This window comes from Schistocerca gregaria, chromosome 3 (genome assembly GCF_023897955.1).
Source record: "Schistocerca gregaria isolate iqSchGreg1 chromosome 3, iqSchGreg1.2, whole genome shotgun sequence".
Classification (NCBI taxonomy): Eukaryota; Metazoa; Arthropoda; class Insecta; order Orthoptera; family Acrididae; genus Schistocerca; species Schistocerca gregaria.
This window is the reverse complement of record NC_064922.1, coordinates 922,324,343-922,468,521: the sequence shown is the minus strand read 5'-3', so window position 1 is coordinate 922,468,521 and position 144,179 is coordinate 922,324,343.

Genomic DNA, 144,179 nt, shown 5'->3' with positions numbered 1-144,179 from the left:
GGCCTTAGACAGTTTGCCGATGATGCTGTAGTCTAAAGGAAAGTAGTATAACTCGGAAGTTGTGAACAAATCAATGAGGATTTGCAGAAAATAAATGCGTGGTGTAATGACTGGCAGTTATATATCAAAATTAGTAAGTGTATAACAAGGCGAAAATCCCCATTAATCTACGAGTTCAAAATACCCAGTCTTTGGAAGCGTTAACGTCTTTTGTCCGTCAAGTATCTGGGTGTGACTATTCGAAATGATCTCAATTAGGGGATGATCAGATTACACAAGTCACGGGTAAGGAGAACTCCAGTTTGCGGTTTATTGGTAGAATCCTGAAGCGATGCAGTTAACAAAGGAAATAGCTTACAATACGTTAGTTCGTCCAGTCTTGGAGCATTGTTCGTCTGTATGGGACGCTTACCAGTTGGGTCTGATTCAAGAGATTGAGAAGATCCAACGAAGAGCGGCAAGATTTGTGACTGGTACATTTAGCCATCGCGAGAGCGTTACATATCTCATAGAAAGTTTGAAGTGGGACAGACATGCAGATAGACGATGCGCTAAACAGAAGGGGCTGCTCACTAAATTCTGAAATCTATCTACATCTAGATTTATACTCCCCAAGCCACCCAACGGTGTGTGGCGGAGGGCACATTACGTGCCACTGTCATTAACTCCCTTTCCTGTTCCAGTCGCGTATGGTTCCCGGGAAGAACGACTGCCGCAAACTCTCCGTGCTCGCTCGAATCTCTCTAATTTTACATTCGTGATCTCCTCGGGAGGTATAAGTAGGGGGAAGCAATACATTCGACACTTCATCCAGAAACGCACCCTCTCGAAACCTGGACAGCAAGCTACACCGCGCTGCAGAGCGCCTCTCTTGCAAAGTCTGCCACTTGAGTTTGCTAAACATCTCCGTAACGCTATCACGCTTACCAAATAACCCTGTGACGAAACGCGCCGCTCTTCTTTGGATCTTCTCTATCTCCTCTGTCAACCCGATCTGGTACGGATCCCACACTGACGAGCAATACTCAAGTATAGGTCGAACGAGTGTTTTGTAAGCCACCTCCTTTGTTGATGGACTACATTTTATAAGGACTCTCCCAGTGAATCCCAACCTGGCACCCGCCTTACCAACAACCAATTTTATATGATAATTCCACTTCCACTCCCAGACATTTTACAGAAGTAACTGCTAGCACTGTTTGTTCTGCTACCATATAATCATACAATAAAGAATCCTTTTTTCTATGTATTCGCAGTACACTACATTTGTCGGTGTTAAGGGTCAGTTGCCACTCCCTGCACCAAGTGCCTATCCGCTGCAGATGTTCCTGCATTTCGCTGCAATTTTCTAATGTTGCAAATTCTCTGTATACTACATCATCATCCGCCAAAAGCCGCATGGAACTTCGGACACTATCTACTAAGTCATTTATTTATATTGTGAAAAGCAGTGGTCCCATAACACTCCCGTGTGACACCACAGAGGTTACTTTAACGTCTGTAGACGTCTCTCTATTGAGAACAACATGCTGTGTTCTGTTTGCTAAAGCTCTTCAATCCAGCCACATAGCTGGTCTGATATTCCGAGGCTCTTACTTTGTTTACCTGGTGACAGTGTGAAACTGTATCGAACGCCTTCCGGAAGTCAAGGAAAATGGCATTTACCTGGGAGCCTGTATCTAATATTTTCTGGGTCTCATGAACAAATAAAGCGAGTTGGGTCTCACACGGTCGCTGTTTTCGGAATCCATGTTGATTCCTACAGAGTAGATTCTGCGTTTCCAGAAATGACACGTTCTAACATGTTTTAAAATTCTAAAACATATGGATGTCAGAGAGATATAGGCCTATAGTTTTGCGCATCTGCTCTATGACCCTTCTTGAAAACTGGGACTACCTGTGCTCCTTTCCAATCACTTGGAACCTTCCGTTCCTCTAGAGACTTGCGGTAAATGGCTGTTAGAAGGGGGACAAGTTCTTCGCGATCTTCACCGAGGATGTAGAGCATATACTATTACTATTACAGTGGAACAGGGGGCGGGGGGGGGGGGATATGACTTTGGCTCGGATTGCGCCATCCGCCACACACGGCTTGGTGGTTAGCGGAGTATATAGATGTAGATGCATAGATCAGAGGTGAATGCGGAATAATATTGCCCGCACTCTTGTATAGGAATCACCCTGCGTTTTGCCTGGAGCGATGTAGAGAATTCACGGACAACCAAAATATGGATTGTCGGACGCGAATCTTCGCCCTCCCAAATGACAGTCCAGTTTGATAATCATTGGTGTTAACAGCGATGCACAGTAGCAGGAATGAAGAGTTTGCCGATATGCAGATCGTGTATGGGTTGACAGACTGCAGTGGAAGCGCGGTGTAACGACGCTATGTTAGTTTGTTTCCACAATGACAGCAACCACACCACACTATTCAAAGAGTTTCAGTATCAATAGACGCATTTAGGCATTGTTATGAATCAGTGACAGGTGAAAATTCGTGCTGTACCAGGACTCGAACCCCGATCTCCCACGTAAACCGGGAGGTCGACTTAGCTGCCTTGGCCATTCGGGCACGCCTCCTACCCGACACAAATACCCAGTCTGCTGCGAACTGCTAGCGTAGCGTCGCTTTCCCATGAGCCGGCCGGTGTGGCAGAGCGGGCCCAGGCGCTTTAGTCTGGAACCGCGTGACCGCTACGGTCGCAGGTTCGAATTCTGCCTCGGGCATGGATGTGTGTGATGTCCTTAGGTTAGTCAGGTTTAAGTAGTTCTAAGTTCTAGGGGACTGAATACGTCAGATGTTAAGTCCCACAGTGCTCAGAGCCATTTGAACCACCTTACCCATGAACCCCTCACGAGCCGTGCAACATTCCCGCAAGGGATCGAGTTTGGTGTGCATCCGCACGCATGAAAGAATGGATAGTTGTCGTTGCACTTTCTATCTAAAACGACAAATGATAAATTTGCTGGTAGAGGACTCAAGCTCGGATTTCCCACTACGCTTGGCACAGTTAAGCTGAATTTTAGGAATAAATTTCGTCCTTTACTGGTCTATTTATATAACAGTCCCAACCTGCTTTTGTACGTTCTAGATTAGCATTTGCTCTTAATTTTCTTTTGTAGATATTTTGGATGCTTCCTTTTCTCTCTTATTATTTTTTCTGATTTTTCAGTCCGTATCATCAGTTCCTTCATAGTACTGCTTTTAAATCTTTTCCCAGTGCCACAAATGCTGCCTTCCGACCAATACTATGTATAGTCTTCAATTCATTACTATCTTCAGTGGTGGCTTTCAGTAGCAATTTTTCATTTACTACATCTATATCTCCGTGATTTATTCACAATAAAGAGCCTGGTAGATGGTTCACTCAACCATCTTCAAGCTGCCTCTCTACCGTTCCACTCTCGAACGGCGGGTGGGAAAAACGAGCACTTAAATTTTTTTTGTGCGAACGCCGATTTCTGTTATATTATCGTGTTGATCATTTCTCCCTTTGTAGATGGGTGCCAACAGAATGTTTTCGCAATAGGCGGAGAAAAATGCTGATTGAAATTTCATGAGAAGATTTGTCGCAACGAAAAACGCTTTTGTTTTTTTGATAGCCACTCCAATTCACGTTTCATGTCTGTGGCATTATCTCCCCTATTTCGCGACAATACAAAACGAGCTGCCCTTCTTTGAACTTCTTCGATGTCATCCGTTAGCCCCATCTGGTGCGGATCCAACACCGCACAGTAGTACTCTAGGATGGGGCGGAGAAGCGTGTGGTAAGCAGTCTCTTTAGTAGACCAGTTCCACGTTCCAACTATTCTACCAATGAATCGCAGTCTTTGGTTTGCTCTACCAACAACATTGTCTATGTGATCGTTCCAATTTAAGTTATTTGTAATTGTAATCTCTAAATATTTAGTTGAATTTACAGTCATCAGATTTGTGTGAAATATTGCGCCATCTTTTTAGCGGATTTCTTTTAGTACTCATGTGATAGCTTCACACTTGTCTTTATTCAGTGTCAATTGCCACTTTTCGCACCATACAGATATCTTATCTAAATCATTTTGCAATTCGTTTTGGTCATCTGATGACTTTACGAAACGGTAAATGACAGAATCAAACAATCTAAGGCGGCTACTCAGATTGTCTCCTGGGTCGTTAATATAGATCAGGAACGATAGAGGGCCTATAACACATCCTTGGGGGAAACACCGGATATGACTTCTGTTTTACTCAATGACTTTCCGTCTCTTACTACGAACTGTAACAGGAAATCACGAATGCAGTAGCACAGCTAAGGCGATATTCCATAGGAACGCAGATTAGTTAGAAGACGCTTGTGAGGGAAGGTGTCGAAATCCTTCTGGAAATCTAAAAATATGGAATCAATTAGACATCTCCTGTCGATAGCACTCATTACTTCATGAGTATAAAGAGCTCGTTGTGTTTCCCAAGAACGATATCTTCTGAATCCATGCCGACTGTGTATAAGTATACCGTTTTCTTCAAGGTACTTCGTAATGTTAGAACACAGTATATGTTCCAAAACCCTGCTGCAAATCGACTTTAGCGATATGGGCCTATAATTCGGGTATTGGTGTGACTTGAACATTTTCCAGACTTTAGGTACGGACCTTTCTGTGAGCGAGCGGTTGTGTATAATTGCTAAATATGGAGCTATTGTATCAGCATACTCTGAAAGGAACCTGACTGGTATACAGCGTGGACGGGAGGCCTTGTCTTTATTAAATGATTTAAGCTGTGTTTCTGAACCGAGGATATCTAGTTCTCTGTTTCTCAACTTGGCAGTCGTTGTTGTTTGGAATTCAGGAATATATCTATTTCGTCTGTTTTGGTGTAGGAGTTTCGGAGTTTCGGAAAACCGTGTTTAATAACTGTGTTTTAGTGGCACTGTCATCGGTGGCTTCATGGTTGTTATTGCGCATTGAAGGTATTGATTGCGTCTTGCCACTGGTGTGTTTTATGTATGACCAGAATCTCTTTGGGTTTTCTGCCAGATTCGGAGACAGAGTTTCGTTATGGAAATTATTAAAAGCATCTCAGATCGAACAATGCGCTATATTTGGAACTTTTGCAAAACTTTGCCATTGTTGTTAATTTTGCGTTGTTTTAAATCTCGCATGCTTTTATCGTTGCTTCTGCAACAGAGCTGGCCCGTTTTGTGTATTATGGGGAATCAGTAACATCACTAATTAATTTAGATATCTGTTAATTTCCTGATTTTTAATATGCCAGGAAGTTTCAAAAGGATATGAGTCTACTTAAAACCAAATTTTTATCTATGAGAATGGCAGCTCCTGCTTCAAGTCTGGTGTCTTGAAGTACTCCGCGATAAAACATCATCACATCATTAAACATTTCAGATTCTTTTAACTTTTTATTTGTTTCCGTGTTCCATATTCCTTCTCCCCGTATCTTTCATGCTACAGTCGACGTAATGCTGATCCGTCCGGCTGTTTACCTGCTGAAAGTTGTTCAGATGGTTCAAATGGCTCTGAGCACTATGGGACTTAACATCTGAGGTCATCAGTCCCCTAGGACTTAGAACTACTTAAACCTAACTAACCTAAGGGCATTACACACATCCATGCTCGAGGCAGGATTCAAACCTGCGACCGCAGCAGTCGCGCGGTTCTGGACTGAAGTACCTAGAACCGCTCGGCCACCGCTGCCGGCCCTGAAAGTTGCAACAGTTAATTTTTTTACATGTCGAGGTTGCTGACCTGTAGCTAAACATGTAGTCCTGGGTGACAGAGAACTGTGATATTGCGTGTTTTTCCCCTAGAGAAGCTGCTTTAACCATGGCTGATGAGTCTTCTCTATCAGTTGTGGGCCAGTCTTGCTTCCACTTACCTCTTCCCATCCAGCTAGCTACCTAAGTAGACGTCTCTGGAAAGCATATCTGGATCACTGGGCAATGGGCCCTTCTACCACTTGAGGGCCACAAGCACGATTCAAAAGCACTGTCGATTTGCAGACTCTGCGCTTGCTTTATGATTAGACGCATAGTGTTTTATCTATGTCTGACGATCATGTTTCCAGTAGCACTATCTCTGATGCACGTGCGTTCACTCCACGGTATTTTGTCAAGTGGTTTAAACTCCGTTAGCGACTCACCTTGAAGGTGGCCGTAAGGTTATCAGCTGAGTAGCGAAAGGAGAAACATCACTACCCGAAAAGTGAAGGGATATTCTGTTCTCCGGTAAAACCTCACGAATCATAATTACACTATTACTGCGCGTCGAGCTATCGGAAATCCCGGGTCCGTGATCGCAATATAATCAGAAAATATCCCTGATCGGCCCCCGAGGTTTTGTCGCAAGAGTTCGGGTACAGTCAGTATGATGATACCGGCAGGAAAAGGGAGCTTATTACGTATGTGACTGGATTGTTATACAAGGGTTACATCGAGCTAGAATTTCGCTTCGGGATATGTCAATGGGTTCCCTGTATGGTACAGGATACAGGAAGAAGAGCGGAAAGTGTGGTAAAGTTGAAGGACTTTTTCGCTTGCGGAGAGAGCTGTTTACTAGTTGCTGGGCGAAAGTATTCACAAATAGGATTTTGTTTACGGGGAAGGAACGGGTACTGTGGAATTGTGGTTTAGTAACATTCACAACTATCAGCATCAGCTTTCTTTGGACTATTAAATCCTTCCTGAAGTCTGAAGGTGTTTTGTCTGTCAATAAAGCGTATCCCGGAAAGACATTTTCCACTCTGCAGTAGAGTGTGAGCTGATATGAAATTTCCTGACAGATTAAAACTGTGTGCCGGACCGAGACTAAAACTCGGGATCCTCGCCTTTCGCGAGCAAGTTCTCTAAATTCTGAGCTACCTACGCACGACTCGCGACCCGTCAGCACAGCTTCAATTCTGCCCGTACCTCGTCTCCTACGTTCCAAACTTCACATCAGGGCAATTCATATCAGCGCAAACTCCGCTGCAGAGTGAAAATCTCATTCTGGCAACATCCAACAGGCAGTGGCTAAGCCATGTCTCCGCGATATCCTTTGTTCTGCAGGTTCGCAGAAGAGCTTCTGTGAAGTTTAGAAAGTTGGAGACGAGGTATGGCAGAATTGAAGCTGTGAAGACGTGTCGTGAGTCGTGCACTTGTAGCTCAGGATTTAGAGCACTTTCTCGTGACAGGCAGAGGTCCCGAGTTTGAGTCTCGGTCCGGCACAGAGTTTTATTCTGTCAGGAAGTTTAAATAAAGCGTGATCCAGGAGCAGTGGCCCGTATTCACATATGTGAGAGGAACGATCGTTCGAGGCAAAACGGTCTCTTAAACATGGGCTGGGAAATGCATACCTTCATAGCTTCATCTTCGATACCGTGTAACAAATCTCTGCTACTGCAACATCTTTGCTTTCCACGTTATGAGAGGTGGTAGTATGGACCAATGCAAGAAAAATAGTTCAGCAAACATATGCTCTATAGTACGTGCCTTAAGGGCTATGAATACTTGATCAGTAGGAGCAATGTGTTTGACAACAGCGAAGGTGAACAAGCGCTCATAAGTGCTCACAGCTCTTAACGTATGCCCTTTCGAGCCCATGTTTACTGGACATCAGTTTCGTGTTTTGGTCTCAAAACGTGCAAAGTAATGACCTAGAAGATATTCGTTTCACACTAATGAAAATAGAGATCATAGCTCTTAAGGCATGCATTTCAGAAACCATGTTCACTAGACTGTCTTCCTTGGAATGATCGTTCCTTTGACATCCGTGTATCTTGACCATTCCACTTGAGTAAATCCTGTATACCTTGTAAAAACTCCATAGACTGGTAAACTGTTTTGTATTTGAGTAGCCGGCCGGTGTGGCCGAGCCGTTCTAGGCGCTACAGTTTGGAACCGCGCGACCACTACGGTCGGAGGTTCGAATCCTGCCTCGGTCATCGATTTGTGTGATGTCCTTAGGTTAGTTAGGTTTAATTGGTTCTAAGTCCCATAGTGCACCGACCCATTTGGACGATTTTTTGTATTTGAGTTTCTTAGACGACAGGTATGTTAAAGTTGTCAGTTTTGTATTTATTCGGTAAATTTTTGAATAAGATAGCCGGGGCCTGTATCACTGCCCGTTTGGAGAGCTTTGCCGATTTTAGTTTTAAACAAGAATTTTGATTTCACCTCCTCTACTGTGTTGACATGTGAGTTTGACGTAATAAAGATGTCGAAAAGAAATTTTTGTCACAGTGCTTGCTGCTGACCTCGAACTGTTTCTCTAACCTCTTCCAAATTTTTTATTTTATTCTGTGATTTTAATTTTTAAGTATGCTTTCCATTCGTACTCCACGGGTCGTCGCTCCCGCGGGTTCCGCCTTCAAAGGCGTAGGACCTTAGTCTAATAGAGCCCTGTCTTCGGAGCCTTACGAATCTTTTCTTCGTCGGATACATTGTGTTCCTCGGGAAGATAAAACTAAGGGCTGGTCGTTGCAATGGAAATGTGAAAGAGAGATTAAGAAACCATTTAGCCATTAGTAAGGCACGACTATAGTTTTCATTGCCACTGATGAGTTCTCCTAGTCTCGATAGAGATTGCAAGAGCATATAACCTGTCGCACAATTAATCTTTGCTGATCCATTATGGGCTGTGGGACAACGGCTGATATGTATTTCTTGAAACAATATTTTACCAACAGCCGTATTTATTGCAGGAATTTATTTTATCAACTTCTTATATGCAACCAGTTTCGGCATTACATTGATACCATCCTGGCCCCACACGTCATAGTCGTAAAATCGCTATACACTGAAGGAGCCATATAACTGGACCGTGAACCACCAGGCCACCAAGAGCTCTTGCATAGCGACTTGATTCACGGATCTAGTTATATGGCTCCTTCAGTGTATAGCGATTTTACGACTATGACGTGTGGGGCCTGAAGACGGCATTTGTGTAATGCCGAAACTGGTTGCATATAAGAAGTTCTAAAATAAATTTCTATAATACATACGGCTGTTGGTAAATTAGTGTATCAAGTGTCCCACAAGTAGCTTATAAAACCTTGCACTCTAATTGATGACAACAATAGTATACAGAAGAGTAGAAACGAAAATTGAAGATGTGTTGCATGACGATCAGTTAGGCTTTAGGAAAATTAAAGTCACCAAGAAAACAGATCCAGCGTTGTACTTGGAAATGGAGGCAAGACTTAAGATACCATAAGACGCATTCGCAATCTTTATCAAACTAGAAGAAGCATTCAGCAGTGTAAAATGTCGGACGATGCCCGAAATTCTCAGGAAAACTGGTTTAAGCTACAGTGAAAGACGGATAATCATAACAAGTGCTGAAGCGCTCTAACGAATATGTTGAGAAAGCCGCGCGCGCCTGCCCTAGTGGCCAAGCGGTTCTAGGCGCTACAGTCTGGAACCACGCGACCGCTACGGTCGCAGGTTTGAATCCTGCCTCGAGCATGGATGTGTGTGATATCCTTAGGTTAGTTATGTTTAAGTAGTTCTAAGTTCTAGGGGACTGTTGACATCAGCAGTTAAGTCCCATAGTGCTCAGAGCCATTTGAACCATTTGAACCAAAGCCGCGCGCAGAATCGAAGTATGGAGGGGTGCTGAGAACATAGGGTTGAAAGCTATTGGTTTAGCTAACGTCCATTTTTATGGAGATTCGAACATATGTCTTGCTGTAGCTACGTTGCAATAGGTTTGAACGAAGAAGTGGAAATGGCGTCTAGTCAGATTGTAGAAACTGACCAATTCTTTTTGCGGAATATATGAATTGGGTTGAAATGAATGATCAGCTAATCGAACATTTGTATGAGTGTCGTTCGGATTTTACGTGTAAATACGTACAAAAACGCCACGTTTTTGGGAGGTTTTTGAGATGCGTCACTCCTATATTTTAAAAACCTTTACGAATTGATCCTAGGTTTCCCCTAAAGTAGACAAATGGATAAAGTAAAATGGAATTTTTTTAACCCATGGTTTAAATTCAACCAATGTAACACCAAAAGTTCATTCTTACGTGCAATCGCGGAAATTGCTGTAAGTGATTCAAATAAATAAAAAATTCATTCTCACGACTAAATTGAAAACTGGCTTTCAAAAATCTATCTTCATTCGCATTTTACGTGCAAAAATCAAGTTTTCTTACGCGCGACGGTTGCATGTCTCAAACGTGTGCGAATCGGTTCAGATTTTGCAAGAAGGTGGGCAAATACATGTAATTAATGGTCGCCCTGTTATATTGTGAAAGCTTTATTCGCTGCTTGGTACAAGTAACATGGTTCTAAAGACAATAGAAAGCGTACGTCGTGTATCATGTCACTTTACTTGACATGTGTGCTAATACTAACACTAACACGAATACACACTGGACTCGCATTCGGGAGGACGACGGTTCAATCCCGTCTCCAGCCATGCTGATTTAGGTTTTCCGTGATTTCCCTAAATCGTTTCAGGCAAATGCCGGGATGGTTCTTTGAAAGGGCACGGCCCATTTCCTTCCCCATCCTTCCCTAACCCGAGCTTGCGCTCCGTCTCTAATGACCTTGTTGTCGACGGAACGTTAAACACTAACCACCACCACCAACTAACACGAATATATCAAACTGTTTTGATTTAAATGTCTCTGAAGCTGTGAAATAAGTCGAAAAGCTAGTTCACTTCTTTTACATCCCTGACTCTGCTCAGAACATATTCACCTCTTTCGTGTTATCATAGAACATTTTATATTCTGGTATACAATATGTGCTATAACAAGAAGGAACAATAAGAACGGTAGGTCATGGACGAAGTACTCGGATTAAGATGGGTGTAAGTCAGGGGTGCAGACTTTCACTCGTACCGTTCAATCTATACGTCGCAGCAGCAATGACAGAAATAAAAATTCAAGACTGGCATTAGAATTCAGGGTGGAAGAATATCAACTACAAGGTTCGCTGGTGACATTGCAATCCTTAGTGATAGCGAAAATGAATCACAGGACAGGGTGAATGGAATGAACAGTGCAATGAACACATGCTACGGATTGAGAACAAACCGGAGACAGACGAAAGCAAGGAGGAATATCAGAAATGAGATTAGCAATAAAATTAACATCAAAATTGGGGATCGAGAAACAGACGAAGTGAGGGAATTCTGTTACCTTGGATGCAAAATAACATATGGCGGGCGAAACAAAGAGGAAATAAAAATCAGATTAGCACAGGCAAAATATGAGGAAGAAATTTCCGAGAATGTATCTGTGGAGCACAGCATTGTACGGAAGTGAAGCAGGGACCGTGGGAAAAACGGAAAGTAAAGGAATCAGAGTATTATAGATGTGGTGCTTCGAAAATAGATGGACTGAAAAGATGATAAATGAAATGGTTCACCGCAGAGTCAAAGAGGAGGGGAAACATACGGAAAATATTGAGAAGAGGAAGGGACAGGAGGACAGGACATGTGTTAAGACGGTGAGGAGTAACCTCCACGGTACCCGAGGCAGCCGTAAAGGGGAAAAAGTGTAGGGGAAGACAGTGATTGAAATTTATGCACAAATAATAGGGGGCATTGGGTGCAAATGAAGTGGTTTCCATAGCAAAAGTCGTAGCGGAACGTATCAAACCAGTCAGAATCATATGCTGCCCTGAAAAACAAGTTACTTGTTTTATTTGCTATCGGTTTAGAAGAACCTACTGCCTCAACTACAGGTACTCTAGGACACACGATCGCGATCGCTGCGGTCGCAGGTTCGAATCCTGTCTCGTGCATGGATGTGTGTGATGTCCTTAGGTTAGTTAGGTTTAACTAGTTCTAAGTCTAGGGGACTGATGACCTCAGATGTTAAGTCCCACAGTGCCTTAGAGCCACTTTTTTAGAACCACAAATCTAATAAAGAGGACCTAACGAGTACGACAAGAGCATTATAAGCCCTGCGCGGGGTTCGTGTTCATTCCGTTTATTGCTTTATTGCTTGTCATCTTATCTTACCGTACTGCCGCCTCGTTTTCTTATTCCATTTACAGGCGTCACTAACTTCCTGCATTAGCTGCCCGTGAGTGGCAGCTGCAGCAGCAGTACTCTGTCGTACTACCTGTGGAGCGACCGATAGCATTTCCGGGTCGTCGTGTGTCTAGAAGTGAGTCGGGCACGGAGCAGCAGTGGGGACAGAGTACTAAGTTGGGACGGAGCGCCAGTGAGCTTCGGACAGCCAGTACTCGCCGACGCTGGCCACACACATCTACTGTCCGACGGAAGGAGATTGGAGCGGAAAGACTGTTTGTTGGTCTTTCTGTTGGTTGTCTCTATGGGCTACGTGTATTTGGTCTCTGGACCGTTTCTGGGCCTCGTCACTTGGTTATCTTGCCGGACGTGGGCCCGTTCCTTCCTTGTGCAGAGCTGTGATGGCCAATGGGCAAGCGTTACCTCTGCATGGTTGGGTCCGAGCCAGTGTGTCCGGGTCGCCGTGTCTCCGAGTTCCGAACGGACACGGAGTTGAGTCAGGTTGGAGCTGCAGTCAGCTTCGGACAACCAGGAGTCGTCCAACCGTTGCTGATGCACGTAACTTGAGTGGGATCGACCTGGGTTGGTCGTTCTGTCGGTCGTCTCATCGCACGACGCCTATTTGGTTGCCGACTGCTTGTGGAAACTCTCTGTGTGTCGAATTGATTTGTCCTTGTTGTTTCTCAGTGATTGGTTTTACGATTGTTTGAGTTCTTGTGCAAGTGTGTTTACGTGGAACCGTGCGTGGTTTTTGTGATTTCCACGGGCAGATCAATGCTCTCTGAGTACTGGAGTAGTCAATCGGTCGGTTGAAATAGAGCAGCTGGTGTGTCGGGTGGAAGGGAATTGATTATGCTGTTGGTTGGTTGGTTCTGCAGCTGTCCCTACGTCGCGTTGCCACCCGACTGTTTAGTTGTTTGGCGACTCCATAGAGTGCCGTGTGCAGAACGACCATATACGTGAAATTAGAAGGAAGGTCAGCGTTGGCCGTAATTTTGATGGTTTACGGACAGCAAAATCGATTTTCAATCACATAACGATCGTCTCATAGCTTTGGTTACTGATTTTAACTTGACACCACTGGCTATGAGTTTTAATTTGTACACTACAGCACTGAGCCGGCCGCAGTGGCCGTGCGGTTTTAGGCACTGCAGTCTGGAACCGCGAGACCGCTACGGTCGCAAGTTCGAATCCTGCCTCGGGCATGGATGTGTGTGATGTCCTTAGGTTAGTCAGGCTTAACTAGTTCTAAGTTCTAGGGGACTAATGACCTCAGAAGTTGATCCCATAGTGCTCAGAGCCATCTACAGCACTGACGATGATCATTATGTGATTGAAAATCGATTTTGCTGTCAATAAACCACCGATTGTCCAGTGTTACGCTTGGGTGCCTGTCTCACCTAAACTGTGGTTAGAGTTTCCTCCCCAGGCCGACCCTTGAAACACTTCTGACCACCACTGTTGTGTTGTTTGTGATTGTCATTTTATTTGGTCGCAGTACTGTGCCAGGCCTTCAGCCGTGTATTAATATTGTCTGTTTTATGTTTAGTATATGCTCTTCAGCCGAACTTCATAACAGCTTTAAGATTAGGCCTTCAGCTGTGTTTCATTTAAAATTCTGGTTGCTCTGTATTTTGGCATTCAGCCGCGTTTGTTTCAGAATCTGTGGCTTTAATATGTAAATCCTTGTCTGTAAGCTTTCTCTTCAATTATCTCCAATTCTTGGAACGACCTTCAGCCGTGTTCTGTAAATGTTTATCCTAAGGTTGCCTTTAATCATTCTTGAGTAATTGTTGGGGCCTTCAGCCGACAAGGTACTTCATGTTATCTTAAGATGTTTTTCTGTTGTAATGTGGAAAAGCTTATCTTTAAAGGCTCTCTTTCATTATGTGAAGAAAATTTTTTATTGGACTTTCAGCCGAAGAATTAACGTGAATTTTCTGTAATATGGCCTTTTGTAAATGCTTGGCTTTTAAAGAATTTCCTTAGCTGATCTGAAATATTATTTCGGCCTTTAGCCGAGAAGATACTGTAATTTTACTTAAGTAAGGCCTTCAGCCGTTACTCTAAATCCTGGTGTTTTAAAGGCAATGATTTAAACTTATTCTCGAGAAGTTACTTGGGCCCTCAGCCTTAAATTAATCTTTGTTGTTTTAAAGAGAAAACTGTGCAATGGTTTGAGGAATAAAGCTGTGTGTGTGTTGGCCTTGGCTCCTTTCCACAACCTGATCCGCTCTGTCCTGCGATACCGAATTTCACATTGCTCTTAAGCTACGTAACTACAGGAACGCGCTGGTAGATGATTGTGTCTAGAAGTGCATCCCAGCAGTGAAAGCAGTCCACTGAGCAGTTTATCATTATCTCTTGATTCAGCGCTTTGATGGCAGTGTAATGACCAATACACTTTCCACTGGGAGCGGTTGGCTAGCAGGCCACTCTTCCCGGCCGGTACCCCTTAAGCCGTCGGCACACGGACCGTAGATCCGAAAGTTGAGCGTGCCGAGTTTCTGGCGTCATAGCGTGGAATAAAACGCTCGGGAGTCTTTCCGAACGTGCAGAGCAACATCTGGAATGTCAGATATTCTGATCGTGCGTCTGAGCGTTGAAAAATGAGCTGGCACAACGCCACCTACGTCGCACGCACGCCGTCTCCCTTGCGTACAGAGTTGTGAGCCGCCATATTGGCATTCATTTCAAGCCTATATGTATATACAGGGTGAGTCACCTAACGTTACAGCTGGATATATTTCGTAAATCACATCAAATACTGACGAACCGATTCCACAGAGCGAACGTGAGGAGAGGGGCTAGTGTAATTGTTTAATACAAACCATACAAAAATGCACCGAAGTATGTTTTTTAACAAAAAGCTACGTTTTCTTAAACTGAACCACATTAGTTTTGTTAGCACATCTGAACATATAAACAAATATGTAATCAGTGCCGTTTGTTGCATTGTCAAATGTTAATTACATACGGAGATATTGTAACCTAAATTTGACGCTTGAGTACCACTCCTCCGCTGTTCGATCATATGTATCGGAGAGCACCGAATTACGTAGGGATCCAAAGGGAACGGTGATGGATCTTAGGTAAAGAAGAGACTGGAACAGCACATTACGTCCACATGCTAACACCTTTTTATTGGTCTTTTTCACTGACGCACATGTACATTACCATGAGGGGTGAGGTACACGTACACAAGTGGTTTCCGTTTTCAATTACGGAGTGGAATAGAGTGTGTCCCGACGTGTCAGGCCAATAGATGTTCAATGAGGTGGCCATCATTTGCCGCACACAATTGCAATCTCTGGCGTAATAAATGTCGTACACGCCGTAGTACATCTGGTGCAATGTCGCCGCAGGCTGCCGCAATACGTTGTTTCATATCCTCTGGGATTGTAGGCACATCACGGTACACATTCTCGTTTAACGTACTCCACAGAAAGAAGTCCTGAGGTGTAAGATCAGGAGAACGGGCTGGACAATTTATGCGTCCTCCACGTCCTATGGAACGCCCGTCGAACATCCTGTCAAGGGTCAGCCCAATGTTAATTGCGGAATGTGCAGGTGCACCATCATGCTGATACCACATACGTCGACGCGTTTCCAGTGGGACATTTTCGAACAACGTTGGCAGATCATTCTGTAGAAACGCGATGTATGTTGCAGCTGTTTGGGCCCCTGCAATGAAGTGAGGACCAATGAGGTGGTCGCCAATTTTAGGTTGCAATATCTCCGGATGTAATTAACATTTTACAATGCAACAAACGGCACTGATTACATATTTGTTTATATGTTCAGATGTGGTAACAAAACTAACAGGGTTCCGTTTAAAAAAAAAGTAGGTTTGTGTTAAAAAACATACTTCTGTGCATTTTTTATGGTTTGCATTAACCAATTACATTAACCCCTCTCCTCACGTTCGGTCTGTGGAATCGATTCGTCAGTATTTGATGTGGTTCACGAAATATATCCAGCGGTAGCGTTAGGTGACTCACCCTGTATGCCGTTTCTGAGCACCAGCAAATTGGGAATCACAGGAAAACCCGTTGTCAACTGTGTGATTCGTTCCAATAAAATAATAAGAAACATCATATTCATGGAAAAAGAATTATTGTAACTTCCTTATTATGAGAGTAGGCTATTTGAAGGTAGTGACACGCCGTACGTCCACCCAAAACACATTGTTCTTGGTACAATTTGTTATAATTAAGTTTCAATAAGTAACGTATCTACGATTAAGGTTTTCAGCAACGGGTAACATAATATGATGATTCAACAGGCGTGATGTTGGTTTAGCGTAATGAGTAGCGTCTCTGTCCTGTATGGTATTGTTTGATGGGGCGGTGTTCCGCGACAGAACACTCAATTTTTTTTACCTAACATTCGCGTTTTTATTAAATTTTGATACTTTATTATTAGTTTAATATAAGTATATACTATAATATTTGATGTCATGTAAATATAATTTCACCTTTTTTGAGAGGTGACTTGTTCGATTGGCTTAATCTACAGGACAGCTTGTGCTACTTGTATAAAGATATTTTGCTCCTTTTCCTTTTACGCTCCGTAATTCAAATGTTCCAAAGATTCTGTTACTGGGTAGGAACAGTGGTCAAGTAAGACTGACCTTGGGGCTTTTCTAAAATGTGGGAATAATGAAATAACGTTTATCTTTTGCGCAGAAGCATTCCAAATTTGTAACGCACAGTTTGTAATGGAACTTTTATATACCTGTGTCCTTATTGACTGGGCAGGGTACTTTCCTTTTCGTGGACGATGGAGAAAATGTGCGTTTTAATAGAGCAAACGTGTGAATTTTACGCACGCCCGTTGAGTGAACGGTGTGATTTACGAACTACGAACATCCCTCAACTGTCGCTGGAGGCGGGCCAGGGTGGCCGAGCGGTTCTAAGAGCCTCAGTCTGGAACCGCGCGACCGCTACGGTCGCAGGTTCGAATCCTGCCTCGGGCATGGATATGTATGATGCCCTTAGGTTAGTTAGGCTTAAGTAGTTCTAAGTTCTAGGGGACTGATGACCTCAGAAGTTATGTCCCATAGTGCTCAGAGCCATGTATTTGTCGCTGGAGTGCGTTGCGATCGCGTATACCACGTTGGGGCCCACGTACCGTGTGCACAAGTCGCATCGTTCCTGAGCGTTCAGCAGCTCGCTGAACTCGGCACGCTCGACGTTAACGTTCGACGTCACGGTCCGTGTGCCGACGGCTTTACGCTCGGTGCCCGTTCAGCCGTCGCACGGTATCCGAGAAGACGGGCGCCGCGCCGGCGTCGTGCGTCGGGAGCGTCGCGGCGCTGGCCCACCGGCCTTTGTTGTCTGGCCGTAACGACCTCTCGTGTCGCCGGGGCCTGCAGTAATTAGGCAACCCCACTCTCGAGGACCAGCCGCCTCCATTGTTCGCGAGTGCAAAATACACACACACACACACACACACACACACACACACACACTCGCTTACTATGTCTCCCAAGCGACACTATGCCCCACGCTACGCCGGCAACACCGCTGTTTCCTCTGCTCGAATCATCGTACCTTGCACATCAGCAGGTGGTCGCAGCGGTCGAATATCCTGTTCCTAAGAAACAGAGAGAGAGACAGCGAATGAGAGAAGTGCAGCCAGAGAAAGGGGGAGGGGAGGAGAAGAGCGAGGGACGGAGACGAGGACGAAACAGAGTGTGTGTGTGTGTGTGTGTGTGTGTGAGAGAGAGAGAGAGAGAGAGAGAGAGAGAGAAGGTTAGACCCAGGTGTACTCACAGCACCTGGGCACCTCTCATCTGTCTGCTATGACTTCTACGTCTGCAGCTACACAGAGTGTTACAAAAAGGGACAGCCTAAGTTTCAGGAAACATTACTCACACACAAAGAAAGAAAATATGTTATGTGGGCAAGTGTCCGAAAACGCTTACTTTCCATGTTAGAGCTCATTTTATTACTTCTCTTCAAATCACATTAATCATGGAATGGAAACACACAGCAATAGAACGTACCAGCGTGACTTGAAACACTTTGTTACAGGAAATGTTCAAAATGTCCTCCGTTAGCGAGGCTACATGCATCCATCCTCCGTCGCATGGAATCCCTGATGCGCTGATGCAGCCCTGGAGAATGGCGTATTGTATCACAGCCGTCCACAATACGAGCACGAAGAGTCTCTACATTTGGTACCGGGGTTGCGTAGACAAGAGCTTTCAAATGCCCCCATAAATGAAAGTCAAGAGGGTTGAGGCCAGGAGAGCGTGGAATTGGTCCGCCTCTACCAGTCTGTCGGTCACCGAATCTGTTGTTGAGAAGCGTACGAACACTTCGACTGAAATGTGCAGGAGCTTCGTCGTGCATGAACCACATGATGTGTCGTACTTGTAAAGCCACATGTTCTAGCAGCACAGGTAGAGTATCCCGTATGAAATCATGATAACGTGTTCCATTGAGCGTAGGTGGAAGAAACTAAAATGAGCTCTAACATGGATATTAAGCGTTTCCGGACACATGTCCACGTGACATCTTTTCTTTATTTGTGTGTGTGGAATATTTCCTGAAAGTTTGGCCGTACGTTTTTGTAACATCCTGTATACAGGGTGGTCCATTGATCGTGACTGGGCCAAATACCTCACGAAATAAGCGTCAAACGAAAAAAACTACAAAGAACGAAACTTGTCTAGCTTGAAGGGGGAAACCAAATGGCGCTATGGTTGGCCCGCTAGTTGGCGCTGCCATAGGTCAAACAGGTATCAACTGCGTTTTTTAAAAACAAGAACCCCCATTTTTATTACATATTCATGTAGTACGTAAAGAATGGTTTAGTTGGACCACTTTTTTCACTTTGTGATAGATGGCGCATTAATAGTCACAGACATATGTCTCACAATTTTAGACGAACAGATGGTAATATGTTGGTTTTTTAAATTAAAATGCAGAACGTAGGTACATTTGAACATTTTATTTCGGTTGTTCCAATGTGATAGATGTACCTTTAGGATCATTTCTGAGATCGCATGCTGTTACAGCGTGATTGCCTGTAAATACCACATTAATGCAATAAATACTCAAAATCATATTCGTCAACCTCAATGCATTTGGCAATACGTGTAACGACATTTCCTCTCAATAGCGAGTAGTTCGCCTCCCGTAATGTTTGCACATGCATTGACAATGCGCTGGCGTGTGTTGTCAGGCGTTGTCGGTGGATCACGATAGCAAATATCCTTCAACTTTCCCCACAGAATGAAATCCGGGGACGTCAGATCCGGTGAACGTGCGGGCCACGGTATGGTGATTCGACGACCGATCCACCTGCCATGAAATACTCTTTTCAATACCGCTATGTGCCGGACATCCATCATGTTGGAAGTACATCGCCATTCTGTCATGCAGTGAAACATCTTGTAGTAACATCGGTAGAACATTACGTAGGAAATCAGCATACATTGCACCATTTAGATTGCCATCGATAAAATGGGAGCCAGTCATCCTTCCTCCATCCGCAGCTCGTGGTCGTGCGGTAGCGTTCTCGCTTCCCACGCCCGGGTTCCCGGGTTCAATTCCCGGTGGGGTCAGGGATTTTCTCTGCCTCGTGATGACTGTGTGTTGTGTGATGTCCTTAGGTTAGTTAGGTTTAAGTAGTTCTAAGTTCTAGGGGCCTGCTGACCATGGATGTTAAGTCCCATAGTGCTCAGAGCCATTTGAATCATCATCTTTCCTCCCATAATGGCGCACCATACATTAATCCGCCAAGGTCGCTTATGTTCCACTTGTCGCAGCCATCGTATATTTTCCGTTGCCCAATAGTGCACATTATGCCGCTTTACGTTAAAATCTGTCATCGTCCAGTAATTTCTCTTTTGCTCAGTGGCAGAACTGTATACGACGTTCAAAGTCGTCGCCATGCAATTCCTGGTGCATTGAAATATGGTACGGGTGCAATCGATGTTAATGTAGCGTTCTCAACACCGACGTTTTTGAGATTCCCGATTGTCGCGCAATTTGTCTGCTACTGATGTGCGGATTAGCCGCGACAGCAGCTGAAACACCTACTTGGGCATCATCATTTGTTGCAGGTCGTGGTTGACGTTTCACATGCGGCTGAACACTTCCTGTTTCCTTAAATAACGTAACTATCCGGCGAACGGTCCGGACACTTGGATGACCTCGTCCGGGATACCAAGCAGCATACATAGCACACTCCCATTGGGCATTTTGATCACAGTAGCCAAGATGTGGACCTTTCCCGCAATTGGTAAACTGTCCATTTTAACACGAAGCAAATACCGTCTGCACTGTCGGAATGTTACGTGATACCACATACTTACACGTTTGTGACTATTACAGCGCCATCTTCACAAAGCGAAAAAAGTGGTCCAACTAAAACATTCATATTTCTTTACGTACTACACGAATATGTAATAAAAATGGTGTTCCTATTTTTTTTAAAAACGCTGTTGATATCCGTTTGACCTATGGCAGCGCAATCTAGCGGGCCAACCACAGCGCCTCCTGGTTCCCCCCTTCAAGCTGGACGAGTTTCGTTCTTTGTAGTTTTTTCGTTTGGCGCTTATTTCGTGAGATATTTGGCCGGGTCACAATCAATTGACCACCCTGTATATTGCCACCATCACCAGTGACAAGACTGAGCTAGCTGCTGCATAGACAGGCCTTACCTGCTACCAATGCAGTGCTTCGTTGCCTTTGATGGATGTAGGCGGTAACTGGTGTAAGGGTAGGTAGTTTTATTGGTAACAGAGAACACTGTACTAAACAACATTACATCAGTATTTACTCCATTTGCATACTCGCAATTGCAACTATTAGGAGAAGTACGTTTTTAGGTTGGTTACTACTTCCAAGTACTTGTGGTAAGAGCAATACATGCATGCTTTTCTTTCCCTGGTCAGCAGGTCAGGTTTTGATGTGTAGCCGCATGGACACAAAGCTATTGGCCTGTATTGACAGCTGTAGTCCACATAGTGGTGCAGCTATGACCATGCAGAAAACATCAGGTAGTTAATGATGTGGTTGTAGGGAGACTGATGCACAGAAAAAAAAACAACACAATGGTGAGTATCCATATTAAGCTACCGTGTATAAAAATAGCGCCGGCTGGTGTGGTCGAGCGGTTCTAGGTGCTACAGTCTGGAACCGCGCTACCGCTACGGTCGCAGGTTCGAATCCTGTCTAGGGCATGGATGTGTGTGATGTCCATAGGTCAGCTAGGTTTAAGTAGTTCTAAGTTCTAGGGGACTGATGACCTCAGAAGTTAAGTCCCATAGTGCTCAGAGCCATTTGAACCATAAAAATATCTGCACTTGTATTCGTTACAATCTGTATACACAGGGTGTCTAGAAATGTTGTGACAAACTTTAAGACGTTGTACAGGGTGCCTTGAGGAGTAAATCTACGATAGAAACCCATTTCCAGTAACATCATCGAATGACACTACGTAGCGTCAAAGTTACAGGCACTGGCCATTAGGCGACCCCCAGGAAAAAACAACCAACACTCTGGCGTGTGTCCATATTAAGGTACCGTATATAAAAATATCTGCACTTGTACTCGTTACAATCTGTATATACAGGATTCCTAGAAATGTTGTGACAAACTTCAAGTGATTGTAGAGGGTGTCTTGAGGAGTATGGCTACGATAGAAACCCATCTCCAGAAACATCATCGAATGACACTACGTATCGTCGAAGTTACAGGCACTGGGGCCTGCTATTAGGCCACCCTTTCAGCAACAAAGGTGACTTCTTATGCTGATGGACTGTAGGCAGAATGCCTCTCAATGTGTTTCGTTTTACAGTGATTGCGACTGATTGCCACAATCACTAGTGTAGAAGATGGAGATATCTGGTGCATAAAAAGTCCTTGTCTTCTATGAATGTGGTGCTCTGTCACATCAGTGTATGCCGGTTTCAGACACTGGTTTCCAGCCGCAGTTTACTTTTTCTCATGGAATCCTTTAAAGCCTACAATGTATTCGGGATACAGGAGAAAAATAAACTGCAGAATGAAACCTGTGTTTGAAACTTCACCCACCAAGGCAACAGAGCATCACATTCGTTGGAGACAAGACCTCCAACTTCTCCACTGGCGATTGTGGCAATCATCCACCATCACTGAATAATAAACAACAGTCAGAGACTCTCCATCTATGGTACGCCAGCATACAGAGTCACGTTTGATGCTGAAAGACTGGTGTGCACGCACCAGTGTCTATAGCTTAGGCCGTGTGTAGCATCGTTGCATGACGTTTGTGGAAATGGGTTCCTATCATCCAGTTGGTCCTCAAAATTTCTGCCGCACCATGTATTGACAATATCTGTTCCAAAGGATACAAACAGCTACTAGAGGTCATTATTACAGCAAATGCCCACCCATCATCTTTATAATGGCTTGAACTCTGCTTTGGAACTTTCTATGAGATATCTGAACGGCAGTGGAGGCACGTCAGTCCATTATTCCTCAAGAGTCGAAACCTGAGAAGGTTGCTCTTCATTTATTTTATTTATTTACTCTTCCTAATAACAACCTGCTGTCTGAGAAGCTAAAATATGCCATAGACTTCAAATGTTCGTGAATAATTTATCTCTGGTGTTTAATTTAAAAATTGCTAATACTACAAAAATGCTGATGCTACAACTACGTTCTACCACTACTCAGCTGCAATAAAACCTCTGAACAGAGTGGTCGTCAAACTGTTGCCCCTGGATTACGCGTGACCCGAATGGGATATTCGTACAACCTGCGATTCTCAGCTGTATTTTATAATAATATACATCTAGAATCTAACAGTCAAATACGAAACCCCAACTAGCATTAAGAGTTTCTTAAGATCGTAATTTTCTTCCTCAGTAGCACGCAGAAATACTTATCGAGACAGTAATGTTTTAAGAAATACTTAATTTTGATTCAATATAATGAACTCGGCCATGAGCTAAGTAAGAATGACCGCGTACTAGAGGAATGGAAGGTAAGTAGAACGGCCACAGCAGGATTAGAGCTTGTGTCAGGAATAATATTTTATTACTTCTTTTTCGGTGCCGAAAACTCATGGGCTTATGTGTCTCACACCAATCAGCCCCTATAACAGAAAAATCAAACCAAAGTAATTTTCATTCGTGAATGCACACTGCAGAAATGGTCAGCTTCAGTGTGGCATATGTTTCTAGGAATATGAAACGAAATTAAGACTGTGATATGAAGATTTGCTGAAAAGTAATGCCTCCGAATTTTTTATATGAAAGCTCTTATTTAAATAAAACAAACTTTATTAACATTCTACGTGTTTATTCTTCATGTCTATATATTAAATTCTCAACATAGTCACCAAGGTGATGAACACATTTCTCACAACGAGAGACCAGTTTGTCGATACAATCACTTAGAATGTTTGTTGGCGGACCCACAAGCTCGCATCTGCTGTCACCGCTTCATAGCTATCAAAGTGAAGTCCTCGACGAGGTTCTTTATATTTTGGAAACAGATAAAGTCGGATGGGGCCAAGTTGGGACTGTGTGGTGGATGACTGATGACAGTCAACCCAAGACGTCGGATTGTTGTGGATGTCGCAGCGCTCATGTGTGACCTGACATTGCGATGCTGAAGGAAGGGGTGTTCCATGTGTGGGCGAACTCTTCGAAATCGAAACTCGATTAGAGCAGTGTGTTTCTTCACTCACCGAGGTAGTTACGTTACACACCGGATTTCTCCAGTGGCTGAGGGCTGCAAATATGTAGGTATGAAAATGAAAGCTGTAGAATGTAAATAACGTTTTTTTTGCCTAAAAAGCAAGTTTTCGCATATTAAGTTCTACGCCAAACGGTTCAAAGAGGAGGAGTTTAGGAAATTAGTATTTCTGTTCCGTCGACAACTAGGTGATTAGAGACGGAGCACAAGCATGGATTATGGAGGTATGGGGAAAGAAAGTGGCAGTGCCCTCTCGAAGGAACCATCCCTGAATTTGCCTTAAGCGATTTGGTGGAATCACGTGAAACCTAAATCAGGATGGTCGGACGAGGGATTGAACTGTCGTCCTCCCGAATGCGAGTCCAGTGTGCTTACCACTTCCAAGTTTCTCGAATGGCGTCGACTATTAAAGATGATTAGGAGAAGGCGGCGAATCCATCGCGTCCTTACTATATCTTATCTACTGGGGACGAAGAGACCCATTCATACTTTCTCATCCCTGTGCATGAAGTGTCCCACTCATTTTGCCGCCATTGCGATCTTTTAATACCTTTTTGGCATTGGACTCGGTACCAAGTATCCTCCGAACTGCCATTTCATTGCCTTTCTTTAACCAATAAAGATACCTTCACTTTTATGTTCTGCTGATCCAATGGTCATATTCTTAGAATTTGTACGAATACATCATTTGATGTAGTGCAGTAGGCGCTCGTTAATCTTAGTGGCACTCTTCGTTGAACTCATCTGAACAAAGAAGCTGGCTTTACAAGCTGCATTCAGTGAACCCAAACGCTTGCTCCATATACAGTAAATGTACTCGCATTTGTGGATATGAACCACCTAAAGCTGTGTATTAGAAGACGACAATGAAAATTTGCACCGGACCTGGACTTGAATTTCGCGGTTTTACGCGAGCGGTCGCCTTAACAGCTTCAGCTACCGGTGCACAGCCCACGGTGAGACCAAAACTTCCATATGGCATCATTCCTGCATCACAATCTGTACTCGCGCACACATTACGTAATTCCGTAGAGGGGAAGACATTACGTAATTCCGTAGAGGGGAAGGCATTTTAAATAAAGTAGCCGCCTGCATGCATGCATGCTTGCCCGAAGGAACGCTGTATCGTTCTTCTTAACAGCATAGGCACTGTAATATCGTGTATCTCTGACGATACAGGGCAGCGAATTTCAATTAAAAGTCCTCCTCAGTGCGGTAATTACATTAGGTGTGTACGAGTACAGGTTATCACGCAGGAACGACGACATCTGCAAGTTGGCGTCTGGCCGTCAAGCGTGCACGGATAGCCGAAGATGTTGAGGCGACTACTCGCCTTAACAGGGGAAATCTGGGTTCCGACTCCCGGTCCGGCACAAATTTTAGTTGTCATCCCCTTATGCAGATAATGGTTGTTCGTATGCGCAACTGCGAATACACGTCAGGCGCGGATACCTCAGATCGATGGCGAAACTAGATAGTAATCGACAACATGCACGGCTGACTCGTACACGTCATTTTGGCGTCACCTCAGGTGATACGGGCCTATGAGTAACGCTACCCTAGATGGATTCTGTGACGTCTCCTCTAAACTCGCCGTCCCCGTAAGCTTGGAGGCTCGACTTAGGAATCTTTGCAGCTGCTCCGTTTAAGTGAAAACCTGTCACTTAAAATCTTTTGCCGATTACAAGCGGGCTATAACACCGCTGTAAGGAGAGCGAGTACACGAATTCGCAAGAACAATGGAGGACTGGCGCAGTGCCCCTAGACGGCCGGGATGGCCGAGAGGTTCTAGGCGCTACGGTCTGGAACCGCGCGACCGCCGTAAGTAGGTTGTTTAGGTTTTCTTATTGGTAACGCCACATAGCGCTCTGTATGAAAAATCACTGGCTGTGCTGTGCGCAGTCTGTGGCTTGTTTCCATTGTTGTCTGGCATTGTAGTGTTGGGCAGCGGCAGCTGGATGCTAACAGCGCGTAGCGTTGCGCAGTTGGAGGTGAGCCGCCAGCAGTGGTGGACGTGGGGAGAGAGATGGCGGAGTTTTGAAATTTGTAAGAATTGGTGTCATGAACTGCTATATATATTATGACTATTAAGGTAAATACATTGTTTGTTCTCTATTAAAATCTTTCATTTGCTAACTGTGCCTATCAGTAGTTAGTGACTTCCGTAGTTTGAATCTTTTAGTTAGCTGGCAGTAGTGGCGCTCGCTGTATTGCAGTAGTTCGAGTAACGAAGATTTTTGTGAGGTAAGTGATTTGTGCAACATATAGATTAATGTTAGTCAGGGCCATTCTTTCGTAGGGATTTTTGGAAGTCAGATTGCGTTGCGCAAAAAAATATTGTGTGTCAGTTTAAGCACAGTCTTGTATAATTTTTCTAAGGGGTGTTTCACCGCTACGGTCGCAGGTTCGAATTCTGCCTCGGGCATTGATGTGTGAGATGTCCTTAGGTTAATTAGGTTTAAGTAGTTCTAAGTTCTAGGGGACTGATGACCTCAGATGTTAAGTTCCATAGTGCTCAGAGCCGTTTTGAACCAATGCAGCTACATATGCAACATAGGGGGCGTGATTATTATATACTGATGGGAAAAAGTCGCAACACGAATAAGTAGTGCGTCACAAACTAAAGATGGCAGGAGTGTTCCTACATCTGAGTTATGTCTAGTCAAGTTTCGGGCCAGTCGCATAAGAGAGGCGCAAGCAGCACCAATATGAGGAAGCAAAGCAGGACCGCTTTAAATACACACTGTAACGGCAGTGAGCGTTAGTTATCTTTAAGACTGGACGTGGTGTGTTGCTGTTAGTAAATAATGCCTTTAAGGCGACAATGACGCCATTATCAACACTTCACTGAGTTTGAACGAGGTCACGTAATAGGGCTACTAGAAACTGGATGTTCCTTCTGAAATACTGGAGGAAGACTTGGCGGGAATGTAGTCGTACATGACTGCTGGCAGCGCTGGTCCCTACAAAGTACGGTTGCAAGAAGCTTCGAATGGTTCAGACGGCTCCGAGCACTATGGGACTTAACATCTGAGGTCATCCAGTCCCCTAGAACTTAGAACTACTTAAACCTAACTAACCTAATGACATCACAGGCATCCATGCCCAAGGCAGAATTCGAACCTGCGAGCGTAGCGGTCACGCGGTTCCAGACTGAAGCAACTAGAACCGCTCGGTCACAGCGGCCGGCGGTTGCAAGAAGACCGGGCTGTCGACGACCACCGAGAGGGTAGGCTCTCGTATTTGCCGTATCATTCTAGCACATCGTACAGCATCTGCAACAGTAATGTGAGCAACCTTCGGGATCACAGTGTTATCAGCCGGTTAGTTCAAGGACAGCTCCGAAACTGACCGAAAACCAGCGCTACCGGCGTGTCAAGCGAGAGCTTCCTCCCACGTCGCTAGTGATGGTCGTCAGTTGGTTACAAGGCCTGCGTCTAACCTGTATGCGTGTTAGATACACTGGATGTACTCCTGGAGTTATGGTCTTGGGTGAGACTTCGTACGACAGCAGAACTCTCTGGCTATCCTGCACAACCTGACTGCAAATTTGTTCGTCAATCTGGTGATTGGACCTGTTGTGCTGCCACTCCAGGGGCTGTTTTCCAACAAGATAACGCTAACTCACATACCGCTTTAGTAACCCAACATGCTCTAAAGTGTGTCGACAGGTTGCCTTCGCCTGCTCGATCACACCATCTCTCTCCAATAGAGCACATGTGGGACATCATCGGACGACAGCTAGATCGTCATTCACAAACAACGTTGTCCGCTTCTGTATTGACCGACCAAGTGCAACAGACACGAAACTCAATCCCATAAGCTGACATCCGGGACTTGTATAATTCGCGCTGACGTTCACCTGTGCTCTTGCAGTGTTACTCAATTAAATATCTCACCTACACAAATGTATTCCCAAAATTTCATTACTGTACGTTAATTATTGTTTTGGTGTAGTGATTTTTTCCGTCAGTATATATCAATACATTGAGCGATAGGTTAGCAGTTAATGTTGTTCTGTGTATACGCTGAGCTGACTTTAGTCAGCACATATACAAAAGACGATAGTATCGCGTACACAAGGTACAAAAGGGCAGTGTATTGGCGGAGCAGTCATTTGTATTTAGGTGATCCGTGTGAAAAGGTTTCTGACGTGATTATGGCTTCACGACAGGAATTAGCAGACTTTGAATGCGGAATGATAGTTTGAGCTAGACCGAACGGGCATTCCATTACGGAAATCATTAGATAATTAAATATTCCGAGACCTGTAGTGTCAAGTGCGTGGCGAAAGATTTTTTAAAATTTTTTGGTAAGGCCAAACTGCTGAGGTCATCGGTCACTAAGCCTACATACTATTTAATCCACCTTAAACCAGCTTAGTTATGGACAACACCCCCCTCCCCCATGACCGAGGGAGAACTCGAACCTCGGATGGGGAGGGGGGGGGGGGGGGGAGCCGCACGGACCGTGACAAGGTGCCCTAGACCGCGCGGGTACACCGCTTGTGTGCCGAGAAAGCCATGCTGCAGGCACTGGTTCTTATCACGATCAACTCAGTGGCCGACGGCCTCCACTTAGTGACCGAGAGCAGCGACGTTTAGGTAGCGTTGTCAGCGCTAACAGACAAGCAACATTGTGTGAAGTAACCACTGCAAGCAGTGTTGAGCGTACGATAAACGCATCCGTTAGGACAGTGAGGCGAAATCTGGCGTCAGTGGTTTATGGCAGAGGACGACCGACGCGTGTGCCTTTGCTAACAGCTCGACATCGCTTCCAGTTCCTCTCTTGAACTCGTCACCATATCGGATAGATTCTAGACGACTGGGAAAACGTGGCCTGGTCAGATGAGTCCCAGTTTCAGTTGGTAAGAGCTGATGGTAGGGTTAGAGCCCGGCGCATACCCCACGAAACCATGGACCAAAGTTGTCAACGAGAACTTCCCAAGCTGGTGGTGGCTCCATAATGGTGTGGGCTTTGTTTACACGGAATGCACTCAGTCCTCTGGCCTAACGGAACCAATAATTGACTGGATATGGTTATTTGTAGTTCCAACTTGTGTAAATGGAACGCGAATGCGGTTGATCAAAGATCTGAAAAAAATAAGCAGTAATTTTATTCATTATTTTATTTGACTACCAGTTTCGGTACCTCATTGGTACCAATTTCAGGCCTCTGTGTTAACTGACAAAACCAGGCTTACAATGCACAACAAATCCAAAGTACAACACCAGTTATAATTTTTTTAAATAAATTAACCATACATACACATTGATGAAAAGTGTGAGGAGACAGATCAGAAACATAAAGATGGCAAACTAAATACATCATGACATACTAACACTGGTCATAGAACTGCCATGTACGCACATGTGGGACATCATCGGACGACAGGTAGATCGTCAATCACAAACGATGTTGGCCGTTCCTGTAAGTTTGTTGTAATTCCTTATGAGACCAAACTGCTGTGGTCATCGGTCCCTAAGCCTACACACTACTTAATCCGACGTAAACTAACTTAAGTTATGAACAACACACACACCCATGCCCAAGGGAGGACTCGAACCTCCGGCGGGGCTGGGGGGAGGGGGGGGGGGGGGGAGCCACACGGACCGTGACAAGACGTTCTAGCCCGCATGGGCTATGTATTGACCGACCAAGTGCAACAGACACCAAACTCCATCCCATAAACTGACATCTGTGACTGGTAAAACTCGCACTGACGTTCACCTGTGATCTTGCAGCGCTACTCAAATATCTCACCTAGACAAATGTAGTCCCAAAATTTCATTACTCTACGTTAATTATTGTTTATGAATTGTATACGAAACAAATGTTCTCGTATTGTAGTAATTCAAAAGTCATTCACTAAAAAATGCGCTCAGTCTTGTTGTACAAAATGTGGTGTCACGTACGGTGGTGGTACTGTTACGAGACGTCCTGAAGACAGAATCTGTCTCGGTATGTAAAAACAGTAAAATAATGAATTGGAATGATGAATGTATACGTAAACGTGGTAAATGAGTAATGCAAAGCAACCCTATCAATGTAACTGACTTGTGAAGGAATGCAGTAACCGCTAAAAAAATTAGAAAATCAGAAATGAACCACTCGTTTAGGTCAAAGTAAGAGCCTAAGATTGGAAGAGTAATTTTTTGTGACATGAAACTGTGATTCACATGTTACACGTGCGTCATATCGACCAAAAAACCAAATTTTAAATAACATGACAAAAGGTACGAAATAAAATATGAAACCAGGTGTCTATACACTGAACCCTCAATCTGTATATGCTGGTGTAGAAGCATAGAGGAAGCTAACTCTGAAACTCAGTCAACCCTTTCAATACCTATCATTGTATAGTCTAATATGAGAATTATTGTAGTAAAAAACATTGTAAATCGTTATAAATTGGAGTAAAATAATTCATGAAGAATATAGATATTTTCAACTAATGAGAACATATTCGCAACAAAGTATGAGTGTACGAATAATGGACCAACAGAGGCTGATAATACACTCCTGGAAATTGAAATAAGAACACCATGAATTCATTGTCCCAGGAAGGGGAAACTGTATTGACACATTCCTGGGATCAGATACATCACATGATCAAACTGACAGAACCACAGGCACATAGACACAGGCAACAGAGCATGCACAATGTCGGCACTAGTACAGTGTATATCCACCTTTCGCAGCAATGCAGGCTGTTATTCTCCCATGAAGACGATCGTAGAGATGCTGGATGTAGTCCTGTGGAACGGCTTGCCATGCCATTTCCACCTGGCGCCTCAGTTGGACCAGCGTTCGTGCTGGACGTGCAGACCGCGTGAGACGACGCTTCATCCAGTCCCAAACATGCTCAATGGGGGACAGATCCGGAGATCTTGCTGGCCAGGGTAGTTGATTTACACCTTCTAGAGCGCGTTGGGTGGCACGGGATACATGCGGACGTGCATTGTCCTGTTGGAACAGCAAGTTCCCTTGCCGGCCTAGGAATGGTAGAACGATGGGTTCGATGACGGTTTGGATGTACCGTGCACTATTCAGTGTCCCCTCGACGATCACCAGAGGTGTACGGCCAGTGTAGGAGATCGCTCCCCACACCATGATGCCGGGTGTTGGCCCTGTGTGCCTCGGTCGTATGCAGTCCTGATTGTGGCGCTCACCTGCACGGCGCCAAACACGCATACGACCATCATTGGCACCAAGGCAGAAGCGACTCTCATCGCTGAAGACGAGACGTCTCCATTCGCCCCTCCATTCACGCCTGTCGCGACACCACTGGAGGCGGGCTGCACGATGTTGGGGCGTGAGCAGAAGACGGCCTAACGGTGTGCGGGACCATAGCCCAGCTTCATGGAGACGGTTGCGAATGGTCCTCGCCGATACCCCAGGAGCAACAGTGTCCCTAATTTGCTGGGAAGTGGCGGTGCGGTCCCCTACGGCACTGCGTAGGATCCTACGGTCTTTGCTTGCATCCGTGCGTCGCTGCGGTCCGGTCCCAGGTCGACGGGCACGTGCACCTTTCGCCGACCACTGGCGACAACATCGATGTACTGTGGAGACCTCACGCCCCACGTGTTGAGCAATTCGGCGGTACGTCCACCCGGCCTCCCGCATGCCCACTTTACGCCCTCGCTCAAAGTCCGTCAACTGCACATACGGTTCACGTCCACGCTGTCGCGGCATGCTACCAGTGTTAAAGACTGCGATGGAGCTCCGTATGTCACGGTAAACTGGCTGACACTGACGGCGGCGGTGCACAAATGCTGCGCAGCTAGCGCCATTCGACGGCCAACACCGCGGTTCCTGGTGTGTCCTCTGTGTCGTGCGTGTGATCATTGCTTCTACAGCCCTCTCACAGTGTCTGGAGCAAGTATTGTGGGTCTGACACACCGGTGTCAATGTGTTCTTTTTTCCATTTCCAGGAGTGTATAAGTAAGACAGGATATGATCGAATACATGTCAGATGGTAGAAACGCTGCAGATGTGTGCAAGATAAGACAAAAAAGAGCATACAGAAAACCTGTGTAAATAGAAATATGAACAGTGTGCTAACGTAGTAGGTATGTAGGCAACACAGCTGAAACCATAGAAACCCATCAAAAGGCGGGGTGCAAATACTCTCCATCAGCTGCTCAAAAAACTACATAAGTATTAATGATTGGAATATATAACGCAATGAGAATGGATTGAAAGCCAAAATAGATTATTAAAATATGAATTGAAATAAAACATTGACGGTAGGCGTGTCCGGATCGTAAAATCCATTGAGAAGCTAAACAAAATGTGAAGAACGACCTGTCAGTTATAAATTGAACTTACAGTCCTGAGACTGCTACGGTACATAAATAAATAAATGTAAGGGTTATTGCTAAGCCACATCGCTGCAGTTTTCGCCATAGCTACACTACCGTAACGCCAAAACTGTCCGTAATGGGATCAAGCCGTATTACAGATGCTAAATTAGTGGTCTATGGTGAGCTGAAACTGAAAAAATACATCTGTTATATTGGACGCTATATAGAGATTGTTTACTGTGAATAAGAAGGAATATATTACACAAATATACCAAAATTAAATGCCCAATACAAATCAGAATTAATACAAAATAACCGCCAATAAAATCACGGTAGTACGAAGCAGTTGTGTATAGCCACTGTCCCGTGTCCATGAAGCCAAGATGCGAAACGACGTGACTCAGTTTCTACATGTACATCTACATCCATACTCCGCAAGCCACCTGACGGTGTGCGGCGGAGGGTACCTTGAGTACCTCTATCGGTTCTCCCTTCTATTCCAGTCTCGTATTGTTCGTGGAAAGAAAGATTGTCGGTAAGCATTTGTGTGGATTCTATCTCTCTGGTTTCATCCTCATGGTCTCTTCGCGAGATATACGTAGGAGGGAGCAATATACTGATTGACCCCGGTGAAGGTGTGTCCTCGAAACTTCAACAAAAGCCCTTACCGTTTAGAAGAAATGTCAAATAAAGGAGGGCTAACGGGGGGGAGTCAAACAAGAAAACAGTACAAGAAGGAGTGGGGTACACAAACGCAAACCCAGGACACATCCAATCATGAAACGTTACATAACAAAAAAAGCACACAAAGGAGAGGACAGTCACCAGAGGTTATTTACTAACATCAGCACGCCCGTATTATAAGTGTGCAAATGCCAAAGGGTTTTACTTTGGTAACCCGAAACTCTCAGTTAAAGAAAATATTATTTAGCGAGGGAGACAAGAGGAGAACCTGTATACATAAAGCGCGGTAGCCTGTTAACCCTACAGGTGAAAGCATACATCAGAAAGGGCCAAAAGATAATTGTACAAAATGAAAGCAGAGGTCTTGATATGCGAAAGGGGAAACGTTATGTATTACAATAACGTAAGTGTGAAGTCAAAATGCCCATGAAAACAAAGGATTAAATAACCACATATAAGAGGTGCAAAAATGTATCTGAAGTGGAGAGATTACGTTGTAACATACAATGTCGAGGCTGCGTAATATGTTAATATGTCAAAGTGGCTGACTCTTAGGACATGCAGCTGCAGTAACCATTAATTTGTTACGAGAAATGTCTAGTAATCAAATACATAGGAAAACCACGAAAAGTGCACTCACCTATTCACGGAGCTATTAGATAAGTCAGGTAAATGTCTGTGCGATTACTTTTCTAAATCTGCGAGGCAAAACATAGGATAAGTAACGGACACACAACACGTTGACACAAAAATAGTCATGTAAGAAGACGTACCTCTTCTGAAGACGTGGACTCTCCACACATCTACCGACGACTGTCAACACAAGCCTTGAATGAGGACAATCGAAGATGATCCTGTAATCAGCGTCCCGAAGACTATACTCGAATATAAGAAATACAGGCGTACTACATTAAAAGAAAGGAAACTATCGTTACGATGTCATATGACGAAGAAAGGGAAGCAATAAAAACCAAGAAAGTGGACGTATAAAATAGTATTAATAAAAACGGTTGTAGTCATGATGGCTCTAAGAGTAAAAAAATCAATCTACATCCATACGCCGCAAGCCACCTGACGGTGTGTGGCGGAGGGTACCCTGAGTACCTCTATCGGTTCTCCCTTCTATTCCAGTCTCGTATTGTTCGTGGAAGGTTGATGATGAAAAGGGGTTGGGACGAAGTCGTGGATGGGACAAATTTAGCGTAAGGGGCTATGAATGTGTACCAAAAATTCGTTACAGCAAACAGCTGTAATGTGATCTACCAAGAAGATAGTTAAGGGCTTATAGTTTATGAATAAGGACATGGAAGACGGTACATGCATAGAGTGAAGTGACAATTTAAGTAGCAAAAAGTTAGGAAATATTACATAGAACGGCTTGTTTTCTGAACCAGTTTGCTTATTTAATAAATTCACAGCATCCTCTTCTGAATGATGCACGTGTTAGAGGACGTTGAGATTTACCGTGTCTGAAAGAACAGATACCACGCATTAATATAACAAATATCCACTTATAAATTAATGCCCTCTCAATTAAGGCAAAGTAGAAGTATCATTACAGTAAATTAAAATCCAAAATTAGGTATCAGGCTCCAAAGATACTAACTATAATATTAAAAACAAATAACATAATAAACGTACACGAGGACATCCTAACGAATGAGAACAATTTAAAAGCACACATCACACTCAAAAATGAAATGACTCTACACCACCCAGAACTATAAATGCAATCTGACTATAGGAGTGAGAACGTGACTATGAAATTTTTCTCTGACTAATAGTGCCCACAGTCTCTGCCAATTAACATAGAGTCAAGAAATCAGAACTATAACAAGGCATAAGAAATTTCGTTAAAGTTCACAGCTACAGCATGATGAGAAAACGTTTCGAAATAACTTCTTAGAATACGATAATTGCTTGTACTCAAAAGTAGCACTATGGCCAACGACTCTAATAAGAATATGCGAAGTTCATAACTCACACATTGCAAAAGGAACCAGAGACGTAATTACAACAACACTGGATCGAAGGCACCAATATATGCCAAGGGTTTGCTTTACTTGGACGCGCTTACATCACCAGGCAAAGCTACAATAACACAACCCGGCAGGTCACTGAGTACTACTACACAACTTGAGGGATGTGCTGTACAACAACACACTCATACAATTTAAGACGCTGTCCCCGTTCGTGCTTTCCAGTGAAGTGCAGAAAGACTGGTATAGAGCAAACACCAGCGTGATTGCTGTACTTCCCACTGTTAGGTTAGCATCCTCTTCTTATCGGCCGCCGACCATACCATGTGACGACATCCGCTCGGTTGCCCTCTCACATCTGCCCGATGTGCCCAGCTGGCGTCGCACGTCGGCTCAGCTCAGCCCTAGAGTCGCAACACTCTCGTCACAGCACCCCCATGGATGGTCCAAGCAATATGGAGAAGTGGTTACACACTTTATTACCTGAAAACAGAAAAAAATGACCGTATTGGACTTTTAAATAGTTTCTTTTTCATGAAACTCGATCCAAGATAGCGAACATGGGCAAAAAAATTGGAAAAATTGCAGAAAAACAGTCCTTGTAATTTATGAAATAGTAAAAATTATTTAGTGACATAATGGCATAACTCTTTGCGAAACAAATAAGCCTAAAAACGTTACTGTAGCGCCATCCGCTGAGAAGAATAGCCAGTTGACGTTAATGTCTTTTCTTTCAAGAAATCGATATATATCGAGATATCATTGTCTTTGAGTTTCCGGAGGTTTAACTTGCAGTAAATAGCTAGTAGTGGCACGTAAATGTTAACGAATTATAGTGATCTCAATAATTAATAAATTTTTCTGTGTACCTCAAAACGTGAGAATCAATCGATATTTACAGAAAAGCAATCGATAGATCTTTATTATAAGCCCTACAACTTTTTTCCGTAACATTTTTCGATCGGAGCTATCGTTTTTGCTTGTTTAATAATAACTGTTTTTTGTAACTTTGTAGATTTATTTGGCCATGTTCGCCATCTAGGATCGAATTTCGAGAAAAAGAAACTGTTTAGAATTTAATTTACTTTACGCTCATAGTTTGTTGGTTTGAGGTAAAATTTTTTCAAATTATTCATTATGCCGTCACAAAATGCCTGGACGAAGAGTCGCGCTACCGCAGTCGTAACTCTGTTCGCGTGACTTTTTAAACTGCTGCGGCTGAGTGACTTCTTGTGAGGGCACAGATACGTTTCTGCGTCTGTGATGATAATGCAAGAAAACAATTCATTAATTATTAAAAACAAATTTAAAGCAGTCATTGAAAGAGTTACAGAAATAAATGATAAGCTACACAACTCACTATTAGCCCATAAACGCAAGTATTCGTGACTAAAAAAAATACAAAAATTGCTCGCTTTTTGCTCACAGCGATATAACAGTGACATTTCCCTGTGCGAGGTTTCTTTCGACGGAACACGTATGTTTTCGCGTGGTGGAAGCAGAATAAACAATACAGTTATTTTACAGGTTGGTTCAAATGGCTCTGAGCGCAATGGGACTTAACATCTGTGGTCATCAGTCCCCTAGAACTTAGAACTACTTAAACCTAACTAACCTAAGGACATCACACACAACCATGCCCGAGGCAGGATTTGAACCTGCGACCGTAGCGGTGGCGCGGTTCCATACTGAAGCGCCTAGAACCCCACGGCTACACCGGCCGTCTTTACAGGTTGATTCATGCAAAAAAGAAAAGAGCAACCAGCCACTTTTCGTAATGCTATTTATTTATTCATTTATTTAAGTAGCGACGTTACGGGTTTCGAACCGACAGGTTCATCAACAGGTGGCTTGTTTACATTAAGACAAATTTAAACGGCAACGAAAATTTGTCTTATTTTACCATGTATTGCAACTACTGACGGCCTTGGGAGAGCCAGTTGTGACAAAACTGTACCATCTGGTGAGCAAGATGTATGAGACAGGCGAAATACCCTCAGACTTCAAGAAGAATATAATAATTCCAATCCCAAAGAAAGCAAGTGTTGACAGATGTAAAATTACCGAACGATCAGTTTAATAAGCCACAGCTGCAAAATACTAACACGAATTCTTTACAGACGAATGGGAAAACTAGTAGAAGCCGATCTTGGGGAAGATCAGTTTGGATTCCGTAGAAATACTGGAACACGTGAGGCAATACTGACCTTAGGACTTATCTTAGAAGAAAGATTAAGGAAAGGCAAACCTACGTTTCTATCATTTGTAGACTTAGAGAAAGCTTTTGACAATGTTGACTGGAATACTCTCTTTCAAATTCTGCTGGTGGCAGGGGTAAAATACAGGGAGCGAAAGGCTATTTACAATTTGTACAGAAACCAGATGGCAGTTATGAGAGTAGAGGGGCATGAAAGGGAAGCAGTGGTTGGGAAGGGAGTAAGACAGGGTTGCAGCCTCTCCCCGATGTTATTCAATCTGTATATTGAGCAAGCAGTAAAGGAAACAAAAGAAACATTCGGAGTACGTATTAAAATCCATGGAGAAGAAATAAAAACTTTGAGATTCGCTGGTGACATTGTAATTCTGTCAGAGACAGCAAAGGACTTGGAAGAGCAGTTGAACGGAATGGACAGTGTCTTGAAAGGATGATATAAGATGAACATCAACAAAAGCAAAACGAGGATAATGGAATGTAGTCAAATTAAGTCAGGTGATGCTGAGGGAATTAGATTAGGAAATGAGATACTTAAAGTAGTAAGGGAGTTTTGCTATTTGGGGTGCAAAATAACAGATGATGGTCGAAGTAGAGAGGATATAAAATGTAGACTGGCAATGGCAAGGAAAGCATTTCTTAAGAAGAGAAGTTTGTTAACATCGAGTATAGATTTAAGTGTCAGGAAGTCATTTCTGAAAGTATTTGTATGGAGTGTAGCCATGTATGGAAGTGAAACATGGACGATAAATAGTTTGGACAAGAAGAGAATAGAAGCTTTCGAAATGTGGTGCTACAGAAGAATGCTGAAGATTAGATGGGTGGATCATATAATGAATGAGGAAGTATTGAATAGGATTGGGGAGAAGAGAAGGTTGTGGCACAACTTGACTAGAAGAAGGGGTCGGTTGGTAGGACACTTTCTGAGGCATCAAGGGATCACCAATTTAGTATTGGAGGGCAGTGTGGAGGGTAAAAATCGTAGAGGGAGACCACTAGATGAATACACTAAGCAGATTCAGAAGGATGTAGGTTGCAGTAGGTACTGGGAGATGAAGAAGCTTGCACAGGATAGAGTAGCATGGAGAGCTGCATCAAACCAATCTCAGGACTGAAGACAACAACAACAACACATTTTACCTTGCGGTGGAACTTCCTTGGGACAGAGGTGCCCCACAACAGGAACAGAATGTGAGATTACATTATAGTGAAAACGTTTAAGTTACTTGTGTCGAAAATCGCACGGCATTACATTGCAATGTTGACTGCTAGTGTTCATGCAGTAGTGAAGACAAATGAATCACGTTTTGCTATGCTATTTCTACACACATAGTGTAAAGCGCCACTCAAACACACCAATAAGTTTTGCCACATGTAAAGATTTATACAAAGGAGGTGATAACAAAACAACAACAGTGCCAATCAATTTATCTCTTAGAGATATTTCGATGTGTACGTTGACATAACAGTAGATATTTACTAACTACAAACGTTTCATTATTTACTATTTATGTTAAATGAGAACTGAGTACAATTAACATAAACAAATAAAGAAGTCCGTTTGTTAAAATATGTTACTGCAGTGACATTATATAACTAGTATGGTATACATTGGAATCAAAATAAATGGTGAGGGATAGATGTAAATATATGAATATTACCAAAGTGGAAATTTTATTACAATGTGATAGCTAGTTGAAAATAATGTATGGTGAAGCAACTTGTTATAACTGTATTTTATGCACTGTTTCATATTGGATTATTGTCAGCATGTTGTTATTGTCAAAGGTAATGGTGTTTTTTTAAACTGGGTAGCAGGCGAATGAAATTTTTAAGAAAGGCTTTAATGGTTAACTCCTTCTGTTCATAGACGAGATTTTGTGGTGATTTGCTTTTATGCACATATATTTCAATCACTTCAAGGAAATTCATAAAGCTAGCCTTCTCAGCATTATGCAATACTTGGATGTGGTCTTCAGTTCTGTTTACTCCATGACTGTTCAGAGGTACGTGTATTGTAAATGAGGAATCCGATATATTTTAAAACTTATGGTATCTACATATTCTTTGACCCCACGTCTCAAAACTTCTCCCAGTCTGTACTATACAGTGGGAAGGACAACTTTGGCAGCTGAGTTTTTACTGCATATGCCTGATTTTTTGTATGGGGGTTATTATTCTGTAAATAGAGAAGTGCTATCAGCTGAAATATTTTAATGGTTGTGTTTATAAACAGATTGCTTATTTTTTTAGAATATGTTCTCTAAGAAAGGAAGTGAATTATATTTTTGGCTGTGGTCTACTGCATAATGTGTGTAACTGCATGATTGTCTGGTATGTAGCTTCGTTCTTGAATTTTTTGTAATAGTTTTTCTTCATGAGAGGGACGTATCCATTGTGTGAAGCTACGGTTTTAGTGATATTGACTTCTTTTCTTCTTTAACTGGTTCAAGTGGTATTTTTCTTCTTTAACTGGTTCAAGTGGTATTTTATGTAGGCGGTTCAATGTGGACCTAAAATATTCCATCTTATGATGATTTAAATGAAACATCAGTAGATATTGGATTTCTGTAAATCTCAAAATGATGGTGATGGCGACACTAAAGCTTTCAATAACATTAATGAGTTAAATGTTTATGGCGATAACTGATACCTTGGTAACAAAACTGGAGTGTTGTGGACATCTGCAAAAGGGGATGGGTGCTTGAATGAGGAAGATATGAATAGAAATGAAAGGAAAGTTGCTATCTGATGGAAAATCTCTGTCTGGCCGAAGCAGATTGACAGAAACTGAAATAGACCTTCTTCAGAGTTATTGTGGACTGGCACCTCTGATTGATGTTACAGCAATGAGAAACGCTGTATGGGCCACCTACTTTCATAAGTTGTCCACAGATGACCACCCTGTTCACGGTCTTTGCCCTAAAGGAGCAGATTCTAGGTGTGGTTACCAAAAAGCAAAAGAAAGTGGTCAAATATACCATCATAAGCATTCTCTTCCTGAGCGTGTTATGAGTGGAATAAGAGACCTGAGTGACCCTGTTTAGTTTAGGAAATGTCTTCATGGGGGCAATCAGAATACAAATGAAAGTTTCAACCATTGCATATGGGAAAGACGACCTAAGAATGTTTTTGTAAGACTAAATACATAAAAAATTGATGTACTAGATGCAGTGATATGTTTCAGTGACTGAGTTATAGGAAGGCTGTCCTGAGAAATTTAGGCATAAAACGTGGCCCTAATATGGAAGACCAATTTTTGCGTGTGACAGACAGCTTAAAGATTCGCTCTTCAAGTTACCAAAGAAGCAACATGTGCTAAAAGGAATGCCGAGAGGAAGCTTGAAGTTGAATGAATGCTGCAGAATGAAGACTATGCTTCAGGAATGTTCAGAGGCGCAGTTTAATTGGACTCATATCTTCATTCGCAATTTCCCACAAGTTGTATTTTTCAGAATTCAGGTACAAATATTTCGTAAAGTTTATAAAGCATTGCTCTAATTTTTCTGTAACTTGCAATAGTCCATACTTATGTAGCAGACCTAAGCTTTATTGCATAATCAACTACACTACTGGCCATTAAAATTGCTACACCAAGACGAAATCCAGATGACAAACGGGTATTCATTGGACAAATATATTATACAAGAACTGACATGTGATTACATTTTCACGCAATTTGAGTGCATAGATCCTGCGAAATCAGTACCCAGAACAACCACCTCTGCCCTAATAACGGCCTTCATACGACAGGGCATTGAGTAAAACAGAACTGGAATGGCGTGTACAGGTACAGCTGCCCATGCAGCTACAACACGATACCACAGTTCATTAAGAGTAGTGATTGGCGTATTGTGACGAGCCACTTGCTCGGCCACCATTGACCAGATGTTTTCAGTTGGTGAGAGATCTGGAGAATGAGCTGGCCAAGGCAGCAATCGAACATTTTCTGTGTCCAGAAAGGCCCGTACAGGACCTGCAACATGCGGTCGTGCATTATCCTGCTGAAATGTAGGTTTTCGCAGGGATCGAATGAAGGGCAGAGCCACGGGTCGCAACACATCTGAAATGTAACGTCCACTGTTCAAAGTGCCGTCAAAGCGAACAAGAGATGACCGAGAGGTGTAACCAATGGCACCCCATCCAATCACGCCTGGTGGTAGCCAGTATGGCGATGAAGAATACACGCTTCCAATCTGCGTTCACCGCGATGTCGCGAAACACGGATGCAACCACCATGATGCAGTTAACAGCACCTGGATTCATCCGAAAAAATTACGTTTTGCCATTCGTGCACCCAGGTTCGTCGTTGAATACACCATCGCAGGCGCTCCTGTCTGTGATGCAGCGTCAAGGGTAACCCAGCCGTGGTCTCCGAGCTGATAGTCCATTCTGCTGCAAACGTTGTCGAACTGTTCGTGCAGATGGTTGTTGTCTTGCAAACGTCCCCATCTGCTGACTCAGGGATCGAGCCGTGGCTGCACGATCCGTTACAGCCGTGCGGATAAGATGCCTGTCACCTCGACTGCTAGTGATAAGAGGTCTTTGGGATTCAGCACGGAGTTCCGTATTACCCTCCTGAACCCACCGATTTCATATTCTGCTAACAGTCATTGGATCTCGACCAACACGAGCAGCAATGTCGCGATGCGATAAACCGCAATCGCGATAGGCTACAATCCGACCTTTATCAAAGTCGGAAACGTGATGGTATGCATTTCTCCTCCTTACACGAGGCATCACAAGAACGTTTCACCAGGCAACGCCGGTCAACTGCTGTTTGTGTATGAGAAATCGGTTGGAAACTTTCCTCATATCAGCACGTTGTAGGTGTCGCCACCAGCGCAAGCGCTGTGTAAATGCTCTGAAAAGCTATCACATCATCTTCTTCCTGACGGTTAAATTTCGCGTCTGTAGCACGTCATGTTCGTGGTGTAGCAATTTTAATGGCCAGTAGTGTAAATTAAAGAAAAAAATAACGTTTTTATTAGGAACAAATTAGAATAATTAAAATGTAAAATGCGATATTTTTTAATCCTTGTATTATACATAGAACTGTAGATGGAATTAAATAGGTCTAGTACCTCAGCCATCATGTCATGCATATCTGCTAAAAATTTGGTCTCCTTCAAACGCATAACGTTGGATATTGGTACCTCAATACGAGGAAGCACTTCGAAAAAAAACATTGCATCCGTTTCTTTGTAACTTTTTATAATTAGGCTAAGCCGCTTCATAAATATTCTAAATACTTCTAATTTGTTTAGAAAGTGTGCTACATTACCTGATATCAACAAAAAATTTATAAAACATATACATTCTAAACAGTGCCTGAAAGAAATAGGTGTTGCCTTTTCTGCATAATATTGCGCCCGAAAAGTTGCCTGTATCCTTAAGTACACTTGCCACTGTAGCTCCGGAGAGGGGCTGCTTGCATCTCATTGCCAGCGGCGTAATGGTTCGTGGCAGCGCCGTCGTGTGGCAACTGTAGGAAATACGTCGGTGTAACAGGCGGCGCGATTATTTGAAAGTACTGCCGACCACACAGCGGCCGATAACGCACACATCATTATATTTTAACTTGAAATGCCCTCTCCGAATATAGAAAAAGCTGAATATGAGTTCGATAATAAGCCAGAACTGACACCGTCACACATTAATCGTTTGTCTTGAAGTAATTGGCAAAAAACATTTTTTCGAAAAGTATCTGTATGTTATCGATGTTTTCCAAGAAGTATCTATTTACTTCGGTCTTTATATGCATTTGAACTATAATCCGACCTGTTACTAACCAGATGGTCGAAAAGCAAATCTAAAGACTATTTCCTTATGGTTGATGTTTGCTGTTTGAGACTAGTCGCCTCGAACTCTTTCTACAGAGCGAGATAGCACAGTGGCTAGCCCGCTGGACTCACATTAGGGACGATGACGGTTCAATCCCACGTCCGCCACCCTGATTTCGGCTTTCCGTGATTTCCCTAAATCGCTCCAGGCAAATGCTGGGATGGTTCCTTTGGAAACGGCACTGCCGACTTCATTCCGCGTCCTTCCCTAATCCGATGAGACCGATGACCTCGCTGTGTGGTCTCCTCCGCTGAGCGACCCAACTCTTATATTATTATTTACACTAATATTATGATTTACGGTCTCATAGATACGAGGGTCACTCAAAAAGAAATGCACACTATTTTTGTAAAAATAGAGTTTTCATTCTGCATGTGTGAAAGTTCTACAGTGTGTAGATACATTCTTCCCGCTTGTTTTCAAATGTAGCTCAACCTGTTCCCTTGAGTGGCACCGTCACAGCATGTCTTCAAGATGGCTGCTACACTTGACGTTCGTCAGAAGCAACGTGCTGTCATAGAATTCCTGTGCTGTGAAAACGAGACAGTGGGAAATATCCACAAGAGGTTGAAAAAGGTGTATGGAGATGCTCCTGTCGATCGCAGTACAGTTAGTCGGTGGGCAAGCAGGTTACGTGATAAAAGCGGGCACGGCAATATTGAGGATTGCCCTCGCAGCGGCAGGCCTCGTACTGCCCACACTCCAGACGATGTGCAGAACGTTAACGAATTGGTGACTGCTGACAGACGCATCACAGTGAACGAATTGTCGCGCTACGTTAGGATAGGGGAAGGTAGTGTTTGCAGAATACTCAAAGTGTTGGCGTTAAAAAAGGTTTGTGCCAGGTGGGTTCCCAGGATGTTGAAATTGGCTCACAAAGAAACAAGAAAAACTGTATGGGGCGAACTTTTGGAACAGTACGAGAATGATAGAGAAGAATTTCTTGGAAGAACTGTGACAGGCGACAAAACATGGCTCCATCATTTTTCACCAGGGACGAAGAGGCAATCAATGGAGTGGCATCATGGAAATTCACCCAAGAAAAAAGATTGAAAACCACAGCTTCTGCTGGAAAAATTATGGCTACGGTGTTTCTCGATTCCGAAGGATTCTTGTTTGTGGACATCACGCCAAGCGGAACCACCATAAATACTGATGCATATGTGACGACACTGAAGAAACTTCAAGCTCGACTGAGTCGTGTTCGACCACATCCGCAAAAGCCGGATGCTTTGCTGTTGCACGATAATGCACGGCCACATGTCAGTCAAAAACCCTTGGAAGCGATCACAAAACTCGAATGGACAACACTGAAACACCCACCTTACAGTCCTGACCTGGTTCCATGTGACTATCATCTCTTAGGGAAACTGATGGACTCTCTTCGTGGAACAAGGTTTGAAGATGATGACTCCCTTGTGCACGCTGCCAAACAGTGACTCCAACAGGTTGGTCCAGAATTTTACCGTGCGGGTATACGGACGCTGGTTCCAAGATGGCGCAAGGCAGTTGAGAGCGATGGAAATCGTGGAGAAATGAAAATATTGTTCCTAAAGGATGTATCTATACAGTGTAAAACTTTCAAACATGTAGAACAAAAGATGGATTTTTAAAAAAATAGTCTGCATTTCTTTTGGAGTGACCTCGTGTAATTAGGGAACAAATATTGGCTGACTAAAGAATGAACTGAGGCTTTGACGACAAGATTTACACAAGTGGCTCTCTGTGAGACGGATGAGTAAATTTTCTTGACTGCAAAGTATTTCGAACAATTCTCTCTGAAGGCACGTACATACTTTATCCTTCGAATCGAATGGCGACCGTAATCAACTAAAGGAACGTTTCAACGTGATTGAGAGGGGAAGGGATAGGAGGACATGTTAGATATAATTTTATGTGACAGTTCCAATTTGCGGCGCTAATACGTTACTGTATCATTATGAGAGTTTACATATTCTTCGACAGACGCAATTTCCTGCTTTTGTTGATCTTTCATTATCATATTTAAATTGATAGCGCCACGATTTATTAGGCAATTTAAACTTTTACTTAAAACTTTTTTATTTTGGTAACCACGACATTAATTTGGCTCCAGTATTGCGGCCACAAACTGAGATGTATTTTAGTCAGTCCATCTCTCTCTCTCTCTCTCTCTCTCTCTCTCTCTCTCTCTCTCTCTGTGTGTGTGTGTGTGTGTGTGTGTGTGAGTGAGTGTGTGTGTATGTGTGTGTGTGTGTGTGTGTGCGGGTAGGCGTGTGTGGCACGCTTGCCCGCACGTCCTCATTCTAAAAATAAGGTAACCGGGAAGGAGTGTTGGTTTTCAATGCCACTATGTAACATGTTGTGTCTTCACTGCAAAGACTTGTTTGACGAAGCTCAGTATGCTAATGTCTTGTGATATAATCTTAATTTCTTCATAACTGCTGCAACGTACATCCACTTGAATCTGCTTACAGTGATCCTGTCTAGGTCTCCGTCTTCAACTTTTACGTCTTCTCACTTCCTTGCCCCACTCGCCACACATACAACTTCCCTTCATTATGTTCCGTGATGCTTCAGACTATGCCCTATCAACCTATTTCTTCAGTAGTAGCACCATAAATTAAAAACCTTTTATTCTTTTCGCGTCAGTACTACTTATAATACACGGTTCACTGCCGTATGAGTCTACACTCCACTCTCCTCTAGTCTTGTTGATGTGCTGGCGGTGTTGATACCATAAGTAGTATGGAAGAATTGATCAGTTGGCTGTGTCTGCTACCAATGTGCATTATGGCGATTACTCAGTTATCCTCATGATTACGCAGTTTCTCACAGAGGGCACTCAAAAAGGTGTACTGCAGCGCCGAAATCGATAGAAAATAAAACTCATTTCAATACAGCTGAAGCAGTCGTTGATATTCCAAAAATCCATAGTAACAGCTAGCAGTCTCTTGGGCATTACTCTATGTAATACAAGTAAAAAAGGGACTTTTTCTTTGTTTTAGAAATAGAAGAGCTCACATAGTGGTGGTAATGAAATTATATATATAAAAAGTTTGTTTATTGTAATCTTGCTGCAGATTATGTTTACCTAACACGACGTAGCGTTGTAAGTTTAAAGTAAGCTACTGTCCTTGATTTTATTTACAACTGTATAAAACGACGCCATCGTAAGGAGTTGTTAATTTAATACAAATAGTAATTTAATAATACCTTACCGCAACTTGTTGGTAATAACGAAATATTTGTAATTTTTTTAATATAATTTCCGACAGATTTCTTTGAAAGCTTTTGAAACAGTCAATAAAATTGGAATCAGTGTTATACTTTGAGTAATCAGACAATTCTCTCTTGCGCTGATATGAAATTTTTAACCTGTTTTGTTCCATTTGAACATTATTTCGTAATTGTTTACGAATGTAACTCTTACTTACCGTAAACTTGAGTGGATGTGCCATACATAAACCAGAGAAAAAGATACTGGTACCGCATTGTAACAGTACTTCGTGAATATTTAGGACATTAACGTGTGACTTACATTCAACGAACGTAAGTGACTTTATTATATCTCGAAATACTCGTCTAAGCTATTATTTTAGTTTAGTCGCATCTTCAAGTAAAATGAAGCCAAGACACTTACCACGCTGTACCATTATTTACGCAAGGAATGTACTTTTGATGGCCTTAAGAGCATATTGAAAAGTGTAAGTGTTCTGTAGAGCTTAAACGAGCGCCTTCAATGTGGGATTCGAAATGGCGGACCATTCAGCTTGTACTACATAGTGCCCTAAGTCCTAGTACGACATAATTCTGAAGCATATGCAAATAGTTATCTCTAGACATTGTTCCTTGAAAAAAATGTGGTCCAAGTACGCCAAACGATGGTATTGCCCCCCCCTCCCCCCAAACATTCACATCTGATTGATTTATTGGTTGTTCTAGCAAAAGATTTTGATTGTCAGTATACCAATAAGTGCAGTTATGTCTGTTAATTTGCCCGTTTAACTTAAAATTTGCCTCGTCAGAGAATTTTATTGAATAAGTTAGTATCGTGTTTGTGTTGGTCAAGCATCAATTCACAAACCAGAATACGTCGATCTGAGTCATCTTCAACTAACCCATGTCGTATACGTTGTATGAAAACTTTGAACTTCTGCTTGTGTAACACTCTTACCACTGACATTCGCGATAAATCCAGTTCAAGTAGCTAATCGCCTAGCTGATTTTCGCGGAATTTGTGTCTCAGCTAAATATACCCACAATTCATTTTTCTCTGTTATGAGTGTTCTTTGGCGGCCAGATCTCCGTGCATCCATAACAAATCCATGTTTTTCAAATCTTTCTCGTATGTCGTACACTGTGTGTCTAGACGGTGGATTTGATCTAAAGTGTATCCCACATTCAATAACAACTGCAATAGCAGCATTTTTATAAAATGTTTTTAACACGGAAATGCTTTCTTCTTTCGTTAAGATCGTGACAAAGTCGGAAAACTACAGCTGTAAGCACGTCTCACAGATCACGCTTTCAACAATTCACTAGTTTAATTATTGTGTTTGTTTTGTTTGACATTGCACTGTCTCCCAGTCTGACAAGGAGGTAATAACGACTTAACAGATTAAAAGTTCCTACTGTAAAATGTCTTGGTCTTACTTTTGTTTTCTTTTAAACATCTGTCCAGTGACTATTGCGCCACCCTGTACATATAGCCTCAGATGGGGAATCAATTTGGCTTTTTATTCGTGCCATACATTGGTTAGCTCTATACTACGAAAATCCGAAGGCAAGAAGCGAATTTTCAGAGCACAGAAGGAGTCATGGCTACTTCTGACACATTTTTGAGTGGCCACAAGAAATCACTACAGCCACCCCTTCGTCTCAAATAATCAGTTGAGTACTCTGTAAATGCATCGACCAGTTATGCGATTTCTCGTTTAGTAATAATTTTGTGTTTTTTTAAATCGTGTTCAGCATCAGTATTTTATGCTTAATGTTTTACCTAGACGGATTCCTTTCCAAGCCCAGCGATATTGTCGAGTATCTTATTTTATTGTAATGAGAAGTACTTACCTTCTTACACAAAATTTAATATCTTTTGTGAAGTAGTAAATTCCGTAATTATTCAGTGAAGCTGAGATTTGAAGTACTCCGTGAAATTTTCGTAAAAGGACAGTTTTAAAGCTTCACCAAAGTACAGCTGCAATAAAATGAACTAAAGTGTTTTGCTTAAACGTCACTCTTATTGAAAGGTCAGTACAGCATATAAATTATTTGTTGATGGCGTACAGCAACCAGATACAAATTGGTCCTAAATCAAAATATATAACGCACATTGAATATTCGTTTCGTGACCAAACGAAAGTGTTTCACAATGCAAACCAACGTATCTGTTTGTGAAAGAACGAATATCGTTGAGAATATATTTCATTGAAAGCAACCTACTGAAACAAATGTGCCAGATGGACATTTCACGTAAGTTGCACTCTAACACAAATACGTTACGCAACCATATTTGTTACACGTTTTTGCCCGAGAATTATTGTTTATCCTAGAGCAACTCGCAGGAAACCAAGGCATCATTTGTTCTGATGAAAGGATGAAAAACTGTCTGATAATGAATTGTGAAATATTCGAAACTGGTAACGGTACATTTTGAATAAAGTACCCTAAAACCAATGTGTGGCTGGTTGCTGTACACCATCAAGAATTTATTTCATACAACAGCCACGGTCTCCATCCATGTCTTCATTTGACAAAAATACTTAAATTATCAGCACGAAACTGCAATCAGTAAAGGTAGTACAGGCTTGTAAACCTCAAAGAGCAGCGTAAATAGTAGTTACTCTTACAGATTTGTTACTAAGAGTGATTATAATTTTATGTGCGTATAGCTAAAAGTGTTTCTCATTTAGTGTATTAATTAAAATATTCAGTTTTAACCTGAGGAAACTTATAGAATACTTCTAGCGTTTCTCTGTTAGCTGCTGAGTCATTTTTGTAGTATATACTACAATAACAGTACTAAAGAAGTGCAACTTTCCTCTCCTGTAAGTTGTGTGTAACTGGCTACCACTGTGCAAATTGTAACAGATCTAGCGACCGTATGTTTCATTTGAGCTATATTGTATAGAGACGTGAATGCTTCTTGAGGATAAAAGTAGTAATCAGAACATAATTATGAAAAAAACAATTTCAGCGACAGTATTTCTCCAATAATTAAACTGATAAAAAAACCTCTTGTCGCGTTAGCATTGTTTTACCACTTACCTGCAAGATCATTACTTTATATAATATATAAGATAGTGTTACTGAGAGACAGTTGTTGAAAAAACACTAAATATTCTTTCTGTATTCTTCATATCAAGCTACGGTTACTTCGTTCCATAAACTTACGGGTGTGCAGCCACATAAATTCGACTGCTTCATCTAATATTTCGGCTGGATACCGATGTACCAACGCGAACTGCACCGTCGCGACGTCTTTTTGAGTTTATTATAGAAACTGGCGGGCTCCATGATATCTCTAAGCTGAAGCCGCTATCTGTATTAGTGAAATTCGTCGTCAACTGAATTTCAATTGCTACTTTCACTACGGAGTCCCAGAAGGATGAATTCGAGGCTAAAGTTTCGACGTTTTCGTACACCACAGAGTTCCCAGTGTCAAAACAGTGTTCTTCCACCGCAGATTTATTAGGTAGTGACATTAAAGTTGACTAAGCATTTTAAAAATGTATTCCCTGTTCCTGCACTTCAAATTATACTAACGAGGCATTTTTATTCACCTCCAGCAGGAATTTGTCGATCACTCTGTTTTCCCTATTTCAGATATTTTACTTTACAGTTTCAAACTAACAGTTATGCAGCGGAATATAACGAACTGAACTAATTCATGTATACAGGTGGTCACTGAGCTACTATGCACTGCTAAATTGACTTGCGGATATTTTCACAGTGATAGTCAATAGCACTTAACGCATGATGAAAAGGTTGAACATTCACAAATGTGTACCTCAGGTTACCATTTGGAAAAATACTTTGTGGCAATTAAGGTACAGTAAAATTTAATGTTCAGAATTGTAGCCAAAGTGTCGGAAAGGGTTACTAACGATTTACACTTATATCTGTGAGAGGATTTTTATTGTTTCACTTAATATGCTAGTAGTACTCTGCAAGATATTCTCAATGACGTACTCTCCAAGATGTTAACAATGACGTACTCTGCAAGATGTTCACAATGACCCCGATTCAATGTTCTACCTAAACCCGTCCCCACGCTAGACCAGTTTATACACTATGTGATCGAAAGCATCCGAACACCCCCAAATATACGTTTTTCATCTTAGATGTATTGTGCTACCACCTACTCCCAGGTACTCCATATCAGTGAACTCAGTAGCCATTAGCCATCTTGAGAGCAGAATGGGGCGCTTCATCGAATTCACGGACTTCGAATGTGGTCAGGTTGTAAGTAGGCTGTTTAGGTTTTTTTATTGGTAACGCCGCCGCCACGTAGCGCTCTGTATAAAAATCACTGGCTGTGCCGTGTGCAGTCTGTGGCTGGTTTGCATTGTTGTCTGCCATTGTAGTGTCGGGCAGCGGCAGCTGGATGCTAACAGCGTGTAGCGTTGTGCAGTTGGAGGTGAGCCGCCAGCAGTGGTGGACGTGGGGAGAGAGATGTCAGAGTTTTGAAATTTGTAAGAATTGGTGTCATGAACTGATATATATATATATTATGACTATTAAGGTAAATACATTGTTTGTTCTCTATTAAAATCTTTCATTCGCTAACTATGCCTATCAGTAGTTAGTGCCTTCAGTAATTTGAATCTTTTATTTAGCTGGCAGTAGTGGCGCTCGCTGTATTGCAGTAGCTTGAGTAACGAAGATTTTTGTAAGGTAAGTGATTTGTGAAACGTATAGGTTAATGTTAGTCAGGGCCATTCTTTCTTAGGGATTTTTGGAAGTCAGATTGCGTTGCGCTAAAAATATTGTGAGTCAGTTTAAGCACAGTCTTGTATAAATTTTTCTAAGGGGACGTTTCATAAGGTGAATGGGTGTCATACGTCTGTACGCGAGATTTCCACATTCCTAAACACCCCTAGGTCCACTGTTTCCGATGTGATAGTGAAGTGGAAACGTGAAGGGACACGTACAGCACAAAACTGTACAGGCCGACCTCGTCTGTTGACTGACAGAGACCGCCGACAGTTGAAGAGGGTCATAATGTGTAATAAGCAGACGTCTATCCAGACCATCACACACGACTTCCAAACTGCATCACGATCCACTGCAAGTGATTTGACAGTCAGGCTGGAGGTGAGAAAACTTGGAGTTGATGGTCGAGCGGCTGCTCATAAGCCACACATCAAGCCGATAAATGCCAAAGGACGCCTCACTTGGTGTAAGGAGCGTAAACATTGGACGATTGGTGTAAAAACGTTTTGTGGAGTGACGAATCGGGGTACACAATGAGGCGATCCGATGGCAGAGTGTGGGTATGGCGAATGCCCGGTGAACGTCATCTGCCAGCTTGTGTAGTGCCGACAGTAAAATTCGGAGGCGGTGGTGTTATAGTTTTGCCGTGTTATTTCATGGAAGGGTCTTACACCCTTTGTTGTTTTGCATGACACTATCACAGCGCAGGCCAACATTGATGTTTTAAGCACCTTCTTGCTCCCCAATGTTGAAGAGCAATTCTGGGATGCCGACTGCATCTTTCAACACGATCGAGCACCTGTTCATAATACACCGCATGTGGCGGAGTGGTTACACAAAAATAACATCCCTGTAATGGACTGGTCTGCACATATTCCTGACGTGAATCCTATAGAACACCCTAGGGATGGTTTAGAACGCCGACGTTCTGCCAGGTCTCCTCGACCGACATCGATACCTCTCCTCAGTGCAGCACTCCATGAAGAATAGGCTGTCATTCCCCAACAAACATTTCAGCACCTGAATGAACGTATGCTTCCTAGAGTGGAAGCTGTCATCAAGGCTAAGGGTGGGCCCACACCATACTGAATTAAAGCATTACCGATGGATGGCTCCACGAACTAGTAAGTCATTTTGAGCCAGGTGTACGGATACTTTTGACCACATAGTGCGGCTTTCCATGAAGCAGCTACGTAACACAGTGCGCCTGCGCTGGTAATGGAGTTCCTATATAAGAAGCTTAATCGTCCCCCATGGTTTTCCAACTCAGAGGATCCGGCAATGTTTATCTTGTGGGTGGTTACCTATTCACGCAGCTTTTTACAATATCTCTTGTGAAATATTTGATGTTGAATTATAGAGTGTACCAAACAGTAGTTAATATGTATGGAGATATTCAGAATGTCCCTTCTGTGTAACAGAAACATTGAAATATACACAGCTATAGAAACGTTGTGGTTTGTAGGTATTAAATATAAGTTAAGAACTCGGTACCAGTGTCTTCAAATACGAATGTTCTGCAATAGCAACCTGTGCCTATTAATTAGTTTTTGTCGGTATACAGGCACTTGTAGAAGTCGTGTTTATTTTTTAATCATAAGCAGGTTCTTCAAGAAGTACAGTATTTTTGCTGTACAGAAGGGGAGAAAGTGTAATTTCACTTTACAGTGAAACGAATTTGTATTAGTAGTTTCATGTGTCATTCAACCAGTTTTAATTTTGTGTTCTTCACAATAGGTTAGTACAGCTCAATAAATAAGTGATAGGGAAATATCAGCAAATAGTTTTGTAACTCTGTCTTCTAGCTAGGTATAACGTACGCAACTAACAGGAGTTCTGGAACGCATAGCATCGAAATGAACACACTACTGTATCATAAAAGCACTCAAGCGTGCCTCAGGCATACCTCCAAGATTAATAGTTTACGTTACATTTGATTAGACTCTGCTTCCACAGAGTTTATGCCTACAATTAAAGTTATTTGGTCACTGAAGATGCGATTCCATTCCTGCTGTTGAGTGGGCAGCCCACAGAATTAATACCTTTGCAGAACTAGTATCTGTGACACAGAAAACCATTTTTAATGTATTTTACTCGAAATCAGACACGCGGAAACCATTTTTGAATTGGTTAGTGCTTTTCGTAGCTGAGCAATTACTTATATTTACGACGAATTCTTTGATACATTGAATTAGAAATCTCCGATCGCATTGTGACTCTTATGTAAACAAGTACGAATATTTGTAAATAACAGATTTCAGCTATTAGTCATCCTTTTTAAATTTTATTGGCAGATCTAGATTTCAGCTAGAAACTAGCCATTCTCAATGCACTATCATTTTTGATCAATGCACTGAGTAGTATTCAATGAACTGTGGATGAAGCCCGACCAACAGACATTACATGCATTGATCAAAAATGGTAGTGCATTGAGAATGGCTAGTTTCTAGTTGAAATCTAGATCTGCCAATATAATTTGAAAAGGACGACTGATAGCTGAATAGTGTTATTTACAAGTCAATATAGCAGCTACTGCGTGCAACAGCCTTCTGAATGGAAGGTAACCTGTTGAAGTACGAATATTCTACGTCTTGGGGAAAACAAGATGCGCAGTTGACCTCACGATATTGGAGCCTTAACTGGAACGAAGACGTCATAGCCAAAACAACTACTTCGCAACTAACAGGTATAGTCGTGATGTATCTTTTGTGTGCTCAACCATTGTTTAGGTACACTACTGGCCATTAAAATTGCTACACCAAGAAGAAATCTAGAGGATAAACGGGTCTTCATTGGACAAATATATTTTACTAGAACTAACTTGTGATTATATTTTCAGGCAATTTGGGTGCATAGATCCTGAGAAATCAGTATCCAGAACAACCACCTCTGGCCGTAATACGGGCCTTGATACGCCTGGGCATTGAGTCAAACAGAGCTTGGATGGTGAGTACAGGTACAGCTGCCCATGCAGCTTTAACACGATACCACAGTTCATCAAGAGTAGTGACTGGCGTACTGTGACAAGCCAGTTGGCCGGTCACCATTTACCAGATGTTTTCAGTTGGTGAGAGGGCCAGGGCAGCAGTCGAACTTTTCTGTATGCAGATAGTCCCGTACAGGAGCTGTAACATGCAGTCGTGCATTATCCTGCTGAAATGTACGGTTTCGCAGGGATCGAATGAAGGGTAGAGCCACGGGTCGTAACACATCTGAAATGTAACGTCCACTGTTCAAAGTTTCGTCGATGTGAATAAGAGGTGGCCGAGACGTGTAACCAATAGCACCCCATACCATCAGGCCCAGTGATACGCCAGTATTGCGATGACGAATACACGCTTCCAATGTGCGTTCACCGCGATGTTGCCAAACACCATCATGGCGTTGCAACCAGCACCTAGATTAATCCGAAAAAAATGACGTTTTGCCATTCGTGCACCCAGGTTCGTTGCTGAGTACACCATCGCAGGCGCTCCTGTCTGTGATGCAGCGCCAAGGGTAGCCGCAAGCGTGGTCTCCGAGCTGATAGTCCATGCTGCTGCAAACGTCGTCGATCTGTTCGTGTCTTGCAAACGTCCCCATCTCTTGACTCAGGGACCGAGACGTGGCTGCACGATCCGTTACAGCCATGCGGATAAGATGCCTGTCATCTCGACTGCTAGTGATACGAGGCCGTTGGGATCCCTCCTGAACCCACCGATTCCATATTCTGCTAACAGACATTGGATCTCGACCAACGGGGGCAGCAATGTCGCGATACGATAAATTGCACTCGCGATAGGCTAAAACCCGACCTTTATCGAAGTCGGAAACGTGATGGTAAGCATTTCTCCTCTTAAAAGGAGGTATCACAACAACGTTTCACTATTCAACGCTGGTCAACTGCTGTTTGTGTATGAGAAATCGGTTGGAAACTTTCCTCACGTCAGCAGGTTGTAGGTGTCGACACCGGCGCCAACCTTGTGTGAATCCTCTGAAAAGCTAATCATCTGCACATCACAGCATCTTCTTCCTGTCGGTTAAATTTCGCCTCTGTAGCACGTAATCTTCGTCGTGTAGCGATCTTAATGACCAGTAGTGTATTATTAGCGTAATAGATATTAGCTATTCAAATCTGACGGTATTTTGTCAGACAAGAAAGTTCGACAGACGAGCGAATAGACTTTACACATTAAAAAGACTTTTCAGCCCTGACCCCCCACTGGAAAAATTTCGGTGGAAGACCATGCTCTCGCTTCCCACGCCCGGGTTCCCAGGTTCGATTCCCGGCGGGGTTAGGGATTTTCTCTGCCTCGTGATGACTGGGTGTTGTGTGATGTCCTTAGGTTAGTTAGGTTTAAGTAGTTCTAAGTTCTAGGGGACTGATGACCCTATGTTAAGACCCATAGTGCTCAGAGCCATTTGAACCATTATGAAGACCATGCATGGTGCTCTTAAGTAACTGGTAATCACAGTAGGGAGAGAGCTTATGCGGATACACAGCGGCCAATCCGGCGCCGCGCTGGCGGCGGCGGCGGCGGCGGCGGCGGCGGCGGCGGCACAAAGACGCGATGGACGGCCCCCCGGGGGCGGCGGGGGCGGCGGGGGCGGTGGGGGCGGCTGCCTGACACTGGTGACGATGACGTCAGGGCGAGGGCAGGTGGGTGCCGCAGATTGGGACGTCACGTCCGCCGCCGCGGCTCATATTTCAGACGCGGCCTGGACGGGCGGGCATTATGCGCCACTTTGTTGTTCCAAGGCGGGAAAGCTGAAAGCTGAAAGCCTCCGCGCCAGAATGACAGTCTGCGAGCGACACCGGTCCGTATCGTCTGCCGGCGTCCACGGAGTAATGCATACCAAATTCGTGGCTTATTTCCTCTGCAAAACGGTCGTGCTTTGTGTGCACTTTCACTCTCTTTCTAGAATAGCACATGAACGTATTACAGTACTGTCTTCATTGAGAAAGGGAAGCCTCTTCCTCGACACCAGGTCTGACTCATAATACATGATCACTAAACTAATCAGCATCATTATGTACATATTCGGGTTAAACATGTTTGCCTGCTTCGAAACTAAGCAATTGAAAGCAGGTCGAACCATAGTTTTCTTGGTCTTTTTATTCTTCTACCATTGGATATGTAGTAGAGTGCTAAAACTACCGTAGGGTACCGCAGACTACGATAATTAAGTGTAGACTGCGGCTGTTTCCCTAGTATCTTTAGTCAGTGAAGGTCGAGACGCGATACCTGCATGTTTGGTGTGTTGCATATCTACTGGGCGTCACCTCACAACGATCGGTTTCTTTACGTACGCATTCAGTGTCTTGCTAGCACTCCGTCTTCAGGCCACAAGTGGCTCATCGGGACCATCCGACCGCCGTGTCATCCTCAGATGAGGATGCAGATATGGGGGGTGTGTACTCAGGAGTTGTTTGTTTGACCTGAGCCGCTACTATTCGGTCGAGTAGCTTCTCAATTGGCATCACGAACGTGAGTAGATCCCGAAAATTGGCAACAGCGCTTGGCGGCCAGAATGGTCACCCATCCGGGTGCCGTCCACGCCCAACAGCACTTAACTTCGGTTATTTGACGGGAACCGGTGTATCCACTGCGGTAGGGCCATTCCCGAGTGTCTTACTAAACTCCCCTAAAATCACTTAGTGGTGATCCGTCAAGAAACTGATGGAGAATCTATAAAGGGGCGCATAACGTACTGAGCATTATTGATCTATATAATTACACTCCTGTTACTTCAGAAAAAACAGCATTTAGAGCAAAAGTAAGTTCACCAAGGTTTAATTCATGTTTTATTCCATCATCATATAGCGCTAGAAGCTAGATATAAAACAGCAATTATATATATATAGCGCATTTGGACTAAACTACATGACCAGTTCCTTTTGCTGCCTTCCTTGCTGCCCAAACTTCCCTCATTCGCACGCTGTGTTTCTGTTTCCGGTCCTCTGTCCATGCTTCTTGTCGGCTTTGTGTCTTGGGTTTCATCTTGGTTGCCTTTTTGGTTGCCCATATTTCTTTCATCTTCTGGCTGTGATCTTGCTTGCGTTTTTCGGTCCATTTTATGCCTGTTCGTTTGTCACATTGTATCTCATGTAGTTTACTTTTTGTAATGATGTTTCTGAATTTTTTTCTGTCGTTTATTGTGTTTGCTGTTATGTTGAGTTGGTTTAGGTCGTTTACTACCTCTGCCACCCATTTGTTGTTTCTAGTGGTTACCCAGTCAAAGATCTGCTTGGTCAGCCTGTCTGATGGCATTCTGTATAGGTGTCCATAGAATTGTAGTCTGCGTTTTCTAATCTTTTCTGTGATTGTCTCCGTATGTTTGTACAGTTCCTCTGTAGGTTTCTTGATTCATATTCCATTGTTGTTAGTTGCGCCAAATATTTTCCTAAGTATTTTCCGTTCTACTTTTTCTAATTGTCTGATACGTGTATGCCCTAGTATTAGTGTGGTCTCTGCTGCATATAGTGCCTTGGGGAGCACCACCGTGTCGTAATGGTGTAATTTGGCTTTTTGTGGGATAGACTTCTTGTTGTAATGATTCCACACTACTTTGTATGCCTTGTCCAGTTTAGTCTTTCTTTTTTCGTTTGGGTCTCTTTTATGTCCACTCATTTGTAGTGTTTCACCGAGGTATTTGAAGTTTGCTGTTTTGTAAATCGTGCCATATTTTGTGTTCAGAGATGAGAGTTTCTTTGTGCTCATAAACTGGGTCTTTTCGTAAGAGATCTGTAGTCCAGCTTTGGAAGCGATTTCGTGCAGTTTTTCAATAGCGTCTTTTGTTTCCTTTATACCTTTCGTGACAATCGCCAAATCGTCTGCAAAAGCCAGGCATTTAATCTGTAGGTTTCCTAAGGTTATCCCCTGTTGTGATGTTTCCCATTATTTTAAGACTCATCTAACACCAGATTGAAAAGGAGAGGTGAAAGGCCATCGCCTTGTCAGACACCTGTGCGAATTTCAAAGGGCTCTGATAGTTCCCCACAGAACTTTACTTTGGAGGTCGTGTTGGTTAAAGTTTGCTCTATGATAGCCCGTGTTTTGTTGTCTGTTTTGTGTTCTGCTAGAATTTTGAAGAGAGTTTTCCGGTCGTTAGAGTCGTACGCCTTTTTGAAGTCGACAAAGGTAATGATCAGGTTCTGTATGTGTTGTAAAATTTGTTCCGCACAAGACCGCCCTTTACGGAAGCCTGCTTGGTATTAGCCAATTAAGTGGTCGGTCTGGCATTCTAGTCTGTTCAGTAAAGCTTTAGAGAGGATCTTGTATGTAACCGGTAGTAGGGATATTCCTCTGTAGTTGTTCGGGTCAGTCTTGTCATCTTTTTTTGTGTAGTGGGTGTATCAGGGCAGTTTTCCAGCCGTCTTCCAGATGTCTTCCAAGATCCTGTGGATGTCTTTGGTGAGTTCTGGGTCTTGTAACTTCCAGATTTCCGCGATGATGCCATCTTCTCCTGGTGCTCTACGATTCTTGAGTGACTTGATTACTTCTTTAACTTCTTCTAGAGTTGGAGGTTCACTATCTGGATTATACGTGCTCGTTTCTGTCATCATTTCTTCCATAGAGGGATCCGTGTTGAGCAGTTTTTCAAAGTACTTTGCCAGAATGTCACAATTGATTTTTGGTATTGGTTTCTAGGGTTCCATCCGGTCTTCTGAAGCACAAGTTGGGTGGTTGATACCCAGTCATATTTTCTCTGAACGTTCTGTAGAAGTTTCTTGTATTGTTCTTCATGAAGTCCGATTCGACCTCCGTCAGTCGCCGTTTATCATACTGTCGTTTTTCACTGCGAATGATTTTGCTTGATTGCTTCTGTGTTTTCAAGAAGTTCATCTCATTCTCTTGGGGTTTATAGCTACTACATTTTTTTCCATGCATTGATTCGTTGGGCAATAGCTTGGTCACATGTGTGGTTCCACCAACAATGTTTCCTTGTGCGTGGTGCTTGTGCTAGTTTCGTGGCCTCTCGGATTCTTCGTGAAAGTTGTGTCCAGTCTGTCATTTTCTCCACTTTAATTTAGTGTAATATTTGTGTCTGGTTTAAAGTAACATATTCTGGATCTGGTCTAAAAATTTTTTTCTTCTGGAGCTTTTTCTTGGGCAAAAGACGAATCCTGATCTGTAGTAGGTGGTGGTCTGAGCCGAAGTAGCCTTTACGGGTGTCTATGTTCAAAATTTCTTTTTGTGAGTCTTTCTGGACTATTACGTGGTCGATTTGTAGTTCTTACTTTGCGCTGGGGAATATCCATGTCGTAAGTTTTCGTGTTGGTCTCTTGAATTTTGTTGACATAATGGCGAGGTCGTGGCTTTTGCAAAAGTCTATCAGATGTTTTCCGTTTTTGTTGGTGTCCTTGTGTGGAGTATGTTTTCCTGTGATATGTCTGTATATCTTTTCTTTTCCGAGTTCAGCGTTGAAGTCTCCCAGTATTATTTTGACTCTATGTGTCGGAATTTTTCTGATAGTTTCTTCCATCATCGTCCAGAAGTCACCAGTTTCGTCGGGGTTTTTCCTGTTGTAGTCATTAGTCGGTGCATGTGCGTTGATTATTGTGTAGGCTTTATTGGCTGAGTTCACTGTGATGGTGCTGATTCTTTCCTTTGGTGACGAAAAGTCTGTTATGCTGTCCGTGATGGACCTGTGTACTGCAAATCCTGTGCGAAAAAGCCTTAGGTTCTTCAGTTGTTTCGATGGTTTTCCTTTGTGTATTCTGGAATTCTCCGTGTTGAAGTGGTCTTCGTCTGTGAATCGTGTTTCTCGCAGTGCACATATTTTTATTTGAAATTTTTCGAGAGTTTCTGTCAGTTGTTTCATCTTTCCTGTCTTCGTGTGTTCACGTTGAGTGTGCCGATGTAGTGTTTGCGTTTGGTCTTGAGGGAGTTTGAGAAGCTCCGATTCTTCTCATGATGTCCGTGAGCCCTCGGAAACCGATGCTCACGACGCTCCCAGTCTAATGACTGCGGCCTGGGGTACTGAGATTTTTCTCGTTGTACCATCATGATGTTTAGTAGTTGGATGTATGGCATGCTGCCGACTACAACCTGGCTTTCCAGATCAGGAGGTTGGTTGAGGCCGCCATTGACATGTGGAGCAGACGCCTTTTGTAGCCTGTCCACTGTGGGAACAGACGCTACTAGTGGTTTTGGTCCGCCGCGAGTATTTCATTTCCTCGGTACCACCTATAACCTATATCCAGGAGGCATTCTCCTATCCGCCACCTGGGGAGGCACTCGGTTGCGGGCCTACTAACCGCCCTGATATATATATATATATATATATATATATATATATATATATATATATATATATATATATATATATATATATATATATATAAAATATGAAACATCGCTTCAATACTTCGTCGAACATACATAAAACATGTTAATTATTAATGAACAGCTTTCAGATTAACGAATAATAACAGGAAACTCTTGCCTTTGATTATGATGAAGAACTTTGTACCGAGTACAATATAACAACTATAATTGTATACACTTTTAATGTTTGTGCATGTGAAATGTAATTCCGTAAAAAATAATTACTTTGGTTACATGAAAGCACAGAAATTACGCTATCAACTGATTGTTGTTATCAAAGGTAGTTTAATATTTTAAACTCTTCTGGGCGTGAAGCGTTATATGTGTTTTGTAAGAACATTATGTGTAGATTCAGCCAAAACGCTGCTTTGTGTAGAAGTTGTTATTATTGTGATTTTATTTTCTGTGGCTATAGGCCTAAAAAGGTATTTTACATTATGTAAGGATGTAAAATATACAATGGAGTAACACGTGCTGCTCTGGTTATGCGCAAGACAACCAACAACAGGAAAATCACGAGTAGGCGTCGTATCCCATTTTCTCTCTTGCACAGTCATTTGCGCTTCTTCCCTTACTAATTCTACCAATACTGCCAGTAACTGTACACTTTACTATGTAATTTATGTAGCGTTCCAAATCTACCGTGCCGCAGTTGTAGTAGCAACTCTAGTCTGTAGCCATAGACTTTCCTTAGTATCCGGCTTTGATCCACAGGTAGTAGATGGACACGCTATTCTTTTCAGTATTGCTGGATCTTTTCTAGTATTCCTAGGTGGTAGAGCTCCTCTTTATCTCACTATTCTTCTTGTGATCTTCCAATCTGTATCCTGCCAGAGGTCTTAGATGTCTGATTTCCGTCGCTTCAATTTTCTGTAACTTCGGATCCACAGAGCAGCAACGGTACGGTGGTAGTATTATGGTCGTAAAATTTAAATAGTGTCTCTTTCCTGATTTTATTCAGCAGCGTTACTTTAATCGTACCTAACATGTGTAAACCTTTGTAGTTTCTTTTCAGGATCACATAAGCATAAGACATGTCATAGCTCACGCAGATGAATATATGGACTTGTTCCAGTATAATGGTTTTGGCTCCAAGACGCCCTGCTCCACAAAATCTCATAACTTTTGTTTCCTTTGTGGATACGGTTAGATTACATTGTTTTTGCCATTATATGTATATAACTAGTTGAAGGTTGTACTACTTACCCGCGAGTATAACTAGATCGTCAGCAAAAAGGTTTAGTTGAAAACTGTGCAAATCGGTTGGTAAGAGTGTTTCATTTTCTTTTGCCATTTATTGACAACGTTATTAATGTGTATGTTAATTAGTGTGGGTGACAAAGGACACCGTTATCTGACTCATTGTGTCAGTCTTCTAGCTCCTGTATTAATGATTACGACGACACGTACATCGATGAGCCAAAACATTGTGACCATCTGCTTAACAGCTCGTTTATCCGTCTTTGGAACGAAATACATAAACGATTCTCCGTACCAGGGGTCCGACAGTTTGTTGGTAGATTCGTGAAGGTATGTGACACTAGATGACTATTCACAAGTGATGTAATTCGCTTAAATAACGGGCCGCCGATTTGAGTACCAGGTGATGGTACCCGATAGCGAACCGATGGGTTCCATAGGATTTACACCAGGCGAATTTTCTCGCCGAGACATTAACGTTAGTTCGCTATAATCCTTATCAAATCATGTAGCGCGGTTCTGGCTCCGACACACGGACTATCATTCTGCTGAAAGATGGCATTACTGTCATGGAAGATATGAAGCGAGAAGGGATGCAGGTGGTTCACAGCTGTCCGCATTTCTTCTATTACCACCACAGGTCCCATGAAAGGGCAGGAGAATGTCTCTCATAGCATAGTACTGCTGCCACCAGCCTGCGTCCGTGATGAGTTGTACGTTTCAAGCCGCCGTTCACCTCAATGACGGCGTTTTTGGAGACGACCGTCGACCTAGTGTAGCAGAAATATGATTTACCCGAAGAGCCGTCATGTTGAAAGAGAACAAATTACTCTCACTCATTGTCATGTGCAAGGCTATTCTTTAATGCTACTTTACAGAGCACACAAGCCTCCGAACGCCATGTTCTGTGAAGAGTCATGGACATTCACTATTTCACGTCTAGTAGTAGTTTAACTGTCCTTCTGCCTCTTTCCGTAGACACCCACGACAATAGCACGAGAAAATTCGACCAGAGGTTTCGTTTCTGAGATAATCGTTCACAGGCGCTATGTAATAATAATCCGCCCTCCGTCAAAGTCGCTTATTTCAGTGGATATCCGCACTTGTAGCCCATATCTTTGCTAGGGTGAGCCCCCGTCCGAGTCTGCTACGCTTACATACTTTTGTTACGCGCCACGTGCTCTCAGTACCATAATGTTTTGGCTCATAAGTGTATATTAATGTTGTCAACAAACAAAGTCTGAATTACTCTTACTGACGAATGCCATAGTCTCCTAAAATTTCCCGTAACTTAGATCTCACCACTCGGTAAAAGGCCTTTCTATGATCCAGAAAAACTGCATATGTGAGGAGAGTAATTTCTCTATGCTTTTCTTTTGTCTGGGTATGGAACGTTATCTATACAAGATCTTTCCGGCCTTAAATGATTTTTTTCCTTGTATCAGAAAAGTCTCTGTTAAGGCTTTTAATCTTTTGGAAAGTATCTTGGCATGTCTCTTAAACCAATAGTTTTGTAGACCTGTACCTCTGTAGTTATTGCAGTCATTTCGGTCTGCTTTTTTAATTATAGTCAGGACCGCTAAGCTCTGCAAACTATCACGAATATTGCCACTCTTCCAGCATAGAGTTATGAAATTTCGAAGCCTAATATCAAGATTTTCTTCCTGCTATTTATTGAGAGCTTTTATTGTTTTATGAGCCCTTATTGGTTATCTGTGCATTTTGTATTCTACATTTCCGAGTAATGACTCCTAACTCTACTTTTTCACTCTTCTCTTTTATCTAATGCTACTTCTCTTTTATAACCAATGTCATCTTCTACACGTCTTGTATTGAGATGTGCTTCTTGAATGAAGTAACATGTAATGAAGCGATGGAGAAAAGAATGTTTGCTGGTGATAAAACGTTAAAGACGTTTTTCTTGGATTATGTGGTAAGCTTATACTGTTCATCGTTTCCACTATTTCGCACATATTTTCCGCGTTTGACATACGAAATTCATAACATAGCAATAAACCTTTTCGTGATTGGAATATGCATTTCAGCTGATTCAAGAGAAGAAATGCAGCGCGTATTAAGACAAATTACACCTAATTATGGACCTGCAGGATCTGAAATACATCGTGTACTTAATAAAACACGAAACTTTGTGACTGAAGGTGCTTTTAATTCATACCTCCAGTGTATTCAATACAGTCACGTTCGAAGCTGCGAAATATGGTTAAAATTAAATTGTTCTTCTCTGTCTGCTATTAATCCTAGTCGGTAAGGATCACAGATTAATGAAGAGTACTAATAAATCAGCTGAACTAGTGTCTTGTAAGCCATTTCTTTCGTGAATGAATTGCCTTTTCTTCCAGTGTGTGTCAACTGGGAATGCGCTTTTCGTACAGTTTATTTACTATGGTCATTTCACTTTAGGTCACTCTGGACGGTCACTCCTAGGTATTTTACAGTAGGTATTTTACAATTGTTACTGTTTCTAGTGATTTTTCGTCAATAACGTAATCGAACGCACAGTAATGGAATGCTTCGTCTCTTTATGTGCAATATCCTGCGCGTCAGAAAGTACTGAATCCAGTCACAAATCTGGTCCGATACTAAAACTCGTATTTTGTTCACTAAACGGAAGTCAAGGAACTCTGTACGTACCAACGTGAGCGCCTTTTTCTAGGACGCTCTAGATTTCGAGGACGAACGGAGCGACCTTTTTTTCCCAAGATCTCTATTTACTGAATCCATGTTGGTTTTAATAGAAGAGATTTGCGTTTACCGAATAAGCCACACTGCGTCGTCAGCTAACATGCTCCGTAATTTTAAAACAGATTGACGTCAGCGATGTAACTCTTCGGTTGGGAGCATGAGTGCAATGACCCTTTTTGAAAGTGGAAATGAGATGTTTCTTTTTTTCAATCTCTTTGTACCATTCGTTGTTCTAGCGACCTATGATGTAGTGTTGGTAGGTGGGGAGAAAGTTCTTTCGGATAATATCTCATATATTTGTAGAATCTCGAAGATCTCTCTTCCACTCCAGTCGCCTTTCCCTTATTGAGCAATTTCAGTTGCTGCTCTATTCCGCGGTCACTTACCTGAATGTCTACCATTTCGACGTTCGTGCGGTGATGTAAAGGAGGAACTGATTCGTGATATTCGACGGTAAAACAGTTTCACAAAAGTAATTTTTTTTTCTTCATTGCATTTCACTTCCTTATTGGGGCGGGCTGGCAGCAGCATATGCGCTGCTCTTCACCTGAAAGACATAGAACGTACAATAGAAGTCATTTATAAATAACATAAAGGAGAAAAACAACGTTTAGGAAGGATAGGACTGATGATATGGGAGGTGGTGTGTTCATTGCAGTTAAAAGCTATTTAAACGCAGTTGAGATCGACACTGGGTCGGACTGTGAAATAGTCTGGATAAAGCTGTCATTCAGACAAGTATTAGGATTTTTTTATAGACATCCGCAACAAAAGTCACAGACTGTTTCAGGGAAAGTTTTGAGTACATAGGAAGTAAATATCAAAATTATCCATTAGTTATAGGTGGAGGCTTTAGCATCCATTGTCTGGGAAAATCACACGTTTATCAAAGGCGGCAGAAGCAAAGATTCGTGTGAAATTATTCTAGGAGCGCTCCCCCCTATCACCAGGCATAGCCGATCTATACATGGAGCACTTCGAAAAGCTAGCTCTGGACGCTGCTAAACACAAGGCAAAAGCCTTCTACAGGTACGTTGATGATACTTTTGTAGTTTGGCCACATGGCAGGTACAAACTACTAGAGTTCCATCAACACCTCAACAGCATACATGGAAATATCAAATTTACCATGGAGATAAAAGAGAACAGAAGCTTACCCTTTCTGGATATCCTGATGACACACAGTGTATAGGAAGAAAACACACATGGACCACTATCTTACCGCTAACAGCTGCCACCACCCTGCGCAACGCAATGCTGTACTCAACACCTTAGTGCATAGGCCGGCCGGCATGGCCTTGCGGTTCTAGGCGCTTCAGTTTGGAACCGCGTGACCGCTAGGGTTGCAGGTTCGAATCCTGCCACGGGCATGGATGTGTGTGATGTCCTTAGGTTAGTTAGGTTTAAGTAGCTGTAAGTTCTAGGAGACTGATGACCACAGATGTTAAGTCCCATAGTGCTCAGAGCCATTTGACCCATTTAGTGCACAGGGCCAGGTCCACCTGCGATAAGGAAAGCTTGCCAGGAGAATTGCAACACCTAGAGGACACCTTGAAGAAAAATGGATACAGTGAGACACAAATAAGGAGAGCTCTGAAGACCGACCACAAGAAGAAGACGATGCAATGAGCTGTGCGTTCTTGCCATACGCGGGTCCTCCGACTTCCAAGATAGCGAGAATTCTCAAGAAACGTAAAGCGAAGCCCGTTTTCCGCGCAGCAGGAAAAATCAAAGACCTTCTCGGTACACCCAAGGATCCACTAGATCTGACGGCACCAGGTCTGTACAAGATCGGATGCGAATGTGGGATGCAATATATAGGACAGACACAGCGTTGCATCTCACAGTGCTACAGTGAACACATCAGGCATGTACGCTTGGGTCAGGCCAACAAATCTGCTGTGGCAGAACATAGTATTGACGAGAAGCACACCTTCGATTTCGAAGACACAAAGAAAATTTGCATTACAAATGGATTTTGGGACTGGGCAATCAAAGAGTCCATAGAAATACGGTTACACGACAACCTGATCAACCGTGACAGTGGCTGCCTTCTCAGCACAGCCTGGGAGCCTGCAATCAGGAAAATCAGAGAAGAACGTTCCGTTCCACCAACGGCCGCGGACGGAGCGGTCAGAGACACACGCCGGGACTCGAACCACGAACACGCGTCACCGCTCCCCCCCCCCCCCCCCCCCCCCCCCCCCCCACCGCTGCCGATCCAGGTGCATAGGGCGATTCCGCGGGCGCGTGATCGGCCAGCCGCGGAAAGTAGAGATATAAGCCCGCGACCGACAATATCCCGACACTTCCCCAGAAGATGATGGAGAAGCATTCCATCGAAACGTTGCTACAAGACGACGATGCTACTCGGCTGACAACCAGTGAAGACTTCATATAAGAAGGCCGAGATTCTAAATCTTGCTTTCGAAAACTCGTTTACGATAGAGGACTGCGGCACCATTCCCCGTTCCAATTGTCTAACAAACGAAAGGATGGCTGACATAGTGTTTAGTGTATCTGGGATTGTAAAACAGTTAAGAGCCTTAGACGCCAGGAAGACATCTGGACCAGATGGTATTCCCGTAATATTTTATGTTGACTGTGAAACGTCCCTTTAGAAAAATTATACATGACTGTGCTTAAACTGACACACATTATTATTAGCGCAACGAAATCTGACTTTCAAAAATCCCTACAAAAGAATGGCCTGACTAACATTAACCTATACGTTTCACAAATCACTTACCTCACCAAAAATCTTCGTTACTCGAACTACTGCAATACAGCGAGCGCCACTACTGCCAGCTAAATAAAAGATTCAAACTACGGAAGGCACTAACTACTGATAGGCATAGTTAGCAAATGAAAGATTTTGATAGAGAACAAACAATGTATTTACGTTAATAGTGTTCAAAAGTCATAATATATGTAGCACTTCGTGACATCCAGTCTTACAAATTTCAAAACTCCGCCATTTCTCTCCCCACATCCACCACTGCTGGCGGCTCACCTCCAACTGCGCAACGCTACGCGCTGTTAACATCCATCTGCCCAACACTACAATGGCGAGTATTACAACAATGCCAACCACCCACTGACTGGACACAGCACAGCCAGTGATTTTCATACAGAGCGCTACGTGGCGTTACCAACATAAAAAACCTAAACAGCCTACTTACATAGCCCCCATGCTTCACACAAAAAAATTTACAAATTGTTTTGGGCATTGTCCAATACAGATTTGAAAAAAAATTTCATAATTACAGTAAGAAAGATATAAAATTCACAGACTTATTAATACAATGTTGGTCAAAAGCTAAAATTTTCTCACAGTCCATAAAGACAGTTTTGATCATTCATCACAGTAAAATTGCAGTGTTTTTTGTTTCTCAAAGTCTGAGCAGTAAAAGAAAATGCACACAGAAGTAGTGCATTTCCATGCAGTCTTGAAGAAGTAGTGGTGTCCTTCCAACGGAAAGACAGTGCTGACTCTTAACATGCTAACAGGTAATGGGCCACAACAGAGCAAACCCACAGCAGAGTCATTCGAAGTTTTGAAGAATATTGGTAGGTAGGTCATCACAGAGTAGACCCATTGTAGTCCTGGTAGAGACGGCCAGCAGCCATCTGTTGCGACTGTTTTCTTGGAAGTAGATCATAAATTTATTATTGACTGGATCTGTAGGCATAAAATAACTATATTAGCACGTCTATTAAATTTTATTTTAACCAAAGCTGCAGTGCAGCTAGAAACTAGATATTAAACAAAATGAGTAAATAAATACATAAAGCAAGCCATATGGCATTTCTCTCAACTAGCAAGACAATAGCCATGAAATGTTTCTCATCGTTTCATTAGGCATTTTACTAAATGTCATAAATTAAGAGCTCCACAGTATAATCATATGTTTTCAAGCTTGAGCGTGTCGTATTTGCGATGCCTTCTACAAAGGAATGTCAAAAGCGAGGATAATGACCTCTTTGTTTCCTCCACCTGAGCCTCTGAAAGACACACACTAATGCCATTTTTCAGGCGACTGTCGCACAGCTGGGTGCCGGTGACGCATTACGTGTAGATGGTCACTTAACTTTCTTACTGAAATATTTACAACACCAGTTCGCACTACAGTGACAGTCTCATATAAAAATTTCACAGGTCGAGAATTTGCGTTTCAAATCTGTAGGAACAAAATCCTGTAAATATAACAGTGTCCAAAAAATTTTCGTCGGCATTGTAATACATTCACGCATTTACATACATTTCATAACTATTAAAGTACAATTCTTGGTTTCCAACAACCTTTTTCACAAACCACAGTCCCTAACCACTACTCATTATTCCTTACCTTATTCGTCGACACTTCTTCAATATTTCATCATAACACATACGTTATTTGTTGTTGCGGTCTTCAGTCCTGAGACTGGTTTGATGCAGCTCTCCATGCTAAACTATCCTGTGCAAGCTTCTTCATCTCCCAGTTCCTACTGCAACCTACATCTTTCTGAATCTGCTTAGTGTATTCATCACTTGGTCTCTCTCTACGATTTTTACCCTCCACACTGCCCTCCAATACCAAATTGGTGATCCCTTGATGCCTCAGAACATGTCCTACCAACCGATCCCTTCTTCTGGTCAAGTTGTGCCACAAATTTCTCTTCTCCCCAATCCTATTCAATACTTCCTCATTAGTTATGTGATCTACCCATCTAATCTTCAGCATTCTTCTGTAGCACCACATTTCGAAAGCTTCTGTTCTCTTCTTGTCCAAACTATTTATCGTCCATGTTTCACTTCCATACATGGATACACTCCATACAAATACTTTCAGAAATAATTTCCTGACACTTAAATCTATACTCGATGTTAACAAATTTCTCTTCTTAAGAAACGTTTTCCTTGGCATTGCCAGTCTACATTTTATATCCTCTCTACTACGACCATCATCAGTTATCTTGCTCCCCAAATAGCAAAACTCCTTTACTACTTTAAGTGTCTCATTTCCTAATCTAATTCCCTCAGCATCACCCGACTTAATTCGAATAGTTCCATTATCCTCGTTTTGCTTTTGTTGATGTTCATCTTATATCTTCCTTTCAAGACACTGTCCATTCCATTCAACTGCTCTTCCAAGTCCTTTGCTGTCTCTGACAGAATTACAATGTCATCGGCAAACCTCAGAGTTTTTATTTCTTCTCCATGGAGTTTAATACGTACTCCGAATTTTTCTTTTGTTTCCTTTACTGCTCGCTCAATATACAGATTGAATAACATCGGGGAGAGGCTGCAACCTTGTCTCACTCCCTTCTCAACCACTGCTTCCCTTTCACGTCCCTATACTCTTATAACTGCCATCTGGTTTCTGTACAAATTGGAAATAGCCTTTCGCTCCCTGTATCTTACCCCTGCCACCTTTAGAATTTGAAAGAGAGTATTCCAGTCAACATTGTCAAAAGCTTTCTCTAAGTCTAGAAATGCTAGAAACGTAGGTTTGCCTTTCCTTAATCTGTCTTCTAAAGTAAGTCGTAAGGTCAGTATTGCATCACGTGTTCCAACATTTTTATGGAATCCAAACTGTCTGTATTGTCTCACATGTTCCAGTGTTTCTACGGAATCCAAACTGATCTTCCCCGAGGTCGGCTTCTACTAGTTTTTCCATTGGTCTGTAAAGAATTCGTGTTAGTATTTTGCAGCTGTGGCTTATTAAAGTGATTGTTCGGTAATTTTCACATCTGTCAACACGTGCTTTCTTTGGGATTGGAATTATTATATTCTTCTTGAAGTCTGAGGGTATTTCGCCAGATGGTAGAGTTTTGTCAGGACTGGCTCTCCCAAGGCCGTCAGTAGTTCCAATGGAATGTTGTCTACTCCGGGGGCCTTGTTTCGACTCAGGTCTTTCAGTGTTCTGTCAAACTCTTCACGCAATATCATATCACCCATTTCACCTTCATCTACATCCTCTTCCATTTCCATAATATTGTCCTCAAGTGCATTGCCCGTGTATAGACCCTCTGTATACTCCTTCCACCTTTCTGCTTTCCCTTCTTTACTTAGAACTGGGTTTCCATCTCAGCTCTTGATGTTCATACAAGTTGTTCTCTAATCTCCAAAGGTCTCTTTAATTTTCCTGTAGGCAGTATCTATTTTACCCCTAGTGAGATAAGCCTCTACATCCTTACATTTGTCATCTAGCCATCCCTGCTTAGCCATTTTGCACTTCCTGTCGATCTCATTTTTGAGACGTTTGTATTCCTTTTTGTCTGCTTCATTTACTGCATTTTTATATTTTCACCTGTCATCAATTAAATTCAATATTTCTTCTGTTACCCAAGGATTTCTACTAGCCCTCGACTTTTTACCTACTTGATCCTCTGCTGCCTTCATTACTTCATCCCTCAAAGCTACCCATTCTTCTTCTACTGTACTTCTTTCCCCCATTCCTGTCAATTGTTTCCTAATGCTCTCCCTGAAACTCTGTAGACTCTGGTTCTTTCAGTTTATCCAGGTCCCATCACCTTAAATTCCCACCTGTTTGCAATTTCTTCAGTTTTAATCTACAGGACATAACCAATAGATTGTGGTCAGAGTCCACATCTGCCCCTGGAAATGTCTTACAATTTAAAACCTGGTTCCTAAATCTCTGTCTTACCATTATATAATCTATCTGATACCTTTTAGTATCTCCAGGGTTCTTCCATGTATACAAACTTCTCTCATGACTCTTAAACCAAGTGTTAGCTATGATTAAGTTGTGCTCTGTGCAAAATTCTACTAGATGGCATCCTCTTTCATTTCTTAGCCCCCATCCATATTCACCTACTATGTTTCCTTCTCTCCCTTTTCCTACACTCGAATTCCAGTCACCCATGACTATTAAATTTTCGTTTCCCTTCACTATCTGAATAATTTCTTTTATTTTATCATACATTTCTTCGTCATCTGCAGAGCGAGTTGGCATATAAACTTGTACTACTGTAGTAGGCGTGGGCTTTGTGTCTATCTTGGCCACAATAATGCGTTCACTATGCTGTTTGTAGTAGATTACCCGCCTTCCTATTTTCCTATTCATTATTAAACCGATTCCTGCATTACCCCTATTTGATTTTGTGTTTATAATCCTGTAGTCACCTGAGTAGAAGTCTTGTTACTCCTGCCACCGAACTTCACTAATTCCCACTATATCTAACTTTAACCTACCCATTTCCTTTTTTAAATTTTGTAACCTACCTGCCCGATTAAGGTATCTGACATTCCATGCTCCGATCCGTAGCACGCCAGATTTCTTTCTCCTGATAACGACATCCTCTTGAGTAGCCCCCTCCTGGAAATCCGAATGGGGGACTATTTTACCTCCAGAATATTTTACCCAAGAGGACGCCATCATCATTTAATCATAACAGATACGTAGCATAATCAAATAACTCATATAGCATCAGCTTATTGATCATAAACATACCTCAACAGCATAATACACATTGTCATCATAAAAACTCAGTCAAATCTTAAAATTGTCGTAGCTTTCTGCAGTAATCTCTGCTCATTTCAATACTGTCATCTACCTCAAACGTTCTTTAAAAATCATGATCCCATACCAAATACATCATTCAAAGCTCTCGTAGTATCACAGTGGTTCCAAAAAAAATATGAACAGTTCACAAAGTACAGACAAAATAGACTTTCATAAGTGTGAAGTTATCCAACTGTGTAATTGCGTAAACATCTGTCACTGACGTAGTAAGAAAAAAAAAGTTTGTCTCTCTCAGTTAAATGATCAGATAGCTGTGTCATTTATTTGTTAGAGAAATATGGTACCGATGTGTAAAGTTGTATAAGCAAATACCATATTAGCTAGGGCTCCTTGTGCTTGCCAAACACATGGTACACAAAGTAAGCGTGTACCCCCCTGAGGATTAATGTAATTATACCCTCTGGTGTTACAGATTACAGCAAAGGAATGAAATCTATCACGGAAAACTTTCTTTGTAATTCAAAAATCTTTAAAAATAAATGTTTTAAGTACACAATTAATCACTCAAATACTTTTTACTGCGGCGCTAAATTGTGTGTCTTGTTGTAACATAATCTCTGTCATTACTTGTGGGTTAAAAATGTGCCAAGTGTCTTAATTATCATCGTCCATAAGCAAAGTTCTGTAGAAGTCAATGTACTTACCTCGTAATAAACGAAGTAAATTGCTATGCGTATAGATATCGTAGTTGTTACGCTTATTGCGGTGATGAAGTAAGTACTGTACTGTAACGTATTTTTGTGCTACAGAAAAGGCTGTCTCATTGTAGCTATCCCACAAAAGTTACTACTAAAGCATGTTTTACTTTCAAGAAGAATTCAGAAAAACTGCGCAGATATAAAACAGATACACCGCAAAAGCAACATTGTAAATTGTCACTCATTAGTAGCGTCGTGATAAAATCGTGTAGCTGTCACATAAACTAACCACTGTGTCATCTGGTATCTCACAGAAAGTACTTTAAATCCAGAATGTATTTTCAACTAAACCAAAATGTTGCGTTAAAATCTCATTAGCAGTACTGGTAAATGTTCTAAGTATGTGAGCCTGATAGTCGTTACGTAATCGTACAACTAACAAGCAAGACTGTACACACACAATAACACTGTGTCGTCTGTTCACTATAACAATGCATTTGTAGTTACTGTCTAAATATGTTCCCTGGGTTCTAGACTGGAAAGTAAACTTTAAAACATAGTTACATGTTAACAGTTTCTAAGTGTGACAAAGAGTAATAGTAATGTGAAGTGAAAAATTTTATAGGAAAGACTAAGTTAAAAGGCTGATTATCTCTCAATAAATGGTTTTACATGTGAAATGTGGTGCAACCGTTTACTATTCCTAGTGGACAGAATTTAAACTTCACAGCAATTATCATGTTGTATACCTCGGTAAGGAATGCTAAAATTTTTCTCAAGGTTAGCGTCTATATTGTTTTTCCCTGAGCCAGCCAGCACACGTGGCTGCCTGCGGGTGCGAGTCATTCTCTGTCTCTTTGTTGGCGCTCGTCATTATTGGGATTAGGAGACCTAATTTCTACAATTCACTTTCACGAGAAGGCCCTGCCCTGTTTAAATCCCGCCAGTTCTGATGCAATTCAAGTCTGTCGTACGATCATATCGTGTGTCGTCATGTCGGTAGATTCCATAGTTTCTTTCTTGTCGGTCACGTGGTGGAGAATTTCTCCCTGAATCGTAACTGCGCGCTGCACTGTTGCGTCTGAAGTTATTCTGTCTCCCTTGATAATAATTGTTTTTGTTCCCATATTGTCTATTTCTATCGTAATCTGTGTCATATTCATTACTACGGAAATTCGATCTTTCTCTGTAACTATTATTACTCTGCCAGTGGTTGTCATATAGGTGGTGTCCGTTTTGGTCACGATTTGCGTTGTAAGAATAGACTTGTCGTGTCCAGTTATCGTTTCTGTCGTCACGGAATTGTGACGGATATGACCTGTAGTGATTGTTTTCCTGTTTTCGCATCCCGCTACTGTCTGTGTCAGTTTCTAATTCTTGTAAGAGTCCCTGAAAAGCTTCAATATCGTCGTTGCAACGCCCTGCCAAAATAATATGTCGTAAATGTTCAGGTAATTTGATTAAGCAAATGCGGATGAGTTCTGAGGGGCTGTATGGGTTTAATAGGTACTGATTCTTGTGCAACATGTCTTCAAAATATTTCACAAGACTGGAGAATTCAGATTGTTCGAAATGTTTCATCATTATGATGCTATGTTTTACTCGGTCTTGTGTAGCTTGAGACCAATATGCTGAGAGGAAGGCATGATAAAATTCTCCTTCACTGTGACAATCGTGAACATTCATACAGCTGGTTCATTCTCCAAGTAGCCACACATCAATTCTAACCTGTGCTCCAATGACCAGTTGGGAGGAAAACAATGAGAAAATTGATGAAGCCATGCTTGTGGATGAATGTTGTTGTCAGAATTCTTAAATGTTTTGAATTTACGTGTAGTAATGAACAGCTTATAGTCAAAATCATCGTGTCGGCGAGTCGCATATCGGTCATTGTTACGTCGTGTCGGCGGTTCCATCTCAAAATTCGGTGCACCTTGCCAATTTCTTTCATAATTTCCGAAATGCTTTGTGTTATTATTTTGTGGCTTTTCCGTATTTCTAAGTCCCTCTTCCCGTGTTGGAGCGCGAGTGTCCTCTGAAATATGTAATTTTTGTATTACCTGCGTCAACCGATCTTGTACTTCCCGGATTTCTCTTTTGTACTGTGTTAATTTGATTTTGATTTTGTTTGAATTTTCTAATTTGTTCATACTCTTCGGTGTTAGTGAAGGCTACGGGTCTTGTGTCATTCAGATCATCACCTACCTTTGTAGGTAAGTTAGTGAACTGATCCGAAAGTTCGGCTACTTTCTCTGATAGTGAACACATTTCCACAGTGTGTTTTTCTGAACCAAGTTTCAGAGTGTCCATTCGTGTTGAAATCGAATCTACTGTGTCCTTTAAGTTTTCCTGAGTTTTGCAAGTTGCGTAACCGAATCGGTGGATGCAGCTAAGTCCATTTCAGCTTGCAAAAAAAAAATGGTTCAAATGGCTCTGAGCGCTATGGGACTTAACATCTATGGTCATCAGTCCCCTAGAACTTAGAGCTACTTCAACGTAACTAACCTAAGGACATTACACACATCCATGCCCGAGGCAGGATTCGAACCTGGGACCGTAGCGGTCACGCGGTTCCAGACTGAAGCGCCTAGAACCGCACGGCCACACCGGCCGTCAGCTTGCAAGATGTCGTGATTTTCACGAACTATAGTTTGCAGTTCTTTTATGGCTGCTTCGTGATTAAGTACTGCATTTTCATGACGCGAAAAAATAGGTTGGAAATGCTCACAAACTTGTGTTTTTACGTCATCACAGACTTTTTGACATTTTTATTCAATGTTATGTAACTCAGTAGTTAAATCTTCACGTGTTTGTTCAAGTGTGGTGTCTAACTTCCGAAGATGTTGTTCCATTGTGTCTAACTGTTGCTGTGTTTGTCTCTGGTGTTGTTCCATTGTGTCTAACTTTTGAAGATTTTGTTCCATTGTGTCTAACTTTTGAAGATTTTGCTCCATTGTGTCTAACTTTTGAAAACGTTGTCCCATTTGTTTCTGATTTTGTTCAAGCGTTGTGTCTAACTTTTGTAGCCTTTGTCCCATTTGTTGCATTAACTGTTATAACAGTGCACTGGAGTCTGGAACATGTTCCTCAGTGCTATTAGGCAGTGCATTTAAACCGGCAATATTCGCATTTTGAAAAGTAGAAAATGTGTCTTGATTTATTTGAGAAAACGCTGAGGACGCAAAACCTGAATCTACAGTATTTGCAAGATTGTGTCCTGTCATTTCGGAATCCTGAGGCGAGCTGTTGCCGACCGATCGATTGATAATGCTTCCCTGTTCACTAATTGTTTCACTGCCTACACCATTATTTGCAGCCCGCTCCATTTCCCTATGCCACACCTGTTTTACTGTACAACAATGAAAGACTACAACTACAAAGGAGATTCTCTCTACAATTACGCGCTAGCAATAAACAAAATCTACACTAATTTCACAAACTACAAGAAAAAAATCAGAAGATTCCAGTGAGGTATCCTCGGCTAAGGGTCGACATATGAAACGTCCCCTTAGAAAATTTATACATGACTGTGCTTAAACTGACACACATTATTTTTAGCGCAACGCAATCTGACTTTCAAAAATCCCTACAAACGAATGGCCCTGACTAACATTAACCTATACGTTTCACAAATCACTTACCTCACGAAATATCTTCGTTACTCGAACTACTGCAATATAGCGAGTGCCACTACTGCCAGCTAAATAAAAGATTCAAACTACGGAAGGTACTAACTACTGATAGGCATAGTTAGCAAATGAAAGATTTTGATAGAGAACAAATAATGTATTTACCTTAATAGTGTTCAAAAGTCATAATATATGTAGCACTTCGTGACATCCAGTCTTACAAATTTCAAAACTCCGCCATTTCTCTCCCCACATCCACCACTACTGGCGGGTCACCTCCAACTGCGCAATGCTACGCGCTGTTAACATCCATCTGCCCAACACTACAATGGCGAGCATTAAAAAAATGCCAACCAGCCACTGACTGCACACAGCACATCCAGTGATTTTCATACAGAGCGCTACGTGGCGTTACCAATATAAAAAACCTAAACAGCCTATTTACAACTGTGCTACAAATATAGCACCATTCTTATTCATCATCTATCAGAGATCATTGGAACGGCGGAAAGTTCCACGGGACTGGACGAAGGCCAAGTCATAGCAATCTATAAAAAGGGTAGAATATCGGATGCACATAATTACCGGCCAATTTCACAAGCATCCATTTGTTGTAGAATCATGGAACATATTTTGTGTTCAGACATAATGACCTTTCTGGACTCTGAGAAGCTCATCTGCAGAAACCAGCACGGTTTTAGGAAACAGCGGTCTTGCGAGACACAGCTGGCCCTCTTTGTGCATGATATACAACAAGCTCTAGATTCCGGCTCCCAGGTTGATGCCATATTTCTCGACTTTCGAAAGGCGTTCGACTCAGTTCCGCATTGTCGCTAGCTACAAAAAGTGTGCGCTTTTGGTCTATCTGATGACATGTGCGGTTGGATAGAAAGTTTTATAACAGACAGGGATCAGTATGTCATCCTGCACTGGGTGACTGCAACAGAAACAAGCGTAACTTCAGGTGTGCCCCAGGACAGCGTAATAGGTCCTCTGCTTTTTACGATTTACATAAACAGTCTGGTTGATGGTATTGACAGTGGCCTTAGACTGTTTTCCGATGATGCTGTAGTCTACAGGAAAGTAGTATCACATGAAACCTGTGAACAAATCAATGAGGATTTGCAGAAAATAAATGCGTGGTGTAATGACTGGCAGTTACCTCTCAATATTAGTAAGTGTAATCTACTGCGTATAACAAGTCGAAAAACCCCTTAATGTACGAGTACAAAATAAATTCCCAGTCTTTAAAGCGGTAACATCCGTCAAGTATCTGGGTGTGACTATTTGAAATGATCTCAAATGGAATGATCAGATGACACAAGTAACGGGCAAGGCGAACTCTAGATTTCGGTTTATTGGTAGAATCCTGAAGCGATGCAGTCCTTCAACAAAGGAAATAGCTTACAATACGTTAGTTTGTTCAGTATTGGAAGATTGTTCGTCTGTATGGAACCTTTAACAGTTGGGCCTGATTCAAGAGATTGAGAAGGTCCAAAGAAGGGCGGCAAGATTCGTGAGTGGGTCATTTAGCCATCGCGAGAGCGTTACAAATCTCATAGAAAGTTTGAAGTGGGACATACTTGCAGATAAACGGCGTGCTAAACAGAAAGGGGTTAGTCACTATATTCCGAAATCCGATCTTCGCCGAGGATGTAGAGCATATTTTATTACCACCAACTTTCAAATCGCGCAATGATAACGATTCAAAGATGAGAGAAATTAGAGCTCGCACTGAGGCGTTGAGACAGTCGTTTTACCCTCGCGCTATCCGCGAGTAGAACAGAGGGGGGTGATGACTTTGGAGCGAAATGTGCCCTCCTCCACACACCGCTTGGTGGCTAGCGGAGTATATTTGTAGTTGTAGATGTAGAGAAAATATGGTGTACATAGATATGAAAAAGGGTGGAACTTTATGGAAGACAGTAGACAAAAAGAGGGTGACTGTAAATGGAGATAAAAACCGTAAAAAGGTAGCGCACACAATAAACCACACAGTGGGACAGTTAAACGAACACAAGGCGAAGTATGACCGGAGTATAAAAATATCGACGGACGGCGCAGTACACAACGATCAGTGACAGTAACACTATGTACAAGTCCAGCACACAATTAAACTCACAGCTCTCGACGCACAGGAGAACAGCACCAAACACAACACTGACGTAACACACTGGTGACGATGAGCAAAACACATGATCTGCTAGGCGCATGGAAATGAGGGAGAAGGGATGAAGGGTGGGGGGGGGGGGGTAGGGGGGGAAACTAAATTCATTATTCTTCCATTTCGGTGCGATTCTGGTCACTCAGCGACTGAGTAGCGATTTCGATTCGCTTACAGATATCACCTAGGATCAGTACTTCATAGGGTTTTGAATTATATCGATTGGAAAAATTTTAATTTCGAATATACTTGAGGTATATGGCCTTGTATCGCTCTTACGTAATTAGGATGCCAGCGGGCACATGGTTTCATACATGAGTCGTGGCTCTAGCACAACAGATATGATCCTACGAGGCAGCAGTTCTTAATAGTTACACCCATGACCAAAAGATGCCAGCATCTTACAGATGTCAATCATATGTAGTCAAAAAGTATGTTTTGGAAACAAAACTGTATCTTCTGCGAATATTACGTCTACTGTTAGTTATTATTGATTTAATACGTTTAATTATTTGTCTGAATGATGGTGTGACTGCAAAGTAGACCTGGTATAATAAATGAGTATTGTTACGCCTATTAACTGAGTAAATGGTACCATTGGAATTGCATCAGTTCAAAGAGAGTGATTATGGCACTACGAAAACAACGAACTTTTACGATAATTCAGTTGTTTAAAGAGGGAGTCATTTTGATATTAGTTGTTTTTATAATTTTTCTTTTAAGGAATTGTTCAAAAAACTACGATGTTTGATTAGCTCTGAGTGAAAGACGCAGGACTGCGCGGTATAATACCGATATCGGGGTGCCTTTGATGTTCCAGTACACCTTCAGTATGCCGATGACACCGCATTCCTTGCCCTCGCTCCTACCTTCCAACTATCCGAACGCCTTCTCTGGAATCACCTTGACTTTTTGCCACATGGTGTAACCAGTGGCTCCTGATAATCAATCCTTCCAAGACCTAGGCAGTCATCATAGGTCATACCACATGCTCCTCCCAGCTCCTTGATTTCTCCCTTACCGTCCGCGCCCGTCCTGTCCGCCTCTCCCCCACCCTCACCTACCTTGGACTCACCATTGACTGTCACCTACTTCACCTGGATCCCTCAAATCCGCTGTATCCAATCCAAAGCCCACAACTGGCTCGGACTCCTCAAACTCCTCTCTGGCTGGACGTGGAGGTCGAACCCCTCTACTGTCCTCCACACCTAGAAATCCTTAATCCGTCCCCTCCTCTGTTATGCCAGTCCAGTCTTGAACTCAACTCCCCCCCAAATTCTAAAAGCCAGTCCAGATCCTCGAGTGCCACGCACTCTGCCTTGCCTACAACTCCCGTCCCCCAAGTGGATCCTCTATGACCTGATTAGTTTCCCCCATCGGCTCGTTTTCCTTGAAAATATTCTCGTCCTCTACACCTACACCTCCCTGCTGCCTTGATCTCCCTCATCCCCTGGTTGCTCCTCTCAACACCCACCCTCTGCCACACCTTAACCGTTGTGTCCCCTCTACCCTTCACCTCTAGACCCTTCATCTTCTTTCCCAAGGTGGCTTCTGTCGACTCCCCCTCCTAGATGATACCCTCTCTCCCTCCATTTATCCCTCCTATCAACACTGGTCCTCGCCTCCCCTGCCTTCCTCTGTTCTTTTCCAAGACTCTCTCTTGCCCCCCCCCCCTTTCCATCCTGTTCTTTCCCTGCCTACCCTCTCTCTGCCTCCCCTGAGTCCTTTTTGCTGTCACCTCCACTGCCTTTGCCTTTCCCACTCCTTCTTGTGTCCACCCTGCCCCCCCCTTTTCTATGTCCTCTCCCTCCGTCGGCTCCCCCTTTCTTCCTTTCCGCTCCACCCTTTTCCCCACAGAAGTCCAGGTCCTTCCCTCCCTCCCCTCCATCTGCCGCCATGTCACCTGTATGGTGCTGTTTTAAGTGACTGTTCAGTGTTGTGCATCCCTTGTCAGTGTTGCGAACAGCCACCATACTGTCACTAGTTGTGTTTTTTATCTCGTGCAAACAGACACCAGACTGTCACCTTGTTTTTTAAATTGTGCCTGTCTACTTATTGTGTGTCTTCATCTGGATCGTCACCGCAGTGTTTTTGTATTTTAAATTTCGCAACTCTCCGCCATTTTACAGTTTTCTTATAATGTCACCATTCTATCGCCTTACGCTGCTACGAAATTAAATAAAGGGAAAAAAAAGCCTTTGACCTTATCAGCCAATCAGGGGACAGTACATTCGCTCATATTATGTGTGTTAAAGAGCTGCTTCGTGAAGTGTAAGGGAAGTTCCTAGCTCAGACTTCATCTTCTTCGGATGCTTGTACTATGAGCTCTGAACAGATTTAATAATTCTGTGGACTAATGAGTAAAACTTGACCGTGGAGAGCCGCAGACAAATCTCGAACGAATGAGAAGGACTAACTCGCGAAATTCTGGCTTTTATGTGTAAACTGTGGCTTTTGAATTAACTAAAATCCGCGTGGCGTACTGAGCAAGTCGGGACCGAAAACTGAACGTTCAAAGGGATCGAGTTTTTGAGCGAGCGTCCTGTCACAGGAAATCCGTTTCCTTCCACTTTCAACAGTTTGTTAATGCAAGAACAGAAACATTTTTTAAAAAATACTTCATGAAGTTTTTATTAACAAGTCTGTGACAGTTGCAGTACATATGTTTGATGACTAGTCATAGCTGCAACACGTATTCTTGGCGAATAGTTTCGAACAAACTTGTTCATTCTGAAGCCTGGCAATCTGAGGCTGCACTGAAAGTGCCTGCTGTCAATAACGAACATAAAAATGGCAATACACGCTTAAAAATGTAATCGTAGATGACTGTCAATGAAACTGTTCTCCTTTGCTAAGTAGATACATGTAGTAGTAGTAGTAGTAGTAGTAGTAGTAGCAGCAGCTTTATTCCTCCGTAGATCCCTTTTTACAAGGATATAGGACATATCGAAGTATTTACAAGTTTAGATCAATTTAAAATAAGGTGATTCGTATACACATACATTTACAGACTGCTCGTTAGAGACAGTCATTAGATTTACTTATGGTATGAAATACTTTTTTTACAAATAACTTTTTAAATAGTGTAATGCCACACTGTCCCCTATCAGACACTGCACACACTATATGCACATTGTTTCGTAACACTTCACTCACTACGCACACAAACACACACACACACACACACACACACACACACACACACACATACACACACACACACACACAAACCCAAACACAAGCACTGGTGACCTACTTGTTACTGACATCTACGATTACTTTGTACAGCTTATATTGCCATTTTGATGTTCGTTATTAAGATCAGGCACTTTCAATGCAGTTGAGAATGAACCAGCTTGTTCCAAAGAATGCGCCAAACATATGCGCTACAACTGTAACAGATTTCTTAGTAAACGGATCATACAATCCGTTTTGTAATGTTTTCGATAACGGGTTTGGTTAGATACACAAACCAACTATTACGAATGTGTGCGACTGCGTGTGTAACTTCTGATTAGCACGGACTTGACTGTCATTAGTATAAAAGGAGTGAGTATATTTCGAAGTTTCCACTCAAAAGCTGTCTATTCTTTAACAGCTCAGTTAACCTGATACTAGAAAACATTTAATGCACCATCTAGGCAGGGACAGTATGACTGCCCCCACTATAGCTTTTCCAAATACGCTGCTCGTTATTTAAAAGGACATGTGTGTAAGCTGCTTGAGAAGAGAAATTCACAGCAACTTACGTGGAAATTTTCTTTAGGAAGGCGAACCGCCGGGAGCTGTAAGCGGCTGATCTACACTCAGAAGAAAAAATTACGATTTGTTTCGCTCCAACAAATTACATAAGGCACAAGCTGGCAACCTGAACAACCCTGATTATTAAGTTAAATACTAGGAAAATAACTACCGAATTGCTGGTAAGAGACAATGAAAACAGGTACTATCAACATCAGAATAGTTTAAGGGCGCCAAAAAGTAAAACAAGTAACACAAGCATCCAAAAAATTATTTAAGAACGCCAACAAATAAATCAGACATTGTGAACCTCAAAATAGTTTTAAAGGCGCTTATACAGGGTGTTTCAAAAATGACCGGAATATTTGAAACGGCAATACAAACTAAACGAGCAGCGATAGAAATACACTGTTTGTTGCAATATGCTTGGGACAACAGTACATTTTCAGGCAGACAAACTTTCGAAATTACAGTAGTTACAATTGTCAACAACAGATGGCGCTGCGGTCTGGGAAACTCTATAGTACGATATTTTCCACATATCCACCATGTGTAGCAATAATATGGCGTAGTCTCTGCATGAAATTACCCGAAACCTTTGGCAACGTGTCTGGCGGAATGGCTTCACATGCAGATGAGATGTACTGCTTCAGCTGTTCAATTGTTTCTGGATTCTGGCGGTACACCTGGTCTTTCACGTGTCCCCACAGAAAGAAGTCACAGGGGTTCATGTCTGGCGAATAGGGAGGCCAATCCACGACGCCTCCTGTATGTTTCGGATAGCCCAAAGCAATCACACAATCATCGAAATATTCATTCAGGAAATTAAAGACGTCGGCCGTGCGATGTGGCCGGGCACCATCTTGCATAAACCACGAGGTGTTCGCAGTGTCGTCTAAAGCAGATTGTACCGCCACAAATTCACGAAGAATGTCCGGATAGCGTGATGCAGTAATAGTTTCGGATCTGAAAAATGGGCCAATGGTTCCTTTGGAAGAAATGGCGGCCCAGACCAGTACTTTTTGAGGATGCAGGGACGATGGGACTGCAACATGGGGCTTTTCGGTTCCCCATATGCGCCAGTTCTGTTTATTGACGAAGCCGTCCAGGTAAAAATAAGCTTCGTCAGTAAACCAAATGCTGCCCACATGCATGTCGTCGTCATCAATCCTGTGCACTATATCGTTAGCGAATGTCTCTCGTGCAGCAATGGTAGCGGCGCTGAGGGGTTGCCACGTTTGAATTTTGTATGGATAGAGGTGTAAACTCTGGCGCATGAGACGATACGTGGACGTTGGCGTCATTTGGACCGCAGCTGCAACACGGCGAAATGAGGGCGCTGTAGGATCACCTGCTGCACTAGCTGCGCGTTGCCCTCTGTGGTTGCCGTACGCGGTCGCCCTACCTTTCCAGCACGTTCATCCGTCACGTTCCCAGTCTGTTGAAATTTTTCAAACAGATCCTTTATTGTATCGCTTTTCGGTCCTTTGGTTACATTAAACCTCCGTTGAAAACTTCGTTTTGTTGCAACAACACTGTGTTCTAGGCGGTGGAATTCCAACACCAGAAAAATCCTCTGTTCTAAGGAATAAACCATGTTGTCCACAGCACACTTGCACATTGTGAACAGCACACGCTTACAGCAGAAAGACGACGTACAGAATGGCACACCCACAGACTGCGTTGTCTTCTATATGTTTCACATCACTTGCAGCGCCATCTGTTGTTGAAAATTGTAACTACTCTAATTTCGAAAGTTTGTCAACCTGAAAATGTACTGTTGTCCCAAGCATATTGCAACAAACGGTGTATTTCTATCGCTGCTCGTTTAGTTTTTATTGCCGTTTCAAATATACCGGTTATTTTTGAAACACCCTGTAAGTAGAAAATGCAACGTAAACAGAGAAAAAAAACTTTGCTTTAAAAGCATCTCTGCCCCTTAAACTTATCAACTGATCAAACTGGGTAGAAAAGAAATTTGAGGCACGAGAAGAAGGGATCGGCTGGTAGGGCGTATCAAGGAATCACCAATTTAGCATTGGAGGTCAGCGTGGAGGGTACAAATCGTAGAGGGAGACCAAGAGATGAATACACGAAGCAGACTCAGAAGGATGTAGGTTGCAGTAGGTACTGGGAGATGAAGAACCTTGCACAGGATAGAGCAGAATGGAGAGCTGCATTAAACCAGTCTCTGGACTGAAGACCACTACAACAACAACCAATCATACAGTCAGCTCCAACTCAAAAATAAATCACCTTACCAATTTGGCACCCATTACTAAACGTGGGCAAAATTCACGTCCTCGCCGCTGTCGGAAGGCTACCTAACCAATGTCCTACCGAAGGGCTGGCCAGTGTGGCCGAGCGATTCTAGTCGCTTTCTGTGTGGAACTGCGCGACCGCTATGGTCACAGGTTCGAATCCTGCCTCGGGCGTGGATGTGTGTGATTTCTTTAGGTTAGTTAGGTTTAAGTAGTTCTAAGTTCTACGGGAATGATGACCTCAGATGTTAGGTCCCATTGTACTCAGAGTCATTTACCGTTTTCTTACCGAAGGGCCATCCTTTGCCTCGCGCTTGCCCCTCTCTCGCGATGCACCACGGAAACTACAGACACTTCAGGTTCAGGCAGCGATTCCAGTTTGCAGCATATCGATACGAACTTATCGGCGATGTTAGTGTCAACGCTGGGAAAAATTCTGTATTATAACAGTGTATGCTTCATCCTTTCCAAGAAGTGCGTTCAATCCTTTATTGGACGTTTAATTGATTACCGGACGTAGGTTGGAATTAATGAAAGTGCGTAGGCTCTTCCATTGATTGCTATACCGCTGACGTTAATCGTATGTGATGATCATGTACCGTAAGACAAAAAAAAATTAGTATTGAAAACGACGCACTACGAAGGGATTATCTGAATGGCACGACAATCGGTAGATGTAATGCACATGTGCAGACAAAAAAATTATTATAATTTCAGAAAAATTAACTGGTTTATTCAAGAGAAAGAGCTCCACAAGTTGAGCAAGTCAGTAACGCTTTGGTCAGCCTCTGGTCCTCATGCGAGCAATTATTCTACTTTGGCACTGATCGGCAAGGTTTTTTGATTGACGTACTGGGGGATATAGTGCCAAATTATGTCCAACTGACACGTTAGACCGTGAAAATCCCGAGCTAGCTGGAGGACCTTGTTCATGATGCTCCAAACATTGTCAGTTGGAAACAGATCTGGAGACTTTTCTGGCCATGATAGGGTTTGGCAAGCACGAAACTCTTGGGGTGTGCGGGCAGGCATTATCTTGCTGAAACATAAGCCCAGGATGGCTTGCCATGAAGAGCAACAGAACGGGGCATAGAATACCGTCGACGTACCGTTGTATTGCAATGGTGCAACCAAAGGTGTCCTGATTTGAAGAGAAATGGCACCCTATACCGCCATTCTTGTTTGTTGGGCTGCATGACGGGCAACAGTTAGCTTGGTATCCCACTGCTGTCTGGGACGTCTCCAGATATGTCTTCTATGGTCATCGGGGCTCAGTTCGAAGCGGGACTCTACAACGAAGACAATTCTACTTAACTCAAGATATTCCAGACCGAAGACGTGTGTGGAGACGCCCTGGACGGCGGTGGGATATCAACCGGACTGCTGCCCACTATACGGACCGACAGCCAGGAACCGTGGTTTGGGGTATTCATCTGCGGCACCCTTACAACACAGAGGTACGTCGACGATATTCTATGCCCCGTTTGCTTGCCTTTCATGGCAAGCCACCCTGGGCTTACATTTCAGCAAGATAATGTCCGCTTGCACACGGCGAGAGTTTCCACTGCTTGTCTTCGTATTTGGCAAACATACGTTGGCTAGCACGGTCGCCAGATCTCTCATCAATTGAGAAGGATTGGAGAATAATGAACAATGCTCTCCAAACACCTAACGATTTAACGAACCAATTGAACAGAATTTGGTACGATACCCCTCAGGAGGACATTCAGCAACCCTGTCAATCATTGCCAAGCCTGATAACTACTTGACTATTGGCCAGAGGGGGAATTTGTGAAGCAATTTCTCTTGAATAAGTCATCCATTTTTTTTCTGAAAAATGGTTCAAATGGCTCTGAGCACTATGGGACTCAACATCTGAGGTCATCAGTCCCCTAGAATTTAGAACTACTTAAGTTTAACTAACCTAAGGACACCACACACATCCATGCCCGAGGCTGGATTCGAATCTGTGACCGTAGCAGCAACGCGGTTCCGGAGTGAAGGGCCTAGAACCGCACAGCCACAACGGCCAGCCGTTTTTTCTGCAACTGAAATTATTTGTTTGTCTGTATACGTTAGTCGCATCTATCGATTTCCGTCCAGTTCGGATCATTCCTTCGTGGTACCCCTTTTTTGTGTTAGAGTGTATCATATCATTGTATGGACTGTTGACTACAGCCGTATGTGGGTTCATTCAAATGGCTCTGAGCACTATGGGTCGTAACAGCTGAGGTCATCAGTCCCCTAGAACTTAGAAATACTTAAACCTACTAACCTAAGAACATCACACACATCCATGCCCGAGGCAGGATTCTAACCTGCGACCGTAGCGGACTCGCGGTTCCCGACTGAAACGCCTAGAACCGCTCGGCCACACTGGCCGGCCCGTATGTGGGAAGGAAACGATGAAATACTAGCACCTAAGAGGCGACATCATAAGTTAATGAATACATATGTTTTCTACGACTCTACAATATATACACAAGAAAATGAACACAACCAATAGTGATACAAAACCGAAATAAACCTCGGTGCATGCAGCGCATTTTTGTTTCGATTTATATCTACCCTTTTACTCTTGTATCCAATTTTTAACTGTTGGCTACTAGAAGATATCGAACGAACAGGGGGTGACGTCATTTAGAATAGCAGAACAAATGCAATCAGTGCAACCGTGGCAATCTGAGAGCGTGAAAAAGCGATAATAGGGCTGAGGAACAACCTGTGTTCTTGAAATTGTCTTAAACAGCGACGAAAGTGCAAAGCTGCTCATTAAACTAATTACGTACAGGACAATACCAGCTCCAGGTGGAGGGAACGGAGTGCAGGAGGGCAGAGAGTCTAGGGAAGCAGATTACAGCACAAAGAGCAGCATTTCCACTGAGGAACAAAAGGGACGGAGCTGTTGGCTGCCGCAGCGGCTGCAACGTTGCTGATGCCCAGAGGGACACCTGTCTGCCCACCACGGCGGAAGTTCATCGCTTGAGCAATGCAGGAAGCAGGAACAACATCTGCCGCCACTTTGTGCTGCTGTTAGTCGAGCTTTACAGTTTGAGAGAGACGGCCACAAAGTTTTAATTAATATTTCGTAAAAATAAAGCTGCCACTACCAAAGACCAAATTTTTAGTAGTACGGGAAGGTGTCGAAGTTGAGCGACTCTGGGACTGTACAGAATGACGTAGACAAAATTTCTGGTTGGTGAGATGAATGGCAGCCCGCTCTAAAGGTAAAAAAAGTAAGTTAATGCGGATGAGTAGGAAAAATAAGGCCGTAATGTTTGGATACAGCATCATAAATGTGCCTCTTGACACAGTCACGTTGTTTAAATATCTGGGCGTAACGCTGAAAAGAGATGTGAGGCGGAAAGAGCATATGAGGATTGTGGTAGGGAAAGCGACTGGTCGACTTCGGTTTCTTGGGAGAATTTCCGTAAAGTGTAGTTGGTCTATAAAGGAGACCGCACTTAAGGACACTACTGTGGCGCATTGTAGAGTGTACGAGTGTTTGGGATCCTCACCAGGTCGGATTAAAGGAAGACATCGAAGCAAATCAGAGGCGGGCTACTAGATTTGCTAACAGTAGGTTCGAACGACACGCAAGTATTACGGAGATGCCTCGGGAACTCAGATAGGAATAGCTAGATTGAATGCGATGTTCTTTTCGTGGAAACTATTGAGAAAATTTAATGAACTCTACTGCCTCCAACGTACGTTTAGCGTAAGAAGATACGAGTGTTGGAACTTAAATAGTGGCAACTATTTATTCACGACCGATACAAAAGAGTTACATGTTTGCACCTCTTATTGTCCTTCAAAGTAGTCACCGTTGCCAGCGATGTGGAATGCGTAGTATACCGTTAGCAGAGCCTGTTCTGTTGATGGTGCGAATGGAGCGGCCTACTGCGTGTCGAATCTCTGGAATAGTTCTGAAGCTGGGCGAGCCCGAGCATTACCTCGGCATTGAGCCCGTCCCGCTGAAGGCTGCGTAGCAGTTCACTAAGTACACTTCACGAGCCCGCCCGGTTAGCCGTACGGTCTAAAGCACGGGTTTCCGGATTGAGAAGGAGCGCCTGGTCCCCAGCACAAATCCGCCCGGCGGACTTGTGTCGAGGTACGGTGAGCCAGCCACTCTGTGGATGGATTTTAGGCTGTTTTCCATCTGCTTCGGCGAATGCTGGTTGGTTTCCCCTTATTCCGCCTCAGCTATACTATGTCGGCGGTTACTGCGCAAACAAGTTCTCCACGTACGCGTACACCACCATTACTCTACCATGCATGGGGGTTACACTCGTCTGGTTTGAGATGTTCACTGGGAGGGGGGGGGGGTCGATCAGGGGATGAACCGCACAGTAACCCTGAAAGAGTGGTTAGGTGTGGGTTGGCGGAGGTGTGGAGTGGACTGCGGTAGTCGTCGCGGGGTTGTGGACCACTGCGGCTGCGCTGAGGATGGAGCCTCTCCATCGCTTCTAGGCCCCTGGTTAACATACAATACAACACACTACCTGTATTCTTCATGCTCTGTGTGGTCCGGACGCCCGCTTGGGAAAATCACGTAACGTGGTGGACGAACATTGGGTTTGGGTCAACTCGCAGATTTAACAAGTTGCTGTTGACGACAGAACTTGGTTTTCGCAATAGAGAGTCGTTCCCAGAAGAAAGTGGAGTGGAATGGCAGAAACAAAGAGGCCCTTCACCTCCGCCTGCGGCTGAGCGTCCTCTTGTAGAAAATGTACTGTAATCACTGAGCGGAGAGGAAGAGCGGAACGCGGGTTCCAAACCCAAACGTCCTGTTCAGTGTATTGGCTGGTGCAAAAACTCAGGTGGCCGTTGTGGTCGAGCGGTTCTAGGCGCTTCAGTCCTTAAACACGCTGCTCCTAAGGTCGCAGGTTCGAATCCTGCCCCGGGGATGGGTATGTGTGATGTCCTTAGGTTAGTTAGGTTTAAGTATTTCTAAGTCTTGAGGACTGATGACCTCAGATGTTAAGTCCAATAGTGGATAGAGCCATTTCAACTCAGAAAACTCAGCTTCATAGAGGGGACGTCAGGTAAGTCTGTTAAGATCTGCATCCTTCTAGAACACTGTTGTTAACTTAGGAAACGGTTGGTTTGTTTACTACCACTACATTGGTCAGAATATCGCAAATCCGCTCATTTGTGCATAGGAAGTTGTGCGGGCTCAGAAGAGAGACTTAGCCTGGAGGCCTGCAGGAATCGCAGCTTTGGCGATAGACAGCGAGTACAGGCTTTTCCATTGGTGGGCAACGAGTGAAGACTTCTTCTTCTACTGGAGCCAAAGTGGAAGGATTCCACTTACGCCAGCAGCAGCTAGCAGCAGATCATGGCACACACAAAATCTGCTCAACGACATACAGAATTTGGTGAGATTGTGCAAGCTTAGGCTCGTGGCTGACGGGATATAGAGGCTATTTGTAGACTCGATCGTAGGACCAAGTAATGATGCGAACACTATAATTAATGTATACTTTCACTGATAGTTTGAGTGCTCATTCACAATCCATCTTGAACGTAGTATGCATTATATAGTTGACCATTATCTTAGCGTAATCACAAGATCACTGCCCAGGCCCCTCGAATTTATACTTCCACAGCCGATTTATTAGATTACATCCACACATGTACCCATGTCATCTTTCTGATATCTACTAACTGCTACCATTATGCAATTCGATTCCCTCTGTCTGTTAGGTAAAACACGGACAAAACTTTCAAAATTCTCCCAGAGGATAACATTTACTGCACGTTTAAACCAATTTTGGTAATCATTAATACGCGGCAGTGTTATAAGAGGAGATGCAGAGTCCCACATAGGCCCAACAAAATGAATGAAACAAAATAAGCTATCGGCCAACAAGGCTTTTGGCAAAAATAGACACACACACACACACACACACACACACACACACACAAACACACGCACGCACGCGCGCACACATACATTCACACACACACACACACACACACACACACACATACACACACACACACACACACACGCACAGAGGGGCGCGCAAAAACAACTCATACACACATGACTGCAGTCTCTGGCAGCTGAAGCCACACTGAAGCAACTATCCTTTCCATAATATTGTTACATTACATCCAGGATTTTCCATTCTTTCAAGAAACACAATTAATACGATTTATTGCATTAAAGGGGCTCATAAAGCATCTGACAAGTAATAGTACTTCTAAAGTAAAACTTTGGCACATATGACTGAAGGGACTAGGGTTAAGATTCTAATAATTGGGTATAAAAAATGAAAGAATTGCAGTTATGAGTTGTATCGTGACTGTCGTGATGTTAATATAAAAGATAAATAGCACTAGAGAATAGAACGCAGATCATTTGCGACTGAAGTTGGACGCACCAAACACCTTCGCCTGTGACTAAGTTTGAGTCAACCTGAAATCTTTCTCAGTCCCTCAGCTCCCCTGCTCGGTGATGGACACTGGCGGAAGGCCATTTCAGGTGACGGTGAAAGCTCCCCAAGCTGAAGTAATTTTGTATCGACTGCTTACTAAATGAAAGATTTGCATTTCTGCGATTAGCATTCTTTATTCTGTTTAGATCGGCTAGGCTACCGATATTTCGAGCGCCGACCAGCGAAAAGACTGCATAAAAATGCTAGTCCCTTTCCCTGAGTTTTCTATAGGTGGTTGACCTACCACGCTGAGAACAGACTTCGTTCTCTCCATCTCTTTCTGTGGCAAATAAAGTGGAACTTCGGCAGCACAGTCGACTTTCTCTCTCTAACTTTCAGTTTATTTACACTCTAAGACAAAAAAAAGGCGGGGCCCTACGATGGAGTTACGCAAATTGGTCACAAATTAATATTCATACAAGCATTGACGGAAAATGCAGAACTACAAACTTTGGCCGCCGAATGTGCAATTTCACTGCGCCGCTGACAAGGATAGAAAACAGGCGACGTATCGATACCAGGGCATAAAGTCTTGGCTGATTTCATGCCCTGTACTAGGATGGGTAGTAATTATGCCTTGCATGTGAGTAATATACGCAGATGTAGAATTTGAGAGAGGAATTATAGTTGGGCTCAAATAAGTCGCGTGGAGCAATCGTCAAGTCGCTCGGCATTTACACTACTGGCCATTAAAATTGCTACATCAAGAAGATGACGGGCTACAGACGAGAAATTTAACCGACAGGAAGAAGATGCTGTGATATGCAAATGATTAGCTTTTCAAAGCATTCACATCAGGTTGGCGCCGGTGGCTACACCTACAACGTGCTGACATGAGGGAAGTTTCCAACCGATTTCTCATACACAAATAGCAGTTGACCGGCGTTGCCTGGTGAAACGTTGTTGTGATGCCTCGTGTAAGGAGAAGCAGTGCGTACCATCAAGTTTGCGTCTCTGATAAAGGTCGGATTGTAGACTATCCCGATTGCGGTTTATCGTATCGCGACATTACTGCTCGCGTTGTTCGAGACCCAATGACTGTTAGCAGAATATGGAATCGGTGGGTTCAGGAGGGTAATACGGAACGCCGTGGTGGATCCCAACGGCCTCGTATCACTAGCAGTCGAGATGGCAGGCTTCTTATCCGGATGGCTGTAACGGATCGTGCAGCCACATCTCGATCCTTGAATCAACTGATGGGGATGTTTGGAAGACAACAACCATCTGCACGAACAGTTCGACGACGTTTGCAGCAGCATGGACTATCAGCTCGGAGACCATGGCTGCGGTTATCCTTGACGCTGCATCACAGACAGGAGCGCCTGCAATGGTGTGCTTAACGACGAACCTGGTTGCACGGTGGCAAAAAGTCATTTTTTCGGATGAATGCAGGTGCTGTTCACAGTATCATGATGGTCGCATCCGTGTTTAGCGACATCGCGGTTAATGCACATTAGAAGCGTGTATTCGTCATCGCCATACTGCAGTATCACCTGGAGTGATGGTATGGGGTGGCGTTGGTTACACGTCTCGGTCACCTCTTGTTCGCAATGATGGCACTCTGTACAGTGGACGTTACATTTCAGAAGTGTTACGACCCGTGGCTCTACTCTTTATTCGAACCCTGCAAAACCCTACATTTCAGCAGGATAATGCACGACCGCATGTTGCAGGTCCTGCACGGGCCTCTCTGTATACAGAAAATGCTCGACTGCTGCCCTGGCCAGATTTTTCACCAATTGAAAACGTTCGGCAGTGGTAGCCGAGCAACTGGCTCGTCACAATACGCCAGTCACTACTCTTGATGAGCTGTGGTATCGTGTTGAAGCTGTATGGGCAGCTGTACCTGTACACGCCATTCAAGCTCTGTTTGACTCAATGCCCAGGCGTATCAAGGCAGTTATTTCGGCCAGAGGTGGTTCTTCTGGGTACTGATTTCTCAGGATCTACGCACTCAAATTGCGTGAAAATGTAATCACATGTCAGTTCTAGTACAATATGTTTGTCCAATGAATACCCGTTTATCATCTGCATTTCTTCTTGGTGTAGCAGTTTTAATGACCGGTAGTTTAAATTGGAACGGTGCACTATTCGAAGGTGTTGACAAGGATGTGTGAACCATGGCTTAACGCAGCTTCAAGAATGAAGCGGCCGTCCTCGATGGACGACGAGAACGAAAAATGACCACAAGGACAATTAATAGGCAGCACACAGAAAGGACGTTGAGCTCGCGGTGCCCCTGTGCAGACTGCAGCCGAATGTTCGAACGTGCGCAACAATGTTACATTGTGAGCCCGCGCGCGTCGATAATAATTGAAAATAGGAAACGCCGAAAAACAGAGGGCTCACGAACAAACCGTTTCCTTCGATATGTCAACACTCCACGTAACTTGTTCGTTGTTGCACAAAACGGCGTGGTCTGATATCCATAAGCGCCGCCCTGCCACGAACCCCTTCCTTTGTTTTTGTGTGGCTTAACAGCATTGTCAGGCCTGTATAACCTTTGCGTTAAAAATAGCGTCATTGTAGAGAGGCGAATTACTAACGTATACTGTAGCACAGTAGCTGTTTCCCGCGTTATATTATGAATTATTAAATGAGTCTTAAAATTTGCATCCTGTTTCTGCATTAGTCACGTTCCGCTTTACACCAAAAAAAATTAGCAAATAAAAGGGCATTGAACGCGTCGGGATTGAAATGTTTGTACGATCTGGGTAGAGTTCCCAATAACACACGTTTCACTTTGACCAAGTTTTACTGTAATTTTCTAGGTATCTTGAATAGCGTATGTGGAGACTGCCTGTGAAACGGGTAGTGAATAGAATTATTAGTAAAGATATAATAAATTAAAACATCATGCATGATGCTGAAGTGCTACTACATGGGGAACTAACGTGCTTTAATGAATGATAAACTGTTTTTCAATTCACTATATTGTGGGGTCGTAAGCGAGAGTAAGTTTAGAAAAGATTTGAAATTATGTTTGAAGTTTGTTACCAGACACCAAGTGCTCTCACTATCAAACACTGAATGAGTGTAGTCTCAAAGTTTGCACGCACTTTTAAGAGAAGTCAGATTTTCATCCATCTCAGTCATTATGATGTCATATCTTATGAATCGTGGCCTACGTTAAATACAGGGATAGGCGCACGGCTGTGTGACGTGAGCAATGTAGTGTCAACAGCCGACCCACACAAACGCATGATTTGTCAAAGGTTTCATGAAACTTCTTTGACCAAACTGTTTTGCTGGAGCTTTTACAGGATCGTAAAATTTTTCGTTGTAATTGTTCGGGAACTGATGCCCAGTTAACAACAGCTTATGTCGGTGGTGGGCACATTGCTCGAAAAGAGAAAGGATTGTGGGTGAAACCGTGGATAGCGAATGGAGAAGCTCAAGGTGTTCACCAGAATTTGCTTCGTGTGTTGCAATGAGAGGACATAAAGAACAACGAAAATTATTGGAGAATGAGCAAACCAACACTCCAGTTTGCCGTCTTGAAAATGGTCCTTCATATCTGCATACACGATATACATTTAACAAAAGAAATTTCTTAAGTTCTGCATCTACATCTACATAGATACTCTGCAAATCACATTTAAGTGCCTGGCAGAGGCTTATTTGAACCACCTTCACGATTCTTTATTATTCCAATGTCGTACAGCGCGCGAAAAGACTGAACACCTATATCTTTTCGCACGAGCTCTGATTTCCCTTATTTTATCGTGGTGATCGTTTCTCCCTATGTAGGTCAGTGTCAACAAAATATTTTCGCATTCAGAGGAGAAAATTGGCGATTAGAATTTCGTGAGAAGATTCAGTCGCGACGAAAAAAGCCTTTCTTTAAATGATTTTCAGCCAAAACTCCTGCGTCATTTCTGTGAGACTCTCCCATATTTCGCGATAATACAAAACGTGCTGCCTTTCTTTGAACTTTTTCGATGTACTCCGTCAGTCCTATCTGGTAAGGATCCCACACCGCGCAGCAGTATTCTAAAAGAGGACGGGCAAGTGTAGTGTCTCCTTAGTAGGTCTGTTACATTTTGTAAGTGTCGTGCCATTAAAACGCAGCCTTTGGTTAGCCTTCCCCACAATATTTTCTGTGTGATCTTTCCGATTTAAGTTGTTCGTAATTGTAATACCTAGGTATTTAGTTGAATTTACTGCTTTTAGATTAGATTGATTTATCGTGTAACCGAAGTTTAACGAGTTCCTTTTAGCACTCATGTGGATGACCTCACACTTTTCGTTATTTAAGGTCAACTGCCACTTTTCGCACCATTCAGATATTTTTACTAAATCGTTTTGTAGTTTATTTTGATCTTCTGATGACTTCATTAGTAGATAAACGACAGCTTTATCACTTCTGTTTTACTCGAGGACTTTCCGTCAAGTACTAGGAACTGTGACCTCTCTGACAGGAAATGGCAAATCCAGTCACATAACTGAGACGAAATTCCATAAGCACGCAATTTCACTACCAGCTACTTGCGTGGTACAGTGTCAAAAGCCTTCCAAAAATTCAGGAATACGAAAGCGATCTGAAATCCCTTGTCATTAGCACTCAGCATTTCATGTGAATAATGAGCTAGTTGTGTTTCACAAGAACGATGTTTTATAAACCCATGTAGACTGTGTGTCAATAGACCGTTTCCTTCGAGGTAATTTATAATGTTTGAACACAATATATGTTCTAAAATCTTGCTGCATATCGACGTTAACGATATGCACCTGTAATTCCCTGGATTACTCCTACTACCTTTCTGGAATATTGATGTGACCTGTGCAACTTTCCAGTCTTTGGGTACGGATCTTTCGTCGAGCGAACGGTTGTTTATGACTGTTAAGTACGGAGCTAATGCATCAGCATACTCAGAAAGGAACCTAATTGGTATACAATCTGGACCAGGAGACTTGCTTTTATTACGTGATTTGAGTTGCTTCACTACTCCGAGGATATGTACTTCTACTTTACTCATGTTGGCAGCGGTTCTCGATTCGCATTCTGAAATATTTACTTCGTCTTCTTTTGTAAAGGCATTCTGGAAGGCTGTGTTTAGTAACTCTGCTTTGGCAGCACTATCTTCGATAGTATCTCCATTCCTATCGTACAGAGAAGGCACTGATTGTTTCTTGCCGTTAACATACTTCACATACGACCAGAATCTCTTTGGATTTTCTGCCAGTTAATTAATTATAACTGATGTTTCTGGAAAGCCTGCAACTGTCTCATTCATGATTCAAATAATGAAGCACTGCACTAGTTACGTATTTTTTCATGCTTAACATGACCCTTTTCTAGAATTTCTTCTCATGATAGAAGTATTTTCATAAATATTTTATGTGGTGTTTTCATGGGTGTTGTTCCGTCTCTCTTGCCCTGCAATTATGGTATTATGGTGAACTGCAATCGGATAGATTTCTTTTGGGCGATTTTCCGAAACATCACACAAAATACCTATGTAAATATTTGTATTTGGATCTTGAGAGTAAATCCTCGCAAAGCCTTGTGCAGATCGTGAAAAAAGACGTAACTGGTGCAGTGTTTCATTCTTTAAATCATGAATGCTATATCTGCTAAAGATGGTATCTGGCTAATTCTAGAGTTTTAGTAACAGGTGAAAGCTATTCCACCTTTCGACATAGTAGTCAGCTCCCACAATGTACCATTTTACATATTGTTCCAGAAACATGTGAACCAATATATAAATCACCCAATGAGGAATTTATGAACGTTATATTAGGTTATTTAGAGTACAGGTAAACACATTTATTTCACTTATGTGCACTTTGAACACACTTGGCTTTTCACAGATCCATCTCTTTCCAAATCCTTTCTTTTTATATGTAAGATTAACATCATCCACAGTGCAGCAAATTCGAATACAGTTGATAGCTGCAGCTATTTCTTTGTAATATCGCAACCACTTTTTACGGTTTTTGGAGTCAGCTTGTTTTGTGATATGAAGAATTTCGTATTTTTCACACTTCACAACGATAACTGTCGTGGTAGCCACGCACCAAATATACCTCATTGTAAGCAAGGTAGGTGACATGTAAACAAAGGCTTCACTCCAACTGGGTTTTATCAAAGTTCTTTGCTAAAAGCTTCACTACTGCAATGCTAAAGTGTGAAACCCAGTCTTACATATGTCTGTGGGCTTTAGTAAGAGTTTATCGTTGGTCACGAACACTACATTTCTGACATCATATAGCCGCGCGCTTAGCCCTGTATTTATCTTAGGCCATTTCACACACTGGAGCATCGTCTAATAATGGCCCCTATCTGCGTCGAACAAGACGATGACGTCACTAGTCACATAGCACACCTCGTGCTCATCATCCCAGAAGGCGACGTCACTGGTTGCCACAGTCGCGGCTCTTCTTCTAGGGCCTCCTAGAGAATGACTTCACTTGTACTTCAGTGTTATCTCTCCTGCTGGTGCCCCTTGTCTGTGACATGCCTTGGAATTGCGCCAACTTCTCCTGTACTGCCCTCTTTAAGTGTGTTGGCTTAAAGTTCTCTGTCATTAAACATAAAAATCTTACACCAAGCGATATTCCTCTCAAACTACTTCTCCACACGGTAGATAAAACGGGACGACATAAGAAGAACATGTTGAAGAGTACAAAGACTGCTCACAGTTCAGATAAAGAATTAAATCATCACCAGTGGAACACAAGGAATAATATTATCAGCAGGGCCGTGGCTAGGTGTTTTGCTGCTCTAGGCGAGCGTTGAAAAATAACTCTCCCTTTTCTTTACTTGCATCTGTCTCTCCGATATCCCCGCCTCAGCACATCCAATGGCACAGCTATGAAAATCTTCTGTTATACTTTTAATCACTGAACGAATGTGACCAAACGTCTTCATTTCCTGTAAACAGTCCTCAATTTTGATGCTTTGTACTTAATTCCTTTAAAACTGATTGAGCTCAACAACAGTCCTCACTGTTTTATTTTTCTCTTCAATTTTTGAAATTCTCCAAAATAACTGAAATTGAAAGAATATGCTGAACATTTTAAACCAGATCTCAAATGAATATACAAGGGTCGTTCAATAAGTAATTCCCCACATTTTTTTTTCTCAGAACATACAGGGTGATTCAAAAAGAATACTACAACTTTAGGAATTTAAAACTCTGCAACGACAAAAGGCAGAGCTAAGCACTATCTGTCGGCGAATTAAGGGAGCTATAAAGTTTCATTTAGTTGTACATTTGTTCGCTTGAGGCGCTGTTGACTAGGCGTCAGCGTCAGTCGATGCTAAGATGGCGACCGCTAAACAGAAAGTTTTTGTGTTATTGAGTGCGGCAGATGTGAATCGACGACAGTTGTTCAGCGTGCATTTCGAACGAAGTATGGTGTTAAACCTCCTGATAGGTCGTGTATCAAACGTTGGTATAAACAGTTTACAGAGAATGGGTGTTTGTGCAAAGGGAAAAGTTCTGGACGGCCGACAACGAGTGATGAAAATGTAGCACGCATCCAGCAAGCATTTGTTCGCAGCCCAGGAAAATCGACTCGCAGAGCTAGCAGAGAGCTGCAAATTCCACAATCAACTGTATGGAGAGTCCTACGAAAAAGGTTAGTTATGAAACCTTATCGTCTGAAATTGGTTCAAGCACCGTCTGCAGCTGATAAGATTAAAAGAATCGATTTCTGTGATTTTATCCTTACTCAAATGGAAACAGATGAATCTTTCGTTTGAAAGATTGTGTTTAGTGATGAAGCAACTTTCCACACTAACGGGAAAGTCAACCGTCACAATGTCTGTAAATGGGGCACTGAGAATCCGCGGGAAACAACTCAGTATGAACGTGACTCGCTTAAGGTGAACGTTTTCTGTGCCATTTCAGCCAATAAAGTTTTTGGTCCCTTTTTCTTCGAAGGTGCTACTGTAACTGGACTACAGTATCTGGAGATGTTAGAGAATTGGCTGTTCCCTCAGCTCGAACAAGAAGCACAACAATTCATATTTCAGCAGGATGGAGCGCCACCACATTGGCACTTATCTGTCCGTAACTACCTGAACGTCAACTACCCGAGGCGATGGATCGGCCGCCAGGCAGCCCGTGACAGAGCACTTCATCACTGGCCTCCAAGAAGCCCCGATCTTGCCCCTGCGATTTTTTCTTATGGGGGTATGTCAAGGATATTGTGTTTTGGCCACCTCTCCCAGCCACCATTGATGAACTGAAACGAGAAATAACAGCAGCTATCCAAACTGTAACGCCTGATATGCTACAGAGAGTGTGGAACGAGTTGGAGTATCGGGTTGATATTGCTCGAGTGTCTGGAGGGGGGCAAATTGAACATCTCTGAACTTGTTTTTGAGTGAAAAAAAAACCTTTTTAAATACTCTTTATAATGATGTATAACAGAAGGTTATATTATGTTTCTTTCATTAAATACACATTTTTAAAGTTGTGGTATTCTTTTTGAATCACCCTGTATTTACTGTTAAGAGTCGGAATTGGTTGACAATATGCATCAACACGTCTTGTCCATGTCCTATTTTTCTACATAGTCTCCATCACGTTCTAAGGCCCTACTCCAACGTTGTGCAAGAGCATGTATTCCTTGCTGGTAAAAGCTCTTGTCCTGTGGGCATAGCTATATTTTCACTGGATGACTGCCGCTTTCGTCGTCTTCAAAGTGTTTTGCAGAGAATCTTGCCCAAAGAGATGGAAGTCCGAGGATGCCATGTCTTGACTGTAGGGTGGATGAGGCAATGATGTCCAGCGGCCGTAACAGACGGTCCCAAGCGTGGCTGATGAAGGAGCTCTGTTTCTGCATTTCCTGAGGCTGTAACTTTCTTTACCGGTCGCCCAACTGCACTCCTATCAACTCCAGCACCGCCATACACTTCACACACACGTTTATGGATGTTTACAACGGTTTCTTCTTCTGCACACAAGAATTCAATAACAGTACGTCGCTTGTAACGTGAGTCGTATATGGACGCCGTTTTGGCGTCAATTTTTGTCGCTGTTTGATTTGAAATTAATTTTTTTTCGTCTTTTGCCGCCCCAGCCGGCAGCTTAGTCTTGCCTAATGGTTGAAACGGGCCTGATGGCCAGACTAAACATTTTAATAACGTACGAGCTGAGTAGATATGTTATTAATATAGGCTTACTGCGTTAATTAATTACCCAGACACAGAGCACGCGGAATAAGGCCACTATCAGGAAGTATTATGTGGCGAAGGTATGTGAGCGCTCTCGTTCCCCACCACTCGATTAGCATGCAGATACGCTTCACTTGCCTTCATCATGACGAACACTTGTCGAGTGTGAAACAATAGGTTAGCGTGGCAACAACGCACCCAAGGGAAATAGCTCGTCTACGGTCGTCGCAATGAGTGTGCAATTGTGAGAATAATGAGCGTTTCACTTCTGTCAACTGGTTGACAATGTAACCTACGCGCAAGCCTGCATAGTCTACATCTACATCTACATCTACATGGAAAGTCTGCAAATCACATTTAAGTGCCTGGCAGAGGGTTCATCGAACCACCTTCACAATTCTCTATTATTCCAATCTCGTATAGCGCGCGGAAAGAATGAACACCTATATCTTACCGTACGTGCTCTGTTTTACTTTATTTTATCGTGGTGATCGTTCCGCTCTATGTAGTTCGGTTTCAACAAAATATTGTAGCATTCGGAGGAGAAAGTTCGTGACTGGAATTTCGTGAGAAGACTCCGTCGCAACGAAAAACGCCCGTGAGAACTGCATGTCCTGACGGAGTGACCATCTTCGTCAACTTCCACCAAGCTGTGCGAAGTTCATTCGGCCTCTCCTTCTCCTTCTACAGCTGAATGAAGACCACACTTGCGGGCAAAAATTACCCCGGCGGCACATAATGGGCCAACTCGCTTCAAACCCTGGACATAATAGGAAACAAAGGTGGGCCTTCCGAATTAAGTCCCACGAAATCTTGCTTAGACTGCACTGGCGCATAAATGCCCAATACTGCAGTGTCTTCCAGTCTCAATCTGATACTACAGGTATTAGAGGTGACGTGACAGCTGGCGGTAAACAGTGAACAGGACAACGACTGATTTTTCAGATATTGTTTGTGTGGCCTGTTTGCTATATAGTAGAGATTCAGCCCAGTTGTCAGGGTGAATTAAGGTGGGTAGTACTCCAACACGTATGTTTATGATATTTTTAACCTGAAGTCTTTAGCCACAAAATTTCCTCTGTTCCACTTTTTTAAATCGCTCTCGTACTATCTTAATCGAATAGTTAACGAGTGCAATGGTATTTGCGTGCACATATTTGCATGTTCTTAGTGGACCGTGATTTCTCTACTGTACGGCTTTGCTACCGGCATTAATGGACCCTCTTAATTGCAATTATCTCGTAAACTATTATCTACACAAAAAATATCATTAGGGTTTATTGCAGAATACTTGGGAAGCTATTGGTAATTGTGATCATAAAGATTTTTTCGCAAATTAGCAAATAATGTTTTTGCAACATTAAAATATTAACGTGTAATATCGTTATTTTCATTAAATGGTGCAGAACTATTCAAATTTTGTACAGAGAATTGTAGAACCAATATTCTGAAAGAAATGAATACTTCTCGAAAGTCGGGTGCCACCTTCAGCAGCCTCACAATATTCTGTAATAATGCTCTATGCCAACATCCATCAGTCCACATAGTTCTGATGCACGTATAACGATACAGCCTCCCCTCACGACTCCACTTTTTTTATATGCATCCGGATGGTTATCAGACAATTCAGTGCTTCCTCAGGACTTATATATATATTACTTAATTTTGTATATGTATATAATTTTATCAATGACAACAATCCACCGATAATTATGACAACGCACGTCCTTCCAGAACATTTTATATATATATATATATATATATATATATATATATATATATATATATATATAATTCTGTCCTATTTGATAAAAAGCTTGAAATTCATTGCAAATGGATGTAGAATGCTCTGAAAGGATGTGCGTTGTCATAATTATCGGTGGATTGTTGTCATTGATAAAATTATATACATATACTAAATTAAGTAACTAATGAAGAAATTGAAATAATAAGCCCTTAGCAATAAATAAATCCAGTAACAAAAGAACGCACTATCTTGAGAAACAGCTTAAAATTATTACCAAGCGATGTATTTTCATTTGTTATTTATTTTTATGCCTACCTCCATAATTAATATTCTTTGTAATTACATTTTTAATTAACTCTTCAATTGTTGACTTCTCACAGTTTTCAAATTCCCTGAATTTGAGGTCTTATTTGTGCATTCTATGTATTTAATAGGATAAAGCACGAGCTCTGTACTACCATTAGTTGTTAGTAACCAAATCCAAACATTAATTAATTATGTAACTAAAATAATACAAGAGACATTATTGTAATTTAAGTTCAGAATGATTTTCTTATGGAATACTAAAGACATTACTATAAAAGATTGCCATTGGATATTTTATTCTATACATTATTCGGCTGTAATCTCAATTTATTTACTTTTTGTAAAATTTAATAGTAACATCAAAATTGTACAAAATTAATAATGCTTTATTTTGGATGTTATTGTTAAAATAAAGCGTTGCAGCGAGGCTGCGGGTTCGTTGGTGAGTTGTTGTTTTGTAAGTCAGTTTTGAAGAAACTGTTGGAAGTCAAAGAGATCAGTGAAGTCTGTCCGTGTTTTCTTTACAGTTGGGATGTCAATTAATGCCAATAAATTTTGTGAAGCATGAAAATTTCGCATTATTCATCAGTGGACCAGACACAAGAAATTTAAGCAACATTTTACCTGAATCGTTAGTCACAGATATACCGTAATCGAAGCTGCTGCATTTCTGACTGATCGGCTATCTGAAGATACTGAGATATTTATGAATAAGGATTCCCGACATTACCGAGAGAAAACGATGCTTGACGTATTCCATGGACTTCTGTCATCTTCGGATTTATTATCTTGAGAGTCCAGAAAATGAGAATTGAAGAAGATAAACATATGCCATCTGAGATAAAAGATATGATTTTCAAACCACCTCCCAGTGGACAGCCGGACATCGAACCTTATGAAAGCAATAATGATACTAGCGAAGAATGTGCCTGTGATCTAGGTTCAAAAACGTAAAAAATATCAAATAGAACACGTTAGTATTGCAATTTAGACTTGTGATTCGTTAACAGCGACCTCACAGTAATTTGTACCTGAAGTCTTACATGAATCCTCCCTAATTACAATTTTTGATCCACCGAACTGGATCTCCTATTTTGAATGTTGTAATTCCGACACGGGCGGCATGAAAATTAGACTACTTTGCTCACATCGCCCCTTTCTTCCGCTACCAGCTATGCACAAGGTGTAGCCGGCTGCATGACCGAGCGGTTCTAGGCGCTTCAGTCCGGAACCGCGCTGCTGATACGGTCGCAGGTTCGAATCCTGCCTCTGGCATGGATGTATGTGATGTCCTTTGGTCAGTTAGGTTTAAGTAGTTCTAAGTCTAGGGCACTGATGACCTCAGATGTTAAGTCCCATACTGCTGAGAGCCATTTTGAACCATTTTATTTACAAGGTGCGTCCGTAAAGTTCGGTGAATGGTCTCAGAAAATATATGAAACGAGAATTACAAATAAAATACATTTACTGTCCTTCCAGGTAATCACCATTAGCTGCAATACACCTACGAGATCGGTTGCAGAGCAGTTGGAAACTGTCAACAAACGCTCGAAGCACCGTGGTCACGCTGACGCCTGCGGAGCGCAACCCTTGCAGAGGTAATTTAAGACGGAAGAACATAAAAGAAGTCTGCCGGCGCCAAATCTGTAGAATGAGGAGGGTGCTGAAGAACAGTCATCTTGCGCTAAGCGAGAAAGATGAGCACCCAGACGTTGCCGATACGCAGCAAAGCATGATTATGGTGCTTCGAGCGCTTCCGCAAGAAGCGTTTGTTGGCGCTTTCCAACAGTCAGAACGTTTTGTAGCCAATGGTGACTACTCTTAGGGTCAGTAAAAGTATTTTGTTTGTAGCCTTTGTTTCGTTTATTTTCTACGATCATTCGCCAAACTTTTCAGGCGCATCCCCTGCATCGATAAGATTGCTCTGCAGTTCACATTTAAAATGGTTCAAATGGCTCAGAGCACTATGGGACTTAACGTCTGAGGTCATCAGTCGCCTAGAACGTAGAACTACTTAAACCTAACTAACCTAAGGACATCGCACACATCCATGCCCGAGGCAGGATTCGAACGTGCAACCGTAGTGGTCGCGCGGTTCCTGACTGTAGCACCTAGAACCGCTCGGTCATTCGGCCGGCTTCACATTTAAGTGTTTGGCTATAGGCGTGGTAGCATAGTGGCTCCAAATGCAAGTAGGCTGAGTGGCTGCGACTACAGAGGGCGCTCATAGTATAGAGTTAATGGAGGGGTGGCTCAGCAGACGTGCACCATTGAGTCCACCAGATCCCGCGCATACCACTGGCGATGCCAGACGAAACACTGCCAGTCTGTCACCAATGTAACGACGCCTGTGGGGTAGCATCGAAAAGGGAGATTTTTGCGTTATTACAATTGGTGATCAAATCATGCATAAGGTTCATACTCGAAAAAATTAGAACTCCAGCTTTTTTCTGGTAGTGCTCTGTAGAAGTGCTTCCATACGAAACTCGGCAACACAAATTAACCGAGAGAACGAGTTTGTTTCTGGGCTCAGACGCAGAGCAACCTTCGGTACAGGCCAAATGATTCAGCAGTTTGTGGCCACTGCTGCAGCCAGTCGTGGGCACAGGTAACGCTACATGTTGCGAACAACAGCAAAGCTCGCAAACCCAGTTGTAGGGTGTACGTGAAGATTTCCGATTTTCGTTAGGACTTTCTCACTTTCCATTCAAATAGGTTTGGTAGCATGTGTCCTCGGAGTCTTTCGCTACAGCATACATGAATAAAACGTTCTCGGTTTTCAAGCCGCGTCAGTTCGAATAAAATCTTCGAGCTTTCGATGACCATCTCAAGGAATGCTCGGGGATTACATTCGAATTGAAGCGGCTTGAAAACCGAGAACGTTTTATTCAGGTTTGGTAGCAATCCTGAACTCAACATTTGCTCTACCAAAATACTTGGCGCATGCATGAAACTATGTGTAGTTCTTTCTCTCGTCTCTGATTCACTTTCTGCAGTCATTGTGCTAGTTTCGTGAATTTAGTTGTTTTTCCAAATGTTGAGTTCACTTTAATGTATTCATCTCAGACTCATTACCCAGTCTTAGCCGACGTACTGATGTAATCCTTTCTAAGCTGTGTTAATTCTTAATGGACATAGCGGTGTCCCGTCGTTGTCCACTTGAATTCAGTTTGAAATCTTAAAGGGTTTCGTAGTGACCATTGTTTCATTCATCAGTTTTATGAACGCTTTATCAACTTGTGACGTACAGCACCCATGTTTAATGTGTGCTAACGCCATCCCTGTTTAATAAATTCATTTCGAAAACTTTCCAATAAGCGACACAAGTAATTAAATTAATTTTATCCTTTGGGGAGCGATTTGTTTATTTGTAAGGTCATGTGCTACGGGTCCTACTGACGTCCACGCCACGGCACTTACCAAAGAAAAATCGCCGAATTGCAGTATGTTTTCAGAAGTTACTTAACGACCACTTTCGTCGTCGCATTAATGCCGTCTTCAGTCCCCAACGCACTTCATGTAAAGACTTTCAGATCCATCGATGCATGCATAACTGGAACCAATAATAACTGGATTCTGTGAATTTCTTGTGGAGTCTGTACTTGGTGTTACGGCGTAAATTCAGCGCCGGTACGATAGTTGAGATGGCAGGCTTTGAGAAGGGGTCAGCCAATCTCACACTGACCGACCTCCCTCCAGGACGACAACGCGACAGCAGCGGCCCTAGGTGAAGGGGACATAAGCGCCGCACCCGACTGGTGGCAGCCCACTTCGATGGTAGCTTCAATGTTAGCCACTCCGTTAGCCGACACATCATAGCCGCCTTCTTTAGATGTCTCTACGTAGCACAGTTAGAGATCAGCAGTCACTGCAGTTCAGTTGGCACACTGTTGTTAGTAACGGTCAGTAGGGCCAGAAGTATTACTTGTGTTTCTCTCCTTTGCAGAAGACTGATTATTTTGAAGGTCGCCCTTTGCTTGCGACACGTCTGTGTAACTGCGCATGCGGTTGATCACGTATAAAGGACTACAAGAATTCTCAGATCAAAGTTAACTATTTGTACTTGTCTTGTTGTAATAAAGGCAATGGCCTTGCCCCAGTGGATACACCGGTTACCGTGAGATCAACGAAGTTTAGTGCTTTCGGGCATAGCCGTCATTTGGATGGGTGACCATCCAGCTGCCATGCGCTGTTGCCATTTTTCGGGGTGCACTCAGCCTCGTGATGCCAACTGAGGAACTACTCGACCGAATAGTAGCGGCTTCGGTCAAGAATACCATCATAACCACCGGGAGAGCGGTGTGATGACCCCACGCCCCTCCTATCCTCATCCTTCCTTGAGGATGACAAGGCGGTCAGATGGTCCCTGTAGGCCACTTGTGGCCTGAAGACGGAGTGCTTGTTCTAATATAATTCGTTAAGAGGAGTTATTTGTTTGTCTAGCGAACCAAGTATGCAGCATTCCTAGACACAACACTTCGAAGGCTCTTAATTGTGAACTGCAGAGTAATCATATAGATATAGGTATCGACCGGCCGCGTGGGATAGCCCCGCGGTATAGGGCGCCTTGTTACGGTCCGTGTGGCTCCCCCCGTGAGAGGTTCGAGTCCTCCCTCGTGCATGGGTGTGTGTGTTGTTCTTAGCATAAGTTAGTGTAAGTCCAGGGACCGATGCCCTAAGCAGTTTGATCCCTTAGGAATTCGGCGCGCGTGCGCGCGGTCGCACACACACCCACACACGCACATACATAGACCTTGTAAGTAGGCTGTTTGGGTTTTCTTGTTGGTAACGCCTTGTAGCGCTCTGTATGAAAATCTGAAAATCACTGACTGTGCTGTGTGCAGTCAGTGGGTGGTTGGCATTGTTGGAATATTCACTACTGTAGTGTTGGGCAGTTGGATGTGAACCGCACGTAGCGTTGTGCAGTTGGAGGTGAGCTGCCAGCAGTGGAGGATGTGGAAAGAAAGATGCCAGAGTTTTGAGCGGACGATCTGGACGTGTGTCCGTCAAAAAAAGATAATTGTTTAACTGGATGTCACAAAATTATATAGAAAACTGCCGTTCTACGGATCGGAGCGTGGAATGTCAGATCCCTTAATCGGGCAGGTAGGTTAGAAAATTTAAAAAGGGAAATGGATAGGTTAAAGTTAGATATAGTGGGAATTAGTGAAGTTCGGTGGCAGGAGGAACAAGACTTCTGGTCAGGTGACTACAGGGTTATAAACACAAAATGAGATAGGGGTAATGCAGGAGTATGTTTAATAATGAATAGGAAAATAGGAATGCGGGTAAGCTACTACAAACAGCATAGTGAACGCATTATTGTGGCCAAGATAGATACGAAGCCCACACCTACTACAGTAGTACAAGTTTATATGCCAACTAGCTCTGCAGATGACGAAGAAATTGAAGAAATGTACGATGAAATAAAAGAAATTATTCAGATAGTGAAGGGAGACGAAAATTTAATAGTAATGGTTGACTGGAATTCGAGTGTAGGAAAAGGGAGAGAAGGAAACATAGTAGGTGAATATGGATTGGGGCTAAGAAATGAAAGAGGAAGCCGCCTAGTAGAATTTTGTACAGAGCACAACTTAATCATAGGTAACACTTGGTTTAAGAATCATGAAAGAAGGTTGTATACGTGGAAGAAGCCTGGAGATACTAAAAGGTATCAGATATATTATATAATCGTAAAACAGAGATTTAGGAACCAGGTTTTAAGTTGTAAGACATTTCCAGGGGCAGATGTGGACTCTGACAACAATCTATTGGTTATGACCTGTAGATTAAAACTGAAGAAACTGCAAAAATGTGGGAAATGAAGGAGATGGGACCTGGATAAACTGAAAGAACCAGAGGTTGTACAGAGTTTCAGGGAGAGCATAAGGGAACAATTGACAGGAATAGGGGAAAGACATACAGTAGAAGAAGAATGGGTAGCTCTGAGGGATGAAGTAGTGAAGGCAGCAGAGGATAAAGTAGGTAAAAAGACGAGGGCTGCTAGAAATCCTTGGGTAACAGAAGAAATATTGAAATTAATTGATGAAAGGAGAAAATATAAAAATGCAGTAAATGAAGCAGGCAAAAAGGAATACAAACGTCTCAAAAATGAGATCGACAGGAAGTCCAAAATGGCTAAACAGGGATGGCTAGAGGACAAATGTAAGGATGTAGAAGCTTATCTCACTAGGGGTAAGATAGATACTGCCTACAGGAAAATTAAAGAGACCTTTGGAGAGAAGAGAACCACGTGTATGAATATCAAGAGCTCAGATGGCAACCCAGTTCTAAGCAAAGAAGGGAAGGCAGAAAGGTGGAAGGAGTATATAGAAGGTTTATACAAGGGTGATGTACTTGAGGACAATATTATGGAAATGGAAGAGGATGTAGATGAAGACGAAATGGGAGATACGATACTGCGTGAAGAGTTTGACAGAGCACTGAAAGACCTGAGCGGAAACAAGGCCCCCGGAGTAGACAACATTGCATTAGAGCTACTGACTGCCTTGGGAGAGCCAGTCATGACAAAACTCTACCAGCTGGTGAGCAAGATGTATGAGACAGGCGAAATACCCTCAGACTTCAAGAAGAATATAATAATTCCAATCCCAAAGAAAGCAGGTGCTGACAGATGTGAAAATTACCGAACTATCAGTTTAATAAGTCACAGCTGCAAAATACTAACGCGAATTCTTTACAGACGAATGGAAAAACTGGTAGATGCGGACCTCGGGGAGGATCAGTTTGGATTCCGTCGAAATGTTGGAACACGTGAGGCAATACTGACCTTACGACTTATCTTAGAAGAAAGATTAAGAAAAGGCAAACCTACGTTTCTAGCATTTGTAGACTTAGAGAAAGCTTTTGACAATGTTGACTGGAATACTCTTTTTCAAATTCTAAAGGTGGCAGGGGTAAAATACAGGGAGCGAAAGGCTATTTACAATTTGTACAGAAACCAGATGGCAGTCATAAGAGTCGAGGGTCATGAAAGGGAAGCAGTGGTTGGGAAAGGAGTGAGACAGGGTTGTAGCCTCTCCCCGATGTTATTCAATCTGTATATTGAGCAAGCAGTAAGGGAAACAAAAGAAAAATTTGGAGTAGGTATTAAAATTTATGGAGACGAAGTAAAAACTTTGAGGTTCGCCGATGACATTGTAATTCTGTCAGAGACGGCAAAGGACTTGGAAGAGCAGTTGAACGGAATGGACAGTGTCTTGAAAGGAGGATATAAGATGAACATCAACAAAAGCAAAACGGGGATAATGGAATGTAGTCAAATTAAATGGGGTGATGCTGAGGGAATTAGATTAGGAAATGAGACACTTAAAGTAGTAAAGGAGTTTTGCTATTTAGGAAGTAAAATAAATGATGATGGTCGAAGTAGAGAGGATATAAAATGTAGACTGGCAATGGCAAGGAAAGCGTTTCTGAAGAAGAGAAATTTGTTAACATCGAATATAGATTTAAGTGTCAGGAAGTCATTTCTGAAAATATTTGTTTGGAGTGTAGCCGTGTATGGAAGTGAAACATGGACGATAACTAGTTTGGACAAGAAGAGAAGAGAAGCTTTCGAAATGTGGTGCTACAGAAGAATACTGAAGATAAGGTGGATAGATCACGTAACTAATGAGGAGGTATTGAATAGGATTGGGGAGAAGAGAAGTTTGTGGCACAACTTGACTAGAAGAAGGGATCGGTTGGTAGGACATGTTTTGAGGCATCAAGGGATCACAAATTTAGCATTGGAGGGCAGTGTGGAGGGTAAAAATCGTAGAGGGAGACCGAGAGATGAGTACACTAAGCAGATTCAGAAGGATGTAGGTTGTAGTAGGTACTGGGAGATGAAGCAGCTTTCACAGGATAGAGTAGCATGGAGAGCTGCATCAAACCAGTCTCAGGACTGAAGACAACAACAACACACATATATATATATAATTATTTTTGAACGCTATTAAGGTAAATAAGTAAATACTGGGTGATCAAAAAGTCAGTATAAATTCGAAAACTTTATAAACCACCGAATAATGCAGATAGACGTAAAAATTGACACACATGCTTGGAATTAGATGGGGTTTTATTAGGAAAAAAAACAAATTTCACAAAACGTCCGACAGATGGTGCTGGATAGCAAAACGTTAGTGACTACGCATGGCAGTCTTGTATAAAAGGAGCTGTAATGAGAGAGAGAATCCACTCTCCGGCGGTACTCCGCAAGGCTACCGCCCTTTGGTTGTGCCATTCCAGTACTAATCGAAGCGCTAGTTTTTCAGGTGCCAGCCAGCCAGCGGTAAAGCCGAGCAGCAGCAGCAGCAGCAGCAGCGCTCCCGGCCGGCAGCAGCGGTGCCGGCCAGCATCAGCGGTCCAGTCTGCAGCAGCCAGCCACCCTTCCAGCAGCAGCGGTCCAGCCAGCCAGCCCGCCCTCCAGCAGCAACAGGAGCGGCGGCCCCGGCCCCGTCAGCGGCAGCAGCAGCAGCAGCTGCGGCATTCCTGCCAGTGGGTGTCAGCGTCGGCTTCAGCTTCCGCACCAGCAGCATGGGACTCTGGTCCTTGTCCGTCTTCGTCTTTGTCCATCTTCGGCTTCGTCTGTCCCCAGTTTTTTTCTTCTTCTTCTTCCCCTTTCCTTTTTGTCCTGTGTCGTTTTGTTTATCCTCGTCATCATATCAGCCCCCACCACCACTACGACCACTACCACCACAGCCATAGTTTACACGTTCCCCTGTGCCACCACCACCACCATTACATGGTGTGTCCAGTCACCCCCCCCCCTCTTTCCATCCCTCCTCTTCTCACTCTCCCTTCGCCTTCGCTCTTTGTCGCCTCCTCTCCAGCTTCTTCCTCCCACTCCCTCTGATCCTTTCCCCCACTCCCCCAGACTGTCACTGCAGCTCCAGCTAGGGTGGTGGCCTGTTGGGTCACTGCCCATGCCCAACTCTCCCCATCGCCTTCGCCATCACCGCCACCGCCGTCGCCGTCGCCGTCGCCATCGCCTTCACCGTCACCATCTCCAATGCTGTCTGCTGCGTCCACGCCAGGACCTGCCTGTTCCCACCACCTCCCTGTAGCTCCCACCCACCCTTCTGCCGCCGTTAAACGCCCTAGGGGCACCGCCACTCCTCCGCTCCCAAAAAGGCCCAGCCCTGTCCTCCTTCCCCCTCCCAGGATGCCATGGATGTCTCCCCACCTGCCCCTGCTCCCTCCGCCTCCTCCTCCTCCTCCTCCTCCTCCCCCCCTCTTTATACAAATATCTCCTCTCCTGTCCGGATCCTTCCCTTCTCGAGGCCCGGAATCTCTCCCTCCTCCTCCGTCAACACGTCCCTGGTGCCCCCATCTCTATCCTCACTTCCAGACGGGATTCCGTTCTCATCTCCTCCCCAGCCCTACCCTCCATACTGACATCCTCTCCCGCCTCCCCATCACACGTTTTGGCCCCAACGCTTCCCTCACCCCTGCTCCTTCTCCATCTCCAACCCGCCAACCCCAACCCCCATGTCACCCACTGACCCTCACTGCTGTGACCCCTCGGCTCTGTCGATCATGGAGCAACCATCTCCCTGTCCTCCTCACCGTTTCTGACGGTCGTCGCCCCCGCCCTGACCCTCGTAATGGCCCTCCCCCAAAGTACATTCATGACTATTCCCATGCCAACTGGAATGCCTACCGGGATACCCTCTCCACCCAGGTCGTTAGCTACCCCTTCACCTACCACCACCCTGATGATGTAACCCATGCTGCCTCCTTTCTCCAGCAGACCTTGTCCGAGGCCATGGATGCACACGTCCCTACTGTCGCCATCCATCCCCACCGTCGTACCTTACCCCCACAGGCCATCCTCCTCCTCCGTGAATCCCGTCGTCTCTACAGTGCCTTCCTCTGCATGTGTGACCCGGACACACTACGACGCCACCGGCAACTCCAGCGACACATTCGTAATTTGCTCACGGGCAAGAAATGCCAGAACTGGCGACAGACATGCACCTGTTTAAATGCTACCCTACCTATCAACTCGTCCAAGTTCTGGTCAGCCTTCTGCCGCCTTACCGGAACTAAACCCTCCCCGTACTATCCTCTTCTCCATGATGATCACCCGTTCCCTGACACCCTTAGTAAGGCCAATCACTTTGCCTCCTACCTCTCCGATGTATTTTCAATCCCCGACGATCCCCAGTTCGATTACTCCCTCTTCCCGGATGTCCACGATCGAACTGACACCTCTGTCCCTCCCCTCGCGCCTGGTTTCCAGTTCTTGGACAACATTGCACACACTGAACTCAATGCCCCTATCACTACACATGATCTCATTGCTACACGCCGCACCAAACGCAACACCGCTCCTGGTCACGTTCGTGTCACCTACTGTCACCTTCGTGAAGCTCCTGTCTCTTTCCTCTCCACCCTGGCCAGGCTCTACAAATCTCCCGTATCCTGATGTTCCTTAAACCTGGTAAACCACCATCCGCCGTCTCCTCCTACCGTCCCATCAGCCTTAGCTCGGTCTTCAGCAAGGTCCTGGAATCTATCCTCACCCGCCGCATCCACCAGCATCTCCGCCAGCACCGCCTCCTTCCCATTAGCCAGTGTGGCTTTCGGCCATCATTCTCTTCCGACGACCTTCTCCTTCACCTCACTCATCTCCTTTCTGAACAGCTTAATTCCCGTCGCTCTGCAATCTTCCTCTCCCTGGACCTCAAACGTGCTTATGACCGCGTATGGCATTCCGGTCTCCTCTTCGAGCTCCAAACCTTCGCCCTTCCCATTAATTACGTCCGTCTGGTCGGCTCCATTCTCTCCCGCCATCCTTCCTACGTCACCATCCATAACACGGATTTCTACACCTTTTTTCCCTCTGATGGTGTGCCCCAAGGCTCCGTCCTCTCTCCGTTTCTGTACCTTTTATATACGGCGGACATGCCGCCGCCGTCACCCCCCCGTCCACCTTCTCCAGTTTGCCAGTGACACCGCCTTCCTTGCCCTTGGCCCCACCCTGCAGCGCTCCCAACACTTTCTCCAATCCCATCTTGACCGGTTCACCGCTTGGTGCAACCAGTGGTTGCCCAAGGTCAATCCCTCCAAAACCCAGGCGATCATTGTAGGCAAAACCACCCCTTCCTTCCGCCTCCTTGATTTCTATCTCACCGTCTATGGCCTTCCTATAGCCCTCACCCCCACCCTCAAGTACCTTGGCGTCACCCTCGACCGTCGACTCTCCTGGACTCCACATCTCCGGACAATCCAAGCCAAGGCACACTCCCGACTCCGTCTCCTCAAGCTCGTTTCTGGCCGTACGTGGGGTCTGGACCCCTCCACCATACTCCACACCTATAAATCCCTCATCCGCCCTATCCTTTGTTACACCCATCCGGCCTGGATCTCCGCCCCCCCCCCCTACCTTTTACAAATCCCTCCAAACCCTTGAAAGCCATGCTCTCCGCCTCACCTATCGCATCCGTCTCCCCTCCCCCACGCGGATCCTGTACGATCTCATTCCATTCCCCCACCTCCTCCTTTTCTTCGAGAGAATACGGATCCTGTACACCTCCCACAAACTCGATCCTCCTCACCCACTTGTTTCGCCCATCCTCTCCTGCCCCCACCCGCTGCCGCTCCTGTATTCCCACGTCCCACCTGGTCTCCATCTCTCCACCCTCCTTACCCTCTCCCAAGGTGGCTTCCCCCTCTCTGATGATGTCCTCCTCCCCTCCATATACCCCTCCTACCAACTTTGATCCTCCTTCCCTCTTCCTGTATCTGTTCCTTTGGGCACCCTCCCTCCCCCCTCCCTTTCTCCCCACTCCTCCCCTGGGCTTCCACTCACCTTTCCCTCTACTCCTCCTCCCATCTACTCAGCCATTGGCCTCTTTGTTCTCCCCTCTCCACCCCCCCCCCCCCCCCGCCCTTCTTCCCCTCCTGGCAGGTCCCCAGACTCGCACACGCTACGTGGACTTTCGCGCGCCAGTGATCATCGCCATCGGTGTCTCGTGTGTGCCGTCGTGTTTAGTGTTCAGAGTTCACTGTCGTACTCCATCGCTCACCTGTGCCATCGCCGTCTTCAGTGTTAGGGCGTCGCGTCAACAGTTTCAAGTGTGGATTGTCGTCGAGTGTTAACGGCTCCGTGTTTGTCTTTCTGTGTCAACTGTTTTGTTGCCCACCGTTCTGTAACCTATGTGTAATGTTTCTGTATTTCCTCATTGTGTATCCTCTGGCTGAAGAGCAGCATAGAACGCTGCTGACAGCCTGCCTGTTGTACAGGTTTTAAAATAACAATAAAGGGAAAAAAAGAGAGAAAATCAGATGCGCCAGCACTCGCAGCATGTCGAAGTTACCTGAAAAGGCGCTTTTAGTGAAGCTGTATTATGAGAATGGGGAATGTGCTAGTTCAGCGTTACAACCCTATCGCCATAGGAAGGGGATTCCAACGGGTAAAGGTCCGTTGACAAATGCAGCTGTGGCGAGAATGATTTCGAAGTTCGAAGCCACGGATTGTTTAGACGATAGACCCCGTAGTGGCCGACCGAGCACAAGGCGTAATGCTGCTGAAACAGTTCAGGAAGAAATGGAGACTGTAGCGGGTTCGTCTATGCACGGGAAGTCAGGGCTCGTGCAGTCGCACGTCGCACCGGCATACCATACACTACTGTTTGGTTGGCACTTAGGGATACCCTCCGACGCTATCCATACAAAATCCATCGGCATCATGAACTGTTACCTCGCGATTTAGTGAAGCGGAGGGCATTTGCGGTGTGGGCGTCTCAAACGATGGCCGAAAATGACGATTGGTTGAGTAATGTGTGGTGGACCGACGAAGCTCATTTCACGCTCCGAGGGTCTGTTAACGCCCACAACTGCAGAATTTGAGCTACCGAAAATCTTAGAACTGTGGTGGAAACACTATCACACGACGAGAAATTCACGGTATGGGGTGGATTTATAACATCTACCGTTATCGGGCCTTTTTTCTTCGAGGAAATGCGTGATTCTGGTTTTGTAACTGCTACCGTGACGGGTGAGAGGTACGCCGATATGTTACAGAATCGCATCATCCCCATTCTGGCTGATAAACACCTGCTGGAACGTACGATGTTTATGCAGGATGGCGCTCCACCCCATATTGCTAGGCGCGTGAAAGATCTCTTGCGCGCGTCGTTTGGTGATGACCGTGTGCTCAGCCGCTACTTTCGTTATGCGTGGCCTCCCAGGTCCCCAGACCTCAGTCCGTGCGATTATTGGCTTTGTGGTTACCAGAAGTCGCAAGTGTATCGTGATTGACCGACATCTCTAGGGTTGCTGAAAGACAACATCCGACGTCAATGCCTCACCATAACTCGGGATATGCTTTATGTTGCTATTGTTGAGGAATGATGGTGGACACATTGAGCATTTCCTGTAAAGAACATCATCTTTGCTTTGTCTTACTTTGTTATGCTAATTATTGCTATTCTGATCAGATGAAGCACCATCTGTCGGGCATTTTTTGAAATTTTGTATTTTTTTGGTTCTAATAAAACCCTATGTCATTCCAAGCATGTGTGTCAATTTGTACCTCTCTATTTACATTTTTCGGTGATTTATTCAGTTTTCAAATTTATACTGACTTTTTGATCACTCGGTACATTGTTAGTTCTCTATCAAAATCTTCCAATTGCTAACTATGCCTATGAGTAGTTAGTGGCTTCAGTAGTTAGAATCTTTTATTTAACTGGCAGTATTGGCGCTCGCTGTATTGCAGTTGTTCGAGTAACGAAAATTTTCGTGAGGTAAGTGATACATGAAAGGTAAAGGTTATTGTTATGTCCATTATAATTATCCGGGCTGTTATGCCGTGGTCGGTTGATGAATTTTGTCTCAATTCCCAACGTTTCGTCTCCGACTGCGGGAGACATCTTCAAGGGGGTCTCCCGCAGTCGGAGACTAAACGTTGGGAACTGAGACAAAATTCATCAACCGACCATGGCATAACAGCCCGGATAATTATAATGGACATGATATTTCCGGCCGTGAAAGTCTACATTTTAGTATAAGGTTATTGTTAGTCATGGCCATTCTTTTGTAGGGATTATTGAAAGTCAGATTGCGTTGTGCTAAAATAGTGTGTGTCAGTTTAGAGATGACCAGAATAAGTAAAGAAAAAACTGCCAGAGTACGTTGAGTTTTGCTCATCCGTTAGAAAACCAAATAACGTAAGAGTTTTTGCAGCACTGTCATTCCTTGCACTCAGAGGGGAAGTTTCAGACAGTTGAAGTAGTGTATAAGTCTAGGGACCGATGACCTCAACAGTTTCGTCCCTTAGTAATTCGCGCGCGCACACACACACACGAGCACAGACACCACACACACACACACACACACACACACACACACACACACACACAGACAGACATAGACCTCTATCCATTGAACTAAGAGCTACTCTAAGAGAAAATTAATATTTATTTCTAAAAATTTTTACAGTGTAATTATTGTTGGGCGACTGTATTTATTACATTATATCAGTAGATTTACATATCGCCTTCTTTGAGGTAGGAATCTCAGCCTCGAGAGGGTACTAATATTAACAAACGTTTCGTTTTATTAGTATTAATGTGACCAGCTCTGACAAGGGTAACTCCCCATTAAATCCCCCTCAGATTTAGTGGTAAGATGTATCAACAATGAAAACTGGAAAAGGTGTACTGAACTGTGAAAAAGGGAGCAAACTAGAAACATTTAGCGGGCCAAGCTCAAAACGTGCAGCGTAGAGCGTGTTCAAATGACCATAGCGTCGTGGTCATGGAGTCATGGTTTTGGGCTGCAAAAGGAGACATCTGGGCTCAAATCTCCCTGATGCACCACTGTTTTTCGACAAAATTACAAACTGTCCGTCCGGTCATTGACTTATCTGCTCGCTAAATTCAAATTTGTGTCTGTACCGTGGTGTAACGTCCGGCTACAACAGCGACGTGTAAAGGAGAGACCTTAAGACGTACGTACTTCCTATTTGTTCTAAACAAGTAAAACATCTCGCCTACTCCCATTATTCATAACATTTATTTGTGACGGTAATCTACCAGGACCACACAACATCACACCATAGCTCTGCTGTATCGCTCGATGTTGCACATCACGATGGTTGGTTGGTTGTTTGGGGGAAGAGACCAAACAGCGAGGTTATCCGTCTCATAGGATTAGGGAAGGATGAGGAAGGAAGTCGGCCGTGCCCTTTCAAAGGAACCATGCAGGCATTTGCCTGGAGCGATTTAGGGAAATCACGGAAAACCTAAATCAGGATGGCCGGATGAGGGATTGAACCGTCGTCCTTCCGAATGCGAGTCCAGTGTGCTAACCACTGCGCCACCTCGCGCTAGGACTTAGAACTACTTAAACCTAACTAACCTAAGGACATCACACACATCCATGCCCGAGGCAGGATTCGAAACTGCGACCGTAGCGGTCACGCGATTCCAGACTGAAGCGCCTAGAACCACACGGCCATACCGGGCGGCTCATTGGGTCATTATACCACTAAATCTGGGAGGGGTGCGATAGGGAATATCCCTTGTCAGTCTGTTAAAAGTAACTTCTTGTTTCCGTATCAGTGTCTGAGTAACTTACGGTGGTATGGAATCTGTTGCTGACCAATCAAATACTGTTCACTAATACCTACACGAGCCGTTTACCTCCATAATGACGTAATTAGTTCACCACACGTTCTTCAACGTAACTTCGCAGCTCCTATTCACGCTGTCGACAATACTGTGACCAGGCCGGCCCTCTTGGTCACGTCGATCTGGAGGGTGGCGGAGACTACGGCCCGGAGACGAGAGGAGGGGCCAGCAATCTGTCCTCATTAGGACCGCCCCCTGCGGCCCTGTCCCTCGGGCACCGGCATGCAGCGCGCGTCCCATGCCAAGGGTGGCCGGTGTTTATGCGCTGCGCGGCGCTGCGATCAGAATGCGGCCAGCGGGCCTGAATAAGTCAGGCGCGGCCGCAACCAGCGCCGTAAACGCAGCTGTTACCCGGCCGCTCCGCTCGGTTTCCTCCCTTTTTAACTGCGGGCGGCGGCCCCGCTAGCACTGCGTGTAACTTTCAGCAGCTGTTTACCAACGGCGACAAAATAGACGTCATCTACGGCGTTCCAAACATTTGCTGCGGCAGTAGCAGCGTGTTTTTATTTCGCACTTGCTCTCAATGAGGCCAGAGGAAACTTTTATAATGTTGCTTGAAGTTTCTTAAAATGCGTTTTCTTGCTTACAAGGGAACCTCCCAATCGCACCTCTGAAAACAGGAAGAAGCTTTGTGGAACTATGAAAAAAATAAGCAAAATATACAAACTAAGTAGTCCATGTGAAAGATATGCAACATCAAGGATAACTTGAGCTATGGAGAGGCGTGGTAGCGTGGTTAGGGTGAGCAGTTGCAGAACGAGAGGTTCTTGTTTCAAGTCTTCCCTCGAGTGAAAAGTTTAAATTTTTTTTTGTGATACAGTTATTATCTGTCGGTCCGTCCGTCCGATGCGAGGTATCTGCGCCGTAGTATGGGGACGCTACACCTAAAGAAACATCGAAACACACCAAGTGAGTCGACTACAGCGCACGGAAGCGAGTATTCATGCTAACGAGGCTCCCTGGCTGGTAGTTGACTGTTCGCTACTTTGGACGAGAGTGCAATAAATACGTGAGATGTATTCAGTGGGCAATATGAACCCAACAAATATAGCTTTGCGACTGCAATAACAATCGCACGTTTGTGTGGTGCGGTCGCAAAACACAGACACTAAACTTATTACAGTGAACAGAGACGTCAATGAACGAACGGACAGATCATAACTTTGCGAAAATAAAGAAAGTAAACTTTTCACTTGAGGGAAGACTTGAACCAAGGACCTTTCGTTCAGCCGCTGCTCACGCTAACCACGGGACCACGTCACTCATTAGCTCCGACTATCCTTTTTTTTTATTATCAGATTGACTTGGTATATTTCACGAGAATTCAGACAACCATAGTCAAATCATCATTTAATATTAGCTGCAAAAAGAAAATCAACAAATTAGTTGAAACACAAATAAAACATTACTTCTGAAGGGGAAGACCAACCCGTTATCCCACCCGTATGAATTTTGGGTGTATATATATACATGCAAAAGAGAAAAAAAAATTACGAAAAAATACAACAAGGGAGGGGACTCAAGCTCAGGGAAGAAACAGGAATCACAGGGGAACTTAACCAACACTTTGACGGTTAAACACAAGAAAAAGCATATTCGCAAAAAGCGTTCGGTATTGTGGTAACCGCTGCCATCTCCAATGCGCAGTTGACAAGTAATGGTGAAAAACGCGGGGATCTGGGTCATTACCGCCTTCAATGACGTAGTGGACATAGTAACCCAAGAGCCAGACAATCGTGTTCGTTTTCGTCTGAGGAAAATAAGAGATGTCCGGATGTAAGAAGATGTCGTCTGGGAATGCGGTTTCAGGCCCTCTAGTAAGAAAAGCTAATTGACGGCGGACCCAGAGCCAATGATCCCGTCCGCAAGCAACTAGCCTGTGAAGTAAGGTGTCAGTTTGATGACATTCCTCACACTGATCAGTCGGACGAAGGCCAATACGAAAAAGACGATCACCAGTAGGTATCAGACGGTAAATGACCTTATACCACGTTGAAACAATCTCCATCGGCAAAATGGGAAGACTAAGATGAGACCAGACCGTTTTCCATGACGTTGACGGGGAAGCAAGTTCAACAGAAGAAGGGAAACATGCTGTACCCCAACGGATTTGTATCATGTTGGTAGTAATATGCGTCATAGAAAGTATATCAGCACCCAGAATACCAACAAGTACAAAGTATTCACGAATGTGCCGCAATTTAGGATTAATCCGTCCAACATCAACAGGAGGGGTCAGACTGGCCGGCCGGAGGCGGGAAAGTAAACGAGAGGTGACTGAATGCGGAGCCCGCGTACAGGTTAAAACATTGCGGCGGGCAAATAAGATGGACGTCTTCACTTTGATATCTGAAAGACCCAATCCTCCAAGCTTCCGAGGCCTGGCCACAACTTCATACCGGACACGGAAGACATGGCGGCGCCACAGAAATCGACTAGACAGCTGTTTCAGCCTGCGGGCCATCATCGCGGGAAGCGGGAAGACCTGCGCAACGTAGTATATTTTACTGAAGACATAGGTCTCTAAAACCCGTGCCTTGTGAAGGAGGCTAAGGGAACGGCGGTCATGTTCAAGGATCGCCCCGTGAACACGACTCGTAACCTCACGCCAATTTAGTGCCGCCATTTTGATCGGATTACGATCCACTATGATCCCCAAGGTCTTATGGCGATCGACAACCGTCGCCCAAGGAATGACGACATGATCAAAGCCTCTCAACGGCAGGAACGTGCATTTGCGATCATTAATGCGAGCACCAGCAAGACCACAAAATGAATCCAAGGTATCCTTAAGCCGCGGTATGTCCTCGGCATGTCGTACTAAAACCATGACGTCATCGGCGTATGCACGGACTGCAAAAATTTCCCCCAATATATTCCAGCCACGTAATTGCATGGTGAGATGGCGAAGTAAGGGCTCTAAGGATAGAACAAAAAGTGACATGGATAAGGGGCTTCCCTGGGGTAACCCCCGTCTGATCGATATCCGGGGGGTAGGGTGACCGTTCACAATCACCGAGACACTGATACCGGTAAAAAGATTAGTTAAGACTTGTCGAGCATCATTATTAAAGCCGACAGCGGTGAGCACTCTCGATAAAAAATCATGGCTGACGCGATCGAACGCTTTTTGGAAATCGAGAAGAAGCAAAGCCCCTGGGATATTAGCGGCAGCCGCCACCGAGATTACATCGCGACATTCGAGAACGGAAGTCAGTATCGTGCGTCCAGGCACACAGCTTTGGTGGGCGGCAATAATGGTATCGAGCAGCTTAGAGAGACGGATATTAATTGCTCGAGCGACAAGTTTATAATCAAAGTTAAGGAGAGTAATAGGACGGAGGGAATCAATTGCAGGTCGACCTGTGGATTTCGGGAGGAGGACCATTCTGCCTTCCTGAAAAGGAGCAGGAAGTGAGACTCCCCGCATCACTTCATTTACCATTGACGTTAAGGTGTCACCAATGAGCGGCCAAAATTGAACATACAACTCCTTAGGAATACCATCTAATCCAGGCGACTTGCGGGACTGCGATCCTGCAACAACATCATATATGTCATCCTTCTGAAAGGGACGCAGAAAGGCGTCGTTTAATTGAGGAGTGACGACGCGAGGCAGCAAGGAGGTAAAGTCGTCAAGAGAGGTTTCCGCCGGGACATGAGTATCGTACAGATCAGTAAAATAGGTGTAAACGAAGTCAGAAATGTCACGGTGAGAGGTGAACACGCGTCCGTCAGCGGTTGTGAGGGAGGAAAGGCACCCACGTTTCCGGCGCGACCGTAAACGGACTAGATGGTAGAGTGACGTCAGTTCCTCTTGTAGAAGGGAACGTGGTTGAGACCTCGTCCGCAGGCCCTCCATTCGAATGCGTTTGAGCTGCAGCAATTTGGCTTTGATGCGCTGTATATCAGTAACCCGTAGGGGAGCATGCGTAGCACTATCGTACAGTTGACGTAAGACAGAATAGTAAAATTCTTGCGTTCGTCGATCTTCTGCCACCTTCGCAGCCCCAAAACGCATGAGAGTCCTACGGATGTGTGGTTTTGCATACAGTGTCCACCATGCCACGATAGACGGGTACCGGTCCATAGTACGAGAACAACGAGTCCAAATGTCCTCCAGGACGATACCAAGGGAGGTATCTTGCAAATACGCGATATTAAGCATCCAAGGAGGACGAAACAATTTTACCGGTTGTCGCTCGTAATTAAACGTAACGGCTACAGCGCAATGATCAGTAAAACAGGCTGGTATCACATCAACAGCCAGAAGTTGCCCACACAAGGAATCGGAAAGGTAAAAGCGATCGAGGCGACTGCTAGACGTGGGAGTAAAGTAGGTATGTCGCACAAGTGTAGGATAGCGAGAAACCCACACGTCACGCAGGTGCAAGGAGCGCACAAGGTCGTCGAGTTCTTTACTGAAATTAAAATTAGGAGACTGATCTACCGGCCGTAGAACACAATTGAAGTCCCCACCTAAAATTATCTTTGTCGGGGATTTACGAAGCAGGTAAATGACTTCTTCTTTATAGAAACTCGAACGTGCCGTAGTACAACCCGAACCAGAAGTGGCATAAAGAAGGAGTAAACTGAGATCATAAAACGTGCACCCGATCCCCCTTCCACTGTCGAGCACTTCGAAGTTCATCCACGGAATGCCTTCTCTATAAAACAAAGCAGTGCCCGTAGAAAGTTCGGAAGTGACATTAAAAAACGTCGAGAACCCAGGAATGGAAAACTGGTCGAATAGGACTTCCTGTAAAAAAACAACATCTGCCCCAGACTGATAGATAAACTGTCGCAAAGCGGCGAGCCGAAGCTCAGAACATATTCTGTTAATATTCAGAGTAAGAAATGTATATGCTTGCATGGAACTTCAACCCAGAAAGAAGAACAAAGATCGGTAGAGAGCCGTCAGCTGACGGAGCAACATACAAGTAATCATATCAGAAACAAGCGCTGAACCACAGAGAGAAAAACTACGAAACAGAACCCTCATCTTCCCACTGCTTTTTCTTCGGCCGTGACGCGGCTCTCTGTGGCTGTTTACGGATTCGACTGCGGCTCCGCGGTGCCGACGCTGCAGCGTTCGGCTGCGTGGGAGCATCATGTAGACATTCCGTGTCAGATTGCGGGAGAGAGGCTTCTACATCCCACTCGTCCGCAGACATGGGTTCACGGTGGGACAGTTGGTGAATAACAACGGGATCCACTGGCTCTGGAGAATCAATCAGTTGTTTGATGGGAGGAGGCTGTGACCCAGAGGGGGCGACAGAAATTCCAGAAAGGGGATGCGAAACAGAGTCAATAGGAGAAGTGTCAGAGAGAACCGGAGAAGACACGTGGCAACCAGAAGCAGGTTCCGTCACGGGCGTCTCCGAAGAGGCTGCCGCGGCAGCAGGAACAACGTCAGATAAGGTGTCAGGGAGCTTCTGCAAAGGTGTGATAGCACCTGTTGCGTCCTCATCCACGATTTCCGACTGAGAAAGAGAGTCCTTTACCGGAGGCCCATCGGAAGGGCGAGCCAATAAGGAAGATTCATCAGCCGCATCATCCTGTGTTCGCCGACGCTTGTTGTGAGAAATCAGCGCGGGCACATCGGATTTAAGGGCAGCAACATCCCTACGCAAGGACAACGGGGGAAAATCACGGCCGTTGCGGGCAACGGATCACTGCGTCCCTCAGTAACAGTGAGCGGTTCAGTCCGAGATCCTTGCGGGAGAAGATCAGCTAAAGTCAATTTTTTACGCTGTTCGTATGTAGGTTTTAATACCATCACACGCCGCGGACAATTAGTACGGAAATGACCAGTTTCATTACAATAATAACATGTTCCTTCCTGGTCACTGTACGTGATATGGACCCTATAACCACATACCTGTAGGTGAGAAGGAATAGGTTTTTTGACCACCATTTCCACCGACCGAATACCACTATATACCTGTAAGCGGTGCTGAGCAGACCAGCGTTCCTTTCGAATATGGCGTACGTCCCCATAAGGAAGCAAAACGGACTTCAGAAAACAGTCGTCAACCTCGGGCGGAAGGTTAAATACCCGAACATTCGTATATATCACTTCTGCATTTGCCAAGAGAACCATACTAGTGGAACCATCACGGTGCGTAAAGGGTACCTGAGAACCATGACGAGAAAGTAGCCTATCAACCTGGAGCGGGTCAAGAAACTTAACAAAAAACACATATAATTCGCTGTCGAAATATGCGGTATGCACCTGATCAGTAGTGACCTTAACTGTATCGACTAACCAGTCATGTATCTCCAAAGAACCGGGCTGGACGTGACGCGTGGATTTGTCAAAGGTAAAACTGACTGTACCTGTACGCGGAACTTTCGTGGGAACCATGGTGGACATCACGGCGAGAGACGACGCCGCGACAGGAAGGGCCGCACGAACACCAAACACCAGCCGACAACCAGCGATGCGAAGCGCACGGAGACCAACACGGCACTAAACTGACAGGAGGAAAACACGCTGCGCTACGGTAGAGGCGGAACTAAGAGCACAACCTAGTCGCCCGACGCGCGAAGCGAGAATATGTTGCCAATGTTGCTAATGGACTACTCAGTTTGTATATTTTGCTTATTTCTTCATAGTTCCACACAACTTCTTCCTGTTTTCTCGATTGATCTGTGTTCAGTTTTTCAAGGCCTATCCACTGTGCTACCTTATTACTAAATCTGAGGGGGGTGCGATGGGGAGGTTCCCTTTTTAGATGTACAGGTGAAGTAGCTGAACTCAAATGACTTTTGCCTTGAATGTGAAAAGTGACTACGCCTCTAATTATGTGTGTGTTTCTTAACACATTTCTGTCTGAACCAAAGACTGTATGTGACAGCGATGTATCGGGTTGTTGCGCAAGTTCATAGCGTTTTTACGGAAGTTTAATGAACATTACAGTTTCACTGAGCTACGACGGCTCGTTTTACTGGCTGTTTTTTAGGCATGAAGATGAGGAATTTTTCTGAGGCCTTGCAGGATAAAAATCAGTGTAAAAGATGCTGCTATACACGCTGATTAAGCTTTGTGTGGCGGAGGAAGAATATGCTTAAAGGTGGACGTGCTTTATTCCAGACCACGGCCTGTGTCGTGGTGTCGTGTTTCTGTTCAGAAGTGGCTTTTATATAGTTTTCTACGACTGGTGTGTTTAAATCTGTGCGTGGTGTGGAGTGTAAGAACTGAAATTTGGGAACGATAGAAGCAACGGGCGTACATATACTGTCGTAGAGTAGTTGAAAGTTCAGAATTGTCGTTAATAGTAAATGTGTCTGGGAAGTAGGAGACAAAAAAGATAGTTTACTAACGTTGTTAGGGAGGGGTTGATTGTTTCTGTGGAATGAAGAAGGGGGGAGGGGGCAGGATTGGGCAGGTAAGTCGATGAACAATTTTCATTTACTTCTTGGACGAAGCATTTGAGTCATTTGTGGAATTTTAGGCAGTGTAGAGTAAGCACCGCAAACTTTCCTCTCCCTTCCCGGTCGATAATCTGATCGTCTACTATACCTACGCTATATGACGCCTGAAATATTTCTCTGTGGCATTTCGTACGAAATTTTCGGGTGGATGGTCTTCTACTCCCAACCTAGTCTTCGGTACCAATTCAGACAGACATTCTTTCAGAAAACCATGTCTGGTAATTTGCTACCAACTGTACGCATTACTCTTCATAATTAGCTTTAGTGGAATGGTCAGCAGCCCACGGTCAGCAGAGGTAGTACAAGAAAGCTGCGACCAACAGTTTCTCCAGTTAAATAACTTAGGTAGAGTTATTTCGGAAAGGACTGGAAGACAGTGTCATTACCGTCTTAAAACGCTGCTGGGATAACGCTGCATTTAGCTACAACCCATATATTTTTACTGTGGTTTCTACATCAAATCAGCAAAATGTTGGAATCGGTTTACGCACCAGAAACAGGAACAAAGAAAAAAAAGGAGGAAAGTTGACTCCTAAAATTTTCTGCAGCACAACTATAAAACTTGAAAGCCAGCAATACTCCTGCGACATGCAGAATGAAGAGTGTTGCGTGTCTTGTATTTTCCGTAGAGTAATATTATGCGGTGATGTGTCTGCACAGATGTTGTCGAACATTTCGCCAGCAATATGCAGACTAATTAAGAAGTACATGAGTAGCCGAAATTTATTAAAATTTAAAGCACATCGCAGGAACTAGTTCCAAAGAAGAAACAAGTGTTCATTACAACAACTCTTGTGACGTAGAAATTATTCTGAATCTTTACACTTTGCAGTGAAGTACACGCTATTAGAATTTCTTGCCGTGTAACAGGAGAGAAAGAGCAGTATTTTTTTTTTTTTTTTCATATACGCGCCGCTTTTGCCCTGGGCGTTGGGCCGTGAGCTGACTACCGTGCGTATTATTTCGTTACGCACACTCCCTATGAATCTAAAGAAGTACAATTAAAGAATTACATTTTATACGATCTTTTCCATTTTCCATGTACAGACTTGAATTAATGATACAAAAACATTGCAAAAATCTCACTGCAGTATCTTCAATACTTTCCGAGATATAGAAATTTACTTAATAACCATAACAACTTTCTATAAAACTGTTCTATGGACAGTAATGTATACATCCATAGTACCAGTTGAAACTATGCCTAAAAAGATCAGTTCAGAGAAATCTTTTTTCTATATTTTCTTTGCTTTTATTACAATAACTGCTGACGTAATAGTAACGTATCTTCAGATTCTTATTTAGCTGTATTTTTTTGTGTGAATAACATGGAGAGAGTGAAAAAGTTTATGGGGGACATATGTAAAGTGTGGATGTTTTATTTTATTAAGAAATACGTTGGGAAGTTCTTGTGTGGCCATGAGAGCATGTGACATATGTGTAGTGTGAACGCTTTTGTATCAAAGCAGTCGGAAGATAAGTTTGGAGTTAAGCCAATTAACATCTTCAATATTTGTAGTAATGTCGCCCTCAGTTGTGTGTAATATTACAGAATTACTACTGTGTAATGTGTAACCTACATAGGGAGTATTAAAAGAAAATTCTTTGATAATATTCAGGTAAAACATGTACACAAATAGAAATGACTAATGATAAACTAAATACCTTAAATGGATCCGTGCCATATTGGGGGGATTATTGTAATTTCTGATGTATGATTCATAGCTCAGTGTATAGTACATGGTGATTTAAACCACCAAAGTTTATGCCGAACAAGTTCATATAATCAAGTGTAAGCATCTCTACAGTTCAATTTTTCATTATTTTCTATTTACAATTCAAATCAATATTGACGTTACGCACAGTATTTCGCAGCGACAATTACGTTAGGTGTGCGGCAAGAAGGAAAGTTAGTCATATCGTTGTGTTGCTGTGCCGGCTGCATATCGACTATCTGAGTTCCCTAGTGTGTGTGAAAATGTCAGTAAATTCATCCCAAAATGCGCCAAGAAAACTTCATCTTCCACTAGGCCTCAAGTGGGTAGCAGATTATAGAGTTCATCTCAGTTAGGTGCAAGATTCTTAACAGAGCTTACATCTGTGTTTCAGTTTTTGTTGTCCATCGCAACACACCCAAACCCGCTGCCAGTATGACCAGGTCTTAACTTTTTACCATTTCTGTTCATGAGTGTTCCGTATCTTTGTCTCACTAACACAATAATCTTTTAGAAACATTCACTATAGCACAGTTTATCAGTACTTGTTGTTTACAGTATGTGCTTCTATGTCACCGTTGCAGATTTCAACTTCTTTAGTAAAAAAAAATTGTTAAAGTGGCTCTGAGCACTATGGAATTTAACATCTGAGATCGTCAATCCCTCTAGACTTAGAACTACTTACACCTAAGGACATCACACATCCATGGCCGAGGCAGGATTCGAACCTGCGACCGTAGCAGCAGCGCGGTTCTGGACTGAAGCGTCTAGAACCACTCAGCCACAATGGCTGGCGTTTTTAGTAAACCAAAACACTGGTATAATGTTTTTGTTTGTTGTTGTGGTCTTCAGTCCTGAGACTCTTTTGATGCAGCTCTCCAAATGTTTATAGAACAAAAAAGTGTACTTCCTTCCGTAGGAATTATTTCCATACCCGATCACAGAAATAAATTGGCGGTCATGGAAATAGTTCCCTTTTATGGCTCTGGCCTGATTTTGTAAAACGTTGGCACTTTGAATGCACAAACATTTATGTGAGCCACAGCAACACTGTTCGTAGGGCAAAACCAACCTTTTGGCAAGGGTGTTAAACTAAAACAACACGCGAAAATCGGCAAAACATAGACAAATAAAAAAAAATTAAGATGTATGTAGAACACTTACGTAGGTCCCGGACAAATGTAATCATTGAAAACAATCTTACATTGATAATGTTATTAAGAGAATAGCTTTGACTACTATTAATACTAAATAAAATTACCATCCATAGCATACAGCAACATGGAAAATTATGCATTTACAGATACACCGCCGGAAAAAAAATTTGTACCCTTGGAAAGACGACATCGATTTTGACCCGATGACAGCATATACCACCTGGGGGATAGTTGATATAGTGATAATGGTTTCAGCATCGTCCGTCAACAGATAACGTAGTGGTATAGCTACTAGAGTGCCACCTATGTCTTCCCTTGAATAGGGAATGTCTCGGAGACTCACTCATGCTTCCTACAGCCATCTGAGCGAGTTTGAAACGAATGAAATTGACGCCTTCCGAGTGGCTAGGTGGTCCTTTCGAAGAATTACTATACACGTTTGACGCACAGCTTTAGTTGTGCATCTATGATGGTGTCATTAGTCACGTGAACATTATCACGCCTATGGACGAGGTTCTGAACGTCCAGGCAGCACAGACACCCGCCAGGATCGTCGTTTTATAAGAGCAGCAGTGGAAAATTGTACACGTCCCACAGCACAGATTCTGCCTCCGTGCTATTGATGGTCATTTGCGCATACGACGTAGTCACGATGACCGCTGTCTCGTAGAGTGCATCGGCCGATGACTCGCTGACCCCACCCCAGACGTTACGGTCTGGGAATCGATAAGCCACAACTCTCGTTCACTTTTGGTGTCTTCTGGAGAGGACGCTAACCAGCACTCGGTATGTGCCTAATTCTTTTAGACCCATTCTTTTGCCGTTCTTGCAACACGAAAGTGATTTGTTGCTCCAGCAGGATAATACTTGTCCAACACTGTCTGTGAAACTCAACGTGCACTATAAGACGTGCAGCACAATCTCCAATCTTGTGTCCAATCAAGCACGTGTGGGATACGACGGGACGACAAATGACTCATCCAGCTTATCAACAACCAGCTTTTACAGAACTATGTGAACAGATCTAGCAGGTGGGCCGTAACGTATCCCAGGGCAGTATTTTTTACGATCGACTGGATTACAGAGTCAGGCGCGTGCATTGTCGCCCGTGGAGGCTGCACCAGGTACTAATACACTCCTGGAAATGGAAAAAAGAACACATTGACACCGGTGTGTCAGACCCACCATACTTGCTCCGGACACTGCGAGAGGGCTGTACAAGCAATGATCACACGCACGGCACAGCGGACACACCAGGAACCGCGGTGTTGGCCGTCGAATGGCGCTAGCTGCGCAGCATTTGTGCACCGCCGCCGTCAGTGTCAGCCAGTTTGCCGTGGCATACGGAGCTCCATCGCAGTCTTTAACACTGGTAGCATGCCGCGACAGCGTGGACGTGAACCGTATGTGCAGTTGACGGACTTTGAGCGAGGGCGTATAGTGGGCATGCGGGAGGCCGGGTGGACGTACCGCCGAATTGCTCAACACGTGGGGCGTGAGGTCTCCACAGTACATCGATGTTGTCGCCAGTGGTCGGCGGAAGGTGCACGTGCCCGTCGACCTGGGACCGGACCGCAGCGACGCACGGATGCACGCCAAGAGCGTAGGATCCTACGCAGTGCCGTAGCAGACCGCACCGCCACTTCCCAGCAAATTAGGGACACTGTTGCTCTTGGGGTATCGGCGAGGACCATTCGCAACCGTCTCCATGAAGCTGGGCCACGGTCCCGCACACCGTTAGGCCGTCTTCCGCTCACGCCCCAACATTGTGCAGCCCGCCTCCAGTGGTGTCGCGACAGGCGTGAATGGAGGGACGAATGGAGACGTGTCGTCTTCAGCGATGAGAGTCGCTTCTGCCTTGGTGCCAATGATGGTGGTATGCGTGTTTGGCGCCGTGCAGGTGAGCGCCACAATCAGGACTGCATACGACCGAGGCACACAGGGCCAACACCCGGCATCATGGTGTGGCGAGCGATCTCCTACACTGGCCGTACACCTCTGGTGATCGTCGATGGGACACTGAATAGTGCACGGTACATCCAAACCGTCATCGAACCCATCGTTCTACCATTCCTAGACCGGCAAGGGAACTTGCTGTTCCAACAGGACAATGCACGTCCGCATGTATCCCGTGCCACCCAATGTGCTCTAGAAGGTGTAAGTCAACTACCCTGGCCAGCAAGATCTCCGGATCTGTCCCCCATTGAGCATGTTTGGGAGTGGATGAAGCGTCGTCTCACGCCGTCTGCACGTCCAGCACGAAAGCTGGTCCAACTGAGGCCCCAGGTGGAAATGGCATGGCAAGCCGTTCCACAGGACTACATCCAGCATCTCTACGATCGTCTCCATGGGAGAATAGCAGCCTGAATTGCTGCGAAAGGTGGATATACACTGTACTAGTGCCGACATTGTGCATGCTCTGTTGCCTGTGTCTATGTGCCTGTGGTTCTGTCAGTGTGATCATGTGATGTATCTGACCCCAGGAATGTGTCAATAAAGTTTCCCCTTCCTGGGACAATGAATTCACGGTGTTCTTATTTCAATTTCCAGGAGTGTATGTGTGTGTTTCAGCATGGGTCGGGAACTCGTACCTCAGAACCGCTCGTGCTGTTAATCACTAAATGTAATCATTCCATGTACACCATATGCACAGTTACAACAATAAATCTTGAGTAAACTGATGACCTTTAAAAGAGTGTAATAATTAATGTAGGTTAATTCTTACAAAGAAGAAATCAGCAATCAGCCACTATTAATACTGCTATTTATTTAGGTAAATAGCGCCGTTACCGGTTTCGAACTGGCAAGTTCATCATCAGACGGCTGTTCACATGATTTTCAAGATACACTTTACTACAACCGTCTGATGATGAACTTGCCAGTTCGAAACCGGTAACGGTGCTATTACCTAAATAAATAGCGCTATTAATCGTGGCTAGTTGCTGTTTTCTTCTTTGTAAGAATTAACCTACATTAATTGTACACAGCCAAGGTCTCACATGTCAGTTTTAGACAAAATAGCAGTACAATAATTTTATTGTGGCAGTGCAGCTGCGCATGTAAGCACACCTTTCTTTTGCAAATCTTTTATTTGATTTGTCCTACAAGTACTGGGCAAAATACGCAAAGAAACATTGTCTAGAGCAAAATGCTAGACATCAAACGACCAGCCATAAGTATGGAAAAATGTTTTCCTTTTCTTTACAGAAAATTATCATATTCGTCTGGGTACGATAGTATCAAAACGTGTGTTTCTATTTATCTTTGTGTATTGTCCATGAAGCACACATTCTAAAACTAAAATACCTTTTGGTTCTCTTATGCAGTTACTGTCTCTCTGTCAGCAGTTTGGAAGTTAGTAGTACCTCCTACATTAGCACATGTTGCATCTCAGTTGTGGCTGCGACGTGGGAGGTTTACTACGGCAGCTTTCAGGGGTGCTCGTATCAGGATGGACCGTACGCAGAAACGGAAGGGATCGCAGTCCGACAGGAAACGGAAGCGGTGTGTTCCGAGACAATGGGCAGCGAGTGTAATTAGTACGTCGTCGCTAGCGGGGCGACAGCGGTCGTGCAGATACCAGGGTAAGCGCTGCCCCCGTCAAGGCGCATGTGCGCCCCTCCTCGCACCCCCCCCCCCCCCCCCCGCGGCCACCTCCAACCTTCCCCTCCCCTCCCCAGCCGCGCCACGGAATGCTAATTAGCGGTCCGTGGCGCGCCAGCTGCCTGCCCGGTTCCGCCGCTGCTAACGTCAGCCCCGCTCTACCGTGGCGAAGCGCAACTGGCGCCAGTACAGCGCCGAGCACTCTGCGACGGTTATATTAACTCGCATCCACGGCGCCAACTTGCCAACTGCGGTTGTCGGGTCAATTATATGTCCTATTTGTCAGCCCAGGGAGCAGGAGTGCCGTGGCGCCTGAACAGTACTCGTACCTCACTTGGCGCAATATCTGCAAAATTGAGCACCTGACTGCTAGTGTAGTTGTGGTAGTGCACTGCGTCAATTACATGTCCTGTTCATCCACTGAAACCTTGAGAGAAGCACTTCACTCTGTAATTATGGATTACTCGTTCCATTATGAACGTGTAGAAGTACTTCCCTTTGTTTTACAAAGCTCACCTATCACTAGCGACCAGTTTATTTGAAATAAGAACAATGATGAATTTAATGCTCAATTTTACAGAGATATTTTTAAAGCGTTAACGACATTTTCAACTGAAGAAGGAAATACAGTAGAGTCTCGAGTATCCGACCTAAACTGGCGGCGGCAAGGTCGGATAAGCGGGAAGGTCGAGTAACGCGGAAAATAATACAAAACAATAAACTAAAGTAGACCAAATGAGTTAAACATTTAATACAACACCAATCAAATTAGTGTGAATAGATATTTATACGTAAAGAAGTTAGTAATTGTCTTTTGTTTGCCTGCTGTTTGCCGTTTTTTGCCGCTAAATCACATAGTCTCTTAAGAAGTAAAACCTCGATAGACGATGTTTCCTCCAGTTGCTCTACATATTTTAAAGCATTTTCTAAAGCCTTGTGTCCTTCGTTGTGAGAAATCTAGGACGCACTTTCCTCCAGTACATCCGCTTCTTTGCCTTCTTCTTTTTCGTTTACCATGTTGATCATTTCTTCATCGGTCACTTCAAATTCTTCATCTTAGACAATCCATTCATTTATGTCATCTTCTGTGGCGTCAGCTCATCACGGAACTTTTCGTAACAATTAAAGCAGGGTAGTATTTTCTGGTTCGGTCTGTAGATTTTCATCATCTGGAGAATTTTCTGTAACAAAATTTTCCAGTTTTTTGCAGTAGTATTTGCTCTAAAACTCTCCCAAGATAGGGCCACGTCATAAGCTGTTGTTGTTGTTGTTGTTGTTGTTGTTGTCTTCAGTCCTGAGACTGGTTTGATGCAGCTCTACATGCCACTCTATCCTGTCCAAGCTTCTTCATCTCCCAGTACTTACTGCACCCTACATCCTTCTGAATCTGATTAGTGTATTCATCTCTTGGTATCCCTGTACGATTTTTAGCCTCCACGCTGCCCTCCAACGATAAATTTGTGATCCCTTGATGCCTCAGAACATGTCCTACCAACCGGTCCCTTCTTCTTGTCAAGTTGAGCCACAAACTTCTGTTCTCCCCAATTCTATTCAATACTTGCTCATTAGTTATGTGATCTAGTCATCTAATATTCAGCATTCTTCTGTAGCTCCACATTTCGAAATCTTCTATTCTCTTCTTGTCCCAACTATTTATCGTCCATGTTTCACTTCTATACATGGCTACACTCCATACAAATACTCCCAGAAACGATTTCCTGACACTTAAATCTATGCTCCATGTTAACAAATATCTCTTCTTCAAAAACGCTTTCCTTGCCATTGGCAGTCTACATTTTATATCTTCTCTACTTCGACCATCATCAGTTATTTTGCTCCCCAAATAACAAAACTCCTTTACTACTTTAAGTGTCTCATTTCCTAATCTAATTCCCTCAGCATCACCTGATTTAATTTGACTACATTCCACTATCGTCGTTTTGCTTTTGTTGTTGTTCATCTTATATCCTCCTTTCAAGACACTGTCCATTCCGTTCAACTGCTCTTCAAAGTCCTTTGCTGTCTCTGACAGAATTACAATGTCATCGGTGAACCTCAAAGTTTTTATTTCTTCTCCATGGATTTTAATACCTACTCCGATTTTTCTTTTGTTTCCTTTACTGCTTGCTCAATATACAGATTGAATAACATTGGGGAGATTCTACAACCCTGTCTTACTCCCTTCCCAACCACTGCTTCCCTTTTATGTCCATCGACTATTATAACTGCCATCTGGTTTTTGTACAAATTGTAAATAGCCTTTCGCTCCCTGTATTTTACCCCTGCCACCTTTAGAATTTGAAAGAGCTACGTCTTTCAAATTAATACGGCGCAACTGGTCTATCGTGTGTTATCCCTTGTCCATAGCATAAATTAAAGAGGGAAGCAAGATTCTGCGGTAGTTTCTCTTCAGTGTCTCTTGGTCCATAGGCTGACATAAGGATGTGACATTTGAAGGCAAAAACTTGGCCTTTATAACGTGATCTTGAAGTTTATCTTCATGAGTGCCACTGTCTAGAAGCAGCAGTGCTTTGCGGGGCAAGTTGTTGGCTTTCAGAAACTTTTCAGCTTGTGGCACGAACTGGTTAAAAAACCTGTCTTTAAAAATGTCTGAGCTCATGCAAGCATTTTTTTGGTTGTAATATTTCACCGGTAAAGCATTTTTAGATACATTTTTAAATGCTCTCGGTTTTTTTGGCTTACTTATCATAGTCAGTTTCATTTTCAAATTTGCTGTGGCATTACTGCATGTAAGAACTGTCACTCTTTCTTTGGTACGTTTGTAGCCTGGCGGTGCCTTTTCGGCCTCCTACGCTAGTGATTTTCCGGTAACATTTTCTAATTGAGACCAGTCTCGTCGCAGTTAAAAATTTGATCGCCTGTTAAGTTTTCCTTGTCTAATACCTTGTGAAGTTTATTCTTAAACAATTAAACAGCTTCAAAATTTGCTGAATGCTTTTCACCACAGACATTAAGTTGCCGGATTCCGTATCTTTTTTTCCATCTAGCGACAGAAGCTCACAATAGCTGTGAAATCAGGTTCACCTTCATTTAGTTCGTTAAGAAATTTTAAGGCTTTTTCCTGCAAAATAGGTCCCATCATGGGCACAACTTTATCTCTATGTTGAGTAAACCATAGGAACAAAACTTCACTTACTTTTTCATAATCACATCTTTTCATGGTTTTCCGATCTTCCAAAACAGCCGAGGTTGCTCACTGAGAACACCACTTCTCAATTTCATTTCGGTTCCTTTTCCAGTCTCCAACTGTTGTTTTCCTGACGTTATAATCCTGCGCGACTTCTAATAAAGTTTCACCATTGTCTATTCCTTTTAAAGCTTTAAATTTTTCTTCCAAAGAAATGACCAAATTTTTCGTTTTGAAGCCGTGTAAGGTGTCAGGCAAATCCAGCACCTTCCATGAAAATCCTGAAATAAGCAAATCCTGTAGTATGTCACATAGCTCCGAATAAATCGTGACATTAAATTAACCAAAGTAATACGAGCAACGAGTGAGCAAATGGAATACCACAGACTAACACAAGAATGCCTAAATTCATGTCATACCTTCCCACCGTGAGACAGACGCAGTTCCGAGGGGAGAAACCAACTTCGGTAAATTGTAGTAAGGTAAAGTTAGGAGGGAGTTTCTTCCGAGACGGCGAGCTGTATGGATCTGCGGCAGCCGGCGCCCCCTGACGAACACCGACAAGGTAATGAAAGCACGCGATGCCGCATTTTTGAGCGCATAAGGCTTCACTCAGAGCTGCAGAAGTCTCGTCTGTTACATCCCCTCTTTACGTAATACTAGTGTCGATCGTCAATTGAAGCTCATGGTATTCACATTTGTAACGTAAGTTAAAATCTGAAACGTGATGATTTTTCTGTTATATAATTATTGAGAAGCCACAACAGTCACTGTAATTTACAAGTCGGATAAGTGATTAAAGATAATTGAGGGTCACTGTAGACCATTTTGATAGTTTTCTCTTTTGTGAAACTTAATTTAAACCTAGATTATAGATGTGATATGGCATAGGTCATCCTTCGATCCATTGTAGAACTTGGAAACCCATTCAGGGAATATTCGTTCATATTTTTGTTGAACGCCGTTGGTTTTTACCATCCTGTATTAAAACACTTCCATTTATCAATAGTGCAATTTATAAACAATATTTTGTGAGTAGAATAAAATTTCCAATTGTAAACTTAACTGCTTTTTCGACGTTATTTTACCAGCCAACTGAAAATGGGAAAGCCTTGAACCCCTTCCACTAAATTTACTTAGTATTAAGATTCTTTTACAGGGAGTGCAGTGGAGCTGACGCTGAAATGATTAAGTATTTGGTTATATCACCGCTAGTTTCCCTGAACTCTTCTGAACTCTACATGTCATGTGTGGTCTGGCGTCTCCTTACCAGCAACAGGTCCCAGGTTCAAACTTGTCAATTCCCTAAAAAACACGCTCAGAGCGTCGTTGCGCGAAAGTGGTAGGGAGACACGACATAGAACAACAGACACCACGCAGAATTTTAGAGCCTTCATCACAAATTTTTACAATAAACAAAGTGCAACACGTCCACTCCACTACAGATCTAAGTTGGCGCTGAGGAGCGAGGAGTAGCAGACGGCGACAATGAACTGAGTATCAACGAACAACACGTTAGCCACTGACCTGTCGTCGGCTGGCGTTCGGCCGGCGCGGTGGAAGGGTCGGATAAAACAGAAGGTCGGATAACCGAAGATCGGATAATCGAGACTCTACTGTATAGCTGAAACAGGTCACCTTTCTAGGTTATTTTCAAAAGTGTTGAAATAAATAACACAGAACATCTATTATAGTACGACTGTACTGATCCCTTTCATTTCTTCACATTTTCTCTTTTTTTCTCTCGCAAATGAAAAGATGACATTACCTCTACTGAATTTCTCTTGTTACAGCTTCCTTTGTTTTTTGAACAACAGACTGTTAATACCCTGAAGCGCCAAAGAAACTGGTAAAGGCATGCGTATTCGAATACAGAGGTATGAAAAAGGGCAGAATTCGGCGCTGCTGTCGGCAACGCCTATATCTGGCGCAGTTGTTAGATCGGTTACTGCTGCTACAAGGAAGCGATGAAGTGGGGATTTTCACGTACGACCAATTCACGAGTGTACCGTGAATATCAGGAATCCGGTAGAACATCAGATCTTCGACATCGCTGCGGTCGAAGAAAGATCCTGCAAGCACGGAACCAACTACGACTGAAGATAATCGTTCAACTCCACGCCATTACAGAGCCTCCAACAGATTGAAGAGCCCCCTGCTGACATGCAGGTTCCCTGGATTCATGAGGTTGCCTTCCGCAAATTGCTGCTGATTCGAGTGATGGGCCATCAATTAGTGTCAACGCACGAACAGTTCAACGAAACATCGTCAATAGGGTCTTTCGGAGCCGAAGGCCCACTCGTATACCCTTTATGAGTACGCGACAAAGATTTACGCGTCACCTGGGCCAGTCAACACCGACATTGGACTGTTGATGATTGGAAACGTGTTGCCTGGTCGGTCGGACCAGTCTCGTTTCAAATTTTATCGAGCGGATGGACGTGTACGGGTATGGAGGCAACCTCATGAATCCATGGAACCTGCATGTCAGCAGGGGGCTGTTAAATCTGGTGGAAGCTCTGTAATGGCGTGGAGTGATATGGAACCCCTGATACGTCTCGATACGACTCTGACAGGTGATATGTACGTAAGCATTCTGTCTGATCACCTGCATCCATTCGTGTCCGTCATGCATTCCGGCGGACTTGAGAAATTCCAGCAGGACAATGTGACACTCCACACATCCAGGATTGCTACAGAGCGGCTCCAGGAACACTTTTCTGAGTTTAAACACTTCCGCTGGCCACCCAACTCCCCAGACATGAACGTTGTGGAGCATATCTGGGATGCCTTGCAACATTCTGTTCAAGAGAGATCTCCATCCCATGGGCAGCCCTGCAGGATTCATGGTAACAGTTCACTCGAGCTCTACTTCAGACATTAGTCGAGTCCATGCCACATCATGTTGCGGCACTTCTACGTGCTCGTGGGGAACCTACACGGTATTAGGTAGGTGTACCAGTTTCTTTGCCTCTTCAGTGTAATATTGCTTCCTAACAGTATTCAAACTAGCTCCACTGCTGTCCCAAACTTTATATATGAATACAACTAACAGTTTAATATTACCTTTCCTATTGTTCCACACTGCAAGTATTTTCATTCAATTCATCAGTTCTCTCACACTTTTCTCTTTCATCATTTATCAGCAACACAAAAATTATAAAAGTTGCTTCATACACAGTGCTTTGAGTACTTTGTCATTAATGTAACCACCACCTACGTCCTACGTCAATTTTCAATAATCATCACAGATCAGAGGTGGCAGTAGTAACAGCGTATAGTATGTGAGGGTTGTTGGGGAGGCACGGAAAACAGTGCACTCCTCTTAATGTGAAAATAGTGCAATTTATCTGACGTCCAAAAGGGATGACATTGGCTTTCGGGATTGGGGTGGAAGCATTTCCGAAACAGTAAAGCATGTAAACTGTTTGCGTGCTGCTATGGTTAGAGTACACTGTGCATGGCAAAATGGTACCATCTGAAGCGCGACACCCGAGACAAATCTGGTACACCATGGGCTATAGATGATGGAGTGAACGACGACTGTGGAGATGTGTGCGGGCGAATAGATGTGCAGCTGTTGAGTAACAGATGAACCAAGGGGCTACTAGTTCTGTCTCCTCAACGACCGTTCAGCGAACATTGTTGCTTATTGACCTCCGCACCAGGCACCTGGTGTTCATCGGGAACGAAGCCTGGAATTATCACGCCGTTACAGTAACTGGACGTTCATTGAGTGGCGACAGGTGGTTTTCCAGGTGAATCACGTCACTTTTTATGCTCCATTTGACAAATTGTAGTTGGAGTATACACCGTGAAACGTCTGAAATCAAAGATACTGCATCAACAGTGAGAAGGGTACGAGCTGGAATTCATTCCCATGATCTCGTCATTCTGGAAGTACAGTGGATCAACACAAGTATACATCTAACCTTGTCGAGTATATCAACCCCTGCATGCAGTTGGTTTTTCCTCTGCACGATTGCGTCTATCAGCAGGGGATGTGTGTAACGTGCCACATATCTCGCAGTGCACGAGCATGCTTGAAGAGCTCCAGGATGAGAGTACCATACTTCCCTGGCCACGAATCTACCTGAATTTAAACCGAGTCGAGAATATGTCAACCATCTCGATCGTGACGTTCACACCATGGATCCTCTATCGTGAAACGTAGCCTTTAACTCACGATGTGACTTTTCTGTAATGTATACTGCAAGTTGGGATACGTGGGACACCTATGCTGAAACCGAGACTTAAGGCGCTAATCATTTGAAATTTGTAATTTAAATCAAATAACATTTAGTTTTAGAATTACTTAAATACTGTTTAAATAACCATTGCTGATCTTATGGCGGTCAATTGAGACTTTAGGAATTTACATTTATCACACAAAATCACACATTTTGAGCGGTTTTTTTAATATTACACATAAACGAACTGTTAGAAACTTAATTTTACATACTGAAAAATGGTAGTATATTTTCACATAAAACAAAATTCTTGGCTTTAAATTTGCACATAGAAATTGCCCTCGATAGGTACAAAAAGAAAATCTACAAAAGTGACATTCAGTGCAGGGATCCACCGTTTTCTTTATCACCACAGAGAACAATTTGATTGTAACTAAAGCATTAAGTATTTTATTTCAGAACAGAATACCTCATGACAACTGTCCTGAACTTTCTCTTGACCTTCCGCTAGACTGTTTCAAAATCATTGTCTTTCCTGGTTCTTTCTTCATCTGTATCATTGACATCTTTCCCCGGCCACTGAGAAACAATTTCATCAAACTTAGGATCATTAAACCTAACACATTTCTGCGAGCACATTTTGCATCATACCGAACAGGTACGTAGTTCACGAGGCGCGGCCTAAGAGACCTCAATGTATGTTAAAAACACGTGTCAAAAACAAACAAAGAAGGTGATAATGCAACTAACAGCAAAAAAAAAAAGAAAAAAAAATGTGGGGCTGACCATTGAAGCAGAGTAGAGAGATAACAGAAACATTCTGCCAGAACTAATATTGTAAAGCGAGTTCGAAAATTTTCGCGATGTCTGAAAGACCACACCACGTGAGCTAAAGGCCAGCCCAGCTGACGCGCCTCATGAGTCGTCACGGTCGCACGTCCTTGTCGTAGCTTCCAGAACCTCAGTGACTTCCATGTTGCACGTCTCGCAGCGGTTTGTGCTTCACAAAAAAACCTTTGACAGGTGGTGGCATTAGTGTGACTGGACAATATATGCTTTTAAATATCAGTCTTGGAGCAATGTAAATATTTTCATATTGAACCCACACCCAAGGCCAAACCGAGAGCAGAACCGTGAATCAAATATGACACTTACCACTGAAAGCACATTTATTATGGAGAAAAAAGCACAGCCAGAATAGAACTGACCGCGTGGAAGAATAATGCAATATTTATACAAACTTCGAATATTCTAGAACGCTGACACTTAAACAACGAATATTCCGGAATGCATAAACATTCTAAACACAGACAACGAATATTACACAATACATAAACATTACAAACATAAGACATATCTAGAACCTTCCAGAAATGATAAACACGCTAGACACTACGCCACATACATGCAGCACAGCTTGCAGTATTGCTTGCTCTCCTGGCGAAACAGCGAGCGGTTGTTTCAGAAGTTCTCGCTGGAGCCGACTATAGCGCCTCGGATCTAGATCTTTTCGGTGGTCCTCTTTATGGCGACGCTGGCGAATCCTCGCGTTCTGCTAGTGTTGTTACATCCTCTTCGAAGTGATGGGTATAGAAAGAAGCCCCTTCCGTCGAAATTTTCCGATAGTCTCACTTTCCCCACAGACGTAAAAATCCATACCAAGTCTCCTTATGGAGCATCTCTCTGACCAATTCTCGGTATTACAGGGCTGTCGGACTTTCTTCTGGGCGTGCAGACTCCGTATGCTAGCCAGATGTTCTGCTTATTCGATGCTGATGATGTGTTTCACGATGTAAGGGATCGGTGATCCCACGAACATAGATGCTAGTATCCGACGCCCAGGTCGATAGCAGACAGGAGTTGATTGTCAAGCGCAGCAGGAGGCAGCGAGGCCTATTGTCGAGTGTGTAGTACTACTAGAATGTGACGAGTGAGCGGTGTTGGAGAGACGGGCAAGAATGGAGGTGTAGTGAGTTGTAAACGGTAATATTCACCGGAATATGACGAGTGAGCACGTCCCCCTGATCGTCGTGGGGTTGACCCTCACTAATACCGGTTCGCGAGTGATATGAAACAGAAAGCGACAAGTGCCGAATTACGTGTTTCGCGTCAACTGCGTCGGCCAGCAACGACCATGGATTGCAGTGAGGATTGTTGTGAATGTTAACCATCAGCATTGCGTGTGACGAAGTACTGAAAATCAACGACCAATAAAAAGATATAACTGTGATTAGACATGTAAGGCGAAGGTAGCAACTGCCTCAGCATTTGTGTGTTAGTAGGAAATATATATCAGTTTGTACATCGCAACCATTGTGGTCCTTAATAATAGACAAATTTTGTATCGTTTCCACTATTCAACCTCAGAACAGCCGCACTCGGTTGAAATACCCCCGAATCCAGCAGAAAAACCGATAGCCTTTCCTCCGTTTAGCTCACGGTCATATAATCGAAATAATTAATTGTTTAGCGGCTTCGATAAATTACACAAAATCCAGTAAAGGAAATTAAATGGGGGTGTTTCATCTTTGCTCCCGGGAAGAGGACAGTTGCAATCTTCGGATCCGAACAATGACTTATTAAGCACCATTTTTCGTTTCAGTGGAATGACTTTTGCAATTATCGGACAATTTTAGTGCAAAAATAATTCGGTACTGTCGTTACCGTGACTAAAGTCAGAGTATTTCAACTAGAAACATTGTAATGTAACTGATTTATGGTGAAATGAGAAATCACGCGAAAAAAGCACATTCTCTAGACAATTAAGTGCAAAAGTGACCAAGAAACAGTAAACAATTTGTTTTTATGAGTTCAAGTGACAGAAGCAGTGGTAATAAACAATATATTGAAGTATGGACACGAGAACCTGCGTTAATTGTTGTAATATTCATATTCTAGGGAAAGACGCGTCTGTGCATAATCGCGAGTGAACCAACCAAAATTCCGTTTCGGAAGTATCAGGAACTTACTTTCAACTGACTTTGTATCTGAAATTATCTTTTGCACGGTGTAAATCTTTCGATTTGATGTGGACCCATAAACTGTTACCGCATTTGCGAGCGTTGGGTTGTCTGGCGTAATTGTTGGATGACGTCACTCAGAATCTGTGAGCTGCTAGCCAAAGCATCTGAAGCAGTGAAGCAGTTCCACACGCCGCGAAATCAAGGATTTAGACAGCGGAGACGTACCACACTGACCAGTGACTACAGCGGCAAAATACGTGACAGCAGCTGCATCACACCGCCAGCCAACGAACTACGAGACTGTTTCAGCGCCATTCACCGCGGACGTAAACAGTGCACACGGCACCACACCAGCTACAACGACGTTTAGCCTGACAGCCGCCGCGCCGGAGGAGCCAATGCCAACACGACTAGTAGCGACTTCAAACGTCAAAACATGGCGACTTTGACGATCGTCGAGGGGTGAGTGAGGGCGATTTACTGCCACCAGACTAATCAATATTGCACCATCTTCAAAGCGTGGGAGGAACTTCAAATTAAATTTGTCGTTTGCAGAAATTATAAAAACAAGATTTTTTCTTAATTTTTGTTGTTGTTTCGAATTTGGTCTGATGCATGGTTGCTAATATGCTCGAGTTTTCATGCTGTACAGCACAAAATAGTGTCTCATTTGCATTATTTATTGTAAACTACATGTTAATATGTCTTCTAAGTTGTGTGTATGTTACTTCGAGATTTTGTGTATAAATGCAGTCATTGAAGTTTGATTTGGGTAGGCTTCTGTAATTTATGGTGTTCAATGGAGAGGTCTATTTTGCCAGTTTGGGTTAACCTTATACAGGAAGGATTATTTCGTTCTTAATTAATTAGCAAGTGCTTGTCTGTGCATAGTGAATAGTTAGAATGGATCCTGAATTGAAAGAAAAGGTTGTGGAGGAGATGGTTAGAAAAATGGATATAGTTTAGGAGGACAAGAATGAGTCAGGAATTGGTAGGAGTGGAATGTCAATGGACAGCCCATTGGGTCATTCAACCAGTTACCCTGAGACACTAGTAAAACCTATTGGAAAAGAATTGAGACTAGAGGATGGAGAATCGCAGTTATCAATAATATTCAAGATGTTCCAAGAAATCAAGAAACGAAATGAAGAAACCAACAAGCAAATAGAAGAGGGAAATGAAGAAATCAAGAAAGGACAGTAAGAAATCATCAAGTGTATAAAAGAGATATCCAAAGGAAATAAAGAAATCAACAAGCGTTCAGAAGAGATGTCCGAAGGAAATGAATAAATCAACAAGTGTATAGAAGAGACGTCGAAAGGAAATGAAGAAATCAAGGAACAAAACAAAGAAATGCTAGATAGGACCAGATAAAACCAATTGCAATCTCAAGATATAGACTGGCCTCCAATCTGGCCAAACGATCGATGAAGGAATTAAATCGTTTGAATGGGACCTACTGTCACAGGAAGCACGGGTCATGGAAGGAGTACCTGGGAGAATTTGAAAGTATCAGGAATCATCTCCCACATGACTCGATGGGATTTGCACCGTGTGGGATCTTACTTAACCAGGAACATAATAGTCTGTTTCGTGAGCCATTGGATTATCCACCTGGAAATGATGTAACATAGTGTAACCTCCCCACAAAATACCAAGTGTAGTGTAACCTCAAAACAGAAAAAAAATATAATTATGTCGTTCACATTCACTATAAGCTACCAACAGGAAAATTGTGTAACGTATCAATAATAAAATGTGACTAATCTCTAATAAAAAAATGTGGGTCACTTATAACCTTTTAATAATTGACAGTCAATTTAACCTGGTAAATTTTAGACGTCAGCAATGCTGCGTCATGGCCCTGATACATCATTCTGAATAAACTGAAAAATCTTACCTTAATTAGATCGCCGGATAACGCGTATATATCTGCTCCTATAAGAAATTTTCCTGGCGCAGCTAAGTGCAATGCTGGCCAATAGATTCGTCTTATGTAAAAGGAAAGAACTGATTTTTCTTTTCAGTAATCGGGATGGCCAAGGATTGGAGAAATTAGTGAATTATTTTAAATTGAGATGAATGTCAAAAGTTACTTTTTTTGAGAAAGATTACTATTAACAGATTTTTTTAAAACATTTACATGGGACTTGATGTAACAATACTACATATGCGCGAGGTTGCTTTTACCTTATCCTACAACGCTCAGGCTCCGCCATCGCTGCACACGACCGCCCCACCCAACACGATACATCAGACCAGACTGCTCGCTAGCAACAGCTTACTGCTACTAACACACAGTTCTTACTGCAGTCAACACTGCTCTTTGGTCTCAGATTCTCTTACAGCTTACATACCGCAGGCAGCGATTAAGCAATACATCGAAATTACATCAGCTCGAGTGCGCTAGCAACAAATTCTTTAATTATGGACCTCTTACACAACCCTCCACTGGGGGGCAAAAATTTGGCAGCGATGGTGAGTCAATTGGATTTGCCTTCAGCAACAAATTTTTCTATAATCTATTTAGTTACTGTGTCTACAGTCACAGAGTATATACATAATGGATAAGTGGAGAACATATTAAGAAATTAAATAGAGTTCATATGCACTGAGTACAAAACATATTCAGAAGTGACAAAGTATATATGCAGTGAGTACAAAATATATTAACAAATGACATAAATTGCACATACACTATATACGTGTTTAGCATTTTTACATGAACTGAACACATTAACAAATGAAATAAAGTGCCCACGCACTGTATATGTCTTTATCATTTTACAAGAATTTAAATGCACTGTATAAGTCTTTACCATTTTTTTACATCAGCTGAAAACATTAAGAAATTAAATAAAGTGCACATGCACTGCATAAGTCTCTATCGTTTTACAAAAATTTAAACGCACTGTATA